At 39.4% G+C, this 113,386-nt stretch overlaps 1 protein-coding gene across 3 annotated transcripts; it reads right to left on the reverse strand.

Moving 5' to 3' along the window:
• Positions 1 to 30,849: 30,849 nt before the first annotated feature.
• Positions 30,850 to 88,049, reverse strand: Sqor (sulfide quinone oxidoreductase). 3 transcript variants are annotated; one of them, XM_045157443.1, is made up of 10 exons: positions 87,888 to 88,049; positions 61,841 to 61,992; positions 60,835 to 61,005; positions 47,775 to 47,828; positions 44,088 to 44,282; positions 42,203 to 42,412; positions 37,703 to 37,886; positions 35,160 to 35,227; positions 34,516 to 34,694; positions 30,850 to 33,968 (listed from the first exon to the last, which is right to left on the reverse strand). In XM_045157443.1, the coding sequence occupies exons 2-10, from the start codon at positions 61,973 to 61,975 to the stop codon at positions 33,911 to 33,913; spliced, it is 1,254 nt and encodes a 417-aa protein (XP_045013378.1). In that variant the 5' UTR covers positions 61,976 to 61,992; positions 87,888 to 88,049; the 3' UTR covers positions 30,850 to 33,910. The 3 variants fall into 3 exon arrangements, with proteins under 3 accessions (XP_045013378.1, XP_004670204.1, XP_045013376.1); XM_004670147.3 differs by having other exon boundaries at positions 61,742 to 61,992; XM_045157441.1 differs by lacking the exon at positions 87,888 to 88,049 and adding an exon at positions 87,053 to 87,072 and having other exon boundaries at positions 61,742 to 61,992.
• Positions 88,050 to 113,386: the final 25,337 nt, after the last annotated feature.

The raw sequence follows: 113,386 nt of genomic DNA on the forward strand, positions 1-113,386 counted from the left end.
TGAAGGCTAAAAAGATGGCTCAGCAGTTAAGTCACTTGCTTGCAAAGCCTAACAACCTGGGCTCAATTCCACAGTCCCCAAATAAATCTCAATACACAAAGTGGTGCATTGTCTGGGGTTTGGTAGCAGAAGCTGGAGGTCCTGGAGCCACCATTCTCTCAGCCTGTCTCTCTTCTCTCTATGTCTTTGCTTGGAAATAGATAAATAAATTAAAAAAAATACTTGTAAGATGGAATATCACAAGAAAATTCACTATTTTATAGTGGAAAGAAAACACTGTTTAACACAATATGTGGACTCACTTAGAGCAGGAACAGCCTGATCTCAACATCCCCTTAATAATTTATCATCTCACAAAATACAGGGGGTGGAAGGCCCTAGGGATGGATGGGAGTAAGGGATGAACAGAAATATGGAGATACACAAAACCAAAAACAGCAAGAATTGGTACTATAGAAACCTACTTCTTCATTATCTAACTAAAAAATATAATTTTCTTAAAAGGAGGGGATGGGGTAAGATGGCTACATAGGAGTCACACCATACCAACCCAGGGAGGGATTTAAGCAAAATCACAACAAAATACATTTTCATCCAAAATGTGAAGGTATATAGGTTTCCACCAGCCACAGCAAAGAAACAGGACAAAGATTTACCAGAAAGGAGGAAAATAGCCAGAATCCCACGGAAACACATGTGGCCTGTGCGGATCTGAGTGCCCACCCAACTTGGTGGCAATCTGCAGGAGCAAAGACTGAACAAGGGGAATTTCCAACCTCATCAAACCTGAAGGGAGACAGTGTAGATCAGCCAAGGAGCTGCTGAAAGGGGTACAGTTGGGACAAGCTGAGCAGTTCCAGTACAACTCCAGGCATCCTGCACTCTCCCATCCTTCAACCTTCGGAATCTTGAACCCCCAGAGAATGCATTCAGCCCTGACAGAAAGCATCAGAGGACCAGCTCCACAGAACAATATGAAAGGATCAAGGTATGCATTCAACACTGGTGAGATTGGAAACCACTCCAAAAGGTAACGAGGCAGACTGGCAAAAAAAGCAGGTACATAGGACTGCACTGGAAGTGCTAATCTCTCTTTTGATGTCAGGGCATGTTATGGGATACATAGTCATGGTTGGCTTACCACTTGCAATTAAGCTATATTTGGGGGTCAACTATTGTTGCCTTTGATGCTTTCAGATTCATAGGTCCTTTGTCTTTTGCTTCTGGCATTATTGTGGGCAGGGTCTGATTCAGACCCAGACTGACCTGGAACCCAATTCAGAAAAGAAATCTCAACCTCCCATCTGACAGGATTAAGGGTGTTGAACAATACACACCTTTGGGGATTTGGGCTCTATAAGGTTATCTGGTGGTTTCAACTCCCACATTTGTATACTCTGTGCTGATTTTTATTGAAAGTATATATTGCTCAACTGAATTTTAGATTTTTTGCCAGTAAATTGCTCCACCCAGCCTACTAGAATATTTGAATAGCAGGAAAACTCAACACCTAAGATTGCTTTTGTGGTTAGATTGTAGTACAAGAACTACACTTGGCACATTAACCTCCTACTCTGAAGGTACTAGTTGGATTTCCAAGTCTAAGAGCACCACAGATAATTATAAAACCCAAGGAACAAATCAACTCAGGATGCAAAAATCACTGCATTATAATAAAAGAAACACAAAGAATCAAGAGAATACAACCCCACCAAACATTATAAATCCATCAGAAATGACCCTCAATGAAATTGTTTTAGATGAAATGCCTGAAAAGGATTTCAAAAAAAGAGTTTTTATCTATACTCAAAATCAAAAGCAAAGAAGAAAATAAAGAAAAAACTAAACTCCTGAAAGAAAATACAGGAAATCAACTTAATGAAATAAACAGGTCATTACAAGACATAAGTAAGGAAATAGAAATACTGAAGAAAAACCAGGTAGAAATACTAGTGCTGAAAAACACAATAAAAATAAATAAATAAATAAATAAACTTTGTGGAAAGTCCCACCAGTAGACTAGATGAAGGAGAGAAAAGAATATCTAAACTAAAAGACCAACTGACAGATCTAATATAGTCCAACAAAAGAAAGACAAGCTAATAGGAAGGTATGAATGGGAATTTCAAGATATTTGGGACACTATGAAAAGATCAAACATAAGAATTCAGGGCATAGTAGGAGAAGAATTTCACTCCAAAGGCATAGTGGACATTTTCAACAAAATCATAGAAGATTTGCCCCAAATTGGGAAAGAAATGCCAATGCAGATACAGAAAGCTTTTAGAATAACAGAAAGAAAAAAAAAAAAAAAACTGGAAAAAAAACCCTCTCCCTGCCATGCTATAATTACACTACTAAACATGCAAACCAAAGCAAATATATTAAAGTCAGTTAGAAATAAAAAGCAAGTCACCTACAAAGACAAGCAGATCAGAATAACTGCAGATTACTGAACACAAACTTTAAAAGCCAGAAGGGCTTGGAATGATGTATTCAAAGTTCTGAAAAAGTGTCAACCAAGATTGCTTTATCCTGAAAAGCTATCTACCCAAACTGATGGGGAAATAAGCATATTCCACATCAAAAACAGGCTAACAGAATTTAAGACAACTAAACCAACTCTACAGAAAATACTTGAAGGAATCCTTCACACTAAAGAGAAAGCAAAATATGCACATGAGAAAATGGGGAAAAATAAACCATACTCAAATAACAGTTAAAACAAGTGAGTAGGGCTGGAGAGATGGCTTACTGGTTAAGCGCTTGCCTGTGAAACTCCATTCCTCAATAAAAGATACATACTCTCTTGGTGTGAAAGGTTGGAAAATGATATTTCAAAGAAATGGGCATAGGAAACAAGCAGAGGTTGCTAGCTTAAAATCTGACAGGATAGGCTTCAAACTAACATTAGTGAGGAAAGATAAAGAAGGTCACTTTATGGTGATTAAAGGAACACTCCAAAAGGAGGACATTACAATCCTAGCCATATATGCACCTAACATGGGGGCTCCCAATTTCATCAAACAAACACTATCAGACTTAAGATAACACCAAACACAATTAGAGTGGGTGACTTCACTGCCACACTCTCATCAATTGACAAATCATCTCAGCAAAAGTAAACGGAGGGGCTGGAGAGATGGCTTAGCGGTTAAGCACTTGCCTATGAAGCCTAAGGACCCCGGTTCGAGGCTCAGTTCCCCAGGTCCCACGTTAGCCAGATGCACAAGGGGGCGCACGCATCTGGAGTTCGTTTGCAGAGGCTGGAAGCCCTGGCGCGCCCATTCTCTCTCTCTTCCTCTATCTGTCTTTCTCTCTGTGTCTGTCGCTCTCAAATAAATAAATTTAAAAAAAATTTAAAAAAAAAAAGTAAACGGAGATATCTAGCTTAAATGATGTCATGAAACAAATGAATCTAACAGATATCTATATAACATTCCATCCAAATGCTACAGAATATGCATTTTTTTTCTCTGTAGCACTTGGAACATTCTTCAAAATAGACCATATGTGAGGATATAAAACAAATCTTAACAAATACAGGAAAACTGAAATAATCCCTTGTACTCTATCTGACAACAATGGGATTAAACTACAAATAACAAGAAAAACTACAGAGCGTACACAAATTCATGGAGACTAAACAGTACACTATTGAAGGATAAATGTTTCATTGAAATCAAAAAGGAACTCAATAAATTCATAGAACAAATGATGATGAGAATAAAACATAACAAAACATTTGGGACACAATGAAGGCAATCCTAAGAGGTAAATGTACAGCTCTAAGTGCTAATAATAAAAATTTGGGGAGATCACAAGTAAGCAATTTAATGCATCGCACTAAGGCCTTGTTAAAAGAAAAGCAAACCAAACCAAAAATCAGTAGATAGGAAGAAATACTAAAAATTAGGGCAGAAATTCATGAAACAGAATCTCAAAAAAAAATCCAAAGAATCAATGAAACAAAGAGTTGGTTCTTTGAAAGGATAAAGTAGATTGATAAACCCGTAGCAAATATAACCAAAAGAACAAGAGAAGAGACAAAATTTCATGAAATTAGAGGTGAAAAAAGCATGATTACAACAGATACTAAACAAAGTCAGAAAATCATAAGGACATACTTTAAGAATATATATGGCTCTAAGTTTAAAAATCTCAAAGAAATGGATGATTTCCTTGATTCATATGACCTACCAAAATTAAATCAAGATGAGATAAATCATTTAAATATATCTATAACAAGTAAGGAGGTCCAAGAAGTTATAAAAGACCTCCTAACTAAAAAAGGTGCAGGCCCAGATGGATTCCCTGGTGAATTTTACTAGATCTTCATGGAAGAACTAACAACACTCCTTGTCAAACTTTTCCATAAAATAGAAAATGAAGGAATTCTGCCAAACTCCTATGAAACCAGCATCACCCTGATACCAAAACCAGACAAAGACAAAACAGAAAAAGAAAATTACAGACCTATCTCCCCCATGAACACAGATGTAAAAATTCTAAACATAAGAGCCGGGCATGGTGGTGCATGCCTTTAATCCCAGCACTCGGGAGGCAGAGGTAGGAGGATCGAGTTCAAGGCCACCCTGAGATGACAGAGTTAATTACAGGTTGGTCTGGACCAGAGTGAGCCCCTACCTCGGAAAAAAAAAAATTATGAACATAACATTGGCAAACAGAATACAAGAATATATCAGAAAGAGTATTCACCCCAACAAAGTAGGCTTTATCCCAGAGATGCAGGGATGGTTCAACATATGAAAATTGATAAATGTTATACACTAAACAAATGGACTGAAGGGCAAAAATCACATGATCATCTCAATAGGTGCAGCAAAGGCTTTCAACAAAATCCAACATCTTTTCATGGTGAAAGTTCTACAGAAACTGGGAATAAAAGGAACATATCTCAACATCATAAAAGCTATTTATGACAAACCTACAGCCAACATAATACTAAATGGGGAAACACATGAAGGTTTTCCCCCAAATTCAGGAAAAAGACAAGAATGTCCACTCTCCCCACTTTTATTTAATATAGTACTGGAAATCTTAGCTATAGGAACAAGGCAAGAGACACTCATAAAAGGGGTAAAAATTGGAAAGGAAAAGATCAAATTATCATCTTTTGCAGATGATATGAATCTATACATAAAGGACCCTAAAGAGTCTAGCAGGAAACCATTTGAGCTGATGAACACTTTTAGCAATGTAGCAGGATACAAAATAAACACACAGAAACCAGTATCTTTCCTGTATATTAACAACAAACATGGGGAGATTTAAATCAGGGAATCTCTCCCATTCACAATTGCCTCAAAAAATAAATAAATAAAGTACATTGGAATAAACCCAACCAAGGAAGTGAAAGATCTCTACAATGAGAAATTTAAGAAACTCAATGAGAAATTGCAGAAGATACTAAAAATGGACAGACATCCCATGTTCTTGGATTAGAAGAATCAATGTTGTTAAAATGTCAATTTACCAAAAGCAATCTACACATTTAATGAAATCCCCATTAAAATGCCAATGTCATTCTTCATGGAAATAGAAAAAAATCCTAAAATTAATTTGGAAGCACAAAATCCTCAAATAGGTCTTCCAGGCAAAAGGTGGCATAGGATCCATGCCAAACCAGCCTAGGGAGCAATTTAAGCAAAACCATAGCAAAATACACTTTTCTTCTGAAAAGTAAAGGAGTATAAGTTAGGAGTATAGGTTATTCTTAGTGAAGAATCCAGAGACCAAGACCCACCGATCCAGGAGTAAAATAGGAAGAATCCCACTGAAGTGCTAGCGGCCCACTAATCCAGGTTATCTGTGTGCACACCCAGCATGGCACTCCCCCACCAGGAACATCAAGCAGTGGCAGCCACAGAGACAAAACAATTTGAATTTTCAAATTCATTACCCTTCTTGCAAAGTTTAGAAATATGAAGATCAACTCAGTGGCTTCTGAAAGGGATACAGTTGGAACTATGTGAGCAACTCCAGGAGTCTGAACTCTCCCATCCTCCCAACATCAGAACCACAAACCTCTGGCATTCAGCCCCCAGGGGCAGTGCAGCCAGCACAACTTGTCAGAGCTCCAGCTCCACAGCACAACACGGAGGGATCAAGGTGGGCACTCAGCTTTGGTGAGGTTGGAAGCCATCCCAAAAGGTAAAGAGGCCAACTGACCAAAAAAAAAAAAAAAAAATAGAAACAGAAAAGAAAAACAACAACAAAAAACAGGTACACAGTTCTGCATTGGAAGAGCTAATCTCTCAGGTTATGGGTTATATATTCTTGGTTGGCTTTACCATTTTCAAATAAGCTGTTTTTGGGGGTTGAATATTGTTGCTTATTATGCTTTCATATTTATAGGGTCTTTTCTTTTCTTTGCTTCTGTCATTATTGGGGCAGGGTCTGATCCAGAGCCAGGCTGACCTGGAATTCAATTCGAACAGAAATCTCTACTTCCTAGTTGACAAGATTAAGGGTGTATAAAAGCACACACCCTTAGGGATTTTGGCTTTATAAGACTATCTGTTTAAATCCCTACAACTGCATACTCTGTGCTGGTTTTATTGAATGTGTATATTGCTCAGTTGAAGTTTAGAAATTGCCAGTAAATTGTTCCAACCAGTCTACTAGAATACTTACTCAGAAGCAAACTCAACACCTAAGATTATTTCTCTGGCTGCATTTGGGTACAAGTGCTACACCTAGCACCTTAAATTCATATCCTAACAGTATATAAAGGTGGATTGCCACATCTAAGACCACTACAGATAAGTAAAAAACCCAAGCATCAAATCAATTCAGGATGGAAAATTGGCTACATTATAATACAAGAAACACAAAGAATCACGACAATACAGTCCCAATAAAAAATTAAAATTGATCAGAAATTATCACCAATGAGACTGTCTTAGATAAAATGCCTGACAAAGATTTCAAAGAATGGTTGTATCTATACTCAAAGAAATCAAAGAAGAAAACAAAAGAATTAAAGAAGAAAAACAAACTCCTAAAAGGAAACCAGCTTATTGACATGAGGAGGTCATTACAAGACATGAGAATGAAATAGAGATACTGAAAAAAAAAAAAAAAAAATCTGGTAGAAATACTAGCTCTGAAGAACTAGGTCAGTCAAATAAAAAACTCAGTGGAAAGTCTTAGCTGTAAAATGGATGAAGGAGAGAACAGAGTACCTCAATGAGAAGAGCAGTTGGCAGCCTAACACAGTCTAACAAAGAGAAAGACAAGCTAATTGAAAGGTATAAATGGGAATTTCAAAATATCCGGGACACTATGAAAAGATCAAACATAAGATTTCAGGGTATAATAGAAGGAGAAGAATTTCTTTTTTTTTCCTCAATTTTTATTAACATTTTCCATGATTATAAAAAGTATCCCATGGTAATACCCTCCCTCCCCCTACCACTTTTCCCTTTGAAATTCCATTCTCCATCATATCCCAGAAGGAGAAGAATTTCAACCCAGAGGCATAGTAGGTGTTTTCAACAAAATCATAGAAGAAAAATTTCCCCAACTTGGGAAAGAAATGCCAAAGCACATACAGAAAGCTTTTACAATACCAGAAAGAAAGAAAAAAATTGAAAAGAACCTCTCCTTGACATGTTATAATTAAACTACTAAACACAGAAGCCAAAGAAAATATTTTGAAAGCAGTTAGAAAGAAAAAGCCTGGCACCTACAAAGTCAAGCCCATCAGAATAACGAAATTACTCAACACAAACTTCAAAAGCCAGAAGGCTTTGGAATGATGTATTCCAAGTTCTGAAAGATAACAACTGTCAAACAAGGTTACTTTATTCTACAAAGCAATCTATCCAAATTGATGGAGAAATAAGGACATTCCACAACAAATACAGGCTAGAGGGATTTATGACACCTAAGTCAGCTCTCCAGAAAATATTTTAAGGAATTCTTCACACAGAAGAGAAAGCAAAACACACACAGGAGGTAATAGAAAAAAAAATAAACCACACTCAAATAATTGTTAAAACAAGCAAGTAAAGGGAAAATAGGAAACACCACAAAATCAGAAAAATGGCAAGAATAAATGCATAACTTTCAATAATAACTCTTAATATCAACAGCCTCAATGAATCAACCAAAAGACACAGGCTTGCAGACTGGAATAAAGATCAGGATACTGCCATTTGTTGCAGCCATGAAACTCATCTCTCAATAAAAGATAGACACTGTCTTAGGGTGAATGGTATTTCAAACAAATAAGCCTGTGGGTGACTTCAATACCTCACTCTCATCAATTGACAAGTCATTCCAGCAAAAAAATAAACAGAGAGACATTTGAATTAAATGATGTCATAGAACTAATGGACCTAACAGATTTCTATAGAATATTCCAAATGCTGCAGAATATACACTTTTCTCAGCAACACATGGAACATTCTTTAAGACAGACCATATATTATGCCAGAAAGCAAATCTTAAAAAATACAGGAAAATTGAAATAATCCCTTGTACTCTATCTGACCACAATGGGATTAAACTGCAAATCAGCAACAAGAAAGCTACAAAGCATACAGAAATTCATGGAGACTAAACAGTACACTATAGAATGATGAATGGGCTATTGAAGAAATCAAAAAGGAAATCAATAAGTTCATAGAATCAAATGATGATGGGAATACAACATACAAAAACCTTTGGGACACAATGAAGGCAGCCCAAGTTTATATCTCTAAATACCTATGATAAGTCTTAAGTTTATATTTCTAAGTACCTCTATTAAATCCTAAGTTTATATCTCTAAGTGCATATATTAAGACATTAGAGTGTTCACAATTAACAAAAATCAGTACATGGGAAAAACTGATAAAGATTAGAGCAGAAATTCATAAAATGCAAACCCAAAAAAACCATCCAAAGAATCAATGAAACAGAGTTGGTTCTTTGAAAGAATAAACAAGATTGATAAACTCTTAGCAAATCTCACCAGAAGAAAGGGAGGAGAGACAAAAAAAAATAACAAAATTAGAGATAAAAAGGCACCAACAGATACCAAAAAAAATCAGAAAATTATAAGGCCATAATTTAAGAATATTTATGTCTATAACTTTGAAAACCTGAAAGGAATGAATGATTTCCTTGATTCATATGACCAACCCAAATTAAATCAAGACAAGATAAACCATTTAAATATACCTATAAAAAGTACAGAAATCCAAGCAGTTATAAAAGGTCTCCCAACTAAAATAAATCCAGGCCCAAATGGATTCACTGGTGAATTTTACCATACCTTCATGGAAGAACTAACACCACTGCTTCTCAAACTTTTCCATGAAAAAGAAAAGGAATGAATTCTATCAATGTCCTTCTATGAAGCCAGCATCACACTAATACCAAAACCAGACAAAGACAGAAAAGAGAGAGAGAGAGAGAGAAAATTACAGACCAATATCCCTCATGAAGATAGATGCAAAACTTCTGAACAAAGTGTTGGCAAAAAAAAAAAAAAAAAATACAAGACTATAAGATTTTTCACCCCAACCAAGTTGGCTTTATTCCAGGGATGCAGGCATGGTTCATCATATGCAAATTGATAAATGTAATACATCAAATAAATGTTTTGAAGAACAAAATTCTCATGAACATCTCAATAGATGCAGAAAAGACAGTCGACAAAATCCAGCATTGTTTCTTGGTAAAAGTATCTCAGAAACTGGGAATCGAAGGAACATATCTCAACAAAATAAAAGATATTTATGACAAACCTACAGCCAACATAATACGAAATGGTGAAAAATTTTAGGTTTTCCACTAAATTCTGAAACAACACAAGGGTGTCCACTGTCTCTCCACTTTTATTTAATATAGTACTGGAAGTCTTAGCTAAAGCAATAAGGCAAAAGACACTCATAAAAGGGATACGAACTGGAAAGGAAGAGATCAAATCATTGTTACTTGCAGATGATATGATTCTATACATAAAAGACCCTAAAGACTCTACCAGCAAACTGTTAGAGCTGATGAATACTTTTAGTAACATAGCAGGATACAAAATAAATACACAGAATTCAGTAGCTTTCCTAAATACTAACAACAAACATGCAGAAGAAGAACTCAAGGAATCTCTCCCATTCACAATTGCCTAAAAAAAACAAAAACAAAAACAAAAAAAAAAAAAAAGTAAAGTACCTTGGAATAAACCTAAGCACGGAATTGAAGGATCTCTACAATGAGGACATTAAAACTCTCATGCAAGAAATTGCAGAAGAAAAAAGGAAATGGAAAGACATCCCATGTTCTTGGATTGGAAGAATCAATATTATGAAGATGTCAATCTTAACAAAAGCAATCTACAAAATTGAATTCTTCACAGAAATAGGAAAAAAATGGTAAAATTCATTTAGAAGTACAAAAATCCTCAAATAGCCAAAACAATTTTGAGCAACAAAACTAAGGCTGGTGGTATCACCATACCTGATTTTAAGCTATATTACAAAGCCATAGTAACAAAAGCAGCATGGTATTGACACAAAGACAGACATGCAGATCAATGGAACAGAATAGAGTACCCAGATATTAATCCAGGCAGCTACAGCCATCTGATTTTTGACAAAAATGCCAAAAATATTCATTAGGGAAAAGACAGCCTCTTCAACAAGTAGTGCTGGGAAAACTGGATATCTGTATGTAGAAAGATGAAAATAGATCCTTGTCTTTATCCACAAACAAGAATCAAATCCAAATGATTCAGGGACCTTAATATCACACGTGAAACTCTGAAATTGCTAGAGTAAAATGTAGGTGAAACCCTTCAACATATTGGCATAGGTAATTACTTTCTGAATATAACCACAATTTCTCAGGAAATAAACCACTAACCAACCAGTGGGATCTCATGAAATTACAAAGCTTTTGTACAGCAAAGGACACTGAATAGAGCAAAGAGACAACCTACAAGATGGGAGAAAATGTTTGCCAGTTACACATGTGACAGAGAATTAATATTCAGAATATACAAAGAACTCAAAAGAAAGAAAGAAAAACAGAACAGTAAGAAATCATACAACCCAATTAAAAAATTGACTATAAAACTAAGTAGACAGTTCTCACTGGAAAATATATGGATGGCATATAAAAATCTATAAAAGTGTTCTACATCCTCAGCCATCAGTGAAATGCAAATTAAAACTACTTTGAGATTCCATCTTACTTCTGTCAGAATGGCTACCATCAAGAAAACAAATGGTAGTGAGGATGTGTTAAAGGGAGAACCCTTGTACACTGTTCTTGGGAATGTAATTTGGTACAGCCATTGTGGAAATCAGTGTGGAGGTTCTTAAGACAGCTAAAAATAGAGTTACCATATGATCCAGCTATAGCACCTCTAGGCATACATCCTAATGACTCTTCTCACTATCTTAGAGATACTTGTACAACCATGTTTATTGTTGTGCTATTCACAATAGCTAAGAAATGGAACCAGCCTATATGTCCCTCTACAGATGAATGGATAATAAATATTTGGTACATTTTCACAATGGAGTTATTCTATACAGTAGTAAAGAAAAATGAAATTCTTAAATTTGCAGGGAAATGGATAGATATGGGAAGGATTATACTAATTGAAGCAACCCAGACCCAGAAAACCAAATGTCACAAGTTCTCTCTCAGATGTCCATCCAGCTACAAATGTGCAGACTTATGTGTGAGCTGGAACCAAAAATCTGTAGCAGAGGCTCATAAGCTAGAAAAAGGTTGTAAGGGAGAGAGAAGAGTGAAGGTCCTAAGGGGATGGTTTTGTGTATATGTAAGTAAAAGAAGAGATTACAGGGAGGGGAAAGGCCTAAGTGAGGCCAGGGGAAGAGATTGTATAAAACAAAGATGGGGGGGGGGTCAATCAAAATTCAAGATAGTCTGAATAAGACATATAAACACTTACTTTTTGGATAATGGCACATTCATAAGCCATAGATTTTTGCCTCCAAAACATTACAGGCTATTGCCAAGGCCCTTAGTTTCCCACCAGAAACAGATAGTAAGACCTTATTGCTGAAGACTTCATATACCTGGATGGCAAGGTGACTGAGAAATAAGGCTGAGGTTGAGCTGAAAACCTTCTCTCTATAGCCCAGCCAACTGAAACCTGGAAAAAGCTGCACTGCATGCTGCCCTACAAGAGATAAAAGTCATCAGTGGGTGAAAATAGTGGACACTGGAAGCCTCAAGTTTGGCTAGCCATGCCAAATGACTGAATGGATGCAATAGTGGCATGTCTGCTCTAGGGGAAACCAATTGCTCTCTAATTGCATTGAAGGCCTGGTCTGTGGGAGGGAATACAGGCCTAGTACTGAAAACCTAATCAAAAGCCTATTGCGGGGGGAGGTCATAAGCCTTACGGGTATAAACTCTGCTCTTTTCTGGATGAACACATATATTATTCTCACCAAACTGCCCAGTAGGCATTATGCTTAATATTCATATTCATATATTAATGCTACTCTCACTTTTGGTTAGAGAAGCTTCGCTGTTCAGATGGAAGTGGCTACTGGGATGACCCAAATGGCAACATAGTGCTGAGAAGTGATGGAGGTGTGTCCAGCACTGAGACATCTCTATGACACCCTCCAAGGTTCAGGGTCTATTGCAGAAGAGGTGGAAGAAAGAATGTAAGAGCCAAAGAATGGTGTGGTGGTTGGATTCAGGTGTCCCGCATAAACTTAGGTGTTCTGAATGCTAGGTTCCCAGCTGATGGAGATTTGGGAATTAATGCCTCCTGGAGGGAGTGTATTGTTGGGGGCAGGCTTATGGGCTTTATAGCTGGTTTCCCCACACCAGTGTTTGGCACACCCTCCTGTTGCTGTGGTCCACCTTATGTTGGCCAGGGGGTGATGTCCACCCTCTGCTCATGCCATCGTTTTCCCCTGCCATCGTGGAGCTTCCCCTCAAGCCTGTAAGCCAAAATAAATCTCTTTTTCCCAGAAGCTGCTCTTGGTTGGGTGATTTCTATCAGAAATGAGAACCAGACTGCAACAATAAAGTGGTACCGAGGAGTGGGGTTGCTGCTAGACACCTGACTGTGTGGCTTTGGCTTTTTGGATCTGATTTTCAAGAGGAAAGTGGAAGGAGTTGAAACCTTGGCCTAAGAGATGCCTTGCAATGCTATAAGTACAGCTTGATGGACTATTATGGTCAGAGCTACAAGAACTGAATGCAGTAAGAACTATGGGCTGTAAGGTTTGGCTTATGAGGGTGAGAAAGAGCTTTGCCCGGACTGGGCTAGCAGTTTGTGTGAAAAGCTTGCTTTTATGCCCATGTCCTGAGATGTTGTGCAGGGTTGCTTTGCGTAGAAATGAACTGGTGTGAGCAGAGGGATATGGCACAGAAAGAAAAATCTTTGGATGAACTCTTGCCCGTTCAGCTGCAACTGAGAGATTACAACTTCTGAGACTGGGCTAGCTGACCTGTGCTGGGTCAACAAGACAAATGTAGACTCTTTAGAAGGGGCCTGAGTGCTCAAGGAGTCCTGTTCTTCAAAGCCTGCTTTAATCACCCCTGGATTAACAAATTGGCACCCTACCTGGTATTGTGGAGTATAATAAATGCTGGAAAGAGGGTCATTGAGTTTGCAACACGGTCTTGTGTTTTGGAAATGACCATGGGCAGTGTGAAGCAGGTTTGCTGATTGCCTGCATGGAGACAACATGGGGCCATGAGGATGAACTGTGGATTGCAGTGGAGACCCAGTGGAGATGCGGGGACCATGAGATGGCTGCCAAGGAGCTGCCCGTCCAATGAAGTTTCCCAGGACTATGAGTAGCCTAGCTGGAGGGGCGGAATTGAATTGGATTGCCAGAGACTTGTTGCTGGTTAGAATTATTGGACTTGAAGATTTGTCTCTGGTTAGAGTTGCTGGACTTGAAGCTACAGAGTTTGATGTTTGCCCTGGTTGTTTTAAATCTTGTATTGGTTGAATGTTTCTTTGCTATGTCCAATGCCATCTTTTGCAGTGTGAATATTTATTCTGTGCCATTATGGGTTTTTTGAGGTTATTTTTTGGTATTACTGCTCAGTTAAAAGATCTTGAACTATGGGGATGTATGAACATCATTGGGATTGATAAAAACTACGGGGACTTTTAAAATGAGATGAATGCATTGCATTTTACATCATGTATGATTATCAGTTTATTGGGGCCAGGGGCGGAATGTGGTGGTTGGATTCAGGTGTCCCGCATAAACTTAGGTGTTCTGAATGCTAGGTTCCCAGCTGATGGAGATTTGGGAATTAATGCCTCCTGGAGGGAGTGTATTGTTGGGGGCGGGCTTATGGGCTTTATAGCCGGTTTCCCCACACCAGTGTTTGGCACACCCTCCTGTTGCTATGGTCCACCTTATGTTGGCCAGGGGGTGATGTCCACCCTCTTCTCATGCCATCGTTTCCCCCTGCCATTGTGGAGCTTCCCCTCAAGCCTGTAAGCCAAAATAAATCTCTTTTTTCCTAGGAGCTGCTCTTGGTTGGGTGATTTCTACCAGCAATGCGAACCGGACTGCAACAGATGTGTACCAATCCTTACAATGCAACTATACAGACAGAAATTAACCTCAACATCCATGACCTCATGGTGCCTATAAATACCTTCACAAGACTCTCATAATAGGAGAAAAAGATGATGTCCTCAAAATATAAGAGAGACTAATGGAGAAAGGGAAGGGATATAATGGAGAGTGAAGTTGTGAACTGGAAAGTAGGGGGGGCTTATCACAGTTTACTGTCTGTAGGAATATAAATTGTCAATAATAAAAGTATAATTAAACAGAGAAAGATAGTTTGGGTGAAAGTACCCTGCTGGGGTAGAGAAAGCTTTACCCTAAAAACAGAGGGTGCTTTTGAATGGAACATTCTGTAGCTATCTGTTAGGTGCATTAGTTCTATGACATCATTTAATTCAATTGTCTATAGCCAGAATTGTGCTAAATAGAGAAAAACTCAAAGTCTTTCCATTAATATCAGGAACAAGGCAAGGATATCCACTCCTATTAACTATAGTATTTAGGGACTTAGCTAGAGAAATAAGAGAAGAACATGAAATGGAAGAGATACAAATAGGAAAAGAAGAGTCAGGTATCTTTATTCACAGATTATGTGATTCTTTACATAATATATATAAAGATTCTACCCAAAAAGCTCGTAAAGGTGATAAATACTTTCAGCAAACTGGCAAGATACAAAATCAACATACAAAAATGAGTAGCTTTTCTATATGCTGAGAACAAATATTATGAGGCAGAAATAATTCCATTCACAATTGTCTTCCCAAAAATTACCATGAAATTAATTAAACAAAAGAGATGAAAAATCTACATTGAAAATTTAAATGCTAAAAAGAAATTGAAGATTCTAGAAGATAAAAAGACCACTCATACTCATGGATTGAAAATATTAATGCAAAAATGATCATTTTAACAAAAGCAATCTACATTCAATGCAATGCTAACCAAAACTCCAATGCAATTCTTCACAGAAAATTTTAAAAATCTGAAATGTAAACACAGAACCTCAGATAGCCAATCAAGTCCTGAGCAAAATAAATGCTGCTGAAGGTATTATCATACCTGATTTTTAAGTTGTAGTACAGAGCCATGGAAACAAAAACAGCATGATACTGGCACAAACCACACACATAGATCAATGGGATATAATAAAGTTCCCATATATAAACGTATACAGCTACAGTCATCTGAATTTTGACAATATTTGCTCTACTAATAATAGCTAGGAAACAGAATTAGCCTAGATGTCCATTAACTGATGCTTAGGTAATGTTATACACAATGAAATTGGTATGAAAATGAGTAGAGCTGGAAAATATTATAATAAATGAAGTAGTCTATCCACATGTCCTTTCTAATATGCTGACCTAGTTTTGAAGTTTTAGATTTGTGTGTTTGAGTTGAAATGAGTGTTTGTAGAGATCAAGAAGCTAGAAAAGGACAACAGGGGAGGTGAAATAGAGGTTTTGAGGGATCAGACAGATTGAAGAAGGAGAGGGCTACAAAGATTGCTTAGTGGTTAAGGTGATTCCTGAGAAGCCCAAGGACACAGGTTCAATTCCCCAATACCATGTAAACCAGATGCACAAGGTAGTGCATGCATCTGGAGTTCATTTTCAGTGGCTACAGGTCCTTGTGTGTCCATTCTCTTTCTCCCTCCATCTTTCTTTATCCAATAAATAAATAAATAAATTCCCACCAATAGTGAATGATGGTTCCTATTTCTCAACATCCACGCCAACATTTGGGTTTTTTTGTTTGTTTGTTTGTTTTTTAGGAAGCATCTTGCTCTAGTCCAGGCTGACCTGGAATTTACTCTGTAATCTCAGGGTGGCCTTGAACTCATGGCAATCCTCCTACCACTGCCTCATGAGTGTTGGGATTAAGGCATACACAACCATGCCATGTTCTCATTTGATTTTTTAAAATATTTTCTATCATTACTGGGGTATGATGGACTCTCACAGTTGTTTTAATTTGCATTTCCCTGATTGTTAGGGATGTTGAAAATTTTCTTAACAGTGTGTTTGCCATTGGTATTTCTTCCCCTGAGAACTTCCTGTTCAGTACTCTGCTTCACTTTGTGAGTAGTATGTTTGATTTTTTTTATTGTTTAGGTTTTTGAGTTCTTTGTAGATTATAGAAATTAGCCTGTGTAAGTTGTATAGCCAGCAAAAATTTTCTCCCTTTCTGTGGGAAATCTATTGGCTCTCCTTTTTGTATATTTGTCTGTGAAAAAAACCTTTTCAGCTTCCTGAGATCCCAATGGTTGAGTGATTGTTTAAGGTCCTGAGCTACTGGGGTTTTGTTCAGGTAGTCTTTTCCCACTCCTATATCATGTAAAGTTAATCCTTTTACTTCTTCTAGTAGTAGCAGAGATTCTGGTCTTACATTGAGATCTTTGATCCATTTGGACTTGATTTTAGTGTATGGTGAGATGTGTGGGTCAAGTTTCATTTTCCTTCATATGGTTACCCAGTTTTTCCAGCACCATTTGTTGAAGGTACTATCTTTTCCAAGAGGGCCTGCACCTTTTAAATTTCCTCTAAATTCATAATGGTTATCCCATTTATCTGGTGCTGAATTCACTCTCTGTCAGAGAATCTGCTTCTCTTCTTTAGATGAACACAGATCATGAGGAGAGACTCATTCCATTGCACTTCACCAGGGGCCCAGCTGAAATCATAGACTGGGAAAATGAGCAAGAGTGCTGCTTTCTTGGTGAACCTGATATTAGCACAAGGGTAAAGGAGATAGTCAGAGAAGACACTCAACTCTTAACAAATCAGAGGTCCAGAGACACAGAGACTCCCAAGAGCCCATCATTAAGGTAGACATAAAACAAACCCAGCAGGACTTCCGGCCAAGATGCTGCACTGCAAATCCTGGGAAAAGACAGGCAAGACATTAAGGGTTCACTGGGGCTTTTAGAGGCGAGCTATCTACAATAGTTTGTCAGTGGGAGGGCACAGAGGTTGGAAAAACAGGGAATCGTGGATCCCATCACAGGCAGGTAGCCTACCCCTTCCCTGAAATAGCTGCCGGGTCTGCCACCGCACGCTGATTGATCCCTGCACGTGGAAGCTTAGATGGCTCTGCACACTTGCCCATTTACTGCTCCAGCCACTGCATGTTCAGTGACTCCTGGCAATAACAGGGAATCCTTGATTCCCTCAGGAGTGGGTAGCTCAACCCTCCCCATATCCATAGCACAGCTGTGCACAGATCACTCCCTGCTCTTGGAAGTTTAGACTGCTCCGCTGGCTGGCACATTTACTGCTCCTGCCACTGCACGTTCAGTGTGCCCAGTCCCACAGCAATTGCCACATAAGCTCAGACTGTGTCTCTCACTTGCACCAGAAGGAGAAGAAATTCAGACCAAAGGCACGGAGAACTTATTTAACAAAATAATTGAAGAAAACTTCCCCAGTCTCTTAAAAGAAAGGCCCATCAAGATACAAGAAGACAAGAGAACTCCAAATAGACTGGACCAAAGGAGAAACTATCCAAGACATATTGTCATTAAGACTCTAAATATTGACACCAAAGAGAAAATCCTAAAAGCAGCTAGGGAAAAACAGCACACCACTTTCAATAGTAACCCCATCAGAATTACTTCAGACTTCTCAATTGAAACCCTGAAAGCTAGAAGGGCCTGGAAAGAAACACTCCAAAGATTAAGAACCTATGGCTTCCAACCCAAACTACTCTACCCAGCAAAAGTATCCCTCATAATAGATGAAGAGAGAAAAACTTTCCATGATAAAACTCAGCTTTACAATTATATGAACATAAAACCAAAGCTACAGAGAGTATTTCAGGAAATTCTCCACAGAGAAGAAACAAATAATCAAACTCAAATGCCTACAAGAAGCAGATCACAATAACTAAACTCAGAGTAGGCACAAAAAACTTCAAAGTCCATGAAAACACCAACACACACCTACCATCACAATATGGCAGGGATCAAATCAAATCTCATAGTCATTACCCTAAATATTAATGGCCTTAATTCACCCATTCAAGAGACACAAGCTAACAGGATGGATCAAAAAATTAGACCCCTGAATATGTTGCCTTCAAGAAATCCACCTCACCACTAAAGACAGACACCTCTTCAGGGTGAAAGGGTGGAAAACATATTCCAAGAAAATGGGACTAAGAAACAAGCAGGTGTATCTATATTAATATCAGACAAAATAGACTTCAAATCAAAAATAATCAAAAGGACAAAGAAGGTCACTTCCTACTTATCAAGGGAACGATCCATCAAGAGGATACTGCAAATCATAAATCTGTATGCACCAAATACAGGGGCACCACAGTTCAAAAACCTACTTGACAATAAAACTGAAATAACCACCAACACCATCATAGCTGGGGACTTCAATACACCATTATCAGTAATAGACAGATCATCCAAACAGAAACTCAACAGGGAACTAAGAGATCTCAACAAAACCATAGATCACTTAGACCTAACGGACATCTACAGAACTTTCCATCCCAAGTCCCAAGACTACACATTCTTCTCAGCAGCCCAAGGAACATTCTCTAAAATAGACTATATACTGGGTCACATAGACTGCCTCCACATATTTAGGAATATTGACATAATTCCCTGCATGATATGAGATCACAATGCTATATTGCTAGAAATCAACAACAAAAGACCCACCAAGAATCCCAACGGCACCTGGAAACTGAACAGCACACTTTTAAACAATAAATGGATAGTAGATGAAATAAAAAATGAAATTGCAAAATTTCTGGAATTGAATGACAATGAGAACACATCATAACAAAACCTATGGGACACAATGAAGGCGGTCCTTAGGGGAAAATTCATAGCACTCAATGGTTTCATAAAAAAGACAGAAAGATCCCAAATCAATAACCTAACCATCCACCTAAAGGCACTGGAAAGACAAGAAAAATCCAACCCAAAGAGCTCCAGAAGGAAAGAAATAATTAAAATCAGAGCAGAAATTAAAGAATTGGAAACTAAGAAATCAATTAAGGCAACTGACAAAACAAAGAGCTGGTTATTTGAAAATATAAACAAGATTGACAAACCCCTGGCCAATTTGATCAAGCAAAGAAAAGGGTGAAGCTTCAAATTAACAAAATTCAAAATGAAAAAGGAGAGACCACAAGAGACATACATGAAATTGGGAGAATCATGAGGACTTATTTCAAAAACCTCTACACCACAAAACTGGATAATGTGGAGGAGATGGATAAATTCCTGGATGCATACCATCTATCAAAGCTAAACTCAGAGCAAATTAATCACCTCAATGAACCCATCACACTCATGGAGATTGAAAAAGTAACAAAAAACCTCCCCAAAAAGCCCACTCTCCAATATCAAGCTACCATCAATCATGGGCTACAAGAGGGCCTTCACCTATTAAATTCTCTATAAAAATGTAAGGGTTATCTCATTTGTCCTGGTGCTAACTTACTCTCCATTGGAGAATCTGCTTCTCTTTTTCAGATAGATGTAGATCCTAAGGAGAGAGCCATCCCATCATACCTCAAAGGTCCCCAGCTGAAACTAAGAAAAATTGGTGAAACAATCAAGGGTGCTATTTTCCTGATGAACCAGATACCAACACAAGTGGGAAGGAGACCAACACAGAGAAAAATCAAGTCTTACCAAATCAGAGAGCCAGAGCCTCAGAGACCCTCAACACCTCATCACTGAAGCAGACCAAAAATGAACCCAACATGGCTCAGGGAAATTTTGCCGAAGAGGGGCGGAAAGAATGTCAGAGCCACATGTTGGGTCATGATATGCAGAGACATTTATCTTACCCATAATTGTGGGCTAACTCCACAATGCATGACCCACATACCTCAACAAGGAGGGGCCAATGGGGAGGGGTTAGGTCATGGATGAGCCTAATCATGGTACCAAACTGACTGCATTTGCTGAATACAAAACTAATTAACAAAATATGTGTGTGTGTGTGTGTGTGTGTGTATTAAAAAAAACGAACATGGCTCAAGGAAATTCATGGAACAGGGGGCATAAAGATTGTTAGAGCCACAAGTTGGGACATTACACACAAAAACATTGCCTCTTCCCTGTAACTGATGGCTATCCCCACAATGCATGACTCACAATCCCTATGGGGATAACTGGCATCTTCAATGAGGAGGATCCCTTTGGGGGGCTGGGACGAGGGCAAGGATGGTACCAACATGGGCTGTTTACACATTAAGTATGTACATAACTAATAAGAAATGAAAAAAAAGTAAATACATAAAATATTTTTTTAAGTATAAGGGCATAGTTGTAGGGAAGAGTAAAGTTTAAGTAGGAATGGGTACTGGGGATGAGGGTGAGAAAAGGGTGGGATAAGTTATTATCCCAAACTAAAAGTTTATAAGAAAATCATAAGGAATCCTACTACTTTGCAATCTAATTAAAATATCTTTTATTTTTATTTTTGATTTATTTGAGATAGGAGGAGAAATAATGAGACTATAGATGGACCTTCAGGCTATGCAAACAAGTGTCTTTAATCACTAAGCAATCTCTTCAGTCCTAAAATAATTTAACAAAAACGTTTGAACTATGGTGCTCTACATGACTACATAAAACTGCTCCCTAAAGCAGCTCATAGACTATTAATGGAAAATCCCACTACCAGGCATAAGATCCTCCCCACAAGTTGTTAGGGCAGCTTCAGAGCCCATAGAAACAATGTAGGTTATTATCATTGCTCTTGTTTGCCCCTCACCAAAAAATGTCAAGTTCCTGTTGCCCTATTGGTGGCAGAGCTTACAGAAATCTGTTGGAACTGAGCTGGAAGCTTCCTCCCTTCTGGCTAGTTTCATAATACCAGAAGACACTATGTAAGCTACTGGGGGAAAACTCAATAGTCTTACCCAGCTGTGAACCAATTGGCCTGCCAGGCAAGATGTGCCCTATATAATAGTGGCATGACTGCTATGAGTGGAGTGGTAACCAACTGCTGAGTGGACTTGAGGTTTGATCCACAAGAAAGGAATTCATTTCTGCTACTGTAAAGTCTGCAGCTGGGGACCACAGACCCTGAGGAAAACCTACTCTTGTTATGCTAAATAAATGTTTGTCCAACTACCTTATAAATTATACAAACATGAATTTTTATACTTGTATCCATAGATTAGTACTGTTCTCAGCCTTGGTCACAGAAGTTTCTTCTTTCATTGGGCAGCTACAAAGAACTCAACACTCAATTAGTCTACCAATAGGCCTACCATAGCTCAGGGAACATTGCAGAAGATGTAAGAGCCACAGAGTGGGTGGGAAAACTCTGAGGCACAGTGCCCCACTAACCTATTGGGACTGACTGAGGCTTTCATGACCCCATAGTGAATCTTATAACCCCCCTGAGGAGGGCCACAGGGAAACAGGAAAAGGGGAGAGAGAATAAAAGAATATAAACTGTTAAAATAAATATATTTAAAATATTTTTTATAAAAAGAAAGGAGAAGACAAGCATCAGAAACACTTAAAATATGTTGGAAGATAAATCAAATTCAAGCAATCTGATTCCTAAAACTGGCATTGCCTTCCACTGATGTGCCTCCCTACATTAGCTAGTTTTTACTTTTAAAGAATTATTTCTACATGTGAATGTACACACCAGAGTCTTTTGCTGCTGCAAACAAATGCCTGTCTGGACTTAGATGGGGTGGCTAGAAAATTGAACCTAGGGTCACAGGTTTTGCAAGCAAGTACTTTTAACCACTGAGCCATATATGCATTTTTTAGTTGACATAAACTTTATGTCTAGTTAAATGCAAAGACTGTAAGTGTGCAATTCAGGATAATCCAGTACTGACATCTAGAAGGAGATATGGAAGCATCTTATGTCTCCTCTCTTCTGACAGCCACCATCCTATCATTGTCAGTTAGTTTAGTCTCTGACAAGCACACCATATAAACACTAATATGGTGGGTGTGTTCTTTTGTATGTTGCTTCTTTCACTCACCTTAATGTTTTTAAAATTTATCTGAGTTGTGGATTATAATTAGAGCACCATTCATTATATGAATACCCCATAGTAAATAAAATTCTCTTGGTGGTGGAAAAAAAAAAAGAGAAAGGGTTTAGCAGGAATGTGGGAATTATTAAGAGTAATAGAAGTACATATGATCAAGATGTGTTGTATAGATTTATGAAATTGTCAAAAATAAAAACTTTAAATAAAAAACTGAGCAAATCAATTATATACCAGAGGAGAAACATCCAAAGCTGTCCTCTGGCTTCTACAGGCACATATGTGTACCCTTATACATATGAACACACACACATGAACATCACACATACACATACACACAAAAGAAAAAAATAAGCTTCAGGATACAAGCATCCCTGATATACTCAACACAACTTCTTAGATACCTGAGCCAATAAATTATTGGTTGTTTTGTTATATTTTTATTTTTGTGAGTGTTTTTAACCCTAACCCAAAAGTTCATGTGTTAAAAGCTTGGCCTGACTAACAGCAAGAAGGGCACAGAAGCTTAGTATGGTCAATAGGTATGATGCTTACATCTTCCCACTGCCCCCATGTAGGGATTAAGTAATCACCTTCATAATGAGTCCATATCCAAGGCACCCTTTCTCTACTCTCCAGTGTACCTTTCACACTTTGTTGCTTTGCTTCTCTTTGGCATCTATAAAACTGTGCTTGCCCGCAGAGCTCCTATGCCAAAGAGATTGCCAGTGTTTTCTAATTCCTGGAAGGCCTCCCTTAAACCTCCAGAAGAAAACTTTACAACAGATTCAGCCTTCAGGCTAGATATTCATCAGCTGCAGCAAGAGCTGTTAATCCAAGTTTTGGAATAGCAATTTAGTTCAAAAGTGCCTCATGGTTTTGCTCTTGATTCTATGGTTGAAATCTGAATAAAATCCCATTGGGGAAGATGGCCATGACTCCGTCATCATTGGCAGGTGTCTGAGAATCTACTTTCCTAACAGAGACTCTCCTCCTGCCTAGAATCTTCTTTTGTGATCCTTTCCCCCTCCATGAGTGGCACTATGATTTCTTAAAGTCATTCAATCATGAAACACATCTTAGTCTCCAAACCCCTACACTTACTGTTCATCCCAAAGCTACAGAATTCCTTATCCCCAACTCTTTACTCACCACTTTATCAATGGATAAATTTTATTGAAAATCAGCTAACAAATGGCATTGTAATAGTTACAGTGTTGTCAACTTGATCTGTTTAGTAATCCACAGGTTGTCTCTAGGAAGGCTCAACTAAAGGAAGAAGTCTTTCCCCCAGGGTGAGCCCTTCCCACAGAATGGGTGGCCCTGCTCAGAGGGGTACTTGATATAAGGAAGCTCTGGGTAAAAAGAGTTCCTTCCTTCCTCCCTTCCACTTGGCTGCCAGAGCTGCTCGCTACCTTCCAGCATGGATTGAAGACCAGTGCAAACTGAAGACCAGCATCAACTGAAGACCCACGTGGATCAAAACCCAGCAGCTCCTCAGGAAGCCACCAGGCTTCCCCACACCATCTGCAGTGCCGGGTGGGGACTGCTGAGGCTTCTGGACACTGGGACTGAGCAGCTACCAGGTTCAGTGATTCTCGGGCCTGCAACTGCTATTGGACTACTGTAAGTATATCCAATAAATCCCCTTTTTAAATAATTCATTCTAGCAGTTCTGTTCCTCTAGAGAAACCTGACTAATACAGGCATCATGCTGAATTTGAAGACATGAGGCTTTCTGGTTATCTTCTGCAAAAGGAACCAAAGCCAAAGAAAAGATCCCTCCCATTTCCCATCCATCTTATGTGGTCAAGTACCCCCTCCACTCCTTTACACAAACTGTGCCCATATCTGGGACCCTCCTCTTTTGTGCCTGGTTAAATCTTGGTTATGATTCAAGACTACAGGGTATAATGATTTGCAGCTTCTTAGAATATGTTTCTACCTATCTCTTTCTTTGGTTATAAGTCCCATTCCCCTAGATATGGAGTAAGTCAGGACCAAAATTTAACTACCTTATTCAACAAATATTTGTTAAATACTTACCATGTGCCTTGTAAACTGCTATAAGTCCTAGTAATAGAGCACAGAGCAAAATAAGGTAAGTACCTGCACTCATTCAGAGAGAATACATGTGTATTTATCAGCTAACAATTATACTTCTCACTTGGAATTCATCTGCAGACCTTTAGAAAGCAAAATTGCTATTTTTTTCCCCCAAGCTGATGAGACCAATCTTGGAAGACATGCATGACCATAATGGGAATATTTATAGTAGGAAAGTGGCTTGGAAGGAAAAAAGAATGGAAAGATCAAAAGAGAGAGCACGGGCTGAGGAAATGGCTTAGCGGTTAAGGCATTTGCCGGCAAAGCCTAAGTACCCTGGTTTGATTCCCCAAGACCCAAAACATAAGGCAGATACACAAGGGGAACCTGGGTATTTGGCTTTGCCGGCAAATGCCTTAACTGTTAAGCACTCCCTCCAGCCCAAAAGATGCATTTTTAATTAGTATATATCAATTTCACATAGCACTGGGTCTCATGAAGACATTTTTATGTAAGTATAACATGTACTTGGAATTTTTCCCATGTCATCCTACACTTACTCCCTTTTCCCCCTCCCCCATCATTAGTCTTGCTCATTCCCTTAGACAGTTTTGCATCTACTCTCAGGTCATGTACACATACATGATGTTATCTATTTACATAAAACTTAGGATCTACAAATGAGAGAAAACATATATCTTTCTGAGACTGGCTCAATTCTTTAATATGATAATCTCCTTTTGCATCTATTTTCCTAGAAACAGCATAACTTCATTCTTGTTTATTATTGAAAAGTTCTACTGTGTGTGTGTGTGTGTGTGTGTGTGTGTGTGTGTGTGTGTGTGATTACATTTACTTTATTTATTCCTCTATTGTTGGACACCTAGGTTGGTTTCATAGCTTAACTTTTGTGAATAGTTCTGCATTAAATACTGATGTGCCAGTATTTATGTCCTATGTTGACTTGGAGTCCTTTGGGTAAATACCCAGGAATGGTAGATCTATATTTAGTTTTTTGATGATCCTCCATACTGATATTCATAGTGGCTATACTAGTTTGCTTTCCTATCAGTAGTGTGTAAGGGTTCCCTTTTCCCCATATCTTTGCCAGCATTTTTTTGTTTTCTTGATGACAGCCATTCTGACTTAAGTAATTGCAGTATAATTTTAGTTTGCATTTTCATGATAGCTAGTGAGGTTGAACATTTTTTGAAGTTAGTAGACAACTTGTACTTCATCGGTTCTTTTTATTAGCCCATTTATATTGGTTTTTGATTTGTTTAGTCTTTTTAGTTATTTATATACTCTAGATGTTAATCCTGTCACATGTATAGCTAGTAAAGATTTTCTCCCATTCTGAATGCAGTCTCCTTGCTGAATTAACTGTTTCTTTTGCTGTGTAGAGCTTTTTAATTTCATAAATTTCATTGATAAATTGTTAGCATTATTTAATGAGCTATTATAGACCTTGTCAGAGGTCTTTGCCCCTGACTTTATCTTAAAGTGTTTTTCATCCTTTTTTTTTCTAAGTTTTAGAGTTTCAAGATTTATATCAAGGCCTTTAATCCATATGCAGTTATTTTTTTGTACAGGTGAGAGATAGAAATCTAGTTTCATTCTTCTATATGTGGATATCAAGGTTTTAAAAAAATATGCTGCTTATCAGATATCTCAATTTGAGAACATCATTTGTTTTCTCTCCAATGTGTATTGTTGTCAACATGTTTGACTCTCCAGATTCACTTAACACAGATGCACAAAGGTGAGGCAAAAACAAGGGTGGACATGCCCACTAAGTGGTACAAGGGTCTGGAGTTTGAGTGCAGTGGCTGAGGCTCTGGTGCACCAATTCTCCTTCTTTCTTTCTCTCTTTCTCTGTGTGTCTGTCTCTAAAATTAAAAAATAATAATAAAAAATAAGACATACAGATGGAGAATAGAAACTCTGACATAAGTTTTTTATAAGTGAGGATACAATATCTATTTGAAAATGGAAAGTATAACACAAAGAGGAAACTAGTAAGATAATAAGTGAAATTTTTTGTTGGAAATCCACCAAAGAGAAAAACAATCAAAACATGAAAAATAAGGGGCTGAAGGGATGGCTCAGTGGTTAAAGTGTTTGCCTTCTGAGTTCAGTTCCCAGGTACCCACATAAATCCAGATGCACAAAGTGGACCATGCATCTCAAGCTTGTTTGCAGTAACTGGAGGTCCTGGTGTGCCATTATCTCTCTTGTCTCTCTGGCTCCCTTTCACTCTCTGGTCTTTATTCTCTCAGCATGCAAATAAATAAATAAAATATTTTTAAAAACATGAAAAATATTTAATACCATTTAGACAGAGAAGCAAAACTACTAAAGAGCTTTTGAATTGAAAACAAGTACTAAAAAGACACATGCTTATTTCTAATAAATCACACTGCATGTAAATTATAATTAGGTTCAAATAAAACAATATATTGTAAAAAAAAAACTGGTAGCTGTAGTTACATGGACTTATATCTCTATTCCATTGATCTATGTCTGATTATGTGCCAGTACCATGCTATTTTTGTTGCTATTTCTCTGAAATATAACTTGAAATTAGGTATGATGACATTTCCACTATTATTAATTTTTAATTCTTATTTCATTTTTAAATATTTTATCTATTAGAAACAAAGAGAGAGAGAAAATAGGTGCACAAGGGCCCCAAGTCACTGGAAAAAACACCAGATGCAGTTGTCACCATGTGTACCTGGCTTGTGTGTATTCTACAGTCAAACCTGGTGCTTAGGCTTCACAGGCAAGCACCTTAACTGCTAAGTCATTGCTCTACCCCCCCCAAATTATTATTTGTGTGTGTGTGCTTAAATTTGCCAGGATCTCTTACCACTGCAAACAAATATCAGCTACATGCACCACTTTTTGCATCCATCTTTTCTGTAGGTACTGGAGAATTGAACCTAGGCCAGCAGACTGTGCAAGCAACCACCTTTAACCACTTAGCCACCTCCCCAGCCCCAAGTATTATTCTTTTTGCTTTGGATTTCTTTGGTGATCCGGGATATTTTCAACCTTTATTTCATATTTTTTTTTCTAATTTTGTAAAGAATGGCATTGCAATCTTGATGGGGAAGGTAGTGACTCTAGAATGCTTTTGATAGTACAACCATTTTTACTATATTAATTTTGTGAATCCACAAGCATGAGAGGTTATTCCATCTTCTAGTATCTTCAATTTATCTCTTTAGTTTTTAAAACTGTTATTATAGGTCTTACATTTTCTTGGGTAAGTTTATTCCAGAGTATTTTTTAAAGCAGATATAACTGACTATTATCCAGATTTCTTTCTCAGGATGTTTGCTGTTGACATTTAGGAAAGCTACTGGATTTTTTAAGTATTTTTGTATTCTGCCACATTGCTGAAAGTATTTATCATTTCTAATAGTTTTCTGGTGGACTCATGGAGAGAATCATATCATCTGCAAATAAGGATATTTTGACTTTACCTTCTCTAATTTTATTTTATTTTATTTTATTTCCTTTTCTTGTATTTTTATGGGAGACAGAGAGAGAGAAAGAGAGAATGAATTGGCCTTTCCAGGGACTCCAGCCATTAGAATCAAACTCTAGATGTGTGTGCCACCTTGTTCGCGTATGTGACCTTGCCCACTTGCATCGTCTTGTGTGTCTGGCTTATGTGGGACCTGGAGACTTGAACATTGTTTCTTAGTCTTTGACGCAAGTGCCTTAACTGCTAAGCCATCTCTCCAGCCCTCCTTTTGTTTTAAGATACTAAGTCTTTAAATACTATACTGAATAAGATTTGATAATGTTGGCTGTTGTATTATCATAACTCATTATTTAAGAACTTTTATCATTAAGTGATATTACACTTTGTCCAAAGCCTTTTCTGCATCACTTGAAGTGATCATGTAATATCTGTCCTTAAATCTCTTTATGTCACTTTTATTGACTTCCATATGTTGAAATATCTTCATATCCATGGAATGAAGCCAAGATTACTCATAGTGCACAATATATTTGATGTATTCTTGAAATTTGTAAGAATGGGATTTAGAATTTTTGTATCCACACTCATCATGGAATTTGACCTATAATTCCCATTTTTATTGTTTCTTTATCTGATTTTGGTATCAGGGTAGTGCTGGCTTTCTAAAGAGACTGGTGGTATTCTTTCCATTTTTATTTTACGAAATAGTCTGAGAAGCATTGGTATTAGATTTTATTTAAAGATCTTATGAATCTATATAAGCCTGACCATTTCTTAGTTGTACACTTTTATTACTGCTTCAATCTCTTTGTTTGTTACAGATCTATTTACACTATTTAGTCTTTGTTACTTTTAATAGATAACTGTCTACAAATTTAACTGTTTCTTTTATGTTTTCAAATTTATTAGACTATAAGGTTGTAAGATATTCTAATGATTTTCTGAATTTATGGATATATGTTTAATGTCTCCCCTTTCATCTCTAATTTTATTAATTTATATATTTTTCTTTTGGTTAGTTTGACTCAAGGTTTGTCAATACTATTTATCTTTCCAAATGGCCAACAATTTATTTCAGTGTTTCTTTGGGTTTTGTGTTTGTTTCCATTTCGTTAATTCCTGCTCTGATGTTTATTATTTTGTTCCATCTATTGATTTGGGGTTTGGCTTGGTCTTGTTTTTCTAAGGTACTTGAGATATCCCTAACTATTCATTTTATATTATAGCTATTATTGACAACCTCCATACACAATGTACCATGATCATAATCCCCTCCCAGAATCCTCCTATGTCTACTTCCCGTATCCCCCTCCACTGAATCCCTTCTTCTTTCCAACTATTCCCTCTTCTATTTTGATGTTATCATTTTTTTTTGCCTTCATATTCTGCAGGCTACCTGATTTTTAAATGTGAATTCTTGGAAAAGCTTTATCACTGATGTCCAAAGTTGAAAACACATATGCCCAGATTGACAGCAGTAGCTACTGAATGGACATCAAACTACTAATCACTTTAGATGTAATGAGTCAGTTCTCTATGGGAAGATGATGATGACCCATCCTATAGGTGATAAATTTTGTTTGATTTGCTTGAGTTTGACACCATCATGCCATAGCCAGTGCACAGCTGGGATACAAATACAGGTCTAGGGCACTGAATCCAGATTCACTGGTTTATCCTTAAAGAAGACCTAACTCTAGTACTTGCCTGGCACAGCTTCAGGATCCTTGCCTTTCTGAAGCCTCTTGGAGCAGTACCAACCTGTGCCTGGAAGAATCAATTCCAGGTTTACCAAATGCAAATATAGAAAGTTATAATCTAGGGTTGGTCATGGCATGCTATATACCAGGAAAATTACTTTTTAAAATCAATATTTGGATATAAAATTGTCTCTATTTCTCAACAACTTCTTGGGACCTTTCCTACTATCTACCACAAAATGTTGATTTTGATTTCTTTCCTTATAGACAAGTACTTTCCTTAGATATTTAGCAGTTAACCAGACAAGACAGAATTAGTTTTTATTTACCTGATCAAAAATCCTCAACTTACCCAAGTAGTTTGTCTTATTTCTCCCTTCCCCTAAAATGATTAAAATAATTCTATCTATAATGGAAGGCTTATGGTCCAAAGGCATGAAGGAGGGATTTTGTTTTAAAGTCAGATCAGAGGTCTAGGAATAGAACTCAGTGTTAGAATACTTGCCTAATATGCATAAGGTCCTGGGTTTAATCCCCAATACTGCAAAGAATATAATAAAATGAACCCTAACCCCTCATACTTCATCCAAGCCACAGCTGAAATCACAAAGGAACTAGGGAGACAAGCATGAGTGCTGCTTCCATGCTGAGTCTCATAATCAGCACCAGGGTGCAGGATACAGACCCTGAAGATACTCAATACTTATAAAAGCAGAGATCCAGAGAATTGTAAGAGCTTATTACTGAAGCAGACTTAAAATTTACCCACCATGGCTCAGGAAATTTTGTGGAAGAGGGGCAGGAAGATTGTAAGAGCCACAGGTTGAGACATTATGCCCAGTGGCATTCCTCCCCCCTCCAAAATAACTGACTGCTGCTCCCATAACTCATAACCCACAACCCCATGGGGAATACCTGCAACCCCACTGAGCAGGGTCCCCATTGGAATAGAGACAGGGATGAGGGAAATGAGGGTACCAACACATGATGTATCCATACAAAATACATTGTTAGTAATAATAATAATATAAAAATATTTAAAAATGAAATAAGACCAGAGTTACTCAATGCATTTTTAATCAGATAACCAATGCTGTATAACAAAAGCCACCTTCCTGAAGAAGAACATTCCATATCTTTAATAATTTAATTCACAGCACTGTAAGGATTATGTGAGAAAAATACCCAGTGCCCACTCTACAAATGTTCTAGGTACATGGCAAACATTCATTTGGTTCATAAATTAGCAATTTTCCCAGCCACTACACATGCCCTTTGTTCCTTGCATGACTGCTTCTTCTGTACAACCAACATGTGGCCCTCAATGCATTTGAGTATAAATCACAGGCCATAAAACAGTATTTACAATATGATCCTACTTTTTGCTCAAGAACTTTGTATGAAATAGTAGGCTTAAAAAGACATAAACCTGTTACCTTTTCATTATTTGATATTGGCTATGGTGGTCACTTTTATTCGTCTTATCTCTATTTTTTTATATTTTGTACAAAACTTAAGTATGAGAGAAAATTTAAGTGTTAATAACAAAAACGTCCACTAAATCTCAAGCCCTGGACATCCTCTGATGACTTAAGTCTAGATACCCTCCTTGTACCCCAGTGCTCACTAAACTGTGACTTCAGCTCTGTTATTACACCCACAACTTACCTAGGGCTGAGGCCAAAGCAGAAAGTGAGATGTAAAAAGCTCTGGAAACAAGGGGTGAAAGATTTAAGGGGGTTCCCCAAGTTGGCAGGTGCAGCCCTGTGTCACTTCTGTACCATGAAGGCATGTGCCCAAGTATGGTCACCTCTACTAGAAAGAACTTATGATTCAACACCACCTGGAGGCTCTGTCCTTGAAGACTGCCCTTACTCCAAGCCAGGTCTTGCCTCCTCTTCCTGCTGCCTGCTACTAACTTACAGGTAATCTCACATCCTTTCCCTTGGTCACCCTCACACTTTTGGATAAGGTGAGGTTTCAAAGGTTAAGTGCATCTGGAATTTAACATAATTTTTACCTTCTCTAGCCCAGAGAAGTGGAAGCTGGAGACAAGAATACTGAACAATAGTCAGTGTTCTCCAGCTGTGGCAAGAAGTTCTGCTCAACATAATGTGATCTGTGAAGCAATTCCAGGATGCTTCATTTTATGCATATGCATTATCAAAAGCAAACCCAAGAAGACTGGGTTAACTGCAAATGATTTCAAATTTACTCTACCCAGAGTCTCAGCAACTTACAAGAGTCATACCCCATTCTCTAAAAATTCAGAAGCCAAAATTTCTAGAATTTCTCATATCCAAGGAGAGTCCTTTCTGGATTATTTCCAAGTCTTCCTGGACCCTGAAGAGGAGGATCATCTAGGGTGAACTCCCAATTGGTGAGAGAGTAGTTCACTAAGAGGAAACCAGGGAATTCCGAAAGGCTACAGGGTTTCTTTGTCTGAAACTCAGAGCATGGCAGAATATTCCCTCCCCTCTTGTTTGATGAGCACCATGTGAGGGCAAAGCAAGTGGCCAGCCCAACAGGAGCACCACTAGTAGCACTGCTTCCTCATTCTGGGAACACAGTAAGGGAGTGTCACCACTGGAGTGGTCATAGGCTATTGTCCAAACAGGGACATTTTGAAGAGTGAGAAGGGTTGCTACTGATAGCTGGACCAAGACATCAGGTGTTAAAAAAGAATGTCACTGGAAAATCAATATGTGGTCACTCTGAGAAAGTATCTCATCCTTACCACCAGGTTAGGGCCTGCTTTTAGGGTGGTATCTTGATCTCCCCTAGGATATGTGTACTGAAGAAAGTCTCCTCCCAAGCCTCACTCAGCAAGCCCCTTGGGATTCCTCAAAAAGAAGAGTAAATTGTCAAGAGGGTAGGAAGGTGTGGACAGAGGCCTTGTCTGCATGGTTCATGACTGCATTCCAGGGCTGAAAACAGAACTTGGCAAGTAAATACTTGTTGAATGAATAAATGTCTGAAGAGAGTCTCTAAAGCCATCAGAGAACTCCAGGAACCCAGAGAAATTTAGTAACACATAAGAGGGTTTGAATTCTAAAGTGTTATAAAAAATCTAAGGCATTTATAAACATGAAATGTGCATGGCTTTAAAATGCTAGGCTGACTAACACTACATTTCTACAATCAACTTATTGGAAGAAAATTATTTTGAAACCACTGCTGAACTACAAATAACTGGGAACTGCTTCTTGCAATGTTTCCAGTAAGTGTGGGCCAAAGCTGGGACAGAACTGAGCCAATGCTTGCCACAACTATTGGGATTTTTCAAACCCAACATTATGGTGGGTAAACTCTCTGAGAAACAGGTGCAAGGAAAGAAATAGGTTAACAAGTGATTTAGTGAGGGAAATGCCTTGAAAGATAAGAGAAGGAATAGAAGGTAGGGCTGGCCTTCAGCCACAATGCAAATAGAGCCCATAATGAAGAGAAGAAGGAGTAAGAATAGGGTAGAAATGCCTGTTTCAGCCTGGGATTCCCAGAGTTAAAACTACCAAAGAGTGTAGTCTCATGTCCCCAGGAATGTGTGGACACTAGTACTCTACAGTGTCAGTCACTGGCTGGAAAATAAACATAGATTTAGCATAAAGAGAGCAGAGGAGTCCAAAGGGAGTCAACTGGGCTTTCAGATTTCTGTGATGTGTCCTGCAACAGGAGTTTTAAGCAGAAGAACATAGGGCTGCCACAAATAAATCTTCCCTGGAATGATTCTTTTCTTTGTCTCAAATAATCTCCGAAAAATTATGCCAGCTCTAAGTTGAATTCATAGAAGATAATGAGTAAACTATTCTACCATCACCAGTCTTTGGTACCAAGGGCTACAACATTCCATTCCTACTACTCAACATGGAATTTATTTCATCACAGAGATCAATCACAAACTTTTATTTAGAGAATAGAAGTCTACTGTTTCATTTGGATATTTCCAAAGAATTAAGCCTATCCTGGATTGTCCACATGGTAGCTATTCAAGGTAGTAAAACATTTACCACCGTATCTGGAGAAACTTCTTTGTAGCATGAGGTTCTGAGGCTTTCATATCCTTCTTAATCAGTAACTGTGGTTTTGATCCAGAAGTCATCCATGGAGAGCAAGGACCCCCTCCTTTAACTCATACCCAGATGAAACAACTTCCGCAGAAAGGCTGGTCCTCCCCAGTAGCCCCTGTAAGAAAAAACAAAGAGAAGTTACTTGAGATAAAAAAGGTGGGGTGACTTCAGCCAATGCCATGGTGAAAGGGAAGCCAGAATGCTCTCAGAGAATGCTTATAGCATACATCACAAGACTTGTCTGGTAATGTGGAAAGATTCTCACGACAAAAAGACATCATGCTTTCAGTGCTATGACTTGCCGCAGGAGTTCAGGCATGCTGACCCAGTTCAACAGACCTGAATGAAGCCTCAACTACTAGTCTCTGCTTTCACCTGCTCATGAATTTCACTTGCTCAAATGACATTAGAGGCTCTCAACCTCAGGACTTCTGACATTTTAAAGTAGAAAAAACTTGGCATACAAAAAGGATTTACTATTAATGTTTTAATTATGATTATAATAATAAATCCAGCAGCAAAAGTAATAACAAATCCAGACCAAAGCGTGACAGACAGATTTGATTATTGCCAAGCATGAAGAGAAGAGACAGCATCATATCTGAATGGGAGACTGTTGCAAATCCCATGCTCTCTACACTGGGACCAGGCAAGGCACCCACCTTAGCATCACATTCCAGTACAGGAAAGGCATCAGGTCAGCTTTCATGAAGTACATGGAAAGTCGTTCCTTGCCTTGATTGAAGGGGAAGGTTTCTAAAGGCTGACCTTTGTAGTCAAACTCCGCAAGGATCACACGGTTATAGCTGGTCACCAATGGACAGGAAGTGTAGCCGTCATACTGAAATTGTGAGAATGAGCAAGAAAGTAAACCTTTTGAGCCGAGCGTGGTGGTGCACACCTTTAATCCAAGCACTTGGGAGGCAGAGGTAGGAAGATTGCCATGAGTTCATGGCTACCCTGAGACTCCACAGTGAATTCCAGGTCAGCCTGGGCTAGAGTGAAATCCTACCTTGAAAAACCAAAACCCAAACAAACAAAAAAGTAGCTTTTGTCATAAGATTATATAGAAACTTAATTTCTTATTGTTTTCTGAGGGGTTGAATGTTTTTTTTTTCTTTTTGTATGTTTTAATGTTTGTATTGTGGAAATATAAATTAGATAAGAAACCACAACTAAAGTAAAAAAAATGAGGTGTTCAATAAGAAAGACTGATTAAGAATATGGCAAAATTTTGAGCAAATTCTGTCTTCACATGGAAGGGAAGGTGATAATTGAAACATTGATTCTTATAAGGCTTACATACCTTCTTCCTGGGCGTTTGATTCTTCATAATCAGAGAAATTGTTCTATCAAGTATTCCAGACTGGGCAGCTATAAGAGATATGTAAAAAAAAGATATGTAACAGTATAACAATATAAGCATCAGGTTTCCACACAAATTAATTTTCAAATAATTTTAATATAAGCAAGTTATGAGAATTCTATTCCCTATTGCTTTAGAACTATGAGTAGAACATGACTATTCTTACCACTTGAAGTTCTCTTTGTCAAAAGGGGTCCTTCAATTCATCAAAAGACCCACAAGTTGTGTTTGATAATTGAAATTAAGGAGCCATCTCTCTCTAAGATGACAATAATGTTGATCCTCCCCTCATCCTACTCTCCTAACCCTAATGGTTAATGTCTATCAGCTTGGTCTGTGTGCCATGTCTCACAGCCAATCATGACATCTTGTGTCCCTGTTCACAGAAAGCCTAGATTGGTAGCCTCAGACATATAAATTAAACAGATACCGGGTTTTCCTCTCTATGGTATTGCTGAGCTGGACCAGAAAGTGCTCGTTCACATTCTCTCTCTGTCTCTCTCTTTTTCTCTCTCCATAAGAAAATACATTTCCACATACAATCTCATTGATAAAATTCAAAGTATAACAACTTATAAACATAAGTTTATTTAACCAGCTGTTCAAAAGCAGGCAACAGGCTACCTTTGCCCTGAAAACTATAAATTGCTGACACTCAGCAAAAAAATGAGCTTGGTGTGGTGGCATACATCTATAATCCCAGCACTCAGCAGACAGAGGTAGGAGTATTGCTAGAGTTCAAGGCCTGTTTGGGACTACAGAATGAGTTCCAGATCAGCCTAGGCTAGATTAAAACCCTATCTTGGAGAAAAAAGAAAGAAACCAACAATGAATCTATTTATATGTTTATTTCAGAATGAGGTTTAGGAAAATGAGGGTGAACAACTGTTTCAAAGTATTAAGAGTGGTTATCTCAGTGTGTGCCAAGCAATATCTGCACAGATCACACTTTCCTTTTGGGAAAATTTCTTAATAATTGAAGGTTAAAGAGTCTGAAATTTGAACTGAGAGGACTTGAGGAAGTCCCTGCCACAGCATGGCAGAAGCTGGTCAGTGGGTGCCATTGCAGAGGTACTTGGTGGTCCTGGAAGCAGTCATACACAACATCAAGGTTCAAAGTATCTTTGTATCTTTGCAGGCAAACCTGAGTTGTATTTCTTTCCTCTTACAATTTCCTTCTGTTACAACCAAGACTTCAGTTAACTTTTGTTAAATGACACATCCTGCTCTTGATTTTGTTGTGGTCAATTAAAGTTGAGTCTTCTGGCAGAAACAGATATAGCAAGCTGAGCCCTAGGAAAGCCACACTCCACACATGAAGAAAGGGTCTTGCTCACAGTGGTCTGGATAGAAGCCGAGAGGCAAGCAGACTCATAAGAGATGTATGGAGCCCACGTGGGCATTGCTCATGATGCACAGGTACCTAATTCACACATAACTCTCCCAGCCATCAGCAGGAAGGTGTGTTTCCCAGCACCCACAGGAGACAGATTCTTTATGTTGGGAAGAGAATCTAAAAGGTGATCTTTCCATCAATGCAGGTACTAGGACATGAAGGTGAAGGATTTCATTTTTCAGGCCAAGGCCCTAATCATGTACCAATCATGGAATATTCCACTGTATTTTTCTTAACAGAACAAATTCCTGGTCTACAAGCTTTCAGTGGCATGCATGTATTTTTCTGCAAAAACAAATGCTTCCATCACGTTATGGTGTTTCAGACAGGGAAAAAAAAAAAAAAAGGCCAACTTGCCTAGAATCAGGGGCCAACAGTACCAGGGAGGTGAGCATGGCTGTGGGGGTTTGATTCAAGTGTTCCTCCACTGTAAACTTAGGTGTTCCGAATGCTTAGGGTCTCAGCTGATGGAAATTTGGTAATTAACACCCCTGGAGGCAGTATATTGTTGGGGCTGGGCTTATAGGTATTATAACCAGCTACCCCTTGCCAGTGTTTGGCACACTTTCCTGTTGCTGTTGTCCATCTAATGTTGGCCAGAAGGTGATATCCACCCTCTGTTCATGCCATCTCCCCCACAACCTGCCATCATGGAGATTCCCCTTGAATCTGTAAGTCAAAATAAACCTTCTGCCCCCCCACAAGGTGCTCTTGGCCAGGTGATAACTGCCAGCAACATGAACCTCACTGCAACAATGGCACCAGCAACAAAACAGAACTCCAGAGAGCTGGAAAAAGAATACACTCTTTCTGGCAATAATCCTTGCCCTGTTAGCAACTCCTTTGGCAGACAAAATCATGCTTATTTAGTATTCTGTGAAAACACTGAAAAGATACCTTTTTTCTTTAACACTAAGCTCACTGATATTTTTCTTCTGCCTTGGGGAAAACAAAGTCATATTTAGGCCACAAAACCTTCTTCTATTATGAAAGGAATTCTGATTGTGTCAAACTTCTCTGTGTTCTGATGGTGCCTTGGTCAGTTGAAGAGAAAAAAAAAAAAAAGAAGAAGAGTTGATTATCTTACCTACTGCAGCAGCAGTCTTCGATGTGGGAAGATTGGTACAGTCCCCAATCCCAAACACATTTGGGTATTTCTTGTGCTGTAGAGTTTCTTTATCCACATCCACCCAGCCAGCAGCATCAGACACAGGACTCATTTTGAGGACATCCGGTGAGCTCATAGGTGGCGTGACATGAAGCATTTCATACTATATAAAAGGAGAGCAACGAAATTTGTATCACATCTATATGTCTACATTCCCAAAAGCATTTAACCATCTCCCAGTTTTGTACAGTACACTATGCCTGCACGTATCAGTATGCAATTAGTGCTGCACACCTTACCTGAGACTTTCCATGTTACCATGACAAAGTTAACTGTCCTCTTGATTGCCATGATCTCCCCATACTGAGCCTATGGGATCCCTTCAGCAACAGACAGGGAGAACACATCACTTTAAAGTTGCTTAACAAATATTCAGAAATAATCCTTTGTTGTCGTTATTATTGCCTAAAATTGAGCAGTGGCATATTTTGGTTCCTCTTTCTCTGACCTTCAACTGACAACATGTGCTTTCCAGCACTTCATTGAAACTCTGGGGATAGGTATTCAGAGACTCTGAAATGTACAAAGGCCATATCAGAATGGCTACACATCAGTCACAAGCATGAGTCAACTCACAAAAACACATAAAGGGAAATGTTGCATCACCAGCTTAAGATGGAAAAAAAAATCTTTGACACTTTGGAAGAAGCAGAGAGGGATCCAGATCAGCTGAGTTTACTGAGTAGTGTAGAGAGCAGGCATACATTTTCTTTTTCCAAGCATCTACATGAAAGCTGGTCTTGGTGGCCATACACTGACACATCCTGAAGACTTTGGCTCATTCATTTAACTTTTTTGTCTATGCAATATTCTTTCACTGTTTGTATATCATGCCTTTTTAATCTTTTTTTTGGGGGGGGCATAGAATTTGTGGTGTGCAGTGTGTATGTGTTTGGTATATGTGCATGTATGGGCACAGACATGCATTCACATAGAGACCAGAGGAAGCTACTAAGTACCTGCTCTCCTCTATTGCTTTCCTCCATTATTTCCTTGAGAAGGAGTCACTCACTAAACCCAGAGCTTCTGGGCTTTGTGAAACAGAGAAAGAGGCAGAGAGAAGTGGGGGGGGGGGGAGAGAATGGGTGTGCCAGGGCCTCTCTGGCCACTGCAAATGAACTCCAGACACATCTTCAACCTTGTGCATCTGGCTTATATGGGTACTAGGGAATTAAACCCAGGTCCTTAAGCTTCACAGGCAAGTACCTTAATTGCTAAGCTAGCTCTCAAGCCCAATAAATAGTTTTAAAGTGTTTAGAAAGCTAAACTTTGGATCATTTCAATTAAAAAAATTATTTATTTACTTTTATTGACAACTTCCATAATTGTACACAATATCCCATGGTAATTCCCTCCCTCCCCCTGCCTCCTCACCTCCCTCCTCAGTCAGTCTCTCTTTGATCTTTATGTCAGTGTCTTTTCTTCCTATTATGATGGTCTTATGTAGATAGTGTCAGGCACTGTGAGGTCATGGATATCCAAGCCAATTTGTGTCTGGAAAAGTACATTGTAAGGAGTCTACCCTTCCTTTGTCTCTTACCTTCCTTCTGCCACCTCTTCTGCAATGAACCCTGAGCCTTAGAAGCTGTGATAGAGATATTTCAGAGCTGAGCACTCCTCTGTCACTTCATCTCAGCACCATGGTGCCTTTTGAGTCATTCCAAGGTCACTGCCATCTGAAAAGAGAAGGTTCTCTAACCAAAAGTGAGAGTAGCATTAATATATGGGTATGAACATTAAGAGCAGTGCTTATGGGTCAGTTTGGTGAGCATAGTATATACATTTTGCCAGATAGCAGCAGACATTACACCCCTAGGGCTCATTACTACCTCTGTTGTAGGTTTTCACTATCAGGGATGTATTCCCTCCCATGAAGCAGGCCTCCAGTCCAATTACAGAGTGGTTGGTTTCCCCCAGAACAGACATGCCATTATTGCACCTGTTGGCTCATTTGGTCTGGCTGGCCTAATTTAATAAATAAAATATTTAAAAACCTTATTTTTAAAAAATATTTTACATATTTATTTTGAGAGACAGATAGAGACAAAGTGAGAGAGAGAGTGAATAGGCACATCAGGGCCTCTAGCCCCTACAAACAAATTCCAGAAGAAGGTATCAAGTTGAGCATTTAGCTTCACATGGGTACTGGGGAATCACACCTCGGTCCTTGGCTTTGCAGGCAATAACCAGTGAAGATACCCAACAGTGGACACATCAAGCCTTATATTTGGCCAGCCAGGCCAAATGAGACAATGGGTGTAATAGTGGCACATCTGTTATGGGGAAAACAAACTGCCCTCTAGTTTGACTGCAGGCCTGCTCCATGGGAGGGAATACATACCTGAAATTGAAAACCTAAAACAGGGGTAGTCATGAGCCCTAAGGGTGTAATGTCTGCTGCTGACTGGCTAAATGTATATACTATGCTCACCAAACTGACCCATAAGCACTGCTCTTAATGTTCATACCCATATATTAATACTACTCTCACTTTTGGTTAGAGAATCTTCTCTTTTCAGACGGCAGTGACCTTGGGATGACTCAGAAGGCACCATGGTGCTGAGATGAAGTGACAGAGGAGTGCTCAGCACTGAAATATCTCTATCATAGCATCCAAGGCTCAGGGTCCATTGTAGAAGAGGTGACAGAAAGAATTTAAGAGCCAAAGGAAGGGTAGGACTCCTTATAACATGTTCCTCCAGACACAAAATGGCCTGGATATCGATGACTTCACAATGCTTGACACTACCTACACAAGACCATCATAATAGGGGGTAAAATCATGACATCAAAATAAAAGAGAGACTGACTGTGAGGGTGAGGAGATATGATGGGGAGTGGAGTTTCAAAGATAGAAGAGGGGATAGGGAGGGAATTACCATGAGATATTGTTTACAATCATGGAAGTTGTCAATAAATGTAAATAATAAATAAAAATGTTTTGCCAGGTGTGGTGGCACACACCTTTAACCCCAGCACTCAGGAAGCACAGGTAAGAGGATCCTCGTGAGGTTGAGGCCAACCTGAGACTACATAGTAAATTATAGGTCACCCTAGGATAGAGTGAAACCCTACCTCAAAAAATAATATGGCTGGGCATGGTGGCACACACCTTTAATCCCAGCACTCAGGAGGCAGAGGTAGGAGGATTGCCATGAGTTCAAGGCCACTCTGATATTACATAGTTAATTCCAGGTCAGCCTGGACCAGAGTGAGACCCTACCTTTTAAAATCAATAACAACAACAACAACAACAACAGGGCTGGAGAGAAGGCTTAGTGGTTAAGGAATTTGTCTGCAAAGCCAAAGGGCCCAGATTTGATTCCCCAGGACCCACGATAGCCAGAAGCACAAGGAGCCACATGTATCTGGAGTTTGCACTGGCTGGAGGACCCAGCATGCCCATTTTCTTTCTCTCTCCTCCTCTTTCTCTGTTAAATAAATAAATAAATAAATTTAAGTAATAATAATAGGGCTAGACAGTTGGCTTAGCAGTTAAGGCACTTGCCTACAAAGTGATTTTTTTTTCTTATGGAGCCCTTCATCCTATCTTTAAATGATGAGTGATGAAGATGTGACTTTCAAGCTGTCTCATAGCTAGTAGCTCCTATCACAATGGTGTGAATAAATGATTTCCAAATACTCCTGTATCTTTTTCAGAATCTTCATAATTCCTGGCCCAGCATGGTAGCACATGCCTTTAATCCCAGTACACAGGAAACAGAGATAGGAGGATCGCTGTGATTTCAAGGCCACCCTGAGGCCACATAATAAATTTCAGGTTAGCCTAGTTTAGAGCAAGAACCTACCTCAAAAAAAAAAAAAAAAAATTAGCCCACTCCATGAAAAAGGAAACTGAGGTACATAAAGGCAAAGAGCTACATATAAAACAAGCTAAATCTTTTCAAGAAAAGTGATGGACTCTGACACAACCTTCAAGGATAAAAGCTGGATTTTACAAGTGAAAGATGTGTAAAGACAGCTCCATTCACAGGTAAAAGATCCCATGTTGTTCTTGAACTATTCCTAGTGTGTTTCTTGTTCACCAGAAGGGCTGTTTCTAATATACCAGAAGTTGAGACAATCTCTAGGTCATATATTTGAAGAAGATCTTCTTAAACTCAACACTAACTGAGGTACATTTAACTACCTCAAGTCACTCAATGACAGGAAAAACAGACTTAAATGAGACAAAAATTAAGTTGGTCCTAGTAGATAAATCTCCTGATATCCTTCTGAAATAGGCTGTTTTGTCTTGGTCCTCATTTTTGCCATATCTCCACTTTCACATGTTAATTGTCACCAGCTGTGACAAGCAAGTAGCGATAAAGGTCAGGAAGAATTGCCATAGCATTGCCGGCATTGGTAGCAAATGTTGCAGATAACACTCCAGGCAGACTACTTAACCTCACCACTCACTGAAATCACTTGAGTCTCTCCAGGCTTGTCGAGATTCTCAAAAACAGCTTCCTGTTTATCAGCTCTGACTTCAATGAGGTTTTGCTTGTAGTTAACAGTGAGGTTTCTCTCCTGGATGATCTCTTGCAAGGCATCTGCATACTTCTTAACCCCAAAAATTGCTCCAAGAGAAGTGTTGAAAATAATATTGGCCTTGGATCTCTTTCCAGTCTAAAAAAAGGGAAAGAAATAAGAAATCATCAAAGAATCACTCCAGTCACTGTTTTGGTTTTCTTTTCTTTTGAACACAGACAAGAATTAAATCCTCAGTAGAGGTCTTCTTGGCTTTTGCATCACCGTAACCTCATGCAGTGATATGCATATCAATCTAATCTCCACACCTAAAATAACTTAAGAGTACCTTTGCTGGAGGTTTGACTATTCCGCTGAAGGCAAGAGGTTGAAAATCAAGCCCAGACAATGATATTACAGCTAAATCATGTGTTCATATATTCATGTACTCATCCAATCAATAAATCCTTAGCGAAATCTTAAAACTGCTCAGGTACTATTCTAGGTGCTGGGGGAGCAAAGTTCCTGTCTTGTTGGGATTATTAAAGTTACTAAATTCCCAAATATAAGATTCTATGTCCCCTAATTGAAACGTCTTCTCAAGCTACCCAAGACTCACATGGAAAGTACTATACCAAGGGAATTTCCAGGATAACTAGTCTCTACCTTTCCCTTTATACCACTCCTTAAAAGACTGGCTGACCTGGATCTCACCATTTGGAGAAGTTAGGGTGATAGGGACCTCAAAAGCCTGTGACAATGCCCTATGGCCCAGAATGAACTTTCTGAGCGACAAAAAACAATAACCAGGATTGCTGCAGTTTACAGAATCCAGGGAAAGACTTTCTCAATGCAGGACTCCAAATACAGACAACAGTCCTTGGGCCATCTCTCCACCCTTTGCCCTGTCTGTCCTTTCCTCAGAAACATAGGCTATCTTGAGTCCTGCTGGTATCTCAGGTCATCTTCCTACCTTTCCTCCCTGGCTGGCCTTTCTCCAGAAACATAAGCTGCCTGAAGTCCAGCTGGTATCTCTAGCTGAACCACACTTTGTAAGCCAAATGCCTCAGTCATGGGCAGGAATGGTGAGAACACTTCCTACCACTCCCTCTCTGCAGGCAGACTTGAGCTGCACACACCTACTCTTATGAAGAAGGTGTTTGGGGAAAGGCTGAACAAACCTTTGTCCTATCCCCCAAAACTAAGATAGCCTCTTTTTCCCAATCTCCCAAATTCTTTCTGTAGAGCTTTGGTGTTCCATGAGAATATTTTCTACCTTTAAAACTAGCATTTGCTGATTATACTTACAAATACATGTATCAAAAGCTAGGTAACATTTATAATCTTGAACTGGACTGACAGAAATTTAGGTAAGAATTATATACAAAATGAATAATCTTCAATTAATTGTCTAATTACAAATATAAGCTATTTTAAAAAATCTCTATCATATTTCCCCAATGGACTTTTATAAACATATGACAAGATATGACTCCTTAATAACAAGGAACACATTTAGGTTTGTATGCATAAATGTAACCACAGAAAACTTCAGTCAAACCACATTGAAAAATATCTTCAAATTTATGACAGAAGTTTCATTAGAACAATTATATTATGAATGAGCTCTTCCCCTTTCCTATTTCACAATCTTCTAATTATACAATTTTGTATATATATATATATATATATATATATATATATATATATATATATATATATATATATATATATATCATAAAAAAGACAAAGATGTCCTAAGACAGCTCATAAAAATGGATGGCCACTGAACTTGGTGCCATCTCTTCTTCTTTGTCCTAAAGAGGGGGCATACCTTCCTGAAGTAGGCTTCTGAGAGATACATGATCTTCTGTGGAGCTCCAGCACACTTCACCGGAGTGTTTGGGAAGGTAAAAATGGCATTTCCCTCTTTGAAGTCCTGCAGAGCTTTCCATGTCTTTTCTACCGTCTTAACTGAATAATTGGACCCTATTTTGGGATAATCAAACCCTTCAGGTAGTCCCTTAATCTACAAATACACACAAAAAAATGTTTTTAGACACATAACAAAAATTGGATGCATATTCAAAATATTTTTATTCAACTGTAGAAAAAAATAAAATCATGACACAGGAAAACAGATACAACTGAAAGTCATTATGTTAAGTAAAATAAGCCAGATTCAGCAAAACAAATACCACACATTTTTATATACAAACTTTAGATATAAATTTATATATGCATGGTCATATTCACATATGTGTGTAGGTCACTAAGTAGGAAGAGAACTATAATGAGTATGTAAGAGATCTTGTAGGAGGGGGGGGGGAAAGAATAATGGAATACATGTGATGTGAAAGAAGGGTGTACTATTTGGAGGGAAGTAGGAGACCAGACAGAGAGGATTAGGAGGGATGAGGGAAGATAGGAAGGAAGATGAGCAAAAACAAAGTGAAATGTCATATATGAAATGACATGAAAATGTCACAACAAAACCCATTAATTTGTTAATTTTTAAAATTATAAAAATAAGTGAATAAGAGAAAAAATCATGAAGATATTTATTTTAAAATAATTTTGTTGTATAGGTATAATTTCACCACTTATTAGAAACCAAATTTGCATCCTAAAAAACAAAATGTTGGTTTTAAACAAAAGCACAAATGCCTTTAGAGTCTTTGTTCTTTACGATTTCTACAACCATCCAAATATTCCAATGTCATTAGTAGTCCCACCCCATCCTCACACACATGGGGCAGTCAGATGAGTGAGGTTCTCAGATTAGAAGACTGGCACCTGAAGTCACCTGTCAAGCTATAGAATAGGCCTGGCCTTGGGGAAGCTCACTCTCAACTCCCTGTACATGAGAATGAGGGCAAGGATCCAGCCATACTTGTTTTCAGAAGAACTATTTGCCTGGCTAGGAAGAATAAGGGTAAATAAGACCAAGAGCCATTTATTTATAATATCAGTAATAAAAAACCAAAATTACCCTTTTAGGTTGTGCTCTTTCATGTTGTACTAGATCAAATTCTTGGTAAAGGCAGTAAATGAAGTTATTAAGAGTATGGACTTTAGAATCCTAGAGATCTGGTTTCAATCTGAACTTTCCTGCTCAATAGTATTGTGATTTTGAATACATTATCTTGTATTTCAAAGCCAGAGAGTCTCAAAGTGGTATCCCAAACCAGTAGTGCTAGAACCACTGGGGAATTTACAGAAATGCAGATTAGCAAACCATACTGTGAACTTACTGAACCAGAAACTCTAAGGGCTGGCCCAGAAATTACTCTACAGATGATCTGGATACATACAGCAGAGATTTTTAGAAGCTTATGAATTTTGTTGTTTTATTTTTGTTTGTCTGGAGATATGTCCCAGGGCCTCTTACCACTGCAAGCAAACTCCTGTCCAGCTTTACATGAGTGACTACAGATTTGAATACAGGCTGGAAGGCTTTGCAAGCAAGCACATTCACCACTGAGCCAACTTTCCAGCCCTGAGAAGTTTAACATCTGTATTATGGGGATAAAATTATCTGCTTCATAGGGTTGTTGGTTGTTATACTGGCTGGTGGGAATAAATGAGCCCATGCCTATGAGAGGCTTAGGACAATGACTGACACAATAGTAAAAATCTCATGTTAGTTTATTATTACCATTAAGATTAACTGGGCACTTATGCTAAATGTTATAAAGTTCATGGACGACAATAAAGATGTAATAGACTGAATTAGCATTTCCCACAAGAGGAGGTTTAACTTCAACCATCAAGAAGCAGTCATCATGAGCTGGGGTTAAAGCTCAGAGGTGGGGTATTGGTAATATATACTCATTCTATTGGTTCTGTTCTTCTAGAGAACTCTAATACAGCCTGGGTCATCAATCACAGTTGCTGTGGGGAAACTGAAGCAGAAAGACATGGAGCAGAGAGAGAACAAGATGACATCAAGGAAGCGATAAACTATGACTGCCCTTTGGTTACACAGTAATAGGCTGTTGCTAGGAAGCTGAGGACTATCTTGTCTGTCCACCAGGGCAGACTAGTGAGCAGTAATCATGCTGCAGACAACAGTTGAAGCTGGCACTGGAAAGTAGAGGAAACAGATGAGCAGAAAAGCTACCTATATCTAAAGAGACCAGACTGGAGATCTGGTCTTACCAGAGCCCACTACCTTCCTGCCTCAGAGTTGCACAGACACCTTAGTACCTTCACCATGACTTCCTTCTTTTCAAATATATTTTTAATTTATTTGAGATAGAGAAAGAAACACAAAGAGTGAGTATGGGTACACCAGGGCCTCCTGCCACTGTAAACAAACTCCAGGTGCATGCACTACTGTATGCATTTGACTTTATGTGGGTACTGGGGAATCAAAACAGGGTCCTCAGGCTCTGCAAATAAGAGCCTTTAACTATGAATCCATCTCTCTATCCCACTTCCTTCTTTTTGGTGTATATTCATCTGAGTAGTTTTCTAGTATGTACAAAGAGTGCCTAATAGTCTGCTAGCCATGGATAAGTTACATTCCCTTAGCCTTGGTTTTCTAATATCTATTAAGTGGAGAAAAATATCCCCCTCATAAGAAGTTGAGAAGAATGATTATTGATTTCTAGCATGTTTCTCTGAATAAAGAAGAGATTCCATAGTAATGTTGTTTCTTTGTTTCCTGCATATTTGTGCTATGAACTCTCAGTGCTGGTCTCTTGAGATGGGACTTCTCTGAAACTTCATAAAACACTTCTCAAGACATTTATACTGCTCTCACTCTATGTATGTCATGATTCAGGCTATTCCCACATAAACCTCAGAGACCCTGCCTGAGCCATCTTTGTTGAAGTCCACACAGTGATCACTTTGTTGTGGCTTTGGACCTGGCCAGCACCATGCTTTATGGGCTCTAACTCTTTACCCACAATACCTCATAACCTCCTAGAAACCATAACAGTGAATACCTTACTCCATTGCATTTTAGGAAAATCAATTTAAAACTTACAACTATCAGTGATCATTATGGCTCCCAAGATCTAAGGGCTTCTAGGTAGCATGTATGTCATGTTGGTACTTTAGTCCACAAAACTCAGCTGTACATGATAAAACCCAGGTATCCTGGCAGCATCCAAAGAGCTGCTGGTGTTATTCCCTTACAGTCTGCTTAAGAATTCATAATTTATATTTTCTTTGCCAAGAAAACCTTAACCATTAATACAGACAATCCAGTCCTACACAGAAAGGCTAGTTATCTATAACTGTTAAACAGCTGCTGTTTTGGAAGAAATACTATTAGGGTATGGATGTGCTGCACTCTGATTAGAGTTTAAAGCTAAAGCACATTGTTATCATCCACAGAGTCTTAGAGGATACTGTTTTATATTATAAAAGGACTGCTAGGACTCCTGAGAAATAGAGCTAGGAAAGGTTTTCTTAGAACCCCTTTCTTGTCAATGTGAAATAACCAAATACAGTGTTTTGGCTTAGCACAAATAGGTCAATGTAACACAGGAACAACTTAAAACAATACCTTATGATAGTCCAGCTGGATTCCAAGAGCGATGATAAGATATTTGTAGGAGATCTGCAATACACACCAAAACCAAAATGTTTTAGGGGCTGCAGAGATTGCTTAATGGTTAAGGCACTTGCCTGCAAATCCTAAGGATCCAGGTTTGATCCCCCAGTATTCACTTAAGCCACACGTACAAGGTGCCGTATGCTTCTGGAATTTGTTTACGGTGGCTGGAAGCCCTGGCATGCCCATTCTCTCCTTCCCCCCCCCCCTCCCTCTGTCCCTCTCTCTCTCTTTTACCTTACCCTCACCCTTTTTCTCTCTAAATAAATAAAATAATTTTTATAATGTTTTAGACCAAAAGTCAGCAATCCAAAGACTAGCTCCAGCCTCAGATGTGTTTTTTCAGCACTGTTTCATTTTTTTCAGTATAAAAGTCTTGGGGGGAGAGGAGGTAAGCAAAGCTGGCAGATAAGCAGGAACCCATTTTCTGTAGCCTCATATCTCACTGCTTCACAAGCCCTATGCAATCTTTCTGTCTTTGAAAGCTTGAGACACCTATGTTTTTACACAGTGGCTATAACTCTTTGTGCAATGCTCATGCTAACATAACTTCATTTTGTGTGGTTAGACAATGACTACCTAATCTTCAAAGACAATCAACCATCTTAAAATCTAGGTGATTTGAATCTGATCTGTTACATGGACTGAATCAAAACCATATTTGGGAAAGTGGTCCTTTGAAGGCCACTGAAAAGAATGTTATCCAACTGTTCTTATTTAATTATCAATATAGGATGGAAAATTCTCCACTTCAAATGTAAGTTTTGCAATTCATACATGATGTCCATAAACATAGTAATGAAAATGTAGTTTTAGGATCAAGTGGTATAAAGGCTGGGATAAGAAGGTATAAGTAGGAGGGAAACAAAGCATAAGAATTTGCCTTTTAAAGCTTCACAGAGAAGCTCAAGATTGAGGGTAAGAGATCATTAAGGGAAATAAGCCCTAAATAGAAAGCAAAAAGAAAAACTCAAGTCTTTTGAGTGAGATCAAGTTTCTGAGCCAGACTACATAAACCCTAAGGAATTACAAAGTCTTATAGACAATACTTTTAAACAATTACAGAGAACAAGGCAGACCTTTCAGAGCCTGAATATGGGCAAGTATCCTAATTTCATACAGGGGCAGGGTTGGGCAAAAGTACCTTCTGATACTAAGAATTGAGTAAGTCATCTGCTAAACCCTTGAAAAACTCTAAATTTGCCTATTAAATAGATGTTACATAGTAATTTAGAAAAAGAATAATGACAACATGAGTTCAAAGATGACAAATCAACCTTCAGTCAATGATCAGAAACTGTGCTGATACATACAAAAAACTCAGCAAATACTGCCTCTTCTATTTTATTTATTCCTTTAAAAATAGTGACATTTCTTGAGCATTTTCCCGTGAAAAGCAGTGTTGAGAGCTCTACAACTCTCTGTTCACTTAAAGCTCAAATAACCCAGCAAGGTAGATGTTATTGTTATTTCCATTTACAAATAAAGACACAGCTTCCTCACAAATATTTACTGAACACTATTATGTGCTAGATAGTTCTGAGTATTGAGCATACTTTGATGAACAGATAAAATTCCTGTCTTGAGAAACCCAGTCTAGTAGGAAAGGTTTCACATAATTGTACAATTAATTTTAAATCACAGAAGGTAGTAATAATATGATAAGAGGTAACCTAACCAGGTTTCACAGGTCAAGGAGGCTTGCCTAAGGGGGACACTTTTAAGTTAAAGATGAGTAGGCATTAGGTATGATTAGAGTTAGGAGCTGTGTCCAGATGCCATAGGAAAAAAAGGGGAAGCAAGGACATTCAAAGACATGAGAATCCACTGTGGCAGTAGTAGGGTGAAAGGAAAGAACAGACTAGGTTAAATCCACAGAAGGAAGAAGTACCAGTTTACACACAAGGCTTCTGTTCTAGAAAAATCAACCTCTGGATTAGGGGAACATAAAAGGCACATTGAGTCTGTGTCTTAACAGTGCTTTCAACTCTGTCATTCATTGAAGACATAAAAGAGGAAAGGATAAACTAAGAATGGAATGGCTTTGTAAGTTGAATAATGTTTTCTAAAGAACATGTATTAATTTATGCAATCTAAAGAAAGCTCTCTAGGGACATATTATAGATTTAAAACTTAAATGAGGCCATTTGTGAATAACAGCTAACAGAAAATTACTAAGTGGATGACAAGAATCATAAATCCAAAAGATCTGGACAGGTAGGGAGAATGAAATAAAAACAACAAGGTGAGGCCTCTATGCTGTGTACTGATTTCTGGTGCTTTCAGTCTGTGAAGTGCTTCTACTTTATAAAATTTGGAAGAAAGTCCTACAGATTGTACTAAGTTCTTCCCTAACCTTAAAATAGACCCTATAATTTTCCCAAGTGTAAGAGCCTTAAATATCACAAATTAGTATAGCAGTGAGATGCCTACTGTAGTCTCCCACCCTCAAGAAACAAGAAACATTTATAAACCTTAAGATAACAAATCCAACAACAGAGACATCAAGGGACTCCTGAGCCTCCAAGGGGTGTCACCAATAACATGACAAAGGATCTGATGAACCAAGGGGCATTGTATGTTAACAGGAGAGACCCCTTGTTCCATGAATAGGAGACAGCCAGTTAAATAAGCCACCAAGTTCAGTCTTATGAATTAAGAATAATCAGGTGGGCAAGTGTGCTGCTTCTACTGCAGACCTGATAACCTGGGCCAGTGTGATGCAGACACTGAGGATATTAAAAATGCATCAAAGCAGAAATCCAGAGCTGTTGAGAACTCAACACTAAAGTATAATTAAAGCATACCCAACAAGGCTCAGGGAAGTTTGCAGAAGAAGGGGCAGAAAGAATGTAAGAGCCACAGGTAGGAAGGAATATCCAGAAACATAGCCCTCCCCACAATAACAGACTTCTGCTCTCACAACTTATAACCTACAACTACATGGTGAATATCCATCCAACTAAGGGGGGCTTTCAGTGGAGATGGGGAAGAAAGAAGGGAAATAATGGTACCAGTATATGATGTTTCCATACAGAGTTTTGACGTAATTAAATAATGTGAATGACAGGCAAAAAAAATCATATGTAAGTGAATCTGGTACTGGAGATGCTAAGAAAAAGGGAGTTTTGAGCCATCAACAGAACTTGTGACACTGCTCAGAAAGGTTGTACAGTCTTTGGGAGGCAGAGCCTTACTGGAGAAAGTGTGCCATTGGGAGCAGGACTTGATGTTTTATAGGCCGGCCCTGTTTGGCATTTACTTGCTTTCTCTCTCCCTGATGATGGGAAGATATGAAGCTGGATGTCTGTTCTTGCCATGATTTCTTTATCATAATAGCCTACCCCTTAAAAATGGAAGCCAAAGTAAACCTGTTCCTTCCATAGGCTGATTTTGTCAGGTACATTGTCCCTGCAATGAGAAAGTAACTGGTATAGTATCCAACCACAGAGGAATGGATAAAGTAAAATATTTGCAAGCCAATTAAAATTATCAGCCTCCTTAATAAAGAAATTTTATTAAATAAAAGCAGTGATGACAAGATGGTGACCACCTAGCTGTACTCCAGATACCAGGGAAAGGCAAGTATTTAAGGGCTATCAGGGTCTTTTTGCCAGAGGGAGGGCACAGAGTGGGGAAAAACAGGGAAGCACACACCCCCGCGCCCCAAATTAACAAAATTCAAAATGAAAAAGGAGAGATCACAAGACATAAATGAAATCGACAGAATCATCAGGACTTATTTCAAAAGCATCTACTCCACAAAACTGGAAAATGTGGAGGAGATGAATAAATTCCTGTATGCATATCATCTACCAAAGTTAACTCAGAGCAGATTAATCACCTCAATGAACCCATCACACTCAAGGAGATTGAAAAAGAAATAAAAAACCTCCCAAAAAAGAAGAGTCCAGGCCCAGATGGATTCCCAGCTGAATTTTATCAAACCGTCATGGAAGAACTCAAACCAATCTTTCTACAACTATGCCACACAATTGAAGAACAGGGAAAGCTACCCAACTCCTTTTATGAAGCTGGTATCACCCTAATCCTAAAACCACGCAGAGATGCCACAAGAAAAGAAAACTACCAGACTATTTCCCTAATGAACATAGATGCAAACATCCTGAACAAAATCCTCGCAAACCGAATCCAACAACACATCAAAAGCATTATCCACCTTGACCAAGTGGGATTTATCCCAGGAACACAAGGGTGGTTCAACATACGAAAATTTGTCAATGTAATACACCACATAAACAAGCTTAAACATAAAAACCACATGATCATTTTGATAGATGCAGAAAAGGCCTTTGACAAGATACAACATCAGTTCATGATCAAAACATTGGAGAGAATCGGCATGGCTAGTTCACATCTTAACATAATAAAGGCAATATACAAAGCTCCAAAGGCCCAAATAATACTTAATGGAGAGAGACTGGAGGAATTCCCATTGAGATCAGGAACAAGACAGGGATGTCCTCTCTCACCTCTGCTTTTCAATATAGTTCTGGAAGTCCTAGCCCAAGCAATAAGACAGGAGAAGGAAATAAAAGGGATACAATTTACAAAGGAAGAAGTTTAGTTAGCTCTATTTGCTGATGACATGATTGTATATGTAAGAGACCTGAGAGACTCCATCCCAAAACTCCTGAAGGTGATTAACTCCTATAGCAAAGTAGCAGGATACAAAAATCAATGCACAAAAATCGGTACCATTTCTGTATACAAATGACAAAGACACAGAAAAAGAAATAAAGGACATAGTCCCATTTTCAATAGCAACAAAAAAATAATAAAATACCATGGAATAGCGTTAACCAAGGAAGTAAAAGATCTATACAACGAAAATATAAAAACTCTCAAAAAAGAAATTGAGGAGGACTAGAAAAGATGGAAAGACCTCCCATGCTCCTGGATAGGCAGAATTAACATTGTGAATATGACAATCCTACCAAAGGCAATATATAGATTTAACACAATTCCAATTAAAATCCCTACCATGTTCTTCACAGAGATAGAAAAAATGATCTCAAATTTCATATGGAAAGGCAGAAGGCCTCGCATATCCAAACATATCCTCAGCAAAAGAAATACCTCTGGTGGCATCACCATACCTGATCTAAAGCTATAGTACAAAGCTATAGTAATAAAAACAGCATGGTACTAGCATCAAAACAGGAGTATAGACCAATGGAATAGACTTGAGGACCCGGATTTTGGGTCAAGCAACTATAGCTACTTGATATTCGACAAAGGCCCAAACAATATAGACTGGAAAAAAGATAGCATCTTCAAAAAATGGTGCTGGACAAACTGGATAACCACATGCAGGAAACTAAACCTTGATCCACACATTTCACCATGCACTACACTCAAATCCAAATGTATCAAAGACCTCAATATAAGACCAGAAACTCGAATACTACTGGAAGAAAATTTAGGAAGTACTTTCCATGATATAGGAATGGAAAAATACTTCCTGAACAAAACCCCAGTGGCTCAAGTTCTTAAACAGTCACTCAACCAATGGGAGGATCATATGAAGCTGAAGAGTTTCTTTACAGACAAGCATATAATAAGCAAAGCCAATAGAAAACCCACAGAATGGGAGAAAATATTTGCAGGTTATCCAACTGATAGAGGCCTTATCTCTAGAATTTACAAAGAACTCAAAAGTCTAAACAATAAGAAGACAAATACCCCACTCACAAAATGGGGCACAGAGTTGAATAGGCAATTCACAGAGGAAGAGATACAAATGGCAAACACACACTTAAGAAAATGTTCATCATCCCTAATCATCAGAGAAATGCAAACTAAAACAACTATGAGATTCCACCTTACCCCAATGAGGATAGCCAACATCAAAAAGTCAAATGAAAATAAATGCTGGCGAGGATGTGGAGAAGCAGGGACACTCATTCACTGTTGGTGCGAATGCAAGATGGTCCAACCACTTTGGAAAAAGATGACCATAGAAATACCAACAGACCCAGTTATACCCTTACTGGGCATCTACCGTAAAACCTTCAAACCAAAGGCCAAAGAAATTTGCTCAACCATGTTTGTAGCGGCTCAATTCATAATAGCTAAAAGCTGGAATCAACCCAGATGTCCATCATTAGAAGAATGGATAACAAAGATGTGGTATATCTACACAATGGAATTCTATACAGCAGTAAGAAAAAATGACACAAAGAAATTTGAGGGAAAATGGTTGAACCTGGAACAGATCATTCTCAGCAAACTTACCCAATCACAGAAAAAAAAATCAACACATAGTCTCACTCATCTACAACACCTAACCTGAATCTACCCAAGATACCTTACATACCCAGCAAGCACCTCATGGACTAGACAATAGGATGGATGGGAGGGTGGGGAGGGCATGGAAGGGTGGAAAACAGTAATCTGTTTCCAAATGGCAATGGTACCATAAAATTCTACTTCCTAAAAGACAGACCAAATGGCTGAACCTTCACTAGATCCTTACAGGAAACAACTGAACCACAAGACACTGGAGAGGGTAGGATTAAGACTAACCTAAATCTTCTACATCTTCCCTCCCTCCCTCTCCCTCTCTCTCCTCTATTTCTCTCCTCTCTAATTCTTGTATATTAGTTATGTTTTTCCTCAATTTCTTAGTGGACACTGACCTATAACCCCCACTTCCAGCTTGGGCCTACCATCCACAATGAGCTTGTGATCAGAGAAACCTACAAGGTTTCCCAAAACAATGACAGACTTCTGTCAGAGTACTTGATGACCCACCAAAGTCCAGTGGTAAGACCCTATTGCTGAAGACTCCATACACAGCTGACACGTAAAATGGAATGACATGGCTGGAAGCCAAGAGAGAGTCAGTCCCCAGACAGTCAGCGTGTCTAGTGCCAGAAGGTGCTACATGGGCAACTGGGGGAAATGACCAAGATATGTCCAAGCAACTCATTGCCTAACTTAATTAACAACAAATAACCTGAGGTGATTCCCACACAAGTGCAATAGTGGCACACAGCCATGGTGAGGAACCAACTGCTCTTGATTTGGCTAACTGATCCACTCAGTGGTACTAGACCCATAGCTGGAGCTGGGAAACAAGTCAGAACCATACCAAACACAAGCCCACTCTGCAATATCAAGCTACCATCAATCATGGGGTAAAAGAGGGCCTACACCTATCAAACTATCTATCAAAAAAGTAAGTGTTATCTCAATTTTCCGGGTACTAACTTACTCTCCCTTGGAGAATCTGCTTCTCTTTTTCAGATAGATGCAGATCCTAAGGAGAGAGCTGCCCCAACATACCTCAAGAGGGGCCCAACTGAAACTAAGGACAATTGGCAAAACAAGCAAGGGTGATGTTTTCCTGTGAACCGGATACCAGCACAAAGGGGAAGGAGACCAATGCAGAGAAAAATTAACTCCTACCAAATCAGAGAGCCAGAGCCTCAGAGGCCCCCAACACGTCGTCACTGAAGCAGACCAAAAATGAACCCAACATGGCTCAGGGAAATTTTGCAGAAGAGGGGGCGGAAAGAATGTCAGAGTCACATGTTGGGTCATGATTTGCAAAGACATTTATCATACCAATAACTGGGGGCTAACTCCACAATGCACGACCCATTTACATCAACAAGGAGGGTCCAATGGGAGGGGGTAGATCATAGATGAGCCTAAACAATGGTACCAAACTGCCTATATTTGCTGAAAAGAAAACTAATAAATTAAATTTTTAAAAAAAGCAGTGATGATTTAACATGTACAAATGAATAAATGTAATATATCAAATAAATAGACCCAGATAGAAATCACATGACCATCTCAAAAGATACAGAAAAGGTCTTTGACAAAATCCAACATCCTTCACAATGAAAACTGTGGAGAGACTAGAAAGGAAAGAAAATATTTCAACATAATAAGAACTGTATCTGTAACAAACATATAATCAAGACCATACTAAATGGAGAAAAACTCAAAGCATTTCCCTAAAATCTGGAACAAAACAAGGGCTTAATCTCTCTAGTGTTATTTAATATTATACATGAAATCTTAGAGTAATAAGGCAAGAGAAAGAAAATAAAGAGGATACCTGCGGGAAAAGAAGAATTCAAACTATCCTTATTTGTAGATGATACGACTCTATATATGTAAAATACCATAAAGACTTCATTAGAAAACTCCTAGAGCTGATAAATACTTTTAGAAAAGTGGTAGGATATAAAATTAACACACAAAGATTGGTACTCTTCTTATATTATATGTCAATGATAAACACACTAAGAAGGAAATCAGAAAGAAGTCCCATTTACAATAGCCACAAAAAATTAAATATCTTAGAATATCCCATACTAAGAAAGTAAAAGACTTATACAATGAAAACTTCAAAATACTAAATAAAGAAACTGAAGATAAGAAAAGATCTCAAAAGCTCAGATTTCAAAAACCAATATCTCAAAAATGGTGATTTACTAAAAGTAAAACACATATTCAATACAATACAGATAAAAACTCTGTATCATCCTTCATAGGAATAGAAAACAATTTCCTTTTTTGTGGAAGCATAAAAGGTGCCAGACAGCCAGAAACTATTCTCACCAAAATTACTACTCCTGAAGGTATCACTATAACTGACTTGAAGTTATACTACAGAGCCTTAGATCATATATATATATATATATACATACATACATATATACATATATATATGCACATACAAATGCATATATTCATATATATATATATATATATCATGCTACTAACACAAAAGCATATACAAAGATGAATAGAATAGAACAATATAGAGAATAGACAGACACAATCCAGAACAAACCTATTCCTTAACAAAGAGGCCAAAAATACAGATTAGAGAAATGATAGCATTTCTAACAAATAGTGCTAGAAGTGGAAATCTACATTTAAAAAAATGGATCTAGACCATGATCTCTCATCATGCACAAAAATCAACTTCAAATGTGTCAAGTCCCTCAACACAAGTGATGAAAGTCTGAAAAAACTAGATGAAAAAGGAGAGAGAATATTTCAAGAGAACAGACCAGGGATGTACTTTCTGAATAGGACTCTGGTAGCCAAGGAATAAGGCAAACAATCAATACATGGGACATTATGAAAATATAAAACTATTGTATAGCTAAGAAAACTGTCACAGAAGGCAAGGGACAACCTACAGAATGTGAGGAAAATCTTATCTACTTATCTAACAGAGAATTAAGAATATATAAAGAACTCTACCCGGGCATGGTGGTACATGTCTTTAATCCCAGTACTCAGGTGGCAGAGGTAAGAGGATTGCTGAGAGTTTGAGGCCATCTGAAACTACATAATGAATTCTAGGTCATCCTGGGCTACAGTGAGACCCTACCCTGAAAAACAAACAAAGAAACAAACAAACAAAAAATCCTCAGGAAACTAAGCCATAAAAATTCAAAAATCCAGTAAAAAATGAGCTATAGAATTGAAACCAAGAATTCTCCAAAGAAGAAACACAAATGGCCACTAATTTATTCTTTAATGTGCAACATCTTCAGCTATCAGGGAAAAGCAAATTAATGCTAATTTGATATTCCATCTCACACTGGTCAAATTGGCTAGCATCAAGAAATCAAATGGCAAAGAATGCTGACAAAGGTACGGAAAAAGAGGAACCGTTATTCAGTGTTGGTGAGAGTGTAAACTGGTGCAGCCACTATAGAAATCACTGTGGAGATTTATCAAAATTCTAAAAGGACATATACCATATGACTCAGCTATACCTCTCCTGGGCATATACCTTAAGGACTTTACACTTTAGAAATACATACTTATCAGTGTTTACTGCTTTATTCACAATAGCTAGGAAAAGGAATCTGCTTAGATGCCCATCAAGTGAGGAATGGATAATGAACATGTGGTAATATACACAAATAAATTTTATTCAGATATAGATAAAAATGCAATTATGAAATGTATAGGAAAATGGGTAGTTTTGTAAAACATAATAATATGAAACATTATAGTAAGTAAAGTCACCCAAGTTCAGAAAGACAGATATTTCATATTCTCTCTCATATGTGGATCCTAGCATAGACCTTTTTATATTTGTATGTAATTTGGAATAAGAGACAAGAGAAGCTAGAAAAGGGCTATGAAGGGGGAAGGTGAAAAACAGCTTTATCAGAAGCCATGGTAGATATGTAAGTAGAAGGATAAAATACTGGATGGGGATGGAAAGGTCTAAAGGGAGTCAAGAGAAGGGACTGTAACAGAGGAAGGGATAAAGGTAGTAGGCTTAATGAAAATTAAAGATGATAGGAATTGAGCCATCTAGTAACCTACCTTTTTGGTGGCTAATTAAAAAATGTACTTTTTATCTGGGAGTGATGGCACATTCCTTCAATCACAGCACTTGGGAGGTTGAAGTAGGAGGATCACCATGAATTGAAGGCTAGCCCTGGCTATAGAGTGGGTTCCAGGTCAGCCTGGGATACTGTATCAGACACACACATACCATATGTGTGTTTGTATATGTGGTGTGTGTGTGTGTGTGTGTGTGTGTGTGTGTGTGTGTGTGTACATACATAATGTGTGGGGTTAGAGAATGTTGCCATAGCTTGTGACAGGAATTTCCTAGTGCCAAGGGTGAGATACCTCCCAGAGAGTTGTTGGTCAAGAAGGTCTATGAAGTACCCAGAGCAATAAAGGCTATTGCTAATGCTCTTGGTCACCCATCAGAACTAGAAGATAAGACTCTATTGCTAAAGACATCACATATGTTGGTTGCAAGACAGTGAGAAATCAAACTGGAACTGAGCTGGAAGCCTCTCCCTACTGGCTAGCTATCACAGTGCTGAAAAGTGTGATGTAGCCTACTAGGGAGAAAAATAAGTCTAGACCATCAGTGAATCCAGTGAGTTACACAACTAGCCACTCAGGCAAGATGTGCCCACCAGTACAATAACACTTGCATGACTGTTACAGAGGTAACAAATTTCTATTTGACTGGGTTTGATGCCCACTCCACAGGAGGAAATTCATGCCTGATACTGAAAAATAGTCAAAAGCCTATACCTTCAAAGGTCCTTGGTATGGAAGCTACTGCTTTGGTTTTCCTAAATGCATATGTTGTGTTCATCAAATTTCCCTCTAAATATTTGTTTATGCCCACAAAATAAGGTCACTCCCACTTTTGGTAAGAGAAGCTTCTTTCTTGAGATAGCAGTGACTATTGGAGAGACACAAACTCAAAGTGCCATAAGACATTCTCTATCACACCCAAGGCTCAGAGAACTTTGCAGAAGAGGTAGCAAAAAGAATACAAAAGCCAGCGGATTAAGAGGGATGCTTCGGAACACTCTCTTCCAGAAATGAAGCAGCCATTGCATTTATAACCATACAATGACTATCATCACCTGCACAATATTGGGCCAATCAATATGTCATCATAGATGATAGAAGATGCAGAAAAAATATATCAAAACAAGTCGGGCATGTTGGTGCATGCCTTTAATCCCAGCTCTCGGGAGGCAGAGGTAGGAGGATCACCGTGAGTTTGAGGCTATTCTGAGACTTCGTAGTGAATTCTAGGTCAGCCTTAGCTAGAATGAGACCCTACCTCGAAAAAACAAACAAAAAGATATCAAAACAGAATAGGGACTAGTTGGAGAGAAGAAGGGGTTTCATGGAAAGGAGATAGAGGAAGGGGAACAAAATAAAGTAATGGAAGGGGATTACGATCAAAGTACATTATGTACATTTAGAAAAACAAATTTAAATTCATCTTATCTTGAGTATTCATTGGTATGAGTCCTTCTGTAGGGCATCTTTCCTATTGTCTCAGTGTAGAGCAGGACATTAACTTTTAATAGTGGTACCATTTTTAACAATCACAGCTGAAATGGCTAAAATTTCTGGGGCTGGGACTTTAAATTTTCTTACATTTCTTTTCTTGTCAAACTTTGTATTTTTCATATCTTTCTGATCTACATTTTCTTCTCTTTCATCACAGGTCTGATTAAGAGTAGCAAAGAGAGAGAATTCATACCCAAGATTCAATGTTTTTCTGTCTTGAGATTTCTTCTTCACCAAACACACTAGTCAATTACTTTTAAATTCGACTTTGCTCAATTTCTTGAGACATGAGAAGAATGTACTCATTGTCAGGATATCACAAGAGCTGACTCTAGCCCAGTTCCTGAGAAAGTACTTTCTCCCCACTAGAACCTCATGATTCAAGCATCCGTAGCACACGTTTCTCTAGGCTTTTTGTCTTTTAAACTCCCACCAGAATATATCATTAAGTTCTGATTATACCATTGTAAAGCCTCTCTAGTCCAAAATTCCAAATCCATCCACATTACTCCTACAAACCAGTTCCAAAGTACTAAAAGCCACATGGTCAAGTTTGTCACAGCAATGATCCCACTCTTGTTACCCATTCTCTATACTACCCATCTGCTTATTGACAGGGTAAAATACCTGACAAAAATCAGTTTAAGGGAGAAAAAGGTTATTTCAGCTTATAGTAGTTTCAGGTTACAGTTCATCACAGTGGGTAAGACATGGCCATAGGAACTTGAGGCATTGATTACATTCAGCAGAGCAAGGAAGTTGAAGCAGAGAGCTGAATGCCCAAGGTAGCTTTATTCTTTTTGCACAGTCCAGTAATCCAACCCATGGAATTATTCTATCCACAGTTATGATGAGTATCTAATCTAATCTATAAAATCCCTTAAAGAGATTAATTTCCATAGTAACTCTAATCCTGTCAAGTTGACAGCCAGAGATTAACCACCACAATGATGAATGTTCAAAAAATACTTGATTTAATTGCTTATTAATTCAACATCACTCAATCCTTCCATCCCCCATTTCTACATACTTTGCTAGTTCATGTGGTATTCACACAGGCATATATTCTATCTTTCATTGTGAAGATGCTCAGCTTGAAAATAATTGTGCATTCAGAGAAGCTCTTGGGTTAACAAGAAACCCCACAGCCCCTGAGGGTTACCTGCTTGCCATTGTCAATATAGATGCAGTTCTTATCTGGGCTCAGCTCCGTCACTCGAGCTTGGATCCACTCTATACCAGATGGAATCACACTTGCTGTTGGACGACCAGATGAGGACAACTGTTTGGCACCTGCACCCACTAGTGTCCAGATTGGCTGGTAAAAGTGTCTCTGAGAAATATAGAATTGAGGGGATGTCTTTCAATTTGGGCCTGACCCAAATTCAGATAGACTCTCTGAATTACTCCCTCTAAAATATTGCACAGAAAAGTCTCCACAAGGTTAAGTACCCTAGTGGTAACCCCTTTATGTCAAACTCTAAGGGACAGCCACCCACCCAGGAATTGCTCAAGACTCATCAAAAAAAGTGACAATAACCTTTAATGACCTATGTTATTCAGTGACACAAAGCCACGCCAAGGACATCATGTAAAGACATAAGCTGAAAATGGAGATGCTTCCACAAGCTTGGGCTGGTGTAGATAGCTGATCATAATTAGAGGCCAGGAGGGAGACAGAGGGTGGTCTCCTCTGCTCACCACAAGACCAGGCTTCAGAGGGAGCAAAACATGCCCTGCTAATAGTTTGGTTTGAAACTTGCATTCTCCAGAATTATAAGAGAATACATGTTTGTTATTTTAAGTTGCCCAATTGGCAGAAATTTGGCATGGTAGCCCTAATAGACTAGAACAGAAGAGATACAGAAAGCCAAGAGTTTGTACTCATACTCTCACCCTCCACTTTCTCCCTGTTTTTGGATGAGCAGCTTTTACACCAAGGAAGACAAGCACTAACCTAGAGACATAAAACCATGCTGCTCCCCTAACACACACACACACACACACACACACGTGCACACACATGCGCACACACACACACACAGACACACACACACAGGGACACTTACCTCACTGGGTTCAACAATGGCCACATTCTCTGCTCCCACCTTACTCTTCATGCGGGAGGCCATGGTAATCCCCCCACTGCCCCCACCCAGAACCAGCACCTCATAGTAGTTCTTGGCAGTGCAGCTTGCCCCTGTGTGTAGCTGGAGGGGTCCAGCCTGCTGAAAGCCCAGTCTTGGAATGCAAGCAAAGAGCCGGGCACGGGAACTGGATACCACAGTGACCAACAGGGCCATTGCCAGGATGGATGAAGCTGGAAGGAAACAGATAAGACTACAAACAACAAGGAAATACCATGCTGAGACGAAAAGCTGACTCCAGCTGATACCTACCATCTCCTCTCAAGACCATTTTCCCCTCTGGCTGGGGTCATCACATCTCCTAAGATCACTAAACTGATGGCTAAGCTTTCCATTCTCCCACTTTTGCTTACTCTCATGCCATCTAGGACTCCCTAATCATATGTCTCTACTCATTCTTGTCCATTGTAAAGTCTAGGGTACCATTTGGATTTTTTTTCAGCTACTTCCCATTCTCCTCTCAAACACATCTGACTATGTCTTTGGCTCTTCAGTCCACTAAGATTGATGTTTGAGTCCACAGATAGAGATCTCAAGCACTCCTTGCAAGAAAGGGCACCTGCGAACTTGCTGGAAAAGTAATAGTCCAGTAAGAGACCAATCTTTAACCACTCAGAGTTTCCTCTACTGCAGATAGAGCTTTTAACCCCTTGTTTCTGAGCCTTCCCAGGAACATGCAATTTAATCAAATGTTCTCCCCGCTTTGAGCAGCGAGTACCGCAGGGGGTTAAAAGTCAGCCATAAAAAAAATGTAGCCATAAAAGGAGCCCCGCCTGGGCTCCATCATGATAATAAAGTCCTGTGTAAAGAATCTGCATCTGCTACTGATCAACCTTTCATTGCAGACACTTCAGTAAACAATTCCTCTGAGAGATGAACTTGACCTTTGGGAAAGGATGTTTCTACTCTGAGCAGTTGGTGCCTTGGCAGAGGGCTGTGAGGTTTCTCAGAGACTGACCCATGTTTTCTTCATCCACAGCACTGGCTTTAAATCAGTGCCACTAACTTGTATAACTTAAGGGCCTACAGCCAAGGGTCTGTCCTCTCCGGGCACCCTTGTGTTCTAAGGTTCCCATCAGATTCAGTATTGTGAGTTAACATTGCTCCAAGAACCCTTTATGAAAATGAAAGACCTCCTGTGGAGTAATTCTTCTAGCTGCGAAAGTCACTAGCTTCTCTATGGGGACAACTGGAGAAGAGGAAGATGGGAGTACAGAAAGCTGAGAAAGGACTACGCAAGGAAGAAGTGAGGATCCTGGAGGAGGAAGTGAGGAGGAATGGCTGCCAGTATTAATCAAGATCAGCTTAATTCCAGGGCTTGAATGCCCTTGATATGAAATATTCCACAGTATTTCAATTCTGAGAAATGAGGCAGGGGGTTGTGGAATGTTACATTCTGGTTCACATTTCTGGCAGAAACCACTTGACCAAGAGCAGTTTTAGGGGAAACAAAAAGGTTTATTTTGGCCTATAAACTGGAAGAGAAGCTCCATGATGGTAGAGGGAAATGATGGTATGAACAGAGAGTAGACATCATCTCCTGGCCAACATCAGATGGAAAATAATAACAGGAGAATGTGCAAACACTGAAAAGAGGAAGCTGGCTATAACACCCATAAGCCCACCCTCAACAATACACTGCCTCCAGGAGGATTCAGTTCCCAAACTGCCAACAGCTGGGGACCTAGCATTCAGAACACCTAAGTTTATGGGGGACAGCTGAATCAAACCACCAAATGGAAGGTGAGCATTTGGAGGCCCACAGGGCTGGGTATCTCCACTTAATTCCCCACTTCCAAATATCTGCAGGACTACACACCTTTCCAAGCTCACCCTTCCTGGACAAGCAGTACAGACTGCCTGTGTCCAAAGCTCCCTACCTTGTCATGTTACATGCTACTCACTGGATTCTGAGCAGCTAGGACATTGGGCTATGTTCAAACAGAGCTAGTGTCTCAACAAGGTTTATTCAGAGCATTCTTGAAAGAACAACAAAACTAGTAAGCATGTTCCACAATGTTTTAGGTTTCAGAGACCACATGGTCAACCTTTAATGGATCACCTGTCTAGACCATTTCCCAAAATGAGCAGGAAAACAGACAGCAGTCTCCAGCTCTTGCTATCCACCTTATCACCCAACTCGACCTGGGTCAGGATTACTCATAGCTGGTTTCTCCCTGTCGTCTGGATCTCTGTGAACTCCAGGTTCTGAAGTATGTGATCCTAAGCTGCGCAGTACAATCAGGGTCTGACCTGGAGCTCAGATGCTGGGACTTAGAGTACTACCCATCCACAACCAGATCTGCCCTTGTGGGCCTTCTAGCCTCTTGAATTAAATCAATCCTAATACTATCATTAGCTATTTACATTTCTCAACTAAATTATTTCTACAAAATGTAATAAGAAAATATGGGGGACTGAACAACAGGACACATGTGACGTGAAAGCAGAAAGCAGGCTGGGGGCCTGAGTACAAGGGAATCAGGTAGGAGAGTAGGGAGGAGGAGAAGGTGAAATGAAAAGAAACAAATTTTGTTTGAAAATATCATAATTAAATATGTAGATTGCTTTAGGTAAGATTACCATTTTCACAATAATGATCCCTCCAATCCAGGAACAAGGGATGTTTCTCCACTTTCTAGTGTCTTCTGTAATTTCTCGCTTGAGTGTTTTAAAGTTCTTATTGTAGAGATTCTTTACTTCCTTCTGTAGGTTTATTCCAAAGTACTTTATTTATTTATTTTTTTTATGCAATTGTGAATGGGAGGGATTCTCTGATTTCATCCTCTGGGTGTTTGTTGTCAGCATATATGAAGGCTACTGATGTCTGTGTATTTATTTTGTATCCTGCTACATGGCTGTAGGTTTTGATCAGCTCTAACAGTTTGCTAGTAGAGTCTTTAGGGTCCTTTATGTATAGAATCATGTCATCTGCAAATAATGATAACTTGATCTCTTCCTTTCCAATTTGTATCCCTTTTATGTGTGTCTCTTGCCTTATTGCTATGGCTAAGACTTCCAAAACTATATTAAATAAAAGTGGGGACAGTGGACACCCTTGTCTTGTTCCTGATTTTAGTGGAAAAGCTTCCAGTTTTTTCCCATTTAGTAATATGTTGGCTGTAGGCTTGTCATAAATAGCTTTTATTATATTGAGATATGTTCCTTCTATTCCCAGTCTCTGTAGGACTTTTATCATGAAAGTATGTTGGATTTTGTCAAATGCTTTCTCTGCATCTAATGAGATGATCATGTGATTTTTGTCCTTCAAACCGTTTATGTAATGTATTACAATTATAGATTTGCGTATGTTGAACCATCCCTGCATCTCTGGGATAAAGCCTACTTGGTCAGGGTGAATGATCTTTTTGATATAGTCTTATATTCTGTTTGCCAATATTTTGTTGAGAATTTTTGCATCTATGTTCATGAGGGAGATTGGTCTGTAATTTTCTTTTTTTTTTTTTAATTTTTATTTATTTATTTATTTGAGAGCGACAGACACAGAGAGAGAAAGACAGATAGAGGGGGAGAGACAGAATGGGCGCGCCAGGGCTTCCAGCCTCTGCAAACGAACTCCAGACGCGTGCGTCCCCTTGTGCATCTGGCTAACGTGGGACCTGGGGAACCGAGCCTCGAACCGGGGTCCTTAGGCTTCACAGGCAAGCGCTTAACCGCTAAGCCATCTCTCCAGCCCTGTAATTTTCTTTTTTTGTTCTATCTTTGCCTGGTTTGGGTATCAGGGTGATGCTGGCCTCACAGAGGGAGTTTGGTAGGATTCCTTCTTTTTCTATTTCCTGGAAAAGCTTAAGAAGCAATGGTGTTAGCTCTTCCTTAAAGGTCTGGTAAAATTCAGCAGTGAAATCATCTGGGCATGGGCTTTTTTTCGTTGGGAGATTATTGATAACTGTTCGGATCTCCATGTTTGTCATAGGTCTATTTAAGTGATTAATCTCATTTTGATTTAATTTAGGTAGGTCATATAGATCAAGGAAATCATCCATTTCTTTCAGATTTTCATACTTTGTGCAGTATATGCTTTTATAGTATGTCCCTATGATTTTTTTAATTTCTCTGGAATCTATTGTGATGTTACCTTGTTCATCTCTGATTTTATTAATTTGTGTCTCTTCTCTCTTTCTTTTGGTCAGATTTGCTAAGGGTTTATCAATCTTGTTCATCCTTTTAAAGAACCAACTCTTTGTTTCATTAATTCTTTGGATTGTTTTTTTTTTTGTTGTTGTTGTTTGTTTCTATTTCATTAATTTCTGCCCTAATCTTTATTATTTCTTCCTGTATACTGACTTTTTGGTTTGCCTGGTTCTTCTTTTTCCAAGGCTTTAAGGTGAAGCATTAGGTCGTTTACTTGCAACCTTTCTAATTTCTTAATATAGGCACTTCAGGCTATAAATTTACCTCTTATAACTGCCTTCATTGTGTCCCAGAGATTTTGATATGTTGTGTTCTCATTATCATTTGACTCTAAATTTTTTGATTTCCTTCTTGATTTCTTCATTGACCCATTCATCATTTAGTAGTGTACTGTTTAGTTTCCATGATTTTGTGTATGCTCTACAGCCTTTCTTGCTACTGATTTATAGTTTAATTCCATTGTGGTCAGATAGAATGCAAGGAATGATTTCAATTTTCCTGAATTTGTTAAGATTTGTTTTGTGTTCTAACATGTGGTCTATTTTAGAGAATGTCCAATGTGCTGCTAAAAAGAATGTATATTCTGCAGCCTTTGGATGAAATATCCTGTATATATCTGTTAGGCCCATTCGTTCTATGACCTCATTTAGTCCAGATGCCTCTCTTTTTATTTTTTCCCAGGATGACCTGTCAATTGATGAGAATAGGGTGTTAAAGTCATCCACCACCACTGTGTTTGGTATTATCTGTGACCTTAGTTCTAATAGTGTTTGTTGGATGAATTTTGGAGCCCCCATGTTAGGTGCATATATGTTTAAGATTGTAATGTCCTCCTGTCGGAGTGTGCCTTTAATCAATATAAAGTGACCTTCCTTATCTTTCTTGACTAACTTTGGACTAAAGTCTACCTTGTCAGATATTAGGATAGCAATCCCTGCTTGTTTTCTGGGCCCATTTGCTTGAAACACCGTTTTCCAAACCTTTCACCCTAAAGCAATCTACACATTTAATGCAATCCCTATCAAAATTCCAAAGGCATTCTTCATGGAAATAGAAAAAAAAATCCAAAAATTCATTTGGAATCACAAAAAACCTCGAATATCTAAAATAATCCTGAGCAACAAAAATAAGTCTGGTGGTATTACCACACATGATTTTAACCTATACTACAGAGCCATAGTAACAAAAACAGCATGGTACTGGCAGAAAAAAGACATATAGATCAGTGGAACAGAATAGAGGACCCAGATGTAAGTCCAGGTAGCTACAGCCACCTGATATTCGATAAAAATGCCAAAAATACTCATTGGAGAAAAGACAGCCACTTCAGCAAATGTTGTTGGGAAAATTGGTTATATATCTGCAGAAGGATGAAAATAGATTCTTCTCTCTCACCATATACAAGAATTAAGTCCAAATGGATTAAAGAACTTAACATCAGACCTGAAACTCTGAAATTGCTAGAGGAAAAAGTAGGGGAAACCCTTCAACATATTGGTCTTGGCAAAGACTTTCTGAATACAACCCCAATTGCTCAGGCAATAAAACCACAGATTAATCACTGGGACCTCATGAAATTACAAAAATTCTGCACTGCAAAGGACACAGTGAGAAAAGCAAAGAGGCAACCTACAGAATGGGAAAAAATCTTCGCCAGCTATATATCTGATAGAGGATTAATATCTAGGATATACAAAGAACTCAAAAAGTTAAATAATAAGGAGTCAAACAAGCCAATCAAAAAAATGGGCTATGGAGCTAAATAGAGCATTCTCAAAGGAAGAAATTCGAATGGCATATAAGCATCTAAAAAATGTTCTACGTCACTAGTCATCAGGGAAATGCAGAATAAAACTACATTTAGATTCCATCTCACTCTTGTCAGATTGGCCACCATCATGAAAACAAATGATCATAAATGTTGGCGGGGATGTGGAAAAAGAGGAACCCTTCTACACTGCTGGTGGGAATGTTATCTGGTCCAGCCATTGTGGAAATCAGTGTGGAGATTCCTAAAACAGCTAAAGATTGATCTACCATATGACCCAGCTATAGCACTCCTAGGCATACATCCGAAGGAATCATCTCATTTCCTTAGAAGTACATGCTCAACCATGTTTATTGCTGCTCAATTTATAATAGATGGGAAATGGAACCAGCCTAGATGTCCCTCAACTGATGAGTAGATAATGAAGATGTGGCACATTTATACAATGGAGTTCTACTCAGTGGTAAAGAAAAATGAAGTTATGAAATTTGCAGAAAAATGGATGGACCTGGAAAGGATTATACTAAGTGAAGTAACCCAGGCCCAGAAAGCCAAGCACCACATGTTCTCTCATATGTGGATCCTAGCTACAGATGATTGGGCTTCTGCATGAGAAGGGAAATACTTAGTAGCAGAGGCCAGTAAGTTAAAAAGGAGATATAAAGGGAAGAGAAAGGAAGGGAGGAGGGCACTTAATAGGTTGATATTGTATATATGTAAGTACAATGATTGAGGTGGGGAGGTAATATGATGGAGAATGGAATTTCAAAGGGGAAAGTGTGGGGGTGGAAAGGGAAGGAATTACCATGGGATATTTTTTTATAATCATGGAAAATGTTAATAAAAAATTTAAAAAAAGAAAATATCAAAATTAAACCTAATGTTTTGTTTGGTAATTTTGTAAATAGTGTGTCCACGTGTACATTAGCTGTTGTTACTGAACATTAAGCTCTAGGCATATTTCAAGTAATAGTAATACAGCCTACAATCTCTCACATATATAGACCTTTAAAATTCACAGGGTTTAAACCTGTATCTATACAGCAAGTTAAAAATATATGTTTTTTTATTTTTTAAAATATTTTATTTTTATTAATTTATTTGAGAGAGAGAGAAATACAGAAGTAGGCAGGGAGAAAGAGAGAGAGAGTATGGGCACAGCAGGGCCTCCAGCCACTGCAAATGAACTCCAGAAGCATGCACCCCCTTGTGCATCTGGCTATATGGGTCCTGGGGCATTGAATCTGAGTCCTTTGACCTTGCAGGCAAGTGTCTTAACCACTAAGCCATCTCTCCAGCCCCCCAAAATATTTTATTTATTTATTTATTTATTAGAGAGAGAGAGAAAATGAATATGGGCGTGTCAGGGCCTTCAACCATTGGAAACGAACTCCAAATACATGTGCCACCTTGTACATCTGGTTTACATGGGTACTGTGGAATTGAACCCACGCCTTTAGGCTTCACACTATGCCATCTCTCCAGCCCTATACTGCAAATTTTATTTGAGAAACAAAGAGAGAGAGAATGGGCATGTCAGGGCCACAACTGCAAGTTTTGATAATGTTTTGCTAATGGAAAAACTGAGGCTTAAAAGGTAGGTAATCTTTCAAAAGTCACACAGTGGCATCAGACCTAAAGTGAGTTTGGCTGGTTGATTTGTTATGCAGAGCAGCTCTGCTTGAATCCCTCTACAGCAATAATGCAGGCATTAGTAACAGTTAGCAATCTAACATGGGAGAAGTTCTCAGGCTGGACCTTTTCCCTTCTAGGGCTCAGGGCAGCATGCAAGGTTTGGCAGGGTAGAAAAGTGCCACTATTCCAGGTTCCTTAGACACATGTGTGTGTGTGCTTCCTTGACAGGCAAGCTTGTAGAAAAGCAGGGGTAAATACAGGTTTTATGGCCATTGAAACTTACACAATGTATGGACTCAAAATTTTAAATATAAAATTTGATAAAATATCTCATAGTTATTTAAATGAGAAAGTAAATCCTAATAAATGGCTGAATCATTGGAAATTCAGGACCTTTTATTGGCGATGTCTTTTAGGCAATTTATCAAACATACACAGAAAACCTCCTGGCTAGAACCTGTCTACCCCTCTCCCTGGAATCCTGTCTTGCTATCTGCAAAAGAGAGACCTTAAAGCATAAGCTTCATTTGCTTCCCAGTAACCTGCCTCAGGCATCCACAGAACTCCTCTAAAACACCCTGTCTACCCATTACTCTGGGGCTTGCTAAACTTGCTATTCCCTCCATATACCAGTCTTAAATTTTGCTGAGCCCCTTCCCACCCTTTATGTGCATGCCTGTATGGATATAATATGTCTACTCTGAACAATCTCAAAGCAGATCGTGATTCCTAACATAAAACTGGCCCTTTACTATTATTCTATAGCAGAAACCTGTGGGTCAGGCACTATGCTGTGTGCGCAAGCAGGCATTATCCTCATTTTCCACTTGAGAAACAGTGAGGTTGAAGGAAATTAGTTCTATTCTTATTTACTCAGGTAATTCTGAAAAAAACTAACATTGTACTGATGGATTTAAAATACAATAAGGAGCCGTGAATGATGGCATATGCCTTTAATTCCAGCACTCAGGAGGCAGAGGTAGGGTTGTCATGAGTCATGGCCACCCTGAGACTACATAGTGACCTTTAGGGCAGCCTGGGCTACAGTAAAACCCTATCTCAGAAAAACAAAAAATAATAATAAATAAATAAAATACAATAACATAGCTGGAGAGATGGTTCAGCAGTTAAGGCTCTTGACTACAAAACCTAAGGACTAAAGTCCGATTCTCCAGTATCCATGTAAAGCCAGGTGCACAAACTGGTGCAGGCATCTGAGTTCATTTACAGTGTCTAGAGGCCCTAGTATGCTCATTCTCTCTGTCTCTCTATATATCTCTCTGCTTGCAAATAAATAAGTAAATAAATATTTAAAATACAATAGGGGAATGAACAAAAAGATATCATTGTCCCTATTAGATAGCATTTCTTTTTAAATTTTGTTTGTTTATTCATTTATTTATTTGTGAGTGACAGAGAGAGAAGGGGGGGGGAGAAAGAATGGGTACACCTGCACCAGGGCCTCCAGCCACTGCAAATGAACTCCAGATGCATGTGCCACCTTGTGCATCTGGCTAATGTGGGTCCTGGGGAATCGAGCCTAGAGCCCGGGTCCTTAGACTTCACAGGCAAGTGCTTAACCACTAAGTCGCCTCTCCAGGCCGCTAGATAACATTTCTGAGAATTGGTTCTGTGATTATGAAGGCTGAAAAGTCCCGGATTTTCAGGCAAGCAGGCCAAAGGCCTTACGTATGGTGTAGTGCTGGCCTGTGATGCAGTTCCAGTCTGAAGACCCACTGTGGAAGGAGGAAAAGTCAGTGTGTCAACTGAGTTCCAAAGGAAGGAGAAAAAATACAATGTTTGAGCTCAAGACACTCAGGTAACAAGAAATCTTTCCTACCCACACAGGCATAGCCTTTTATTTGAATGAGCCCCACTCACACTGTGGAGGACAACCTATTTTAATCTACCAACTGTATCAATCAAGGGCTTATTTATGATGATTTGGCATTTTGGGGCCTTGCTCGGTCCCAAGAAGATTGTCTCTCCCATACCTACCTAACTTCTGGAGGGAAAAATAAAAAGAAGAAGAAGACTGCTCTGAAAGCACATCTTGGACATGTAAGCCCAGAAGTCCATAACCCATAGTCCATAACTCTGAACCACCTTTTCTATCTGGCTTTTACACTGCAGGATGCAACAACATTCCCCTGCTCCAATCACCTCAGGCATCAGACACCCAGGAGCAGCTTCTGCACTGACAGCTTACTCAATTTATAGCAACCAGCCAGTCCCAACCTGGCCAGTAATTTCCCTGCCTCACAGAAGCCACAATACAGGCTTTTGTCTATGTTCTCTCTTTCCTTTCCTGCCTCCTGACAAAGCAAAGTGCTTCCCCTGCAACCCTACATGGTGTACTATCCTTTCTGTCTCTTGATACTGAATAAAAATGTCTTCCTTCATGGAAGTCACCTCCTAATTTATTGGCCTTGCTGAACTTGATTAAAACAAATACCATGTGCATTTTAATACACCAACATTAAAATGCATGTGTGTTCAGTCAGATGGAAGATTTTACATGTTTAACAAAATTCTGCTCTGTTTCTCATCCCCTTACATATCTGCTGAACTGTCAGATGGCATTTAAAAAACAATTTAATTACATACTACTGAAAGATGTAGTAATTATGTGGGTGATTGGACCAAATTTTTGCACTGCATAACACAGCTACAGCCTGACTTTTTAATGCAGTAGTTATGCCAGAAGAATATGCTACCTGACCTTTCTTTCCTCTGTCACACTCTAACATCCACTCTATTAAACCTTTCAATATCTTCTTCAGCGAGGAAAATATTTATATCTCTTTTATCAATTTAACCTTGACAAAGTAGTAGTATCAGAAATGTTCAGAAATATGCTTAAGAATGAGTTATCAGTAAGATATACGTTTATATGAAACTTCAGCTGTATACCTAACCTGAATTTAAATGTGATAGCTGAACTTTCAGAAATAAAAATCAAGAAATATCAATATTTTTACTTATAGAATTTATTACCTGCACAAAAGTATACATTAATAGCATTGTACTGTGTTAAATATGTGAGCATCTTTATGAAAAATAGAATATGAAATATTCATAGTCATAATTATTTGACAATTTAAGAATGTTCCCAAGTATTCACTAAACATCTGTTAAGAATCTAGTCTTGGCTGGGCGTGGTGGCACACGCCTTTAATCCCAGCACTCGGGAGGCAGAGGTAGGAGGATCACGGAGAAATCAAAAACAAAAAGAAAGAATCTAGTCTTGGGCTGGAGGGATGGCTTAGCAGTTAAGATGCCTGCCTGCAAGGCCAAAGGACCCAGGCTCAATTCCCCAGGACCCATATTAGCCAGATGCACAAGATGGCACATGTGTCTGGAGCTCATTTGCAGTGGCTGGAGACCCTGACATGCCCATTCTCTATCTCTCTCCCCCTTTCTCCCTGACAAATAAATATGACAAACAAAAATAAAACAGTTTTTAAAATGAGTCTAGACTTATGGACAGATGTTTTTCTTCTTCCCAGTCTTGGCCCCACTCTCAGTCTGTTAGCTTTATATGATAAGAGAAGAAAAACAGAGCGTTCCAGCTAAATATAAAGTGAGCCAAACTTCAGGGAAAATGTTTTGGTTTTTTTTTTTCCAATGTTACAAGATCCAGTTTAAATCTTTGACTATTGAAATTAAGCCATAAACATGCTGAAAAAAATTCAGTATACATTTCTGAGTAAGATTAAAACTTTCTTAGCACAACACAGCAGACATAAGTTGGAAAGTAAAAGATCAATGACTTGAATACTTTTTAAGCTTGTAAAACTTTTATGTTATTCAGTCTCCCATTTCTACCTCCCGAGACTAGCCCATACTTCCCATGCCAGGCTCATTCCTTGAGTAGCTAAGTGCCTCACTTAGACTCTCTTGCTCTCTGGCTTCTGGTTGAATTCAACTATTTAGAGGTGTTACCAGAAAGACTTCAGAGGGATTGAAAATTACAACTGGAGGATTCCCCCACCACCATAAACACACTTGATTTCTACTTTGGTCATGTTTGAAATTGGTCCATAGGATCTGGTGAGATGGCTGTGTTAAGGCATTTGCCTGTAAAGCCTAATGACCTGGTTTTGATTCCTCAGTACCGACATAAAGCCAGATGCACAAAGTGGCATGGAGTTTTTGTGCAGTGGCTAGACCTCCTGTGGCATGCTCTCTCTTTCTCTTTCTCTCTCTCTCTCTCTCTCTCTCTCTCTCTTTCTTCCTTCTCTGCTTGCAAATAAATAAATAAAATTATATATCTCAACATGGAAAAAGGCTAGAAGAATGTTAAGAAGCATAATAGAAAAGGTATAGGTTGAGCTGAATATACTGTAAAAGTATGAGGACTAATGCTTATGTTAGTAAGTATTCAGAAAGTGGTACAGATAAACATAATTCACCTTAGAAAACACCTACATCATTATGAACTATTGGTGGAAAATGCTAGCAGGTAATCACAATTAAATAAGAAACATGTTATTGGTTGTTGCAGAAGAATCCTTGTTCTATAGTTGCAGAACTCTTAACTGAGCTGCAGTTGAATGAAAAGTAGAATGTTGTATTTTGTTGTTTTGTTTGTTTATTTTTAATTAATCTTTTAAAAATATATTTTAATATTTTATTTATTTGAGAGGGAAAGAGGCAGACAGAGAATGGGAGCACCAGGGCCTCTAGCCACTGCAAACAAATTACAGACACATGCACCACCTTGTCCATCTGGCTTACATGGCTATTGTGGAATTGAACCTGGGTCCTTAGGCTTTTCAGGCAAGCACCTTAACCACTAAGCAATCTCTCCAGCCCTCTAATTAAATTTTCTAGTGTACAAAATAGGTTTCTTTACATACATGAATATGATCTCATAAATATATTCATATATTTATCATTATACTTTGTCCCTATTAACATTTCCATACTACTATCCTCTGTCCTTCTAGAAAATAAAAATTGTAAATGATGAAATTGAACATTTTTCTGAGATTTCTCAACCAAGTGTTGAAGGTAGAGCCCTATTTGTTCTTGCCCCTTTCAGTGGAAAAAAAAAAAAAAAGCGAAAGAGAAAAACTGAGGGAATAGCCACTAAACAAAGATGGACTAGAACTGCTCTTCTATAAACACATGACATATTCTGTAAAGGAACTGATGATTCAGAGAACAGAGCTATAATCCCGGAGGACACAGCTAGACATATAAAGAATTACCCCTGGGTCTTGAAACCGGATAAAACTTGACCATCCAAACTTTGAATTCTCTTGGGATTAATGCCTTTTTGTCTCCTCCCATTTTCTTCCTTTTCTAATCAGAACACTTAAAATTTTTATCCCACCGCATCCTACCATTCTATATTCTTGGTTCAGACAAATTGATTCTTGAATTTCACATGTCCATAGATTGACAGAAATTTATGCCTGAGACAGACCAGGCCCCTGATTACTTACCCAAGCATGATTTAAATTACTTAGATGATGACAGTTTTGAGCCAATGATTAGAATTGGGACATGAGTTGATACTGTAATGAGTGAAGCCCTTCAGGGAGCTTGGACTGGAACAAATATATTTTCCATGTGGAATGGGCAGGAATCTTTGGGAGCCAGAGTATAGTGTATGATAGGCAGAATAATTACCCCCTAAAGATATCTAACAGGCTAGGCATGATGGAGCACACCTTTAATGCCAGCACTTGGGGTGCTGGGGAATCACTGTGAGTTAGAGGCCAGCCTGAGACTACATAGTAAATTCCAGGTCAACCTGGGCTAGAGTGGGACCCTACTTCAAAAAGAAAAAAGAACTTACTAGGTAAACCTGAAAACCTGAGAGATAGAATATGATTCTAGATTTTGAGTTAAACTCATTACTCATTCCAATATACTAGACATGATATAGGTATTGGAAAATAAAGTTTGCACTATTTTTGGCAACTCTTTCTAAGGAAGTAACTAAAAAGCTTGAAAAGCTTGATGTTGCTCTCTCAGTAGAATGTACAGGATTTCTGCCTGCACATCTAATCATCTGCAACACCCCAGAAAATAACAAGAAGAGCCCAGATAATCCAAAACGTCAGTGGTATAAGACACTGAAGTAGAAAACCAGAATCTGAAACCACAAAGAAATTTCAGTCTCCTAGGGGAACTGCTACACCAAAATGTCAATAATTAACTGAGCAACCACAAGAAAGTTCCAAGAAGGACAGCGTAGGTAATAAGATGGGTAGAGGGGCTAGTGAAATGGTTTAGTCAAGTATTTGTCAAACAAGCATGAGGGCTGGAGTTCAGGTCTCCAGCACCCACATAAAAGCCAGTATGGTGGTACATACCTGTAATCCCAGCACTAGACAAGCAAAGGACAGGTGGATCCCTGGGAATATCTAGCCAGCTAGTCTAGCTGAATCAGTGAGCTCTAAATTAGCAAAAAACCTACCTTAAACAATAAGATAGTGATTGAGTATGACACCCAACAAGACCTCTGGCCACCACATACATGCACATATACATACATTCACATACATACCAACACACATCATATATATTAAAAGACTTATAGATTCAATGTGAGCTAGAGGGACTAGAATGAGGCTGGACTTTGAGCCATGCCTAAAATGAGGAAACAGGAAAGAGTGTTTCAGAAGGGTGTAACCACTCAGAGAAAGAAAAAAAAAAAAAAAAAACTAACATGCACTACATTCCTGATGTGACATGTGTATGGTTTTATTCCATGATTAGCACAGCACTTGTTACATTGAAGGAGCTTAAAAATAGTTGCTAAAACAAATGAGTTCACAGATGGATGGGTTTACTAAATTATTTTTTTTTATTAACATACTATACCCTTTTATTCCCTCTCCTTTATTTCTGTTTCCCTGGGGCCTTCCTCTGAAGAATTATGGGATTTAATGTGGGGCCATGAAGGCCTCAGTCAGTCCCAATGTGATAGTGGAATGTGCCCAGACACAAATATATAATGAATGAAGGTAGAACTTCATTCACTTGAAAAAAAATTACTGAGTACACAATAAAATAGAAAGTGCTAAGGCATATGCCCACTTTAGCCAGCAGAAAGATGTCCACAAATCTCAATATCCTTAGTTCCAGAGGCAGAAGCAAAATGTCCTGTGATGAAAGGAGGGGTAATCAAAGCTTGGGAAAACAGGTAGAATCTAGGCTGGAAGCATTTTGATGCATGAAGCTTCTACGTACCAAAGGAGTTAGAAGCTAGCAAGTACCTGCACTCTAGAACTCACCACCCTTCTCTGCCATGCTCTGAGCCCTGAGAGCAGATTGTGAGTGAGCATCAAATGGCACCCCTTACCCACTGGCTTCTAGTTAGGTCCATCCAATGGAAGGCACTAGTAGATTAGAGAACAAAAAAAAGTCAGAATATGTATTCCGCAGCCCTCTCCCTGGCAAACCACAGCCGGGCAGTAGCTAGATCCCTCAGCTAAAGGCCTGAGCTTCTTTAAGGTATCCCTCTACTGGGCTATAGCTCTAACTATTTCTTCCATGTGCATTTTTACTCCCAAAACCAATACAAATCCTTCATCACTCTTGCTGGTTTCCCTTAAGCCTGCCCATACCTTTGTAAGTAGTTATTTCATTAAACCTTTTTTTTTTTTTTTCACTTTATGCAGCTGACTTTATATGGGTACTTGGGGATCAAACTCCAGCCATCAGGCTTTGCAAACAAGTGCCTTATCCACTGAACAATTTCCTCAGCACCCCCTTAGAGTTTCCATTGAAAGTTCTTGTTATTTTGGTGAGGTTGCCTCTTATAAATGACTTGGTACTTCTCTCTTAAGGCTTTCAATATATATATTTTTGATTGTTTAATACTTTTGGCAATTTGACCATAATATGACATTGTGAAGCTCTATTGAGACTATTGGTCCATTTGGAGCCCTAAATGCCTATTTTAAGTAAATATCAACATGCTTCCCAAAATTTGGAAATTTTTATATCAGTAAATTGGCTTTCTATGTCTTTAACCTGATATATCAGCTCCTCCATGTAAAACTATTAAATCCTTTAGTGTGTGATTTCCATGATTTCATTATTAATGTCTGAATGTGGTTCGTCATGATCTTCTGTTTCATGCAGTATGTTGACAAAGTGTTCAATGTGGGCTTTCATTGCACTTGCTAAGATTCTCATTAACAAGATTTCTTTAATAAAGCATTCCTTTTCATGCTCTATGATCTTCCTTGATTCATTCTGCTGCTTATTTGTATCTTGTTTAGAGTCATCGATCATTTCTAAAACAGTCAAACATTTGAATTCTTTGGCATTCCATCCACTTTGATACCTTTGGATTCAATTATAGAAGAGTTACAAACTTTGAGTTCATGTTTGTTGTGAACATATGTTGAGGTTTATACTTCTGTTATGACAGATATCTATATTCCACTTTTATATGAAGTTCTTTCCAAAAAAATACTTATCATTTGTTTGAGACAGGCTCTCATGTAGGCCAGGTGACCTTATACTCTATAGGTAGCTGAGCATGACATTAAACTTTTGGTCCTCCTGTTTTCCTGTGGAGATCTTAGTAGCAGACTTTTCTTGAAGGCTTGATCCCCAACAGTAGAAAGCAAAGGAAAAAAAAATTTCTGTAGTTGTCGACATCTCTTCATTCCTTTTCTCTTTCCCTTCACCTTCGGTTCACCAGCAGCTTTTGTATTTCTAAAGGCTTGTGCTTCTCTCTCTCTCTCTCTCTCTCTCTCTCTCTCTTCCTCCCTCCCTCCCTCCCTCCCTCCCTCCCTCCCTCCCTGGGCCTGTGAAGGCAGGCCAGCTTTTTCTGCCATTATGGAACTGCCCCTGGATCTGTAAGCTTCAGTAAATATTCCTTCCTCCATAACTGTACCTGGTCTGGAAGTTTATCTCAACAAACCTAAAGCTGTCTGATAAGCTGAGATGGACCTGACCATGTCTCATTAAACCTTTTTTTAAACATTGTTTTCTCTAATAGTTATGTACATACTCAGTGTATAAACAGCATATATTGGTACCATCCTTACCCTCATCCCTGTCCTCCCCCACTCCAAAGGGACCCTCATTGATGGGGATGCCAGTTATCTCCATGGGGGTTGTGGGTCGGGCATTGTGGGGGTAGCCATCAGTCATAGGGAAGAGGCAATACCTCTGTGTATAATGTCCCAACTTGTGGCTCTAGCAATCTTTCCTTCCCCTTTTCTGCAAATTTCCCTGAGCCATGTTGGGCTCATTTTAGGTCTATTTCAGTGATGAGGTCTTTGGAGTCTCTGTGTCTCTGGAACTCTGGTTTGGTAGAAGTGGAGTGTCTATCTCCTTCACTCTTGTGCTGATACCAGGTTCACCAAGAAAACAGCACTCTTGCTCATTTCAGCAATTACTATATGCCTTTCTTAATAACACTGTGCATGTTAAATGTTTCCCAGAGACTAATTGATGAGGTGGGAAGGCCCAAATTTGTTTGGAAAATAGCAGGCCGAACAGATTTGACTGGCACTGAGATGACTTAAACAAGAAGACAATGTTTTATCCAGATTATAAAGGTCTTTCCAGAGAACTAAGGCTTTACATAGAAAAGCAAAGTGAAAGCCTGGAGAAGAAAAATCCAGGTGTGGAAACAAAATAACAAGGAGGAGAAAGAAAACAATTAACTAGGTCTGTATATCTTTTAGCAGTTGGGGGTGCAAGTAATAAGGACATGAATTAGGTACTACCATTGGAAATGCAAATAAAGATTCAGATAGAACAGGCTAAGAAAAAACTGAGTAGATGAGATGTGGGAAGGACCCCTGCAAATAAACCAGAAAGCTGAAGAAAAAGATAAAGAATTTAAGGATGTTAAGATAAGGACCTGCTGGGGTGAGGTTTGAACAGATGAGTTTGAGGAAAACCACTCAGGATCTGGTGAAATGGCTCAACAGGTATGGGCACTTGTTGCACTAGCATGAAGGCCTGAACTCAATCCCCAGCACCAACGTAAAAAGTGCAGCGTGGGGTTACATGCCTGTAACACTAGTGCTGAAAGGGGTGGAGACAGAAGGATTTCTTGGGCTAACTAATTAACTAGACTGATCAAAATATGAAGAGCTCCAAACTCCATGAGAGACTATATCTCAAGAAAATAAGAGTGATAGAGGAAGATGCCAGTGCACATGTGCAGACATGACACATGAGAAAGAGAGAATGAACCAACATTTTGAACTAGGAATCACCTAGTATAGAAAAAAGGAGGAAACCTTGGGCAGGTGTGCACTGGAAAGAGACAATAAAGTGGGTAGACATGTGTTACTAACACTTAGTTTGAGAGCTTAATCCTATGGTTACAAGGTTCACAAAGCAGAAACCTATAAACCAGGTTATGTCTTATTTGGTCAACGATGTTTTCTTAATTTTTTTAATTAGTTACTGTTGCAGTCAGGTTCTCATTGCTGGAAGAAAGCACCTGACCAAGAGCAGTTTTGGGGGGAAAAAAAATGGTTTATTTTGGCTTACAGACTTAAAGGGAAGCTCCATGATGGCAGGAGAAAACAATGGCAGGAGCAGAGGGTGGACATCACTCTCTGACCAACATAAAGTGGACAATAGCAACAGGAGAGGGTGCCAAACACTGGCAAGGGGAAACTGGCTATCATACCCATAAGCCCGCCCCCAACAATACACTGCGTCCAGGAGGTGTTAATTCCCAAATTTCCATCAGCTGGGAACCTAGCATTCAGAGTACCTAAGGTTATGGGGATACCTGAATCAAACCACCACAGTTACCAACATGAAAAATTCACCTATGGTTGTCCTCTCTGATAACAGAAGGTCTCGATTCTCACATGGAAACACTTGGTTGGAATTGAATTCACTTCCATCCCCACCCTGCACAGGGTTCCTGATCAGCCCAGCCCAGCCCAGCCTAGTGAGTCATCTAAATTACCTGTTCAGCCCTGCTGTGGGTTCCAGTTTGTAATCCCTGCTGGTGGCAATCACAGTCTTAGGAAGTTCTTAAAACTGAATTTAGACAGATTTAGAAAGACCCCTGGGGTAAGCTAAGAAGATGAACTGGAGGACTTTGGCTATATTAAGCATCTCTAAGGGTCTGCTATCTGCCAGGCATTGTGCAAAGCACTGAAGAGTAGTGATGAATAAAAATAATCCATCTACTTTAAAAGGAAAGGCCAGGAATATGAAGATACAGTAAATTGCTGTTTCAAAACTGCAACCACCAGCAAAGGCTGAGTCTATACAACAGGAAAAGAAATGAAGGTGAATGGAAGGAATTTTCCTAACAATTAGCTATGAAGGATAAAGAAGGAAGAAGAACTATGACATCATACCCTCTTGCTAAGGTAGATATAATAAAGAGAGGTCATAATCTTATGAGATTTCCCATAATGATGTGAAAGTTCAAAGTATCTTGAAAGAAGGAAACTACACCCTTGAAAACAGGGCGGATTAAGATCCCACAGGGTACACCCTTCCTTTTGGCTTACTTCCATTTGAGTAATGGCAGAGCTATCCTCACCTACCCAGTATGTACAGAGGAATTAGAATACTGAATTGTTAGCAAATAAAGAAAGTGGAGCAACTGTCACTTAGCCTTGCAAGACAATGTAATTCTCTCTTTGGACCTGTTATCCATCCAAATATTTGCTTAAATTTTATGCTGTAAAGCAGAGCTCCAGGAATGGGCCAGGACTGTAATAGTGTGTTATGAGGTCTTAACAAGAAAAGACTTCCATTACAAATTACACATATGTTGTCTAAACATGACTGGATAGACACTGAATGCCATCCTTTATTGGTAAGGATACAGTCAAATGTATACTAGATATGAAGAGAGTAGGTCCCTAACAGCTCACATCTTCCTCTTACCTGATGACACAGTCTTGCCTAGTGAGGAGGCTAAACCTGAAAGTGTGCCCCAAATCAGGAGTGGTTCAGGTCCACATTTCATACAGTGCCAAGTAGGGCTCACCTTTAACCATTCTGTGCCATACTTTCTGTATCATCAGGGTAAAGGATTGGGCTGGAGGCTTCAAAGGTCTTTTACATCTCTAAAACTTTATGTTCCTCTCAATGAAGAAAAGATAAAAGTAGGCTTTCACAAACAGAAATTTAAACCAGAATATCTGGACTACTGACTCCTCAAGCTGAATTACTATGGCAGAGAATGACAAGAGTTAATAATCAAGCCTACATCATAATCAGAATGTAAACCATACTTCCAAAGCTCCGCCCAAGTCCCACACCTGCACCATTATTCACTATGATCCACATTAGTAAATGTATGACCCCAGGCATAAGAAAAATGTCAGGAAAAAAATCATCTGTGGAAGGCTTGTCATGTGACAGACACTGTGGTATGTATTTTGCATATTTCTCATGATAACCACAGAGGTTTTGTAAGTGTGAAAACAGAGGTTATGGGACTCTGAGTACATAAGCCATTGGAGTATAACAGGAGATATATCTGTCCCTTTTTGTTCTCAAAACAAGCTTAGATTTTATCCCTAGACTGTGTAATTCTCATTATTACCATCCAATCTCAGAAGACTAAAGAAAGGGATGGCCCATCATCCAGCTCAAGCATTAGACACACACTCATGGAAACATTTCCTTGGAAGCACTTTCTTGAGAAAACTCCCACAATCTGCACTCTAAACAGGGTACTGGGCAGCTAGAGAGGAGTTTGGTGATGGGAAAGGGACTGGGGAAAATGTGAACAGCATTTTTTACATCTAGGGCCAGAAATGCATGGTCATGGGTCTCTCTCCATTCTTTACATTTCCTGTGTTACAACACATCTGATTAGCAAGCCTAGACACAGGCAAGATGATGAAGCAGCTTCTGTGAAGGAATACTGCTTTCCTATCAACACTCAGTTTCATTTTCTCAAGAAGAGCTCCATCCACACACACTGGCACAGACCCATGGGCCCTCACTGACATTTTACACACTTCAAGTCCAGGTGTGTTTATATATTTATTTCAGCCAGATTGAAATTAAGAAACTTGAAATTTAAATAGTCATTTCCCAAACCACCAGCTGTCTCCTTGCTGAAGCTTGTTTTTAGATACAGACTCAGGCAAGCCTCCTCAACTTTCTCATTCAGCAGTCACTGAGTACCTTCCATGTACTGGATTTAAGGACACAAGGGTGATGGTCACTGTTTAGAAGGGATATGGATAAATTCTAATAAATAGTACTTAGGACACCCTCTGATCCAGGTACAGTGCTTGGTGCCTAAAATACATAGAAAGGTGTGTGTGACTTTTCCTTTATCTAATATGTGATAAACCTAAGATAGATGGAAAGGTGTGTGTGACTTCTACTTTTTCTACTATACAATGAAGAAGATGAACAACAAGGTCACAAGGTCACAACCATAGTCCATGGAAGTGTTAAGCCAGGAAGCCAAGTTACCTAATTTACCAGGCTGTGCCCCTTTTACAAATAGGAGATCTTAATTTGAGACCTATTAATTTGGATGGGAAAACCCTACATCTTCACTTTTCCTGATATCTACTTGAAATTTATGATATTTTTCAAGAATATACATGGGCACCAAGCCACAGCAGTATCAGTTTAAAAGTGATGCCTACCTTCAGAAAGCTGAGGTAGGAGGATTGCTATGAGTTTGACACCATTCTGGGATACAGACTTAACTACTGGTCACCCTGGGCTAGAGTGAGGCTTGGCCTCAAAAACCAAAAACAAGACTTACAGTTAAGATGGTGGCATATGAACCATGCCAAAGCAGCCTAAAGGAGAAAAATAAAATAACAGCAAAATGCATTCTTTTAAAAATTGAAGGTATATTCAACCACGGCAGAGAAGTAGGAGAGATCCAGAGCTTCAAGAGACCACAGAAGCAGGCAGAAGCAGCTCCAGCAGCTGCAGCATCAGATCCTGGTGGCAGTGATCACAAGGCTCAGCCTGAGCCAAAGAAAAGCCAGATGAGGGGATTTTCCATTCACACCAGCGTCATTGAAAACACAAAGAACATGAGAGGAAGACATTAGAGACAGCAGAGTGGCTTGTGAGGAAGAGGATTGAGAGGACCAGCAGGAGAACTTCACCCACCATCCACAGCTTTCCCTTCCCCAAATGCCAGACCAAGTGCCATAAAGCACCAGAGACCTGGGGAAGGGAACTCACCTACACCCCACCTGGCACAGGCTATCAGAGCAGTGACCCACTGACCCAGCCAGCATACCTGAGCCCACAGCACAGCAAAAAGGGACCTGAGCTGGTGGGCAGCAGCATAACTGAGACCAAAACCATCCTAAAAGGTAACTGGGATTATATCAGGTCAGTACCCACCAAAAAAAAGCCCATTACATAGGCTTGCATTGGAAGTGCTAATTGCACCTTCCATGTCAGGGTAAATTATGTGTTCAATCAAAAGGATGGCCAGATTTGCCATTCTTAAGTAAGCTATATTTTGGGCTTGTTATTTGTTGCTTCCTGATTTATAGTGCCTGTGTCTCCTCTTCGGTCATTCATTGGGAAAGGTCTCACTCAATTATAAGCTGACTTTGGAACCATCCAAAGACCAGAAATCTTAGCCTCCCAGTTGATAGGATTAAGGGTGTGGGGTAATACACATCCTTAGGGACTGTGATGCTGTTTTTTTGTTTTTGGGTTTTTTTTTTTTTTTTTGGCTTTTCAAGGTAGGGTCTCATTGTAGCCCAGGCTGACCTGAAATTCACTATGGAGTCTCAGGGTGGCCTCAAAATCATGGAAATCCTCCTACCTCTGCCTCCTGAGTGCTGGGATTAAAGGCATGCGCCACCACGCCCAGCTCGGGACTGTGACTTTGTTAGAGGATCTGTTTGTCATAATACTACTCTTGTATAAATACTCTGTGCTGTTTTTCATTGAATGTGTATATTGTTTAGTTAATTTTAGAATTTGCCAGTATTTGTTCTACCCAATCTACTAGAATACTCTCATAGAAAGCAAACCCAACACCTAGGGTCATTTTTGTGGTCTCTCTGAGAGTCTTAAAAGCCACATCTAGTGCCTTAAGCTCCTACCCTAAAGATTGGTTGATACATCTAATTGATACATCTAATCATACTGCAGATAATTACAAAACCCAAGCATTAAATTAATCCAAGATGTAAAAATCTCAACATTATAATACAAGAAACTCAAAAAAAAAAAAAAATCAACACAATATAAATCTACCAAAAAGTATAAATCCACCAGAAATGACCTCTGGTGAGACTGATTTAGAGGAAATGCCTGAAAAATATTTTGAAATAATTATAAATATGCTCCAAGAATCAAGAGGAAATCAAAGGAATCAAAGAAGACAAAGGAAACCGATTTAATGAAATAAGGAAGTCAATGCAAGACCTGAATAAGAAAAAAAATAATAAAGAAAAACCAATCAGAAATACTAGCAATGAAAAACAGTCAGTCAAATAAAAAAGCTCTGTAGAAAATCTCAATATAAAATGGATAAAGGAGAGAACACAATATCTAAACTAGAAGATCAGGTGGCAGATCTAATACAGTTCAAAAAAGAGAAAGACAAACTAATAGGAAAGCATGAATAGGAATTTCAAGACATTGGGGACACTATGAAAAGATCAAACCTAAGAATTCAGGGTATAGTAGAAGGAGAAGAATTTCACTCCAAAGGCATAGTAGGCATTTTCAACAAAATCACAGAAGAAAACTTCCTCAATTTGGGAAAAAGATGCCAATGCAAATATAAGTAGCTTTTAGAACACCAAACAGATAAAACCTGGAAAGAACCTCTCTTCACCATATTATAAAAACTACCAAACAAACAAAAAACAAAGAAAATATATTGAAAGCACTTAGAGAGAAAAATCAAGTCACATACAAAGCCAAGCCCATCAGGAGAAGAGCAGATTACTCAACACAAACTTAAAAAGACAAAAAGGCTTGGGATGATTTACCCCATGTTCTGAAAGATAACCACTGTCAACCAAGGTTACTTTATTGTACAACACTATCCACATTATCCATTCGAGTACACAGAAAAATAAGGACATTTCACAACAGAAGCAGGCTAAGTGAATATTTAAAGACAAAACCAACTCTACAGAAAATACGTGAGAGAGTCCTCCATGCTGAAGGGAAAGGAAAGCACACACATAAGGAACCTGGAAAAAAAAAAACAAGCCATACTAAAATACTAGTTAATACAAGAGAGCAAAGGTAAAACTAGAAGAACTACAAAACAAGAAAAATGGCAAAAATAAATACACACCTTTCAATAATAATTTTTGATATCAATGGCCTCAAAGCTCCAACCAAAAGACACAGGTTTGAAGACTGGGTTAAAAAGCAGGACCCTTCAATTTTTTGCCTCCAAGAAACTCACCTTTCTACAAGGGTGTATATTATCTTAGGGTGAAAGGTTGGTTCATATCCATATATTAATGCTACTCTCACTTTTGGTTAGAGAACCTTCTCTTTTCAGACGGCAGTGACCTTGGGATGACTCCGAAGGCACAAAGGTGCTGAGAAGAAGTGCAGAGGAGTGCTCAGCATTCAAATATCTCTATCACACCTTCCAAGGCTCAGGGTCCTTTGCAGAAGAGGTGGCGGAAAGAAGGTAAGAGCCAAAGGAAGGGTAGGACTCTTTACAACATGCTCCTCCAGACACAAAATGGCCTGGATATCCATGACCTCACAGTGCCTGACACTGCCTATACAAGACATTCATAATAGGAGGAAAAGATAATGACAGCAAGATAAAAGAGAGACTGATTGAGAGGGGGAAGGTGGGGAGAGGGTGGGAATTACCAGGGGCTCTTGTCTACAATTATGGAAGTTGTCAATAAAAAAAAAAAAATGTTAAAGTGATGCCTATATTGTGAAATATTTTTATATTCTTTACTATTTCAAAATTATGATAGCTATTAGGTCAATTTCTAGATCTCATTATCTAACAATAGATTAGCTTTTTGAAAGTATATCCATTACTGTTTTCAAAGGCAGTTTCCTGTGGTGTATGCCTGCCAGTCTGGCTCCCTTCCTCCCCCGTCCCCTTGCTTAGGCACAGGGGCCTTTCTGTTGCCCTGGAGTTATCTGAAGAGGCCAAGGCAGAGCCAGGGCTGGTTGGCTAAAGGTAATAACAGACTCCTCTTCCTGCCCTACCTCTTCACCATTATGGCATATGGAGAGAGGAACAGATGGAGCCAACAGCTGTCCCAATAGCTCCATTTCTCTGAGGGTTGCTGAGCATGGAACCACTGGTGCCACCTCTGAAGATGTTGCTCTCCTGCTCCTCTAGCCCTCTTAATTAATACAATTGGGGGCTGTAGAGATGGTTCTGCAGTTGAAGGTTCTCTTGCTTGCAAAGCCTGTCAGCCAGGGTTCAATTCCCCCATATTCATGTGAAGCCAGATGCAGAAGGAGCTCATGTTATCTGAAGTCATCTTATCTGAAGTTCCCTTAGAGTGGCAAGGCAAGAGGCTGTGGCATGGCCATTCCCTCTCTGATCACAAATTATATGTAATTTAATTTAAGTACAAGCAAATGCCTTAACCACTGTGCCATCTCTGTAGGCCCCTAAAACTTTAAGTACATCTATTACTACATCATACTACATCCCATACTCTACTATTTTAACAAGTGTTTTGCAATTAGTTTCTTTCATAATACCTTTATTTTATATTTTTAAAAATATTTTTACACTTATTTTATACCTTTAAAAATGGCCGGGCGGGGTGGTGCACGTCTTTAATTCCAGCACTCGGGAGGCAGAGGTAGGAGAATCGCTGTGAGTTCAAGGCCACCCTGAGACTACAGAGTTAATTCCAGGTCAGCCTGGACCAGCGTGAGACCCTACCTTGAAAAACCAAAAAAAAAAAAAAAAATGTCCCCAGTCTTCCAAGAACTCAGAGCGGTACCTAATACACACACATACACACACACACACACACACACACACACACACACACACCCCTACCCACCCACCTCTGGTGGAGGCCTGCATCACAGCCATGAGCAGGTGGCCCTTAGGCTCAGTTTAAGCATCCTGTCTTTCATCCAGAATCTAGGTGAGATGCCCCCAACTCCAGCCAAGGGCCAATTCCCACCTTTTCTACCAATTCATGAAGCTGGTGCCAGCCCCACTGAGCGGCCTGCCCAGACAGCAGGGCCAGGGAATTAGTGTCCACTCTGTGCATACACTGACCCAAGTCAATCCCTACCCTGGGGGAGGGGTGGTGGCATGGGCAGGACAAGTGGAAGTATCCTGAAATAAGAAACACAAAGAGACCACTGATGCCAGGACATGGGGTGATACTTCTCTTTCACCCAAGAATACTACCATCTGCCTGTGTGCATCTCACACTCCACAGAGCAACAAGAGTTCTAAGAGTTGGGTGCCCAAAACAAGGTAACCGTACAGTGGGTAGAGGCTTGCAAAGCAGTGTGCCAACTTCTGCCACAGAGGCAGAGTTGATGCACAGAGTGGATTCCGGGATGATCTCTGTCCCCCGCCCTGTCAGTCCCCAGGTCCAGAGCACCAGATCTTACCAGGGGTTAGGGAGCCTGGGCCTCAGCGCGCGGAAGGTCTCAGCAGAAAGTGCTGCGAAGCTCAGGGTCAGGGCCCGCCCTGGGGGCGGAGGCTGGAGGCGGGGACGAGGCTCCCCAGAACAGGAAACGTCCCCAACCTCTGTAGCACCCCGCCTGGGGCCAAGGCCTGGCCCGGTGCCCAAAGGTAGAACCATCCGGGGGCAGGTCAGCGGTAGGGTCCGGTCGCCGCACCCAGCGCCGGCAGGCCACGCCGGCCACCTGCCAGCCCCGCCCGGGGTGCCTAGGGCGTTGCGCAATTGGGACTGGTGAGGGTGGGGCGGGGAACTGGAGGGCGGCCCACTGGTTCCCCGGGTCCTCCAGGGTGCCTGCGCTTCTCTCTGGGCTCCCACGACGGCCGAGACAGACAGCTTTCCCGCGCTCTATTTTACAGACGGTGCCAATCCGCCCCTGAGGGCGGCAGCGATATTTAGGGCACGTGCAGGCGGGCCCAGCCGCTTCACAGTTCCGCCTTGTTCTCCTGATGGAATAGTTTCAGTGCGCTGAGGGCAAAGTGTGTAGGTCAGCAGCGCCGCACCATACCAGACCCCAGGGCCCTTCGTCATAAACACTGTCTCCAAAGTGTCTTGCTGTGATTGTCGGCTTTAATAACTTCAGAAGTGCAAATCCAGAAACTGAAAGAAAAAAAAAAAACTTAAAATCTATTTTTTGTATTGTTTGGTTTTGTGAAATTTTAATAGTTTCAATTTATTTTTGCCTCAGTCAACACTTTCTATTTTCATTCACAACATAGACAGTATCTATCATGGTAAAATCACCATGAACATCATAGCTACAAATGTACATTGTAGATTTTGATTGTTAACCCAATTCATCTACAGTATTACTTATGTAACCTGTTTTTCTGCAATAACGAATAACTCTAGTGTAAGCAGCTCCTGATTTATTTTATCTTATTTTTTATATTTATTTTTATTTTTTACTAATCTATTCCTGGAAATTCCAGTACATTAAAACCATGTCAATTGCTTAATATCTGTCAGTGTAAATCTTCAACTGAATTTCTTACTAATAAAATGTTTACATACTTAAAATGTTTACATACTTTCTGGTGGGACACCAGAAAACTTTTACAGGACTCAGGACAGAAAATTGCTGTATGGCACTGCACACATAAAACGAGGTTGGCATACCTGATTCCCACCCTCCAAATGCCAATAAATTTTTCCCAAATCTTTGACAACCCCAACCCACATTTCTGAAATGATTCTTTTTACTCCCAGGCCCTTTCCCTCCCTGTGCTACTTAAGAAGCCCTAGTTCCCAAGGGGAAGGGGGCAGGCAGGAAGGAATCTAGGAAATGCCTGTGTGGTTTGAATGCAAAATGCCCCCCTAGTGGTGGAGCCATTACTTTGTGGGGGTGGAGCCTTGCTAAAGGAGGTGTGTCACTGGGAGGCAGGCTTTGCATTTATTAGCCCAGCTCCACTAGGTGTTAAAAGCTCACTCCTTCCACTCCACCCTGCTGCTGTGGAGGTGAGTCCAACTGTCTGCAGAGATGAAACTTTCCCTCAAAACTGTAGGTGAAATAAACCTTTCCTTTTATCAATTGCTTCTGTTCAGGTGTTTTGTTCCAACAATGAGAAAGTAATTGCTACAGTCTGTTTGCAAGATGGTTTGAGGTTGGTGGCTGGAGAATCAGAGTTAGGATGAAGAAGTAACATCCTAAACAGTGTCCACATGCTGGGGCTTCACATGTCTTCATTCTATTATCTCACCCAAGACATGTCTTTACACAGCTAAAGAAAATACCTCAGGGTGAGCAGGGCTTGTAACTTATCCATCAAACATCAAAGAGGGGAGCTGAGAATTGACTCAGACATTATTCATTCTTTCATCTGGTGTTCTGAGTGCTTGCCTGCAGGTGTCATGTAAGCTGTGTGCCTGGGCCTGGGCCTACCCTTGATTCATAACCATATGAAGTTTGGAGAATAGTAGTGCACTTAGAATTCAAAACTAGAAGTATCATCAAAAGATGAGAAAATGCCATGACAGGAGGGGCTGAGACTAAAATGAACAAATTTCAATACAAGGACATCCAGAAAAGAAAAGTGAACTTGACAAAGCTCAAGAAAGCAAGACTCAGAGTAAGAAATCACTAAGACAGGAGAGGGCAAGAATAAAGAATAGAACCTAGGGCTGAAAAGATGGCTCAGCAGTTAAAGTGCTTGTCTGCAAAGCCCAATGACCACGGTTTGCCCCTGTAAAGCCAGATGCACAAAGTGGTGCATGCATCTGGAGTTTGTTTAGAACAGATGGAGACCCTGGAGCACCCATTCTCTCTGTCTCTCTTCTCTCTGTCTCTCTCTGCTTGCAAATAAATAAATTAAAATATTTACAAAGAATGAAACAGAAAAGACAATCATTCACATCATAAGAAAGTGAAGACACAAGAGACTGATTCTGTTAGTATGAACCTTTAAATAGTACCTGCTAGCTGCCCATTCAGCAAGCCCCAGGCAGCAGATGCTTACCAGGGTGAGTGAAGCGGCTAGAGAAGTGACTTATACCCTGGCCTCAACAAACCGTTCCCAGCTGTGACAGTCACCAAACCACAGACACCACTCCAGAACAGCTGCAGAAAAATCCATGGTGGAGCTTCTTCAAAACACCAGACCAACACGCGCAGCACATGCTGCTCCTCCTAGCAGACCTCCATGGAGTCTCAGAAGCAGTGTGGGAGGTGGACAGAGAATAATAACTATTTTTAAGTAGTATATGGTGATGCAAAACTTTGATCCCAGCACTTGGAAAACAGAGGTAGAAGGAGCACTGTGAGTTCAAGGCCAGCCTGGGACTATAGAATGAGTTCTAGGTCAGCCTAGGATAATGTCCCTGCCTTGGAGAGAGAGAGACAGAATAATGATTACTTTTTGTGCGTGACTTTTAAAAGGCACCCTCAACCCCTGCCAAACTGCTGTTTTCCTCATAGCCAAACTGTTTATGAAATAATAATTAAAATTTCTATTAGTTTAGAGGGAAGTTAAAGCTTTTTTCATTTATGTCACAAAACACTGAGTTGTTTTTCAGACCAGGTGCATTAACAAGCAAAGTATCCTATCAATCAGCTTCAAATGGTAAAGAGATTATTCAAAGGGTCTCAGGGTTTCACAGAACTATCAAAGTGCCAGAGTGATAGCAGGAAAAGTGAACAGGAAACAGAACATTTCTAAAGCATCAAAAAGCAGGAAGTAAAACCGGTGGCACAGTGTAGCCACTCCCAGGATACTCTCACTGCCATCACAAATGGTTATAAAGTGGATGTCAGTGACCAGCTGTATGTAGTAGATCATCATCATTGCTGCCAGAGCAGAAAGAGAGCATGTCAGGCCCCTCTGCTGCCACCATGACTGCTAGGATGGGTGTTTTCCATAGAACAGGGAAAGAGGTCAAGGAAAATGTAACTATCAACTTCATAAAATCAAGGTCTATAGTTGAACCACAAATGGTTCTGCTACATACACATATTTAGAGTGCTTAAAGGAAAAGTACTGTGTGACACCAGCATACAACCTTTCTCAGGGAGAATGTATTAACTGGCCTTGGTTAACTGCATTTGATGAATATTCTTTCTTATTTTTTTTGTTCATTTTTATTTATTTATTTGAGAGTTGACAGAGAGAGAGAGAGAGGCAGATAGAGAGATAATGGGCGGGCCAGGACTTCCAGCCACTACAAATGGAACTCCAGATGCATGTGCCCCCTTGTGCATCTGGCTAACTTAGGTCCTTAGGCTTCACAGGCAAGCGCTTAACCACTAAGCCATCTCTCCAGCCCTTGATGAATATTCTTAAAACCATATAACTCATATGATCTTTGTGAAAATAAAATGAATTAGTACATAAATGAGATTGGTACTGTGGTAGTTTGAATAGCTGTCACCCAAGGAGTGAGTTTCATTAAAGCTTCTTGGATTTGCTGGAGGAGGTGTCACTGGGGGTAGACCTGAATTCCAGCTTAAGATAAGAAAAGTAACTGAGTTCTGCCTGGATTCTCTGTGGCTTGGCTGTTTCTGCTCTTGCTTTTGGGGACAGCTTTTCTCTCTCCTTGGTCCTGTGAAAAAGGGCCAGCTTCTGCCATTGTGGAACTATCCCTCTTTCTTCAATAATCCCTTTCTCTGCGACTGTGCCCGGTTTGAAAGTTCATCCCAGCAGTGTGAGGCTGACTGCTACGGTACTGTATCTGGCATGGAAAAATTATTAGTCAGTTACTAATTGCTACTAGTGTGGTTATTATAGTCATATGTTATAGTATTGAAATGAGTTGAATGTTTGAACCCTCTAAAACTCGGGTTGAAATGTGATTGACTTGGTAGTGGTACAAAGAGGGGACCTGGGCTGAGAAGCAGCTGTGGTGGTTTGAAGTACATGATCTCCATAAATTCGGGAGTTCAAATGACTGGTCCCAAGCTCAAGGCAATTTTGGAGCCTTACTGGAGGAGGGGTGTTGTTAGAGGTGGGTTTTGGGGTGTTACAGACAACTCCCCCTTGCCAGAACTCAGCTCACTCTCCTAGTGCAATTTTCTTTTTTTTTTTTTTTCCAGTAGAAGGCAGTCTCTTTTATAAGAATTTATTTTAATTGATTTGAGAAAGAGAGAGAGAGAGAGAGAGGCAGAGGGAGAGAGACAGAGAGAATAGGTGTGCTACTGCAAACAAACTCCAGATGCATGTGCACCTGTCATACGTGGATTCTAGGGAATTGAAATTGGGTCCTCAGGCTTTGCAGGCAATTGCCTTAATGGCTAAGCCATCTCTCCAGCCCTCCTACTGCTGTTTTTTACCTTCTGTGGCAAGGAGGTGATGTCCAGTCTGTACTCATGCCATGTGTTCCCCTGTCATCATGTAGACTTGAGAATTTAAGCCAAAATAAATATTTTCCTTCCATCAGCTACTTTTCACTGGGTGCTTTATCAGAGCAATGAGAAGGTAACACCAATAGCTCAGTGGTTAAAGGTGCTTGCTCAAAACACCTGCAGACCTGATTTTAATTCTCAAGCTGCCCACGAATGTCAAAAGTAAGAAGTAGTGCAAGTGTCTGTACTCTATTCATTTGCAGGGGCAAGAAGCTTCGGCACTCACATAAATGAATCCTTGTTAAAAAGAGGTGGGACCTTTGGTATGTGACTGTGAGGGCTACAGGTGAAGCAAATGAGCAAGTCTAGCCCCTCTTCTCTCTCATCCTCTTTGTTCTCAACATGTAACAATGTGGAAAGAAGGCCCTCACCATATATTGGTACCTTAATATGGGACTTTTTACTCTTCAGAACTGCAAGTCAATCAGTTTCTGTATGTATAAATTACCCAGTGTCATATCAACAACAACAACAAACAAAAAACAGATGGAGACAATTATAATTCTAGTTATCCAATATTAAGGCAGGTATTTACTAGAAATGAAGGGATAAAAGGGGCTATAGCAACACATCTGCTGAAAGACAAATGGATGGTATGAGAATGGGAAATGACATAAGATTACTGGGCCCAGCTTCAGGGTGATGAGAATGATTACAGATGTGGACTGCAGATTCTGATCACAGAGGTCTGGGAAACAAGGCACAGAGCTGCGGTTATTGGATTGCCCTGCATTGTTGTAGGCACCGCCCCCTCCAGATGAGCTGACTTTTAGGACATTTCAAAGGCCAGCCTTCCGATATACCTTGATTTTTGCTTTCTTGTTGTACAGGCAGATATATTATGCTATAAATTGCTCCTTTGGGAATAAAGTTGAACCTGAAATTAAAATTCTGGAAAAACAACAGAAAAGTGTCAGAAATGTTTCCTCTCTTGGACAATTACATTAGCACAATCTGTCTTCTATGAGCATTTGGGAACTCTGGAATCTATTAAAGGCTTGAAATTCCAGGGGATAGTTGGACCATGCATTTTGCTTAGGTTTAGTCAATTTCAGCTCAGCAAAGCAGCAGCTACCTATTTCCCACCTGTCAGACCCAAGACAGGCAGCTCTATTTATGTGCAGGTATACCTGTGATTCAACCTATTGGAACCTAACTGGTCAGAAAAGACCCGATCCAGATGTCAGGGATGGGTGCTATGGTCACTGACTGAAAATTCTTATCACGAAGGTCTTCACAAGGTGCTTAGACCTCCCTCTGTTATTGTAAGCACCAGCTGAATTGACTTCCAGGCAATTTCAAAGGCTGTATCCCAGCTCACCTTACTTTTCTTTCTCACTTTTTGGATACAGACTTTATAGATTAAGTTATTCAAACACAACTACATATATGAGTGTGGAAAGTGACTACACATAGGCAAGGAAAATGGCAGGCTTAGGAAAAGACCTAGGAATGCCTTAAGTCTGAACTTAGGCTAAGTATTGACAGAGTAAAGGCCTGCAACAATGAATTGAACAAAATAATAAACCAAAATAATCATAAGAAAGCAAAGGAAAGAAGCAAACCTGATTTCTATAGTTATGACTTGATTCGATTCAAATGTCCAGTTTTCAACAAAAACAATAAATTAGGCAAGGAAATGTAAAATTACATACCATTCAAAGGGAAAAAAAAAAGATCAACAGGAATAGTCCCTATTAAAGAGCTGATGGAAGACCCACAAAACCAAGACTTTTAAATGAATACATTAATGATTCTGAAATAGGGCTGGAGAGATGGCTCAGTGGTTATGGTGCTTGCCTGCAAAGCCTCAGGTCTCTGGTTCCATTCCCCAGTACCCATGTAAAAGCCAGATGCACAAGGTAGTGCATACATCTGGAGTTTGTTTGCAGTGGCTCAAGTCCCTGGTGTGCCCATTCTCTTTCTTACTCTATATCTCTCTGCCTCTCTCTCTCTCTCTCTCATTTATAAATAAATAATTTTTTTGAGGTAGGGTCTCACTCTGGCCCGTGCTGACCTGGAATTAACTATGTAGTCTCAGGGCGGCCTCGAACTCACAGCAATCCTCCTACCTCTGCCTCCCAAGTGCTGGTATTAAAGGCATGCACTACCATGCCCGGCTAGCAATATTTTTTTTTAAAAAGCTACTGAGATAACTAAAGAGAGATGAGGGATATATATATATATATATATATATATATATATATATACATACAGACACACACACACACACACACATATATATATGTATATACATTTTTTTTTTTTTTTTCTTAGCTGGGCAGTTGTGCACACCTTTAATCCCAGCATTCGGAGGTAGAGGTAGGAGGATAAGTGTGAGTTTGACACCTCCCTGAGACTACATAGTGAATTCCAGGTCAGCCTGGATTAGAGTGAGACCCTACCTCAAAGGAAAAAAAAAAAAAAAAGTTCCTTATGAACAAATGGAACTATCCATAAAAGGAAATCTAGGAGGAAATTCTATAGCTCAAAAATAAAATAAATGTGATGCTTTTAATCCCAGCACTTGGGAGGCTGGGCTACAAGGATTGCCATGAGTTCAAGGCCAGCCTGGGCTAGAATGCAGCCTTACCTTGAAAACAACAAATAAAAAAGTACACTAATTGAAATGAATAAGTACAGGATCTTAAAAGAATTGAGCAGGCAAAAGAATCACTGAAACTAAAGATAGGATAATAGGAAATTATTAAATCTGAGGAACAAAAAGAAAAATAATTGAAAAATAAACAAACTTTGTTTATAAATACCTGTGAAATGCCATAAAGTAGATTTTGGTGGTTTGATTCAGGCAACCCCATAAACTTAGGTGTTCTGAATGCTAGGTCCCCAACTGATGGCAATTTGCAACTAATGCTTCCTGGAGACAGTATATTGTTAGGGACGGGTTTATGGGATTATAGCCAGCTTCATTTTGCCAGTGTTTGGCAAACTTTCCTGCTGATGTTGTCCATCTGATGTTGCTCAGTAGGTGATAACCACCCTCTAGCCCATGCCATCATTTTCCCTCATCATTTTGGACCTTTCCCTTGAGTCCATAAGCCAAAATAAATCTTTTATTCCCATAAACTGCCCTTGGTCAGGTGTTTTCTGCCAACAATGCAAATCTGACTGCAACACAGATCAACATATTTACTATGAGTACACCAGAACATAAAAAGAGATAAAGAGAATGGCTCAGAGAATATTTAAATACACAATGGCTGAAATTCTCAAAATAAAAGACATGAATATAAATGTACAAGAATCTCAATTAACTAAAAAAAAGCCAACACAAATCATTTTATAATCAATACTTTGAAGAACAAAGACAGAATGTTGAAAGTGGAAAGAAATAATTTGCTATATACAAGAAACGCACACTACTTGTTGCAATTCCTTCTCCTTGCTAAGACAAAACACCTAATCCAAAGAGACTATAGAAGGAAAGGGTTTATTTCAGCTTACAGTCTCAAGTAGAAGTTTCAGCATTGCTGGGGAAGTATGGCAGAGCAGAGGCTGGATATCATATTGTGTCACATCAGCTGGGAAGAAGCAGCAAGTATGAAACAGTTCTGGCTGGGGAGATGGCTCTGCTTTGCTGTTAGCAAAGTCTGGTAGCCCAAGTTCAAATCCCCATTACCCATGTAAAGCCAGATGCACAAAGTGAAGAGACCCTGGCGTGCCCATGTATTCTCTTTCTCTCTTTCTTTCTCAAATAAATAAGTAGATGAATAAAATAAATAAAAATATTTTAAATAAGGAAAAAATAAATGCTCCCCAAGTGGTATATATATGGCTTCAAGGCTGTAAGATATAGTATCCAGCATTTGAGCTGTATATTTTGTTAAGGACTTTTATGTATGAAAACTGTCAATAATTTTTTAAAAGAAGATATCTAAAAGAATCTTTCCTTGCAGCAAAAGAACCCAAGGCTTGAAGCAGTCCTCTCACTGCCCCCACCCACAAAAAAAAAACACTCAAGCTGAAATCCAACAGTGCCCCTGAAGGAAAAGAAAGAGTTAAATCCAGGCAGGGCACAGTGGCTGATCCCACCATAGCTGCAGAGCTGGAGTAGAGACCCAAGGGTAGATGGCCATCCTCCAGACCTATGTCTGGCAGAACAAGAATATGTCTTGAGTAACCTCTCTTTGCCTATGTCTGCAACATCCAGGCAGAAATCTATGAAAGCTAGCACATACATGGAGAGAAGAGAGAAGCACCTATAAAATGATTTGGTATTTCAGATGCACTAATAAAATATGAAGCGTTAGCTTGAGTTATATTCTTACAAAAAGTCATTAAATCCCATCTGTATGCTACATGATGGTTCTCTTCACTTTTTAGAGAACAACAAATCCAGATTCTTTGAAAAGACTCAGCACTTACTCAAAGATTTCATCTTTTTACCTCACATGTCTTAAAATTTAATTAGTATATCCTATCTGTTTTCCTATTCTTTAATTCAAGCAGCATGTAGTAAAAATAAAAAACCTTTGAAAAAAAATAAAAGGATTAAATAATTTTCTCCTTATACTTTATAGAAGGTCAGGGGTTTTAACAACAACTGCAGCAAACCCTTCAAATGAACAAACTGGCTTTACAGCTCAAGTAGTTAAGAAAGAATAGCAGGGCTGGAGAGATGGCTTAGTGGTTAAGGGATTTGCCTGCAAAGCCAAAGGACCCAGGTTCAATTCCTCAGGATTCACATAAGACAGCTGCACAAGGTGGCACATGGTGTCTGGAGTTTGTTTGCTATGGCTGAGAGCCTTGGCATGCTCCCTCTCTCTCTCTCTCTCTCTCTCTCTCTCTCTCTCTCTCTCTCTCTCTCTCTCTCTCTCTCTCCCTCTCCCTCTCCCTCTCCCTCTCTCTCTCTTTCTCAAATAAATAAAGTAAATTTGAAAATGAAAGAATAAAAAACAAAACCCAAAACTAGCAGAAGGAAAGAAATAAAGATTAGGTGAGCATTTTACCCCACCCCTGCCTTCTTATGGGCTGGAGCTGTCTGTATTCTCTCCTCTTTCTGTCTCTTAAGCTCTTTGAGTTCTATCTATAATATAATCTGTAAACGTTAAAAAAAATTAGAGATGATACATAAACTCCTCTTTTGCTGGGTGGTCCCTAGTTAGAAAAGACTGCATCCTCAGCAGCCAGCCATAACTTATAGTTCAGTGGACCTTTACTGTGCCCCTCCTATGTTCACTTTGGGAACAGCACTTCTGTCAGGTCAGGCAGAGCCCAAAATTGCAGAGGAAAGAAACAAAATATTCCAGTGGCTTCTGTGAGCAATACTAAGTGGAAAAGCCACTCCACCTTCCAGGCCCTTGTATCCTACCCACAGGCATCATGTACTGAAAGGTCCTTTCTCAGAGCTGATGTTTCAACTGTCCTTCCAACAATCTAGAGAGCCAATTACCTCTGGGTGGTGGTGCAGTCCCCAGAAGCCACTGGGTACATCCCACACCTGCACTTGCAGTAGAAGCCCTAATGTGAGGCTCCAGTGTGCTCTATGGGACTCTGCACTTGAGCATTAGACATTCCCTAAACCCACAGATAAAAGTGCCAGTTAAGGCTCTGTGGGCATGAAAAAGAGATGACAATATTTGTTGTTTCCTTTAGAGTTATGTTAACCCTTCTGCCTTCTCTTATATTATAGGTTGAAAGACCAGGACCTCTTAGATATCTAAAAGACACTAATCTGTTAGACTAGGATGACACTAAGCTGATTGGACATGATGAGCCAGTGCAGGCTAGTAAACTGGAGGCTTTGAAAAGATGCATGTATTTCAGAAGGTGGGAGATAAGCTTTATGAAGAGTCCAGAACAAGATGTTTCAAAGACATTTTTATTCCATTTAGTTAACCTCCAATCACTTTTTCCCACCTCTCAGCCCATAAATACCACCAAAGCCTATTCTCAGGAAGGTTGTCTTGGGACTTGCTCTCCTATCTCCAAATGTGGCCACCTCAAACTTTTAGTCTTTTGCAAAGCTTGTCATTTCAACAATGAGAATACCACACAGTGAGCAAAACAGGCTAAGCTGAGTCACATTATGATCTCAAGGGAAGGCTCCTGGATCACCTCTCAGCCACTGCTGGTCTCTTGGTCATTTATTTCTATCCTGAGAGCTATGAAGCTTTAGTGTAGCCTTGCAGGAAAATCAGACAAAGTTCTGTGCACCCTTATGACTCAGCTGTCTCCTAAAGGAAAAATTATGCTTTCTTCACTTGTGTTCTTTGAGATGATTATGTTGGGTCCAGAAAAGTAGCAGATGAAATGGTATAATCATATGATTCTCCATCTTTGATATTGCTCAAAAAATTCAAAGTAAGGGCTGGAGAGATTGCATAGTGGTTAAGCGCTTGCCTGTGAAGCCTAAGGACCCTGGTTCGAGGCTCGATTCCCCAGGACCCACCTTAGCCAGATGCACAAAGGTGCGCACACATATGGAGTTTGGTTGCAGTGGCTGGAGGCCCTGGCGCACCCATTCTCTCTGTTTCTGTGCGTCTTTCTCTCTCTGTCTGTTGCTCTCAAATAAATAAATAAAAATAACAAATATTAAAAAAAATTCAAAGTAAAACTCCTGAGGTTGAACTGTCTCTGATCTTAAAGGGCCCCCTCCTCCAGCCCAACACACACTTAAGAAAAGTCTCTGTGGTGTGGTAGTTCTGGATTTTCCCAGAATCAGAACCCAGCCCCGATATTTATGTCAGTGTGATCATGAGGTCAGACTCAATGTGTCTCAACTTTCTCACTCTACCTCCATTTATGTTAGAAGGTACCATGTGTGAAGCACTTGGCAAGTGATAGATACTCACAGTAGCTAGGACTCTGACATTGAGTTTGGGGAATGAAATGAATGTTGATCTGAAAATACTGATTTAGCAAGAGATGATAGCTCTTCTAGAAAATGGCTAAGGTAGGAGAAACACTCTGCCAAACAATGAAGATAGGTCTATGACTCACAGCAGGATCAAATCGGAGTCCTGATGACCTTCTTCCTTGAATTCCTGAATTATCAGGCAGGAAAATTCATAAGCCCCTAGATAGCCCCTTATTAAATAACACATAGTAAATTACTCTGAAAACTGTAACATACTAGAGCCACTTAAAAACAATGAAAATAGTCTATGGCTTTTACAATAATACACAAGGGAGAAACAGCACTGGGCGTGATAGCACACACATTTAATCTCAGCACTCATGTGGCAGGGACAGGCCAGCCTGACCTAGAATAAAATCCTATCTCAAAAAAACAATGTGAGGAAGATGAGACAGGCAATCATTTATCATAAAAAAGATTTACAACATACAAAGTGGGAAACTTAGCACAATGTTCAAATCCCACAAAATCATAAGAAAAGTGTAGCCCTCCACTCAGGATCCAAAGCACTTTGTCCCCTTTCAAATGAAGTATAAGTTCATGGATCCCAGGCCATTCTCACCTAACACTCTGTGTGTCACTTTCTTCTCCAATTACTAAAGCTGATTCTCTTAACCATTTGTGATGGTTAATTTTGTCAACATGAAAGGATCTAAACTCACCTACAACACAAATTCCTGGGTAAGTCTGTGAGGGAGTTTCTAGATTATGTTAATAGAAGACCTACGCATTCATGTACTGTAGTCTGACACCAGCGTTCGTCACTCTTTACTTCCTGGTGGCAGATGCAATTTGACTAGCTGCCTCAAGGTCCTGATGTCATGCCTTCCTTCCTGAGCTAAAATCAAGCCCTTCCTTCCCTAAGTTTTTTGGGGGTCTGGTATTTTTTCATAGGAATGAGAAAAGTAACTAATACAGTATTATACTGTGTATTTCCAAGATAATATCTAAGCCAATGGCACTTGAAATGTGCCCCATCTAGATAGGGTTTCTCCTGCCAGGCCAGCTTATCATTGACTAGTCCATGAGTTGTTTGCCCTTGGGCTGATCAACCATCCAAGGCAGGTGAAAAAGTATGGAACTCCCAGGGTCTTTGCCCACAGGTAACTCTGAGTGCCTTTTTTTTTAAGGAGAGGATTCTGAGCATAGTTGGTGATAATGATGAGATGATAATGATAGGGAGGTGATAGATATATTGATAGATAGATGGTGCTATATTAATTGGGCATGATTGTAAGAGAAGGAAAAAACAAAACCCTCCAGGTCAACAGCAAACTAGAAGGATCAAAAAGTTAGGAAAGATCATGGAGTGGGGAGATAGTTCAGCAAGTACAGCGCCTGCTGTTCAAACATGAGGACCTGAGTTAGGATCACCAGCACCTATGCAAATGCTAGGCATGGTGGTGCAGACCTGTAATGCCACTGAGTCAGTGACCTCTAGGTTCAACAAGAGATCTTGTCTCAAATAATGAAGTGAACAGTGATGAAAGAGACACATCAACCTCTGGACTTCACATGCACACACAGTCCACATACACATGTGTGCACACCACACAAACACATATATGTACACTATATACATACATATGCACAATGTCAAAATAATAAAAAATTAAGTTGGGAAAATGTAATTTTAAATTCTATTAGATATGTAGCTTTAAAAACAGTGTTTAATTAAGAAATCATCTGTAGTTGAAAAGGCTTAGACAAACATATATTAGAGTAGACTACCACAAGATGGCAGCATTATCCAATCTGTGCTTTACCTGATGGTTTAAAAGGTCTGATGCATTCCTTGAGCTCGCTCTCTTCACTGGAGCTATTATTAAATTTTTTAAACCACTTTTGACATTTCCACACTCTATATAATGTATTGTATCTACTCTCCCCAAAGTGACCCTTATATACTCCTTACCCCATTAATCCCGATCTTCAATGCTTTATTTTTTGACGCTATTAAGTTAAATTAGGGTTGCTTATATTATCATGGGTGGAAATGTATTTATTGTGAAATGGGCAACTTACCAGTGCTTACACCACTGTTGTACCTGAGTCCTCTCGCAATAACCATTATTAAGTAAGCTGGGAGGCCTGAGGCCTAATGGATCCTTCCCTCATCAATGGTGATATACTGACAGGCTCAAACTTGTGCTGGAAACCACAACTGCTGTGAGTTCAGGGTGTAATGGTCATGTCCTATCCAGAAGACAGAAATTCACAGCCCTCCTACCAAATCTCCTATTCTTACATTCTTTCTGAGCCTTGGAGGGTGTGGTGGTTTGATTCAGGTGTCCCCCATAAACTTAGGTGTTCTGAATGCTAGGTTCCCAGCTGATGGCTATTTGGGAATTAATGCCTCCTGGAGGGAGTGTATTGTTGGGGGCGGGCTTATGGGCTTTATAGCCAGTTTCCCCCATGCCAGTGTTTGGCACACCCTCTTGTTGCTGTGGTCCACCTTATGTTGGCCAGGGGGTGATGTCCACCCTCTGCTCATGCCATCGTTTTCCCCTGCCATCGTGGAGCTTCCCCTCGAGCCTGTAAGCCAAAATAAGTCTCTTTGTCCCAGAAGCTGCTCTTGGTTGCGTGATTTCTACCAGCAATGTGAACCGGACTGCAACAGAGGGGTTGGTTTAGATGTCTGGTTTGAGGCTGAGCACACATTAGTCACTTATTCTAAGCAATTTTTCTAGGTATGCATCTCTGCATTAACTTCCACCTGTTGTAGTAAAAAAACTTCTGTGATTGAGGCTTCAAGCAGTACTAATCTATGGGAACAAATATAGATATTGAGAAGACAGTCTATACTCCTAGCCATAGGCTTCTGGCCATGTTTACAGTGCCAGGCATAAAATCCCTCCCATGGAGTGGGTCTCAATCAGAAAGCAGGTGGTTATCTCCATAAAATCCAGGTGACTATTTCACCAGTGGGCATGATTTATCTGGAAGGCTGATTATGGAATACATAGTGTCTACAGCTGTGTAGGACTGTGGATGGCTTTGTTTTCCCAGAACCTAATTGATATAGAAAAAGCTTCCAGCTGAGTTTCAAAATATGTGGTGTCTTCAATAATAGGAACTTATCATCTAATTTTTTTCTTTTTCTTTCTTTATTTTTCTTATTAACAACTTCCGTAATTGTAAACAATATCCCATGGTAATGCCCTCCCTGCCCCTACTTTCCCCTTTGAAACTCCATTCTCCATTATATACCCTCCCCCTCTCAATCAGTCTCTCTTTTATTTTGATGTCATGATCTTTTCCTCCTATTATGATGGTCTTCTGTAGGTAGCGTCAGGCACTGTGAGGTCATGGATATTCAGGCCATTTTGTGTCTGAGAGGAACATGTTGTATGGAGTCCTACCATTCCTTTGGCTCTTACATTCTTTTTTTTTTTTTTTTTTTTTTGATTTTTCGAGGTAGGGTCTCACTCTAGCCCAGGCTGACCTGGAATTCACTATAGAGTCTCAGGGTGGCCAAGAACTCATGGCAATCCTCCTACCTCTGCCTCCCAAGTGCTGGGATTAAAGGCATACACCATCACACCTGGCTTCGGCTCTTACATTCTTCCACCACCTCTTCTGCAATAGACCCTGAGCCTTGGAAGGTGTGATAGAGATATTGCAGGACTGTGCACTCCTGTCACTGCATTTTGGCACCATGATGCCTTCTGAGTTATCCCGATGTCACTGCCATCTGAAAAGAGAAGGTTCTCTAACAAATGAGAGTAACATCAGTATATGGGTAGGTACATTAAGAGCTTACTGGGCAGTTTGGTAAGCATAGTATATATATTTAGCCAGACAGCAGCAGACGTTACACCCCTAGGGCTCATGACTACCCAGTATCAGGGATGTATTCCCTTCCATGGAGCAGGACTCCAGTCCAATTAGAGGGCAGTTGGTTTCCACCATAACAGACGTGCCACTATTGCACCCACTGGCTCATTTGGCCTCGCTGGCAAAATTTCAAGCTTGCAGTGACCACTGTTGAGTATTTTCACTGGTGATTTCTCTCCCATTGAACTGCATGCAAAACGGCTTCCTCCAGCTTTTTGTCAGCTGGTATACATGGAGGAGGTTATCAGCTCAGTTCCAGCAGGCTTTCTCAGTGGCCTTGCAGCCTAAGTATGTGGATTCTTCAGCAACAGGGTCTTATCGTCTATTCCTGGTGGGAAACTAAGGGCCTTGGCAATGACCTATAATGTTTTAGGGGCATCAGGGACCTCCCTGGCCAACTCACTGGAAGGTATCCCATCCCTGTCACTGAAAATTATCTAGCAGCAATCTACGGCTCCTGAGGGTTCCATTGTCCAAAAAAGTAGGATTACATATGATTTATTTATATACTCTTAGATTTTGATTAGCCTTCCTTCCACCTTTCCTTTACTCAATCTCTTCCCCTGACCTCACTTGGCCTTTTCACCCCCATTAATCTATTCTTCTACTTACATATATACAGTACCATCCTATTAAGTAATCCCCTCCCTTCCTTTCTCTTCCCTTTATATATCCTTTCTAGCTTACTGGCCTTTGTTACTGAGTTTTCTTCCTACTCACACAGAAGTCCAGTCATCTGTAGCTAGGATCCACATGAGAGAGAACATGTGACATTTGGCTTTCTGAGCCTGGGTTACCTCACTTAGTATAATCCTTTCCAGATCCATCCATTTTCCTGCAAATTTCATAACTTCGTTTTTCATTACTACTGAGTAGAACTCCAATGTATAAATGTGCCATATCTTCATTATCCATTCATCTGTTGAGGGACAGCTAGGCTGGTTCCATTTCCCAGCTATTGTGAATTGAGCAGCAATAAACATGGTTGAGCAAGTGTCTCTAAGGTAATGACATAAGTCCTTATGATATATGCCTAGGAGTGGTATAGGTGGGTCATATGGTAGATCAAATTTTAGTTGTCTTAGGAACCTCCACACTGATTTCCACAATGGCTGGACCAGATTGAATTCCCACCAACAGTATACAAGTGTTCCTCTTTTTATTTTTTTTTCCTTGCCAACATTTATGGACATTATTTTTATCATGGCAGCCAATCTGACAGCAGTGAGATGGAATCTCAATGTAGTTTTAACCTGCATTTCCCTGATGACTGGGGATGTAGGACATTTTTTTAGAAGCTTATATGTCATCTGTATTTTTTCTTTTGAGAACTTTGTTTAGTTCCATAACCCATTTTTCAATTGGCTTGTTTGATTTTTTATCATTTAATTTTTTGAGTTCTTTGTATATCCTATATATTAATCCTATATCAGATGTATAGGCAAAGATTTCTTCCCATTCTGTAGGTTTCCTCTGATTGTTTCAGTGTCCTTTGCCATACAAAATCTTTGTAATTTCATGAAGTCCCAGCAGTTAGTCTGTGGTTTTATTGCCTGAGCAATTGGGATTATATTCAGAAAGTCTTTGCCAAGACCAGTATGTTGAAGGGCTTCCCCTATTTTTTCCTTTAGCAGTTTCAGAGTTTCAGGTCTGATGTTAAGGTCTTTAATCCATTTGGACTTAATTCTTGTGCATTGAGGCTGTTGATATTGAGACACATTATTGAAAGGTGTGTATTTATTTTTGTCTTTTTTTTTTTGTAGTTCTATTGGTTTTACCTTTGCTCTCTTGTATTAACTAGTATTTGAGTATGGTTTGTTTTACCAGGTTCCTTATGTGTGTGCTTTTCTTTCCCTTCAGCAAGAAGGATCCTAGTAGAGCTGGTTTTATCTTCAAATATTCTTTTATCTTGCTTTTGTTGTGGAATGTCCTTATTTCTCTGTCTATTTGAATGGATAGCTTTGCAGGATAAAGAAACCTTGGTTGACAGTTGTTATCTTTCAGAACTTGGAATACATTACTCCAAGCCCTTCTGGCTTTTAAATTTGTGTTGAGTAATCTGCTGTAATCCTGATGGGCTTGCCTTTGTAGGTAATTTGATTTTTCTTTCTAAGTGCTTTTGATATATATGTATGTATATATATTTGGTTGTTTTGCTTGGTAGTTTAATTATAATATGGCAAGGAGAGGTTCTTTCCAGATTTTGACTGGTTGTTGTTCTTAATGATTCCTGTATTTTCATTGGCACCTTTTTCCAAATTTGGGGGCAGTTGTTTTCTATAATTTTGTTGACAATGCCTACTATGCCTTTGGAGTGAAATTCTTTTTCTTCTACTATACCCTGAATTCTTATGTTTGACCTTTTCAAAATGTCCTGAATATCTTAAAATTCCCATTCATACTTTCCTATTAGTTTGTCTTGCTCTTTGTTGGGACTGTATTAGATATGCCACCTGGTCTTCTATTTTAGATATTCTGTTTGCTTCTTCATCCATTCTTCTGGTGAGATTTTCTACAGAGTTTTTTATTTCATTGACTGTGTTCTTCATTATTGGTAATTCTGACTGGTTTTTCTTTATTACTTCTATTTCCTTATTTATGTCATCTCTTGATCTTTTTATTTCATTAAATTGGTTTCCTGTGTCTTCTTTGATCCCTTTGATTTCCTCTTAAACTTCTTTGAGCATATTTATAATCATTCTTTTGAAATCTTTCTCAGGCATTTCCTCTAACTCATTCTCACTGGAGGTCATTTCTGATGCATTAATACTTTTTGGTAGATTTATATTGTCTAGATTTTTGGTGTTTCTTGTGTTATAATGTATATATTTTTGCATCTTAGATTAATTTAATGCTTGGATTTTCTAGTTAGCTGCAGTATTATTAGATGTATCAATCATCTGATGTTATGTACCTTCAGGGTAGGAGCATAAAGTGCTAGGTGTGGCTCTTAAGACTCTCAAAGTATCTACAAAAGTGACCCTTGATGTTGGGTTTGCCTGCTATGAGAATATTCAAGTAGGATGAGTGGAACAAAATATAGGCACATTCTAAAATTTAACTAAACAATGTACATATTCAATGAAAAGCAGCACAGAGTATTTATGCAAGAGTAGGCATTATGACAACCAGATCCTCTAACAAAATCACTGTCCCTTAGGGTGTGTGTTGCCCAACACCCTTAATTCTGTCAAGTAGGAGGTTAAGATTTCTGTTCTGTTGAGGGTTCCAAGTCAGCTTGTGACCAAGTAAGACCCTTTGCTAATGAACAACAGAAGAGGAAACAAAGTCATTATAAATTGGGAAGCAACAAATAATAAGCCCAAAATATAAGTTATTTAAGAATGGCATGGCCAACCATCCATCAGATTTAACATATAATTTACCCTTTTATGGAAGGTGCAATTAGCACTTCCATTTCAAGCCTATATACCAGGCTTATTTGGTGGGTACTGACCTGGTGTAATCCCAGTTTTCTTTTGGGATGAATTTGGTCTCAGTTATTCTGTCCTCGTGTTTGGGTCCCTCTTTGGTGCACTGTGGATTCAAGTAGGCTGGCTGGGTGTCTGGCTGCTGGTGCTGGGTGCTGTGATCTCCCTTCCCCAAGTCTCTGGTGCTTGCTAGTGATTGCGCTGGCACTGGGGAAGGGGAGGCTGTCGATGGTGGCTCTAGTTGTCCCACTGGTCCACGTGATCCTCTACCCTGTGATCTGGTCCTCTGTTGCTTGTTGCGGTCCTACCTTCACATTTCTTGAGTTTGCGAGGAGCTCCAGTGTAAGTGTAAAATTGCTCACCTGGCTTTTCCTGCAGCTCAAGCTGAGCCTTACAGCTGTGGCCCCACAGGCCTGGTGCCACTGCTGCTGGAGCCTCTTCTTCCTGTCTATGTGGGCTCTAGATGCTCTGGATCTCTACTTCGCTGCTGCTATTGTTAATTTCTTATACACCTCACTTTTTAGTAGAAGAGTGTATTTTGCTGGGTTTTTTTTTTTTTTTGGCTTTTTCTCCCCTAGTTTGCTTTGGCATGGTTCCTATGCCACCATCTTAACTGGAGGTCTAGTTTTAATGGGCAAACAAAAGCAATGGCAATAGTCTACATCGTTTTACAGCCCCTTTTAGCCTCCTTGAACAACCATTCATTAGGAGGTAGCTCACCTCTGGCACTGGAATTCACAATACTCTTTCATTTATGGGAGTAGCTTCATCCACTCACATAGGGGACCTCTGTTTAAACACTTAAAAAATATTTTAATTGACAAGCCAGGCGTGGTGGTGCACGCCTTTAATCCCAGCACTCGGGAAGCAGAGGTAGGAGGATCGCCATGAGTTTGAGGCCACCCTGAGACTCCTTAGTGAATTTCAGGTCAGCCTGGGCTACAGTGAGACCCCACCTCAAAAAAATAAACCAAAAATATATTTTAATTGGCTTACCAGGTAATACATTTCCATGGCTTAATCACATATCTTTAATTTTATCTTACCCCCTTCTCTCCCTCATTTCCCCCTATTTAAACCCCAGCTCTACTTAAACCTTTCCCTCCACTATTATCTTCTCTACTTTCATGTCTCACATGTTCTATCCTTCCACAAAGCCTCCCCCATAACCCTTTTCTAGCTTCTTGGCCCATACAGACACACTGACTTATAGACACTAATCTAGAAATTCAACACTAGGATCCACATGAGAACATGCAGCATTTGTATCTCAGCTGTGTTACCTTACCCAGTATGACCTTTCCCAGTTCCACCTATTTTCCTGCAAATTTAATTTCTCTTTGCCACTGAAAAAAACTCCATTGTCTATATTGCCACAACTTCATAATCCATTTATTAGTTGATGGACATGTAGGCTGATTCCAGTTCCTAGCTATTGTGAATAGAGCAGCAATAAACATGGCTAAGCAAGTATCTCAAGAGTATAGACTCTTTGGGTTATAGGTATATGTCCTGGAGTAGCACAGCTGAGTCATAAGATGATTGTACTTTAAGCTTCTTGAGAAACTGGTAAACTGATTTCCAAAGTGGCCACACATGTTTGTATATACACTAACAGTGAATAAGATTTCCCTGACACTAATTCTGAGAAATCTTAGAGGCTCCCAGGTGAATGAAAAGGTATAAATCTAAACAACACAAGTTACATTGATGTTTCCATCTCCCAGTCCATTCATTGCCTTTGAGTTTGAGTCCCAAGATCTTGAGATTTGATGGTATATTGTCTAACTAAGTCTGTTATTAGGCATGAAAGCTTTGCTTAGGTTTGGAAGGTTCGTGAATGACTAAAGACAATGAAGGACCACTTTGATGCATGGAAAAAGCTGTTCTTTGGGGCTCAAGCTGCTGGGCTATCTCATGGGAGGAGAGGGAAAAAACAGCCAGTATGACTCTGGATAGTTTGGATTTTTATAGTTTTTCTTTTGGGGAGGGGGATACAGAAGACAAAGGATTGAAGAATTCAGGAGAGAGCAGGGACCAAACGGAGAAGCTAATTAATCAGAGGGACAGAGACCAAATGCAGGAGGTAATCAATCAGAGGATGAGTTGCCATCAGTAGAGAAGTCAGGTTGTCTCTGAGACGAGATTGGCAGGAAACTGACCAAGGATATTACTAGGTTAGGGGAGTAAGGGTTAGGCAATGTAAACATCTAAAGTTGCATCAATCAGGCTGCTGTCATTCCCTTCCATCTCAGCTCCATCCTAGGACTCTTGTCCTACCTAACAAGTTTATCAAAGCATTAGAAGCTTCTAAGCCATGTCACCATTCTTTTTATTCTACCATTCCTTGTTTGGCATTTAACCAAGTGTATTAATACATATATGTGTATGTACATGGCTATGTCTAGATCCCTGACTAGATTTAATCCTCAATATGTACTGAAAAACAACTGTGATGGTTATTTTAAAAGGCAGTTTAGTTAGGCTATTGTACCCAGATATTTGTTTAAACACTAGTCTTGGGCTGGAGAGATGGCTCAGCAGTTAAGGTGCTTGTATATAAAGTCTAATGATCCAGGTTTGATTCCTCAGTATCCACATACAGCCAGAAGCGCAAAGTGGCACTATGTCTGGAGTTTGTTTGCAGCAGCTAGAGGCTCTACCCTAGCATGCCAAGTCTCTCTCTTCTTGCAAATAATAACAATAAAAATCACTAGTCTATATGGTGCTGTGAAAAATATTTTCTAGTAAGACTAAATTTTTAAATATAGTTTTTAAGGCCTATTAGCTATTAACAGAAAATGTCTACAGATTTTTTTTTTTTTTTTTGGACACGGGTTTGTAGACTCATCTGCCACCACTAGTTGCTGGGCTGAAACACAAAGGTGCAGAAGTGGTATTGCCCTCCATGGGCCCTAGTCTTTTTCGTGAATCTAGATCTTCATTGAGCTTCTTGTCCATATTATTGGCCAGAATATGGATTTGTTTTTCTTAAGTCCTTCTGTCTGTTTAAGAATCAATCTGAGGAGGCAGACATGTAGTTTAGTGGTAAACTTGCCTAGCATACATGAGGCCCTACATTTCATGTCCACCACACAGAAATTAATATAGGATTGTGTGTTGGCATGGATTTTAATAATCTCAACTGAATATTCTACTGGTTTATTTGATGAGGTCCTCAATACCACTTGAGCCATCTTCACCATACAACATACTCTTAAATATCAGCACTGGCATAGATACCTTCTGCTGCCATCACTGTTGATGCTGAGCACAGATAAAATATTCTGGAACTTCTCACCAATCACTAGGTATTTCCAAACCCTTAATCAGATATCACCAGTTCTCCTAAACACCAAATCGGTACCCTTCACAATGCAGGGTGGGCATGGGGGACATACCCAAACAACTGAATGTATTTTCTCTTGAAACACTGAGGTCCTAATGAAGAGAAAATTCTGCCTGCCTTTGGACTCAGGATGCAACATGAACACTTCCCTTTAATTTTAATTCATCTTATCCCTAATCTTGTAAGCCTGTCCTTCAATTTCAGACTTGCTAGCCCCTACAGTCATATAATTCCTCTAATATGTGTGTGTGTATGTATATATGTATATGTATGTATGTATGTATGTGTGTGTGTATAAAACCACATTTGACTCTCTAGATCCCACATAAGCCAGACACACAAGGTGACACAAGTGCCCAAGGTTGTACATTCGGTTTGGACTTCGATTGCAATGGCTGGAGGCCTTGGTGCACCAATTCTCTGTCTCATAAAAAAATAACAATTACAATAAAACCTGCCAACTAATAAATGAACTAATGAAATGAACACACAGTTCTCCAAAGAAGACATGCAAATGGATAATAGGTTTTTTTTTTTTTTTAAAAGTTCAACATCCTTAGCCATCAAGCAAATGCAAATTAAAACCACCCTGAAATTTCTTCCTAGGTCAGAAAGGCAATCATCAAGAAAATTAATGACAACAAATGCTGGTGAGGTTGTCGGGAAACACAGGCTCTTATTCACTGTTGGTGAGAGTATAAACTGGAGTAGCCACTATGAAAATAGATGTGTAGGTTTCTCAAAAAGCTAAAAGTTGAATTACCATATGACCCATCCATACCACTACTGGACATATACACAAAGGTCTCCATATTCTACCACAGAGATACTTCCACATCCATGTTCGTTGCTGCTTGACTTATCACTACTAGGAAATAAGACTCAATCTCAATGTCCATCAGCTGATGTATGGATAATGAAAATGTGGTACATATAAATGATGCAGTTTTACTCATCTGTAAAGAAAACTGAAGTTATGAAATTTGTAGGAAAAAATGGATGAAATTAGAGAAAAGTTTGCTTACTTAACTCAAACCCAGAAAAACAAAAATCACATGCTCTCTCATATACGATCCTGTTAGTGTTTATATATACATATGTAAATAAGGTGGTACAAGATGGAGATGGCCTGTGATTAAAGACAAGGGTCCACAAGATGGAAACATGATGTGATGAAAAGGGGGAAAGACCAAAAAGAAATGCATAGCTTAAAAGCAGAAAGTAGACAAGTTGGGGAATGGAGAATATGGGGGGGGGGGCAAAGGACAGGGAGAAAGGAAACAAAAAGAAATGAAAACACCACAATGAAACCTAATTCTTTGCATGCTAATAAAATTTTAAGAAAAAAAAATCTCTGCTTTGACTAGTCAGTCTTATTTTGAAAATAAACCTATGTTCAACCATGTTAACTAGAAGACTAGATGAGATCTTGCTGCATACACACACACTGAGCAAAGCATAAATAAACTAAACAGAAATCTTAAATACCTGCCTGGTGCATCTGAACAGATATAGGAACAATCTTCATCCAAAATAAAAATCTAGGGCTGGAAAGATGGCTTAGGAGTTATGATATTTGCCTGTGAAGCAACAGGAGCCAGGTTCAATGCCCCAGGCCCCAGGTAAGCCAGATGCACAAGGTGGCACATGTGTCTGGTTTGTTTACAGTGGCTAAAGGCCCTGGCACACCCACTTTCAGTTTCTCACCCTATCTGCCTCTCTCTCTCAAATAAAGAAAATAAAATTTTTAAAAGATTAAAAATAAAAATCTAGAAACTGAGTAATTATGTGATTAAGTATTTTTTTTGTGTGTGTATTATGCATACGTGCAGAGGCCAGCAGATGTCTGGTATAGTTCTCCCTCTGGATTCTACCTTATTTCCCTAAGATAGCCTCCCCATCTTTCCATTAGCTGGATGACCAGGGAGCCCCAGTGATTTTCCCATGCCCCGTCCTTACTACTAGGTTTACAGGCATGGACAACCTTGTGTGGCTTTTTACATGGAGGTTGGGTATCATGCTTGTGATGCAAGTGCTCTTACCCACTAAGCCATCTCCTCATCCTCATCAGTAGCTTTAAATATGAGCACCGTAGCTCATCAGTAGCTTTAAAGATGAGTGATTTATATGATATTAGCCATATAATAAACCTAATGAACCCTAAAAAGCCAATCCTGGGAAATACATGTACACAACTCTGTAAAAGCTGAGTTCAAATCTTCTCCAAAAGCCATCGAAATTATTCCTTCCTGCAGGAGTTTAAGACCTCTTAGATTCAAACAATTTTAAACTTATTCAAATAGTTAAAACTTTCCACCATCTAAAGTAGCACATACTGGGTTGGAGAGATGGCTTAGCAGTTAAGGCACTTGCCTGCAAAGCTTAAGGATTCAGGTGTGATTCACCTGGTCCCACGTAAACCAGATGCACAAGCTGCCACATGCATCTGGAGTTTGGTTGCTGTGGCTAGAGGCCCTGTCACACCCATTCTCTCTCTCTATCCCACTTTCTGTCTCAATAATAAAAAAGCAAATGTGGCTATGCATAGCAATCCTTTGGTAGTACATTCTACCAAACTAAAAATAATGGCCTGCCTTTTAAAATATTTTTTCTAATATTTTATTTGCAAGGAAAGACACACACACACACGGGGGGGGGGAGGGGGGGTGAGCATAAGCAACAGGGAAGCTAGGGCCTCTAGTCATTGCAAACAGACTCCAAATTTATGTGCCACTTTGTGTATCTGGCTTGACATGGGTACTGGGGAATCATACCCAGGTCATTAGGCTTTGCAGACAAGTGTCAATCCCTGAGCCATCTCTTCAGTCCTGACTTGTTTCTTTGGTTTTGAGGTAAGGTCTCACTGTCCTAAAATTCACTATGTAGTCTCAGAGTAGCCTTGAACTCATGACAATCCTCCTACCTCTGCCTCCCAAGTGCTTGGATTAAAGCTGTGAGTCACCACACTCCAAGTAATAAAATAAAATTCTTAAAGTAGATTAACCCCAAAATTTACTGATGGCTTTTAAACTATTCCAATACTCATTAATATAAATGATTAGATGGCCCATGCCACTGGTTCTTGCATTAAATTATC

Source organism: Jaculus jaculus, chromosome 8 (assembly GCF_020740685.1).
Source record: "Jaculus jaculus isolate mJacJac1 chromosome 8, mJacJac1.mat.Y.cur, whole genome shotgun sequence".
Lineage (NCBI taxonomy): Eukaryota > Metazoa > Chordata > Mammalia > Rodentia > Dipodidae > Jaculus > Jaculus jaculus.

Coding starts and splice junctions, on each gene's coding strand:
- Sqor (XM_004670147.3), bottom strand. CDS start 61,975: ATGGCCCTGTTGGTCACTGTGGTATCCAGTTCCCGTGCCCGGCTCTTT. Junction 47,829..60,834: donor ATATTGACAATGGCAAGCAG/GTAACCCTCAGG, acceptor TGTGTATTGCAG/ATCTCCTACAAATATCTTAT. Junction 42,413..44,087: donor CAGAAGCCTACTTCAGGAAG/GTATGCCCCCTC, acceptor CCCTTTTTTTAG/ACTGGAAAGAGATCCAAGGC.